This window comes from Malaclemys terrapin, chromosome 25 (assembly GCF_027887155.1).
Source record: "Malaclemys terrapin pileata isolate rMalTer1 chromosome 25, rMalTer1.hap1, whole genome shotgun sequence".
Taxonomy (NCBI): Eukaryota; Metazoa; Chordata; order Testudines; family Emydidae; genus Malaclemys; species Malaclemys terrapin.
The window spans coordinates 12,872,862-13,010,451 of NC_071529.1; the positions used below are offsets into that span (position 1 = coordinate 12,872,862).

General features: G+C 57.8%; 6 protein-coding genes and 2 non-coding genes across 14 annotated transcripts; 4 read left to right on the plus strand and 4 right to left on the minus strand.

Moving 5' to 3' along the window:
• Positions 1 to 3,884: 3,884 nt before the first annotated feature.
• TRNAC-GCA (transfer RNA cysteine (anticodon GCA)) lies at positions 3,885 to 3,956 on the minus strand. The gene has a single exon. It is a non-coding gene; the product is annotated as a tRNA-Cys (tRNA).
• Positions 3,957 to 11,481: 7,525 nt separating this feature from the next.
• LOC128829345 (dickkopf-related protein 3-like) lies at positions 11,482 to 15,265 on the plus strand. The gene is made up of 3 exons (XM_054014727.1): positions 11,482 to 11,556; positions 14,370 to 14,550; positions 15,066 to 15,265. The coding sequence occupies exons 1-3, from the start codon at positions 11,482 to 11,484 to the stop codon at positions 15,263 to 15,265; spliced, it is 456 nt and encodes a 151-aa protein (XP_053870702.1).
• Positions 12,252 to 12,345, plus strand: TRNAI-UAU (transfer RNA isoleucine (anticodon UAU)). The gene is made up of 2 exons: positions 12,252 to 12,289; positions 12,310 to 12,345. It is a non-coding gene; the product is annotated as a tRNA-Ile (tRNA).
• Positions 15,266 to 20,584: 5,319 nt separating the features above from the next.
• On the minus strand, positions 20,585 to 31,746 carry ARL5C (ADP ribosylation factor like GTPase 5C). Its single transcript, XM_054014685.1, has 6 exons — positions 31,641 to 31,746; positions 28,236 to 28,296; positions 27,445 to 27,592; positions 25,408 to 25,491; positions 24,548 to 24,699; positions 20,585 to 22,321 (listed from the first exon to the last, which is right to left on the minus strand). Exons 1-6 carry the CDS (start codon positions 31,684 to 31,686, stop codon positions 22,273 to 22,275), a joined length of 540 nt encoding a protein of 179 aa, XP_053870660.1. The 5' UTR covers positions 31,687 to 31,746; the 3' UTR covers positions 20,585 to 22,272.
• Positions 31,747 to 38,941: 7,195 nt separating this feature from the next.
• Positions 38,942 to 69,901, minus strand: CACNB1 (calcium voltage-gated channel auxiliary subunit beta 1). Of its 7 annotated transcripts, none has more exons than XM_054014661.1 (14): positions 69,780 to 69,901; positions 64,627 to 64,713; positions 55,347 to 55,466; positions 53,268 to 53,390; positions 52,901 to 53,037; positions 52,034 to 52,110; positions 49,387 to 49,406; positions 48,907 to 48,987; positions 48,334 to 48,392; positions 47,694 to 47,803; positions 45,553 to 45,704; positions 44,472 to 44,567; positions 43,888 to 44,073; positions 38,942 to 41,997 (listed from the first exon to the last, which is right to left on the minus strand). In XM_054014661.1, exons 1-14 carry the CDS (start codon positions 69,864 to 69,866, stop codon positions 41,527 to 41,529), a joined length of 1,806 nt encoding a protein of 601 aa, XP_053870636.1. In that variant the 5' UTR covers positions 69,867 to 69,901; the 3' UTR covers positions 38,942 to 41,526. The 7 variants fall into 7 exon arrangements, with proteins under 7 accessions (XP_053870636.1, XP_053870638.1, XP_053870634.1 ...); XM_054014663.1 differs by lacking the exon at positions 49,387 to 49,406 and adding an exon at positions 51,009 to 51,166 and having other exon boundaries at positions 38,942 to 41,853; XM_054014659.1 differs by lacking the exon at positions 49,387 to 49,406 and adding an exon at positions 51,009 to 51,166.
• A 7,598-nt stretch (positions 69,902 to 77,499) lies between these two features.
• On the plus strand, positions 77,500 to 82,520 carry RPL19 (ribosomal protein L19). The gene is made up of 6 exons (XM_054014290.1): positions 77,500 to 77,604; positions 78,968 to 79,074; positions 79,949 to 80,071; positions 80,304 to 80,424; positions 80,982 to 81,092; positions 82,324 to 82,520. Exons 1-6 carry the CDS (start codon positions 77,600 to 77,602, stop codon positions 82,445 to 82,447), a joined length of 591 nt encoding a protein of 196 aa, XP_053870265.1. The 5' UTR covers positions 77,500 to 77,599; the 3' UTR covers positions 82,448 to 82,520.
• Positions 82,521 to 93,208: 10,688 nt separating this feature from the next.
• LOC128829021 (P43 5S RNA-binding protein-like) lies at positions 93,209 to 99,451 on the plus strand. Its single transcript, XM_054014113.1, has 9 exons — positions 93,209 to 93,367; positions 93,853 to 93,953; positions 94,562 to 94,655; positions 95,770 to 95,858; positions 96,222 to 96,295; positions 96,680 to 96,760; positions 97,644 to 97,888; positions 98,641 to 98,694; positions 99,086 to 99,451. The coding sequence occupies exons 1-9, from the start codon at positions 93,209 to 93,211 to the stop codon at positions 99,386 to 99,388; spliced, it is 1,200 nt and encodes a 399-aa protein (XP_053870088.1). The 3' UTR covers positions 99,389 to 99,451.
• A 13,091-nt stretch (positions 99,452 to 112,542) lies between these two features.
• Positions 112,543 to 135,534, minus strand: STAC2 (SH3 and cysteine rich domain 2). The gene is made up of 11 exons (XM_054014392.1): positions 135,258 to 135,534; positions 123,238 to 123,544; positions 122,515 to 122,612; positions 121,968 to 122,052; positions 121,324 to 121,436; positions 120,903 to 120,966; positions 120,686 to 120,747; positions 119,629 to 119,726; positions 119,180 to 119,231; positions 116,273 to 116,410; positions 112,543 to 114,233 (listed from the first exon to the last, which is right to left on the minus strand). The coding sequence occupies exons 1-11, from the start codon at positions 135,345 to 135,347 to the stop codon at positions 114,129 to 114,131; spliced, it is 1,212 nt and encodes a 403-aa protein (XP_053870367.1). The 5' UTR covers positions 135,348 to 135,534; the 3' UTR covers positions 112,543 to 114,128.
• Between the last annotated feature and the right edge of the window lie 2,056 nt (positions 135,535 to 137,590).

The window sequence follows — 137,590 nt, forward strand, 5'->3', positions numbered from 1 at the left end:
GATGAGCAGCAACCAGAACCAGTGCAGCAATTGATGAGGATGATTAATAACCCGGCCCTGTCTCAGCTGGGTTGGGCCAAGCCCAGCGTCCCAGTGCCTTGATGAAACGAAATAATGATCCAGTCCGGCGGACACCTCCCACCCCCTCCAGCGCCTGCCCCCTTCCCCCATGAGAGGATTCAACCTCTGGAGGGAATTAACCCTCTTTCAGCCAAGCCAGCAGCAGGGTCGAAGCCCCTGGTTCAGCGGTGAGGTGCATTATCCTTGCTTGTGGAGCACCAAAGGCTAAGAGGGCTGGGTGGAGTTGGGCAAAGCGTGGCCAGAGGCCGGGCAAACTGCCCCCCTTCCCCCAGACAAACCTACTGCTTCAGCAGCACCACCTGCAGCTCCTCCCTATTCCAGCCCTGGGTATCCACAATTCTAATGCTCCCATCAGCCCATCCTCCTCCTCCCAGATGACTCCCTAGAGGGTCTGAGAGGCTCCCTACCCATCCCTGGTTGCTCATCCATGCATGGGGCTCTGATGACAGAACTGGATTACCTGGCACTTGGTCTGACCCAAGCAGGGATTCCCCCAGGATTTGAAATTAGAGGCAGTTAGAATTTACAGAGGGGTTGGAAAATGACTAAGGTAGCAACACTGCATAACTTATTGACCGCGGGGGGCAGGGGGGTTAGGCGGGAATCAGGAGGGGTGCAGGGAAATCCCTGGCTCAGCCAGCACATGCCTGCCATTAGCTTCCCCCGAACCCAGACACTTGTCTGGTCTGCAGACAGCAAGAGGGCACATGCAAGCCAATTGCACCATCAGACGCTCCCTTTTCATTAGCTTTGGCCATAAATCAATTCCTTATTTTAAAAGGCAGATAAAGAATACCTTCAATCCGGCAAAGGGGCTGAGAGGGAGGGCAGGCGGGGCTGGGCCTGAGCTCAGTTCAGGAGGTTGAGATCCAGATCCGACCCCTCTCTCCCTAGGCTTCAGGAGCGTTTGGAGCTGGAGTTCTGGTTCTTCTTGTTAGTTTCGGGGCCACAGCAGGGCCAGTCCACCCACCCAATGCTCCTAGAGGCTCTGGGGAAAACTTTTACCCCCTTGTTTCCCTCTCCCCATCCCCGCCATTATTTAATGTAGTTCTTAAGCAATTAAACTTGGGAGCCGAGGATTTAGCTCCCACCGCAATTGCGTGGTAGCACAGCATCCTCTCCCCCTCCTGCCCAGATCCTGCTTATGGACACCCCTGCTGCCTGCCTCACTGATTCTCCGAGCAGCGCTCTGGCACAGACAGGGAGATGCTCAGAGTCCACCAGCCCAGGACCACAGGCTGGGCTGCCCCAGGGCCTGAGCCAGCCCCGCTGCCCTGCTTGGTAATGTGAGGCCAAAGAGGCCATCGTCGCTGGGATATGTCCCACCCCCCAAGCCTGCCCACAGAGGTGGGGGTGCCAGTGCACCAGGGAAGGAAGAGGAAAGCCCTGCCCAGTCCCAGCCCCACATGAGGGACAGGAGGGACCCAGAGCTTGAAGGGTCACTGACTGTGACACCACCCCCAGGTCGTCAGCGACAGAGGGGGGAGAGAATCTGCACAGAATGACACCTGGCTCAGCCTGGGGGGGCAGCCTCCAATCAGTCATCCACCCTGCACAGGCCTGGGGCGGAGGAGCAGCAGCCAGGGCTCAGGGAAGAACTGAAGGAAGTGTTTGCTTTGCTCAGCCTGATCCCGTTTCTTGCAATCTCCCTTCTGCTCTTGGAAGCAGCGTGTCCTGGCCTCCTGCTTTACAATTCCCTTACACCCCTGGCAAGGCAGTCAGTGCTCTGAACCCAGCCTACATTGCTACTGGCCTCCCAGCATTCACATTGTCCTGCTGCCCCCTACTGGCATAAAGGGAAATAAAGCATCATTCTTCATTTATTTTGTTTCATGCAGTATATTCTACACCCCACTTCCCTATTCCCCCCTTCCCCTCTCCCAGTCCCATTCCCAGGAAATTGAAACCAGAACCTCCTGCCTTAGCACAGCCTTTTACTGTGAGCTCTTCAGGGCTGTCTCTTACTCCGGGAGCCCTGATTTCAGTTGGCCTCTAGGCGCTACTGTATATTAAACATGAGCAGCAATAATGCTGCTGTTCCCTTTTCCCAGCAAAAAGGTTACCCTGGGGCTGGAAAAGGAGATGGCAGAAGACAGCAGGAGAGCTAAGACCCAGATGCTCGTTTGAAAGCGAAGCACCTGAATCCAGATCGACCCGCCTGGCCCGATTCTCAGAGAATGCTGCTGTCAGGCGTTGTGGCTTGGCAGCATGGCTGAGAATCAGCCTGCTTGGCAAAGCCCCATAAGCCCTACCGAGGCACCCAGCAAATAAACAATCAGAGGAAGGGCAGGACTAGGAATAATAGGGTGGCATTTAGAAAGGGGGACAATTGAGAGTGAATATAAGGGAAAGCTTCTTGGCAGAGATGAATGGAGCTGGGGTCTTTGCTCTAAGGAAGGGTGGGAGCCGCATCCCATAGGGCACTTATGATCAGACTAAGCAAAATGCATCTCCTGTCTAGGGGTCTCTCCGGGTCTGACTTTGCTGCTCTGGAAGTCAGCGGCAAGACTCCCCTTGACTCCAATGGAGCAGGCCGAGGCCTGTAGACAGTAATGCTTCTTTGGGGGCACCATTCCTGGCACAGCATGGCTCTGCAGGAATCCCACCTAGCGCTCTCAATAACAGCCCAGAGTCCTTAGACTAAAGTCCCCCTTCCTGAGGCTCAATATACTAGTAACAGGCTTAATCTGCAGCAAGGGAGATTTAGGTGAGATATTAGGAAAAACTCCCTCACGCTAAGGTAGTTAAGCTCTGGAACAGGCTTCCCAGGGAGGCTCTGGAAGAACAGGTTGGACAAACGCCTGCCAGGGATGGTCTCTCGGTATATGTGGTCCTGCCTGAGCACAGGGGGCTGGGTTTGATGAGGTCTCAGAGACCCTTCCAGCCCTACAGTTCCATGATTAAGCCTTTGGGAATTAGTGTACACCAGCACTGTGAAAGCTAAGCCCTTTCCTTTTGGGGTTTCCAATTTCACACCCCATCCAGAAGTCCAGGCTCCCAGGTCTCCCTCCATTCACCTCCGAGCCAGGAAGCTGTCGGTCCCACTGCAGCCCCTGGTGCCCCCGGAAAGTCTTTTCTTCTCAAGTCTCATCCTGCCTAGTCTCTGGACTCAACTCCAGCTTCCCTCCAGTTCAGGCATTTCCTTGCCCACCAGTCATTCTCCCTTCAAACTACCTGCCCTGCCCTCCTCAGAGTCACCGGACAGTTGGGTTTTTATCCTGCTCAGGAGGTAGCCCCCTTTCCCCATCTTGTCTGCAGCACCCCTAAACATCTGCTCCATATAGGGGCCATGACATGGAACAGGCTGGGCTGGCTCCGTGTCCCCTTCCTCCCTGTTCCAGGCTGTCTTTCTCTCCCATGCCGGATACAGCGCCCAGTGCATTGGGAGCACTAAACAAAGAAGAAAAACTGAACTAATTCCTGAGAATCCATGTGGATCCCAGTGCTGGCAGCTGGCCCCTGGCTCTGCTTACAGCGAGAACTGCAGGTTCACATGAATCTAACTGAGACATATTCTCTGTAGCAACCCCTGCCTTTCTTGCCATTGGACTAGAACTGGAGAAAGACAGAAAATGAAACTGATTAAACATTTCCACAGATTCTCTCCCCCCACGCCCTCCTTTGGTTTTACAAAAATCTTTAGATGGGGTGGAAAGACTCCCTTAAATAAAACTGTTAAATGGAGATCGGATGGGTAATTTTAAGCCCAGCACTGATGCTGCAGGAGTTACAAAAATAATTGCCCATTAGAACATTTGCCAAGTGGGGAATCCTGTGTGAAAAAATGTAAAGTTTTTAAAATGAGGGGGCACCCGGATTTGAACCGGGGACCTCTTGATCTGCAGTCAAATGCTCTACCACTGAGCTATACCCCCTCTGCTGGAGGAAAGAAGAGGAAAGCATTCTCTTATAGAGTGGATTACACAAGCACAGCTGTTATTTAACTGGGCATTGGTAATATGTTACAGCCAGCGCCTAAAACAACCACCCACACAATGGGTGGAAGCTGAGCTGTGGGGAGTGTTTGCACAGGGAGTGACTCAGACCGCACAGCAAAGCTTGCAACAGCCTGGGGGGAGACTTAAACCTTTTATGAATGCTGGGTTGTTGGATGTTAGACATCACAAAGATTCTTGATGTGCAGCAAATTTATCCATTTTTGAAGGCCAGTTGGGGCTAATCTGATTTTAGTCTGACCTTCTGCATAGCACAGGCAGGAGGATTCCCCCCCCGAGATTCCTGCATTAAACCTAATCACCTCTGGGTGAAGTAGAGCGAATCCATCTATCTGTAGACAGCCGTCTACACTGCTCCACATCTGGGGTGCAGCTCCTGCAGGCTGTGAAACCTGTAGGGCCCGACAGACGTCAGTTAAATGGCAGCCACCAAAACATCTTGCTGAAATAGTCCAAGCCCAGACAACTGGGCCTGTCCGGTGGCGTTCTGAAAGGGGCGGGCAGTACCTGCTTGGTATGTGGTGTGCCCCCCTATAAGAGAGGCGGTGCAAGGCCCTAGCCAGAGGCTGGACTCAGGGGTGTAATAACCATTCTGTCATAAGCCAAAGGGAAGCAGGTCCTCTATTCAGAGAGGGAACAAAGTATTAATCAGATTCTTAGAGGCAGCGTGTCCTTGTGGACAGAGCACTGGGCTCCGGAGAAATGGGTTTTGGCCCCAGACAAGTCACTTTCCTTCTCTGTGCCTCAGTTTCTCCATCTGTAAAATGGGGATAATGCCACTGACCTACTTTGTAAAGCGCTTGGAGCTCTAGAGAGGCAAAGCACTAGATGACATGGCATTTACAAAGGGAGGAAAATAACCCAAGACCTTTAACTCTTTCCACCCCGGTATTTTCCTCACTGGCAGGTAAACGAACGTGTCAGAGAAATTATATAGACCGTGGAAGCTACACTAGTTGCATTTTGAATAGGTATCGCTCTGGCTTAAGCAACCTCTGAACTCTCCCCCCATTCTTCTAGTACTAGATTGGTTGATTTTGAATCTAGTTGTCCCAAGCAAGGCAGTTCTAATCCACCCCCTTTCCTAGGGAGACAATTCCACTGACTGATTCATCTGACTAAGGAAGTTTCCCTGAGGACTTCATTTTGTCCCTAGTTATTTGCAGCCAAAAAATTTCATTAGCTTAGAGGTAAGGGTCCCCAGGGCTGCCTCATTCCCCGAAGGTGGCCACAGGTAAACCTCGGAAAGCCAGGAAATAAAGACTTACAGTGGGACTCACAACCACACTGGAAAGCCAGGCCATGAAGAGTGGTGGCTTCTTGCCCCCACTCACTGCTTACATCCTTTAAATATATGTCATCACTCGCCCCACCTGTCCCCTTAGTGATTGCTTGGAAAAATCCAGATAATCACATTTTATAAAGACCTCACGCATGTAGAATGGTAGACAGGGCTGGCCCTAGACCAAATGACGCCCCAGGCGAGGAGTGTCTTCGGTGGCCCCCCATTTTATATTGTTGCATAGATAGAGGTTTGATAAATATCTCTGGCAACCCATTAAATATATCCTTTATTAGGCGCTACTTACACGCTTCTTCAAGTCTTAAAAACACAAGTACACTTTCACATTTACACACTAAAACAAGGTTCACAGTTTCGCAGCTGGGCACACACTTCACTTCACTTCTCTTTGTTCTTATACCTCACTGACTGAGTGGCAACGCCCTGCCCCTGATATACGCGAGGGCGTGGCTGACCACATTCTAGGACAGTGTTTCTCAAACTGGGGTCCATGGACCTGTACTCCAAGGGGCCCTGCAAATCAACTCCTCCCTCTCCCTCCCAGCGCTTCCTGCACACTGGGGAACAGCTGTTCAGTGGCGTGCCGGAGGCGCTGGGAGGGAGGGGGAGGAGCGGGGATGGGGCGCTTGGGGGACGGGGTGGAAAGAGGAGGGGCAGAGGTGGAGCGGGGGTGGGGCAGGGGTGGGACCTTGGGGGAAGGGGTGGAGTGGGAGTGGGGTCTGGGGCTGAGCGGGAGGGGTTGGGGGTCCACAAAAATGTTTAAATCAAAATAGGGGTCCTCGGGTTGCTAAAGTTTGAGAACCGCTGTTCTAGAAGGTTCGAGGAAAATGTCGTTCTCAGAGAGTCTGGAAGGTTCCACAAGGTTCTACAAAGGTCCAGAACATTCTAGGAGGTTAGTGACAAATGAATCCACCTGAAACATGTGACTTCAAACATTCTATTTTCCCTTTTGTCGCTAACCACAAACATAGAACCCCAAGCCTGGCTCCCCCCCCCCCGCAAGCGCTCGTCTGGGTGGCCTGCCCCTAAATCCGACCCTGATGGTAGACGTCGGGGACAGAGGAAAACCGGCCTTGAGCAGTCATAATGATAAAAGAACCCACAAGGGTTAGATTCAAATGTGCTCTCTGGAGCGGAGATTATTAACCCGTCTGGAGAGTGTACTGGCCCAGACCAGTACCTTCCTGGCTGTGCTGGTTCCATTGGGTGCCCTGGGAGCTAACAAAGAAATGGCTGGTTGTAGCTGATATGCGCAGGGACCAGGATTTCACAGAGACCTTGACCAAATGTGACAGGGACAAATGCCCAGCTGGAGACTGATAAAGGGAAACTGCCCTGATCAGTGATAATGCCCTAGGAAGCTAAATAAACATTTACTATTTAAGACTCTCTATAAACACACAGTAAATCAAGGGTAGAGCTGAGAGAACCCAGGAGTCCTGACTCCCAGCCCCTGCCTTAAGCACTAGCTACTCCGCTTCCTGGAGCCTAGAAAAGAACCCAGGTGTCCCGTTACCAGTGCCAGGAATCTGCTGCCAGAGCCTGTTTTCAAAAGACTTCTTAAAATAACCTGTCGGTAGCGAGCAGTCCCCTTAGTGGAAATTGCTCCAGCAACAGCTCCAGTACCGCTGGGGGGAGTCTGCAGGGGCCAGGGGAAGGGGGATATTTGCCAGCTCAAATCTAAAACTCGATCGGGATCCCATTTTATTTTCACCCACAAAATTGGGGAGGACCACTGACGCCAATAGAAGGAGGATTTGGTCCTCTGGAAAGTACATGTGGCCAGCTTGAATTGTATTTTGACAAACACAAAGCAGGAGGGGGATTCAAACCATCCATTACTTGATACCAAGTCAAACACACTAACTAGCCCCTCAGCTGCAGGGCTCTCTAGTAGCTGCTAGTGAGGATTATAACATGGCTAGCTAGCAATTGATTTCATGCTCAGCCTCCACTGTCCCAAACATGTGCAAGCGATAGTCCCTCAATCTATCGAGGACATCACATCGGAAAGCAAGGAAACAAAACACCTCTGTGCCTAGGAGAGTTGTCAGTTTTGGTTGGACGTATCCTGGGACTAGGTTTCGTCACATGACATAACCTTTAATTCAAGATTAACCTGTAATTCCTGGAGACTCCCGGACAATCCTGGATGACTGGCACCCCTAGTGCCTAGGAGAAAGGAGAGGGCTGGCAGAGCTGGCATCAAGCTCCAGAATAACTGGGCACCTGATCAGCCCATGACTAATGGACGGGGGAATCAGACCCCAAACAACGTGAAGCCCTCCCACGGGCAGATCTTACTAACTTCTGACAACACCTTTTTATACTTTGGAGACCCTGCTATTTGTGATCCCTGTAAGAGATCTATGTAAGAGCCATTCATCAGCAGATCTCAAAACACTTTAAATAGGAGGGCAGGAGCATCACCCGGTTTTACAAATGAGGAAACTGAGGCCAACCAGCTGACCTGTGATAGAGCAAGGAATACAGGGCAGCTTGCCTGACATCCTAGTACTATGCCACACCGGTAGCAGAGCATCTTGTTAAACTGGGTAACACGGGACTGAGCACAGACTTCTCTGGCCTCTTTTCTAGAGGAAAGGAGACGATCACACAAAGAATCTGATTCTGTCTCCTTTCCTTCGGTGCTTTTGTCTCCTGGTGCTCACCCTTGGCCTACCGCCCATCCCACCCGCACAGCTCCCCTCACAAAGCTCTGGAAAAAAGAGGCCCCAGTGATGTTACCCTCCCCCCGGCAGCTAGTTACCCTCCCCCCGGCAGCTAGTTAATAGAAAAATCAATTGTTTTCCTTAAGGGCCGAGCGCTAAGGGTTTTTTGGCTGTGGCCCTTTGGATCCAGCAGGCCCCAGAGCAGGAAGTCCCTCTGGCGAGGCACTAATTTCACTTCTCACAAGTGCAGGATCCAGTGATACTCCAGGAGAGGCTCTGTGACAGGCTCCCATTAAAATCGGGACAAGACCCAGCTTTTCGCAACCAAGTGACAGTAAGCATAACAGCAGCATTGTCCATTCCGAGCCCCTCAAAAATCACAAGTCAGGTGCTAAAATCACGAGATGAATTTACCAATCGCGAGATTTCAAACAGTAACATAGCTGGGGTTCTGTTTAGTGGACTGATGGTTTCTGAGCTGGCAGCGTGATGTTTCCCTCTTTCCTCCACCACCGTGAAGGCCAGAAACTTACTTTGAAAGCAGTGCTACCGTGGTCAACTTAACTATGTCATACAGGGTGTGAAATTTTTCACAGCCCTGAGCAAGGTAGCTAGGTTGATCTAAGTTTTAGGTATAGACCAGGCCTGAGAGTTTCACTTAATCACATGACTCCAGGAGCTGGGATTTTCAAACCAAACCTAATTAGCTGGCAACTCATAACAGAGTCCAAATCACCAAAGGGTGTAACTATTCTAGAGGATGGGGAATTGCCAAGTGGGAGAAAATATAAGCAGGAAAAAGGAGAGGAAATGAAGAAAGTCTGGACAGCATAATTTGAGTGAGGTCTATGCAGGGAAGCGACAGAAGCTTCAGCATTGCGGATATTAAACCTAGAGGGTAAGGAGACAACCCACCATAACCATGATCTTCCTGGTTAGCTAGCTGCTGTGGGTGAAATTCACCCCCTGTGCAGAGAGCTGGTACAAGGCCTAGCCATCCCTCATGTCCCCTAAGCAGGACATCAGTGGGGCTTAGGGGTATATTTTTACTTACTGTAAAATATATATTAAAGAGTCAGAAACCTGAGGAAGGGGTGTGGGGTGGGAAAATCAGCCACTGCTAAACCTTCTTGATTGAGGGAGGCAGAGGCAGCATTGTCTCCTGAGGAATCCTCTCAGAGGAGAGCATTTCCTTGTTTGCCCACAGCTGGTCATTCCACTCAGCCCCCCGGCTGGGCCAATTTGTCCAGAAGAGCAGAAGATAAGGCCCCCAGCGCCAGGCAAACACGTTCATTTGCAAACCCATTAGGGGAGGCGCTAAGCATGTCCCCCTGAGGGTTTCTCAGGAGGATGAGGTGACAGGTCGGGAGCACTTAGATAAACTATCCCAAGGGACAGTCTAGGGAGCTGGGGCTAATAACATGCTGCATGGACCAAGAGGATCGTCCCGTTACATCAGGATGGGGAAACTGAGGCATGGGGAGACGGAGTGACTCCTCCAAGGTCACACAGTGAATCAATGTAAATGGAACCCAGGAGTCCTAGCCCCCAAGTACCCTGGGCTGGAAAGCTGCTAGAAACAGCTTCTGACTGGAAATGAGCAGAAAACCAGGCCCAGCATCCAAGCATCCCCAAAGCCTAGATCCAGACTCTACAGCTACTCCCTGCTTGCTAGACCTCAAAAGATCTGCGTTCAATCCCTCTGTCTGCAACAGGCTGCCCTGTGTGACCTCAGGCAAGGCACTTGGGTGCCTTGCTCCCACTGAAGTCATTAGGAGCTAGGCACCTAAATAGCTTTGAGGATCTGTGCCTCAGTTCTTCTATCTGTGAAATGGGGGCAGTCTGTCTTGTCTATTTAGCCTGTAAGTTCTTTAGGGATGGAGCTGTCTTTACAAGGCCAGGATATACTCAGGCCTGGCAGAATTCCTTTTTTACTTTTTTATCATTTTGACAGATCATATCGCTGTTTAGTTTTAAACATCGTTTTAAGCATTGTTGTTATTCTTTTCTCCTGCTGATAATAGCTCATCTTAATGAATTAGCCTCTTAGAGTTGGTATGGCAACTTCCACCTTTTCATGTTCTCTGTATGTGTATACATATTTTCTTACTATATGTTCCATTTTATGCATCTGATGAAGTGGGCTGTAGCCCACGAAAGCTTATTCTCAAATAAATTTGTTAGTCTCTAAGGTGCCACAAGTTCTCCTGTTCTTTTTTCTATTTCAGTTTTCAGAGTTGCAGGAAATTTGGGGGGGGTGGAGGGAGAGACAAAAATTATTTAATGACAATAGACATTGAGATTCAAAAGCTTTCTAACCATTAAAGCACAAATTGTCAATATCACATGTCCAAATATACAAAGCAACTGTCCATAAGTTAACCTCTCCAGCAGCACTTTTCTTACTTGGCTTATCTGTCAATTATCACCAGTGGAAATATTTTCTTCCTTGGTTTGTGTGTGTTCCGTAAAATTGACATTTCCCAGTAAAAATCGAATCCTTCCAAGCCTAGAGATAAGGCAGCTAATAATAACAATGCTGTTGCTAGCATATTTCAGCTGTAATGCAGACGGGGACTTTCCTGGAATGGCCGCATCCAAATATATTTCTGGTCAGAGAAGTGAAACTGACTCTCTTGTTTTCTGTTTCACTTACTGACCCAAATTTACGTGTTTTCTTTGTGGCAGTGTCTGTGGCCCTTTTATGAGCTCACGTGATGGAATTCGGCCAGGAAACCAGGGTTCAACGCCCTGACTCTTATGCAAAGCACCATGGGATCGTTAATGACCATTATTACTTACTAGCTATATTAGGATAGCATCTAGCAGGCCCAACTGAGATCAGGGCCCCAAGGTGCTAGGTGCAGCACAGACACAGAGGGAGAGAATTCGATCAGAATACACCTGCCTGGCCCTACATTCAATGAGCCAATGTGTGTTAGGGCCTCAGACGCGTCCCCAGCATGGCCCCCATGAGCCATTAGCTCTGTGCAGTCCCAGCCCTTGAACACGGCACGCTGGATCTGCATTGAGACCTGCAACTCGCATCCCCCTCAGAAGGCATTAAGCGGCGGGACTCTGGCTAATTGGCGCAGTGCTGGAGCTGGCCGGATCCCGGGGCTGCCCCTCGTGTGCTCAGTGAGCCCAGAGCCAGACTGCCGGGGGCTCGTTTATTTTGGGGGCTGTTTTGGGAAGACCGGTGATTATGCTAATCCTTTAACCCCTGATTGCCTCCTCCTTCCCATTAGATGGTCAAACAGTTTTAGCAGCAGGGGCTGAGATAGGCCCTGGACTATATAAACCCCGGGGGCTGGCGCTGGGTTTCCTATCACTCCAAAGGGAAGATCCTCCCCCTACCATTTGCCAGATCTGCATCATGTGGGCATCTCCTGCCAGGCTCTGGCTTCTCTCCTTGCTCCTGTGGCCCCTGCCTGCCGCGTACGGCTACATCTGGGCGTGGTTGTATTCCATGCCCTACCACGCCCCAGATGAGGCCGCCCTCTCCCAAAGCTCCAGCCCCCTGGCCGACAGCAAGGAGATTGCGGTAAGCAAGGGATGGGTGGGCACTTGCCCCGCAGCCTTCAGCCTGCCTGGCTTGACGGTAGGGGACCAAGCATCAGAGTGGGGGAGGGGGTCTCTATTTCTCCTTGTGAATCCTGCATCTAGCAGGCCAGCCTTTGTGGTGTAATATGGGGTGCATACGGCCAGTGGTTTGAGCCGGGGATTTTTTTGGGGTGGAGGAAAGAGTCAGAACTCCTGGGTTCTGTTCTCTGCTCATGGGAAGGTGTGCGCTCTATTAACTAGAACGAGGCACCAGGACTCTTGGGTTCTATCCCTCACTGTTACGGCATGTCCTATGGCAAATCAGGGCCTCGTGAAATTAACAGGCATAAAACAGATGCATTTATGGTATAGAGGTTAGCGTTGCTGGCATCCAGGCAGCTGGTCCTAGGGCAATTCCTAGCCAATGTAGCAGTACATTTGGTGCCTTTTGATAGCCTACCGCAGTGGTTTCCAACCTGTCGTCCGTGGACGCCTGGGGGTCTGCAGACTATGTCTAAGATTTCCGAAGGGGTTCACACCCCCAATATAAATTTTTTTAGGGATCCGTAAATGAAAAAAAAAACTTGAAAACCCCCGGCCTACTGGGTAGAGGAAAGGACTGTTGGATGCTTTGGAAGAGCACCACCAGTTGTTGCACCAATCCTGATTCAGAGGCAGATAAAGCACTTTTCAGGTGCTCCAGTGGCGCAATTGGTTAGCGCACAGTACTTATAAGGCAGTACTTGACTGAGCAATGCTGAGGTTGTGAGTTCGAGCCTCACCTGGAGCAGGTGTTTTATGGGTATGGAATTCTCTGGCCCATTTTTAGGAGGTCCAATGAATCCAAACAGGCAATAGAGCAGGGGTTCTCAAAGTGGTGCTGGGGACACCTCAGGGGACAGAGAGGTTATTATATGGGGGCTTGCGAGCTGTCAGCCTCCACCCCAAACCCCGCTTTGCATCCAGCATTTATAAGGGTGTTAAATATAAAAAAAAGTGGTTTTAATTTATAAGAGGGGTCACACTCAGAGGCTTGTCATGTGAAAGGAGTCACCAGTACAAAAGTTTGAGAGCTACTGCAATAGAGGGTCCCTCTGGCCTCAAAAATCGATGGACACTCACAAGAGGTGTGTGAGGCTTAAGCAATTAATGACTGTAAAACGCTTCCCTACCTGGGTGTTTTAATCCTTAAGAGGAAACAGCCACATATATCTTAGATATCGCATAATCAGTTCTTGAGCGGTGTTATTAGAAGCCCCCCAGGTTACTAATCCAGGAGGAATGTTAAAAATAGAACGAAGTTGGGAGATGCTTCCCCCCCGCCCCTTGTAAAAATTCTTGCAAACTAATTTTTTGTCCATGCTCATTGAAATGTTTCTTCAAAAATGTTCAGGGTTTAATTGAAAAACCAAAAATATTAGTGGTGGGGAGGGGGGGGGGGATTGTTTTTTGGTTTTTTTTTTCCCCAAAGAAACCCTCCCATGCCAAATTTCATTGAAAACTTATTTTCTGTGGAAATTTTCATTTCATCAACAAAAACCTAAAACCCCAAACCCCCATTTTTTGTTTGAAAAATGTAGACGGAACATTTTCAGCCGATTACAGCTCAGATGTGGCTGGTCTGTTTCACTTTGTTTTCTGTTTAAGTTTCACTTCCTAGTTCTCATGCACTAGCTCAGCATCTCAACGTTTAAATCCAAACTGTACAAAACCTCACCCTGTTTTTACAGATTCTTTAGAAAAGAAAACCAAGAAAACATTGCTATTCATGTCAAACTGTTTTTTTTCTACTAAACCTACATCACCGTCTATAACTTCCTAACAGCGCCTTGGTTAGAAAGAGCCTCATACACAAAAGTGCTTAAAACAAACCATAAATTCTGGAGTGATTTATACAACGTCTCTGTCAGGAGTGCCCTGCTGGCTTTGAGCAGCTCTAACCATATGCTTAGTACAGAGGTTCTCAAGGACTTAATCATTATTTTGACTATGTAGTATTCTGATTGTGCTAAGAGCGCCAGTAACGGACCAGGTCCGTATGATGTGAAGTGTTTGGCAAACACAACAAAACATAGTCCCTCCCGCAAAGAACTCATGTGCTCAAAAAATTAATTAACCCTCACAAGCCCCTGAGAGGGAAGAATTATTAACCCCAATTTCGAGTTAGGGAAACTAAGGCCAAGTTCATGCAGCTAGTCTGGGAAGAGACCCCAGGAGTCCCATCCCAACCTCTCCTCTGCTGCTTTCCAGAGATGGGCCAAGGAGTGTGGCACCTGGATCTAGAAAATCCTCGTCAGCCAGACATCTCCGGCCAAGATTTCCAAAAGTGACTCAAGATTTTAGGTGCCCAGCGTCAAGGGACCCGGCCTGATTTGGAGGGGCTGAGCACTTATTGAATGAGACCCCTTTAAGGCATCTCCAGTGGGGAGAGAAACTGAATCCCCCTGCCCTCCACTCCCCTCCGACTCCTTCCCCAAAAACCATTGGTGGCTTTGGAAAATTGTGAGCTCTCCAGGCCTTTTCCCTTCACAGAAGGGATTGTAATTAGGATGTCCCAAAAGGTCAAAAATTGATCTGATTCTGGGTTGAAAGGTTGGGTGGGAACTCAGGGGCCTCGCCCCTGTTGCTATCACACCCTCCCCCCAGGTCTCAGCACCCCCCAGTGTTGGGACATTTGGAATCCAGGTTGGCTTTTCGATTGCTATGGAAAATGTGGGGATAGGAACTCAGCTGTGAGGGCTGCTTCCCCAGTCCAACCTCCCGCCCGCCAGGGACGTGCCTTTCCCATCTGACCTTGCATCATCTCTCCCCCAGGCGGCCACAACGTGTAGCCAGGACCGGCACTGCGCCCATGGGCTCTTCTGTGATAAGCACTTCCGGCTGTGCCTTCCCCTGCGCCAGGAGGGGCAGTACTGCCGCCGCGACACCCATTGCGCCAGGGGCCTGACCTGTATGTTTGGCAAGTGCCACAGGACCGTGCCGGACGGGCAGGAGGGTAAGGCATGGAGAGGAGCCGCTTTCCAGGCCTGAGTCGCCCTTCTCCCATCCCTGGGCTTCAGGCGTGGCCGGGGTGGAGGAGCTCCTACTGTTCTGAAGCTGAGCACCGGGCCTGCGTGGGCCCCGGCGTGAGGCAGAGCAGCCTCCCAGCTGCTGTAATTTACACCTGGCCACTGGGAGATAGAGACTAGCCATAGGGCAGGGTGCTCCAGCCACGCCCCCCCAGCCCCGTGCCTCCCCTAGGAGGCGGGGCAAGGCACAGCCGTGGGGGATCCGGCTCCTGCACCCAGAGGAGTGGGGTTTCTCTGGGCGGCTGGTCCAGGCCGCACAGACTGCAGAGGAGGAGGCCCTTGCACCATCAAGACGGGAGGGACTGGGTGCTATGCTGGGTGGGTTGGAAAGCAGCAAGAGAGGCAGGCTGTGGGGGGTCCCGGGCAGTGCGGGGAGGGAATGGATGAAGCCCCTCCCTGTCTGCCTATCCCTCACTCCTCCCCCCACTCTGTCTGCCCCCAGGTGCTCGCTGCCGGCAGGACAAGGACTGCGGCGTGGCCGCCTGCTGCGCCCGCCACCATGGCGAGCTTCTCTGCAAGAAGAGGTTGGCCTTGGATGAGAGCTGCTTTGTGCCCCAGGGAGGCCTGGCCTTCAGCATCAACCAGGTCTGCCCCTGCCAGGAGGGGCTGGTGTGCAGGACCGGGGCTGCTGGCCGAGAGTGAGTGTGGGGCACGCTCAGGGCCTGGAGGTACTGTGGAGACCCCCCTGAAAGGGGCTTTCATGCCATCAGACCTGCCGGGACAGAATACAGCAGGAGGTGCAGGGGCATTAGTGAATGCCTGGCAATTCTGGATGCATTGCCCCTGCTCTTTACTTGAAGGGGATAGTGGGTTATACTGATCAGAGCAGGGGCATGAGACCCAGGACTCCTAGGTCCAAACCCAGGCTCTGGGAGGAGAGCGTGGTCTAGTGGTTAGAGAAGGGGCTTGGGAGCCAGGACTCCATCCTGCTCGCTCTGAGGGTGTGAGGTCTGGTGGTTAGAGTAGGGGAATTTTGCAGGTATTCTGGGTGCTATTCCACTGACTTCTTGGGCGAGTCCCTTCCCTACTTTGTACCTCAGTTTCTCCATCTTTAAAATGGGGATAATACCCATCCACCCCCAATGCATGCTGTGCAATTCCAGGGTGGGGAGGAGAAGGGCAGAACAGAAATTCCTGTTCTGAGCCTATTCACCCTCTGACCCCGGATCGCTCCCTTCTTGTCCCCTCCAGGAAAGCATTCGAGTATTGGCAGGATAAAAGTGACTGGAGATGCATGAAGCCCTTGCTGTAGAGAGAAGGTGACTGTGCACCCTTCCCTGAGGACAAGAGCTCTGTATTTATTCCCTGTAAATAGCATGTACATAGACCTGCTCTCAAATAAACATGTGTGATCCTTCAGCACTCAGGGGCCTGGCTTTTAATCAGTGGCAGCTCTGAGTCACCAGGTTAAACCACTGAGTTATAACATGACCTGATGTTTGAAAGCACTGGCCGTTCCCTGCAATAATGCCCTGGATTTCTGCACATCGCTGTGTGTGTGTGATTGCTGTATTCTCCCATAGCGGTGCGTGCACGGGTATAGCTTTGCTGTACTGTGTCTGTATTATATATGGGGAGACCTCACACTGCTTCCTATATCGCCCATGGCAATCAGTGTAGTATTGGAAGCCTGATATTTGATTACCGTTATCGGAACCTGCAGAATTCAATTTCTCTTTGCGTGGAGAGCAACACAAAGGTACATTAGCTGCTCCCAGGAAAAGAGAGAAGGTAGCACCTGCAAGCGAACCAGAGATTTCTTGATCTGCAGTCAAATGCTCTACCACTGAGTTCCACATCTCCCCCGCTGCCGTACCGCTTACATTACCTGTTCATAAGGCCAGCTGGCAATAAGTCCTATCTCCTTGTTGCCTAGTGACTGTCTGGCGCAGTGTGAGCAGAGGAGATGCAGCGTGTTACAGGGCTGCGAACAAATAAGTTAGGCCTAGTAGTTCTGTTAATCAGGGAAGGCATTGCCGAAAAGCGGCTCAATGTTACAAAGATCCAGTAGCCCCGTGGCTAACACAGCTGTCCCCCTCGGCACGTGTAGGTAAATGCAGTTCAGAGCAATCCGCAGGCAGAGTTTGATTCCTAGAGAGCCTGCATTGAGAGGGGGCGCGGTTTGGAGCACGCCACCGCGTGGGTTTCCATGCCCTAGAGTGAAACCAAGGAATTTTGGTCTTTAGCCCTTCGTCACAGTTCCACTGGATACGCAATTCTGTAATTAAAACACAAGGGCCCAGAACATCAAAGGTATTTTGGTGAGGTAGATGCCGAAATACCTTTGAGGATCTGAGCCCAGGTGCCTCTTTCATATCCCAGACTCCTAGAGCTGCAGTGCAAAGGACGCATGCAGGTTTACCTACCTTTGGCAGGACACCACAGCAGCACCTGCGTACAAAGTGGGGCTAGCTCAGTAGAAGAACAGTTGACTACAGCTCAAGAGGTCCTGGGGTCAAATCCAAGTGCTCCTTGGATAGGACTTTTTTTTTTTTTTTTTTTTACACCTCTGGAAATCATGACATTAGTCTAGTGCAGTGGGGTGCGAGGCCCAGCACCCATGATGCTACCAAAATACAAGCAATAAGAAGCCATAGCACATCCCTTGAGGAGCTATTTCAGCAGTTCATCACCTATTGCCTTCACGGGGAGAGATGTGGCCTTCGGTCCCCTTTCAGTCTGATTTTTTCCCCCTAACTTCAGCTCCCAGCCCTCGGCTCTTTCTCTTTTTCTCCGCTAGATTAATAACGTTACCAGCCCCAGTGCTCACAATTCTGCAAAAATCAAGAGATTGTAGTTAAAAAAGAAAAACCACTCGTGATGGTTAAGTCATTGTGGGTTCTTTGGACTTGCCTTCTGGATTTGCTGCATCATATGTTCAAGCTTCTCTGAGGAGGTGGGTCAGCAGCAGCAGCAGCACGGGGCTCATGTGTTGTATCTGAAGCTTATTGACTAGAGCAGGTGGGAGCAAACACAGTACACACATGAGAACACTAGAAGGCGCTGAGGCAGAGGAAGGTTCAGTACAGCGATGAAGTTAAAATGGGAACTGTTGCATTTTTGAGAGTTCACATAAAGAATCTAATACAGCCCTTCTGCCCACTTGCTTATTGCAGGCACAAGAGAACATCTTAACTTCCTGCTCTGTGCTGCTGGATGTTTCTGCTAAAATGATGAGCAGTGGAACAGTTAATAGTGTTGAGATTTAAATGAATATCAGTAGGTTCCAGAGTTAACACACCATTGATATTAATGTGAGAGTTCACACCTCTCTAAGCTATTCTCACAGGCCACGTGCAGACTCAGGAAGAAAATGCCCCAGCAATTAAAATCAGGAAGCTTCTCTTCACAGTCAGGAACATGCTTTTTAAAAATATTAAAGTTGGGATTCTAGACCACAGATCTGTGGCAAGAGGCAGAGCCCAGGACAAGTTCAGTGGATCTAGCTATACAGAGCCCTGCGTATATGAGACAGCTGCTACCAGCCTCAGACACTGGGCTCTCTACCTCTCCCATGGCACCAGTGCTTGTTTATCTGTCCTCCCCTTATTAGTGGCTGAGTTGTGTTAATTAACTAATTGCTCATGTCAGAGTCATTTCCCCAGCATGTGGAGCACGGCATATTCCATGCCTTGGTGCACGAGTCCAGGTCACATAACATCCAGTACTTAAGTGTAGGGTGACTAGGAGTCAGGACGCCTGGGTTCCATTCCCAGGTCTCCCGGTGACTCTGTGCGACCTTGGTAAAGTCACTTAGCCCAGGCCCTACTCTGAGTCCAGCGCTCAGCCCTCTAGACAGCAATGCCGACGTCCCCCCCAAAGACAAGAATCCAACAGGGGTGGGGGAAGAGCCAGGCAATATTTTTTTTAAAGGAAGACCTGAAACTGTGTTGGCTCCTTTAGTCCACTCACCTCTGTGCGAGGTGGGAACAATCACCCCTCTCTAGTCCCCCGTGGGAGGCTTGGCCAGTCAATGTGCAAGTGCTTTGAGATCCACCAGAGGGAGAGGCAGTGGGTTGCCCGGCTGGAGGCGCTGCATCTGGTGCGGTGCCGGATCAACACCTGATTATGATCAGCTGCCGCTGCACAGAGCCCTGCCCTACAAAGCACCTCCCTGCGCTTCCTGTTTATGTCTCTCTCTGTAATGTCGTTAGGCCCAGCTGCCTCCCTGAGGTCTAGGTACAGCTGTGAGCTCATGGGGTTTCCATGCGGTCAGAGACAGCGACACACACGCACAGCTCCTCTCTCACATGGGAGGTAAAATTACCGCACAAGCAGGCTCCGCCCAAAGCCCTGCTGACTCAGCTCAGTTCCTAGGCCAGCAAGGATCAGCTCCGTGTCGCCTGCAGCCTTTAACACGGAGCCTGTGAGCCCAGCCCCTGGGAGAACACCCCCAGGAGCCCGGCTAGAGACCGGTCCTGCTGGCCACCTGACCGGCAATAGTGCAAAGTGCGCAAGAAGCACTCACCCACTCCCGTCACGCAAGGGGCTCTGCGTGCCCTGTCCCCCATATCTCCTGGCTCCTGTACAGAGGGACTGCCCTATGCACCACTCAACTGGCCACAACCAGCATGGGGCAGGCTACCATCCCACCGCAAGATACAAATCAGGTGACTGACCCGCGGAATCGCCCGACAGGAAGGGCCACAGGGCGAGTGACGACAAGTTATCCAGCATCCTCGACTTGAACCTCTTCCGATCTAAATAAAACGTTTTAAGGCGTCAGATTCTGCCCCTCCTGTTCGTTAACCCTTTCTGAGCTGGACAGTGGAAGACGATGGGACTGCAAGGAAGGGCGGGCTAGAAATGGCCGACAGAGGCCTGGAAGCTTGTCATTGAACTTTGCTGCTGCCAACCAGGGTCCCAAAGGGGGCAACACCCAGCAGGCCACGTGTGCAATGGGATGGGTTTCTGTGGTGCTGATCGAAGGCAATGGCGTGGGGGGGGCTGTATCTCAGGAACCCCTTGTTCCACTGACCCCAAATTTGGATCACTAATCCTCTCCTGCACCCCCATGAGGCATACCAAATTTTACGGCAATCCAAGCCAGCCTGTGGATTTTGGTGCCTTTCAAAGAAGAGTCCTTTAAACACGGCCTTCGCTACCTTAACTACATCAGAGTTGGTGCTCTGCTAGAATGCAGAATTTGGCATGCAAACGTCAGGGGTTTCCTGCCTTACCAATGAACGCTAGAACTAAACAGGAATATAATCCTCTTGGACTCATGCTCTGTGCTGGAACCAGGAACAGTGATGTGTGTGTTTCAATGGTGCTTACAGACCCCGCTTGAGATCGGAATGCCCCTGTGCTGAGCACAGCCCGTAAGTATAGTAAGACAGGCTCCCACCCTAGAGAGCTAAATGTCAATAAGGCAGGGGCCAGCTAGGGAGACTGAAATGAGCTCCCCCGTCAGGAAATTAACTCCCTCACCTTCCACTCGAAGTGCCAGGTGCATTTCTTTGACCTGCCCGTCTACAACATAAAAACTGAGCAACAGGCACAGATTTATTAATAAACATTTTCCAAAATAAAACACTCCATTGCACACACACACTTCTCCCCCCATGGGGAGCGGATGAAAGAACAAAACACGTGACAGACATTAGTCATGTTGCTTAATGCACTACTGGAAAGGGCTCCGATGTCATTGTGATGAGCACAATATATAAAGAAAACAAATAGACACACAGGGATCAAGTTGGAGGAAGGTTTTTTTATACCCATTTCACAGATGGAGGAACTGAGGTCCAGATCTTCAAAGATATTTAGGCACCTAACTCCAATTGAATCCAAGGAAGTTAGGGGCCTAAACTCCTTTTAGGATCTGGGCCTAATTGACTTGCCCAAGATCTCTCAGGCAGTCTGCGGCAGAGCTAGGAATTAAACCCAAATCTCCTGGATCGCAGCCCAGTGCCTTATCTACAAGGATGGAAAAGCTAATAAAAGACAAGACCCCGATCGTGCAAAAAATTAAATAGCGGAGCCTTTAATCAGGTATAAAATACAAGACACGAGTTTTATAAAAAATACAGAACTGGAGAGTCAAATGGATCATCCCAGAAATGGTAAAAACCCCATCGGAGCCCAAGGCAGGAAGCTGTGACGCGCTGTCCCGCTCCTCTGAGCCTGGCAGGGGGCCTGTGCAAATGCAAATTCATGGGACAAGTTTAATTCGTTAAAAGCACTTAACTGAAGATTCGTTAAGGGGCTGATCCAGAGCCCAATGGATTCAACGGGCACCTTTCCAGTGGGTTTTGGGGTCACACCAGTTTAGAGCATTGCACCGGAGAACAGTGGAACCCCTGACAGTGACCCCGCCCCCAAGTCCTTTGTGCTTATCCAGCATCCTTCACATCCAGGGATTCCAGGTCACTCTACAAAGGCAGGCACTTGCCAACAGGGTAAACTGAGGTACAGAAGAGCTAAGTCTTTCCCCGCAAGTCTGCAAGAGCAGAACCCAGGCGGGTCTCCCTGACCGTCAGCTCCTGCTGCCTCCGGAGTGAGACTCGATCTTCAGTAGAAATGGGACACGGGCTGGATAGGTCAGACCCAAACATCCCTGAGTCCGGATCCAGGGTTTGGATTTGGTCCTGATGCCAGGTCCCACACGGATCGAGCAGCATTGGATCTGGCCCTGCTGGGCCTGACCCGTTAGCGCCTCCTGGTGGAAGAGGTGGGAATGATCCGTCGTGAAGGGGGAAATTTGCTCCCCGGGGCAGCTCTTCCCACCCATGCGTATTTCCCCACCCTCACTGAATCCCTGCCCTCCAACGGTGTTGGAGGAGGGGCCTGAATCCAGATCTGTGTCCTTGCTCCGGGGCCGTGGCAGAAGAGAGAAATACTCAGGAACAGAGCCACGGAGCTGGCCCTTTCCTGCTTGTGTTAAAACATATAAAATACAAGATGGTCAAGGCCTCGATCGGACGGGCCAAGGGAAAGCACCAATGGTAGGAAACATCCAGTGCGCGCTGGTCGATGCGTCGCTGAGCGACCCAGGGATGATCGCAGAGCAAATCCTGGGAAATGTCAGTGTCCCGAAGGTTTCAGATCCTCACCCCGAACACCACCCGAGTTTGGAGAAGAGCATGGGCAGCGCAGAGGGGCACCGGGGTTTAAAGGTTATTACCCCCCTCCCCAGCCCTCTAGCAAAGTTTAACCCCAATCCCCATCTGAAGACCTAAGGCATTTCCTGTTAACCGGACTCCGGAGGGTGAGGTTCTTCTTTCATAGCTTATTGGTAAATCTGCTGGAAGTTGCACTGGGCCTGCGTGTGCGTAAAATTTCCATGCTCCAGGCTTCTTTGTTCCAGCTTTTACTTAAGTGCAGGCCTAGAGCAGAGATTTCTTCCTATTGGTTTCCCTCTCTGCAGATGTGATCCAGAAGAGAGATGACCCAGAACTGATTCCCCTCAGAGACACGATCCAGAACGGACCCACCACCCAGCAGATATGATCCAGATTTCTTCCGGACATGCAATCCAGGAGGGACCAGCTCCCACGCTGACCCGGGCTCGGAAATACACTGTCCGTACAAAATCCCAGCTTCAGCTGCTTAGGAAGGAAAGTCCAGGCTGAAACTCACATGTATAAAAAAATAAATAAGATGCTTGAGAGCTTTGCACTGTTCCGTCATATGTCTGGCCAGATGTGTCAGTTGGCTGCTACTCGAGACTTCATCCACTCCAAGCCAGCTGGCAGGCTGCACGAATGGGGAGAGAACACGCATTAATAACCACGCTCTGCACTGATACCACCTGCCAGAGCGTTACACAATGGGGAAACTGAGGCAAGGATGTGATTGGCCTGCGTTGCTCAGAGCTGGGAAGAGAACCCAGGAAACCTGGCTGCCAGCCCCCCTGCTCTAACCACTGGATCCCACTCCCCTCGCAAAGGCAGATGCAGAACCCCACTCCCAGCTCTGTTACATTGCACTGCCTCCCCCAAAGCTGAAAGCAGAACCCATAGATCCTAACTCAGCCCCCTCTTGCTCTAACCACTAGACGGCGCTGCCTGTTTCAATACAATGCAAGTAGCAGGGTGTCCTTATCATTGGCAAAGCTCTCGGCAAAGCAAACAGCAGCAGACTGTGCATACGAGCAGGCTCCTCTTTGGGGGAGACACCATTCCCAGAGGCTGAGAAGTCCCTGATTATCCCACAATCACAGCTGAGTCAGCCTCCCGCTATCAAAAGGCCTTGAGGAGAACAGAGAAAGGCAGGGCCCCTTTACAGGCTGGGAGATGAGACAAGGGGCTAGAGACAAGGTGGATGAAGTTTCATCTGGGCAGTGAGTCATTGGTTAACCCAGCCCCAGCTACTCAGCCTGACGCGACCCAGACAGGCGCACCTGCCCCCAGAGCGTGCGTCCGCAAACTGAGCAAACACCCGTCATGCCTCCTGGCATCTATTCCCAGGCTGCTCACATGAAGCCAGCGCAGCTGGTGCTGGAAGGATTCTGGCTGCGTGAGTCACGGCACTACCTGAGCGCCCTGGGGCAGAGACGAGGCTTTTGCCTTTTGTTTGAGGTGTTCAGAGAGTTTGGAAAAAATGAAGTGATGAACTCCTAGGAGCGGCTCCCACTTTACTGATGGAGAAACTGAGTCAGAGGTAAAGTGCCTTGCACACAGTCACACTAACTCAGGGACAGAGCTGAGGGAGCACCCAGTATGGAACTGGAACCCAGGAGTCCTGACTCCCAGTCCTCTACATTAACCACCAGACCCCACTCCCCTCACAACAGATGATCGCTGGAATCCCAGTTCAGTCCCCTGCTCTAACCACTACACCCAGCGCCTCACAGGTAAAGGGTGCCAGCTGCACACAACAGACACTTAGAGGTGGCTGGAACATTTAAACCTCAGTCAGGGCTGGGATGTGCATCTGCCCGGGCTGTATGTGTGAGAACCCTGCCTACCTCTGTGCTGCCAGAACCTCCCCTCCAACACCAGCTGTGCCGGGCCCTGGCAGGTCTAGTCAGTTACAGGAATCACCTGACCTTCTATTGGATTCTTTCCCAGACTCAGTGCTACTGATCTGCGGAGAGGACAGCGCGACCCCCAATAGAGCCAGCGTAGATCATTGCATGAGTATACACAAGCCAAGCACTTCCCCAGCTAAGGTGCCCCCAAACGCCCGTGCCAAGCAAGGGAAGAAGGGAGCCCACAGGAACTGCCATGCTGTCCGTCTAGCTCAGTCTCCCGTCTCGTAACAGTGGTCAGAACTGGAAGCTACAAGGAACCCCACAGCAAACAATTATGGAAGAAAGTGGCTCATGGCTTGGCACAGGAGGGTTCTAGCCCTTAGATAGTCCTACCCAGCCTAACAAGACAGCAGATGTGCTGATTATCTGTATGTCTCCACCTAGAGCTGGTTCTGGGGTTTCTCCCCACGACAAGTACATTTTCAGCAGCAATTCAAATAGCAAAATACTTCAATTTGGAAACGCCGCCCAGGTGCCTCATGGGAGTTGTAGTTCAGAAGCCTCATGCTCTCATTCACTTCTATCGACAAGGTTCCAGCTCAGACTACATTTCCCATGATGCACCACAGGCTCCCCTCTTGCATCATAAGATTCCGTGGCCATGGTGCATCATGGAAGATGTAGTCCGCCTGGGAACCTGACCCATAGAGGAGACTGGGGACAGGAAGCAACTGAATGACAGCATTTCCAACCGGGACAGCATTTCCAAGTTCAAGTATTTTGGCTTTCAGGCATAAAGCAAACACTTTTCACAACAAGTATCCTTTAAGCAAAAATCCAGTTCTCCACCAAAAAACAGTTTAGACAGAAAATTTTCAGCCAGCCGTACCCCTAAACTTTTGCTGAATGCCATTAAGCTCTGCCTCACTTCTGTCTTGTGGGAGAGAGTTCCACAGGACACTTAGGCACCAAAAGGGACCGCTTAGTTTACTCTGTGATGCACTCACCCCTCTCCCGTTAGGGCACAGCAGCCCTGGATGTGCCATGGATGGTCCTTGATGGAGCTGAGGGTTAGGAACTTGGAGATCTCAGAGGTAGTCATGGAGTTCTTTACATCCTGCTTGTTGGCAAATATCAAGACCGCCGCGTTCTGCAGGTCCTGGGGAGAGAGATCCCACCATTAACTTTCTCCCCGCTCCATTCAGCTCCCACCCCATGCGAACATCCCCCAGCCCGATGGTGCTGTTCCCGCCTCTGCCACTGAGCTGCTACGTGACACTGTGCAAGTCACTTCCTCGGTTTCCCCTTCCACCCTGTGGCTATTTAGATTGTGACCTCGTCAGCACAGGGGCTGTAAGCGCCTGGCACGATGGGGCCCTAATCTCAGCTGGGGCCTCCCGGTGCTACTGTAATAAGCCAAAACACTCCTTAAACCCCATTCTGAATGGGACACCAGTCAGAACTGGACTGAGACTCGATAAACTTGTTTCGCGTGACGCTCAGCAGCTGAAGGAAGGCGAGGAGCTGCTTTATGATCCATCAGCTGTTCCGTGGCGGCAAGCGCTGGGAGCCAGGGGGAAAAAGTGGGCACACGGCGTGCTTGGGGAGGAGGCGGAGCGCTGCTGGGGGGTGTTCCAGCCCCGGAGTACCCACGGAGTCGGCGCCTACGCTACAGATGGCTGGGGCCTTGTGCCTGAAACAGCTGGGTACCTTGCCGCTAATGCATCAGGCCCTCTTGAAGGGGATGGAGCGTCGTAAAGTTCCCAGCAACATCGCTCAGGGATCTGCCCCCAACTCACTAGACTGAAGCGGCTTTACTCTGGACATGAGGCCGTGGCCACGAAGGGCGACCCTGGTGCTAACATACCTCGTGGGCCAGCATCTTGTACAGCTCCTCTTTCGTCACCGTCAGCCGCTCGCGGTCGGTGCTGTCGATCACCAGGATGACAAACTGGGGGGGGGGGGGGGGGGATGGAAAGAGCAGATGTCGATCAAACACCCCGGTCCTGGGCTAACATCTGAGGCCTGGCTCAAGAGCTGCAGGTGGAGCAGGAGCCAGCTCGGGTGGATCCAGACCCTGCTGCGCTAGGTGCTGCACAAACACGGTCTCCTGCTGCTATCTGACATCTGAAATTCAGCTTGCGTCTAGCCTGGGAAGCTCTGCGGAGGACTGGAGAACTGGCACAACACCAGCGACCCCAAGGAAGGGAAACAATCATTTGACAGGAAGGGTGGCCTTGGGCTGGGACTCGGGAAACCTGGGGTCAATTCCTGCCTCTGCCGCAGATGCCCTGGGTGACCCTGGCCAAGTCGCAGCCATTCTGTGCCTCAGTTTCCCCATCTGTGGAGAATAATTCTTTCTCCCAAGATTGGCCTGTCTGTACATTACAGCTCATCGGGGCAAGGACTGTCCCACTATGTATATGTACAGCACCTAGCACAATGATGCCCCAATCTTAATTGGCCCCTCTAGCCCCTACTGGAATACAAATAATTAAGAGCTCCCCTCGGACTAACTTTCCATGGTAACCAGGAGAGACACTGACTCCCCCCTGGAGCTATTCATTAAAGGCCAAGCCAACATTTGTTCTATGGCTATACAGCGCCTAGCGCATGGGGTCCTAGGTGCTACCCCAGTACAAATAATTCATTGTAATGTCACAGCCAAACTCGACTGGCTCGGGGCTTTGGAGTGGGTGGAAAGTTAACAGGAATCTTGCGCTCTTGCTGCTCGGGCAAGACCTGTTCTGAATCGCGAAACAAAATACGGACGGCAGCGGGAGAGAAATTCCAGCTCGAGTTATGTCAGGAATGCTGGCCAGGCAGGAAGGACAAAGGACGTGTTTGAACTCGGATCCCTGCCTCTCTCTGCGCTGCCAAAACAGCTGGGGATCTTTGCCAGGGCGCTCTTCCCTCCGGGACAGTATTTTAATCCCATTCCAAACAAGCTGGGACAAAAGGGGAAAACCCCCACCCTGTTTAGAGAAGCGGCACCTCCTCTGGAGCCTTCCCCCCCAATTCCCACCTGCTTCCTGCCCTGCCCTAGTAAAAATCTGTTCACTCTCCGAAGCCACCCGCTCCATTCTCCTTAAAGGAGCGGCGCGATATTCAACGTCAAGTTACAAAGGAAGGGTCCGACCCTGCCACCTTTACTCCCAAGGAGCCCCATTATCGTCAATGGAAGTGATCGCTCGAGTAAGCATTGCTATGCAGGATCAAGCGCTAAACTGGGGTTGCCAGAGGAGCCGTGGGGAATTAGGAACTCAAACCCAAGGGGATTCGCAGGGGAATCCCGGACACTGGGCTGTGACATGGCAGGGAAAGCGAGGGAGGCTGTCAGCTAGCCTCTTGCTCTGAGGGTAGCACATGGAACCGCTTGGTTATGGCAGAGCGACACGGAGCCCAAGGGTTGGAATAACAGGAGAGGGGGCACTAGTACGCAGGTGCATCAGCAGAATCGTGTTTGGATCAAGGACTAGAGTCGCCGGGGGGCTGCCTGTCAGGACCGAGGCGCACTGGCAGGGCTGGGGGGTCCCCAAGAATACAACGGGAAGGGGTGAGGTGGGTTGGGATTGCTCTGCATTGGTTGAGGTGCGGGAGGCTATCCTAACACTGACATAGTAGGGAGCTGCGGGTCAGGATGAAGGGGCATCGGCAGAGCTGCATGCCGGGGTCCCAGCGCTGGAGTAGCAGGGCGGGCTGTGGGTCGGGCTGAGGAGCATCTGCGCACACAACTGGCAGCCATCGTGGCCAATCAGCTTCTCCCTTCCACTGTAACTACAAGAAAATCCGCCAGCTTCTCCAATCTGCCAAGCAAATCAAGCCCAGGCGAGCATCACAGGGCGAGCACAGCTAGCCCGGGAGGGGAGCGAGATGGTGCTGCTCCTCCCACCCGGCCCCTTACCTCCGTGTTGGAGTAGTAGGTGTTCCACGTGGACCGCAGCGTCTCCTGCCCCCCGATGTCCCACATCAGGAAGTGGGTCTTCCTCAAGATGATCTCCTCCACGTTGCTGCCGATGGTGGGTGACGTGTGCACCACCTCGTTCATGAGGCTGTGGGAGGCACAGGCCAGGCATCAGAGCCATCCCGGCATAACCCAGCACCAGACCCTCCCTTGCCCCCTAGAATGGAGCACGCCAGGTGCTTACCAAGAAGCAAATGAGCATGGAGCCAGGATGGCCTTGTGGTTAAGGCGCTGGATGGGGATCCTAGAGACCTGGGTTTAATTCCTTGCTCTGACACAGACTCTTGGGCAACTGACTTAGCATCTCTCTGACTCAGTTTCCCACCTGTAATATTCCCCCTCCTCCCACCCTTTGTCTTGTCTACAGTAGAACCTCCGAGGAAGTTCAGAATGCTGAACAAAACGTTCGGTTCTTTCAAAAGTTTATAACTGAACATTGACTGAATACAGCTTTGAAACTTCGCAATGCAGAAGAACAATGCTGCTTTTAGCCACCTTCGTTTAAATGAAACAGTGGAACCCTGCCCCCCCTTGCTGATTTCAGTCTAACCCCCGTTGCCTTCTGGAATGTGAAGATAGGATGCAGGCATCTTTGTTTGCTAGGACCATTTGCTGCCTGCTGGGGGAGGCTCTGCAGCAGGGGGTTTGGGCAGGGATACATCATCTCCCCCCTCAACCATCTGGCTGGCGGTTTGACTCTGAATGGGAGATGAAGGGATGGGAATACTCACAACTGGTAGAGGATGGTGGTCTTCCCTGCATTGTCCAGGCCAACAATGATCACCTTGTGTTCTGCAGAACCAAAGAGGCAGGGTCAGGAGGAAGCTAGCAGAGTCAGGCAGAGGCACCCATCAAATCCAGTCAACCCGGGGTGTAACCCAGCTTCCTGGCCCCCCCGTCCAACACTTGGAAAATCAGAGGGCTTTCAATGAGCAGGCTGGTTCTGATCGGGGACAAGCGGAGAGGGGGAGCTAAGCAGCATTTTAAACACGAGGGGCATAAAAATCCATGAGCCGAGTGATGCAAGATTCCAAGGCCCCCCCGTCTACGCTGGACTGGGATCACCCCAGGGAGCAGAGCTGGAATAGCATTGTGGCTAGAGAGAGATTGACAGTTTCCAAGGATCTAGTAGATAGTGGCAGTGCTGGTTCCCAGTCCAGTGCTCTGATCTGCTGCATAGCCTTGGGCCAGTCATGTCTCAGCTCCGTGCCTCAGTTTCCCTCCCCTGTTGTCTTGTCTATTTATACCGTAAGCTCTTTGGTGCAAGGACTCTCCCTTATGCTGTGTCTGTGCAGCACCTAGGACAGTGGGGCATCTAGATGCTATTGCAAGATAAATGTTAACTAGTAATTAGTTTAACGGGGCGGGATGGTGCGTCCCGTGGTTAGAGGCTAGACTAGGACTTGGAGATCTGGATTCAATTCCCTGCTCTGCCAACACACCCCTCCCCCCTGCAAAAAGCCATTTAGCTTCTATGCCCCGGTTCCCTGTTGAATGGGGACCACAGCGCTGCCTTCCCTCCAGGGGAGTTGGGGGATGAAGACATTAATGATTGCTACTGTGGTGATGGGGGCCGGAGAAGGATCATAGACTGCCACATCTGAGACAGACGGACATTTACAAATACACTAGGAATTTTGATCTTAAAAGTAGGCAGAAGGGAAACCCAACCAAGAGGCCCATAAGCCCGGCTCGATGGAAACAGAGGGGACCGTTTGCAACTCAGCGAAGGGAATTCTGCGCTTTGGTGCAAATGGAACATCTCCTCCAAACTCCCTCCATTCCAGAGTTCACTTTACCCACGGACCTTGGTGCTCTCAAGAGTCCGCCCCCAGCCAACGCAAACCCCCTTTGAAGCAGAGTTCCCCAATAAACTCCAGCGGAGGACCCGGCGAGCGTGTCACCAAGCCTGTGAATTGAGAGTGGCAGTTGTGGAGCTGGCGGTGGAGAGGGAGGGAGAGAGAAAGGCAGGACACCTCTCCTTGGACCCGAATTGCTGAGTGTGTGAAATGCGAGGGTCACCGTGCAAAGTCTGGGAACAGCTGTGATTTAAGGGGCACCCATCTGCTGCATGCAAGAGAGGGGAAGGATTTAGAGCAGGGGTTCTCAGCCTTTTTCTTTCCGAGCCCCCCGTCAAATCATGCTAGAAAAACTCCACGGCCCACCCGTGCCACAACTGTTTGTCTGCATATAAAAGTCAGCGTTAGGCGACTGCCTGGGCCCCAGGCCACAGCAGCCCATAAAGCTAAGTTGCTCAGGCTTCGGCTTCAGTCCCAGGTGGTGGGGCTTTGGCTTTCTGCCCTGGGCAGCCCCCCGAAACCTGCTCACGGCCCCTCCCGGGGGGGCCCAGGTTGAGAACCACTGATCTAGAGGAGCCACCGCTTCTGCAAAGATCAGTGGCTCTGAACTGAAACTGCTTCAGTCAGGAAAAATCCTGGCAAGCACATCAATGCCAGAGTAAAAATATTTCTGTGGGGGGAGGGCGTGCATGCAGCGCAGGACTCCAGGGGAAGGGAAGGAAACTGATGGAGCAGCCGTCTCCCCCTCTGGGCTCCGCTCAGAATCAAAAGAAGCTGTTTTCTCTGCAGACCAGACGCCCACACAATGGGCTGCACGGCGGCATTGTCTGGGAGCCCAGGCCAGAAGTATGGCTGGCCAGAGTTTGGAGCGCTCGGGGAAGGGAGGCTGTTCTCAGTCCCACCCTGGCTGCTGGACGGGGCAGCCCGAAGGGCAAGAAAGTGAGAGCAGCCGGAGCAACATAAAGCCAGGGTGGGGAAAGAGGGTCAAATGCCAGCTCCTCCAGCAGGGAGGGCAGTGGGGGGAGAGACCTTCACAGGTACTGTTCTGTTCCTGGCAAAGCCCCAAATCCACGGCCTGGGGCCCAGGCCCAGCCCTGCCCCCCAGAGAAGTGTTCTCCCCTGCAGATTTCAGGGGCTGGGGGGTGATTTCAGATACAACCCCCAGGGTGAAGGGACCCATGTCTAAAATCCCCTCAGGAGGCAGCTTTAGGCCCCAGCTCCTCCTTTCTGCCCCAGTGTCCAAATCAGGCCCCAGAGAGCCACGGGACACCCAGAGGGAGGGGAACCTTTCCCATGAAGACCAACTGCTGAGCCCCCCCTCCCGTAGACTGGCTTCCCCCTCCCCCCCAGCTCCTTTGTTTTCCCTGGTCTCCTTATTGCAAGAAACTTTCTTCTTCCATCTGTTGTTCAGCTCAGCCCCCTGCCTCACCCACAACCCCCCCTCCCAACCCTCTGCAGCTTCCTACCCCCGCGGCCCCTTCTCCCAGCAGCCCCCCAATCTACATCCCCCAACCACTCCAGCAGCCCCCCCCACCTTCCCCAGGCCACTTTCACGAGCAGCCCCCCACTATTCCCCCAACCCCCTTCCCCCCCACCTATGCCCCCTCCACAGCCCTCTGCCCTCCCCCAGCAATACCCATCTACACCCTCCAGCCACCCCAACCTCGGTCCCCCAGCAGCCCCCCACCTAACCCTCCCAGCCTCCGTCCCCCGGCAGCCCCCCACCAAACCCCCCAACCTCGGTCCCCCAGCAGCCCCCCACCTACTCCCCCAACCTCCGTCCCCCACCTACCCCCCCAACCTCGGTCCCCCAGCAGCCCCCCACCTAACCCTCCCAGCCTCCGTCCCCCGGCAGCCCCCCACCAAACCCCCCAACCTCGGTCCCCCAGCAGCCCCCCACCTACTCCCCCAACCTCCGTCCCCCAGCAACCCCCCACCTATCCCCCCAACCTCGGTCCCCCGGCAGCCCCCCACCTATCCCCCCAACCTCGGTCCCCCGGCAGCCCCCCACCTATCCCCCCAACCTCGGTCCCCCGGCAGCCCCCCACCTTCCCCCCCAACCTCGGTCCCCCGGCAGCCCCCCACCTTCCCCCCCAACCTCGGTCCCCCGGCAGCCCCCCACCTTCCCCCCCAACCTCCATCCCCCGGCAGCCCCCCACCTTCCCCCCCAACCTCGGTCCCCCGGCAGCCCCCCCCGCCTGCCCAGCCCCCCAGGTGCCCAGGGGGTGGAGGGTCCCAGGCAGGCTGCCTGCGCTCCCCCCTTTGCCGCGCGAGTCGGGACCGGGGGGGGGGGGGGGAAGAGAAGCGGGGGGGTCCCCCCGGGAGGCCCCCCCTTACCTTGGCTGCCGAAGATGCTCATCAGCTTAGCGAACAGCTGCCCCATGGCGGCGCCGCGCCGCGAACCCGCCGCCTGCAGCTACTGGCCGGGCCGCGCGCCCGCCCCCGCTTTATAGCCTCCGCCCGTGACGTCAGCGAGCGGGCCTGGCCCCGCCCCCTGGAGGGGTTTCCCACCGGGCCGCTGCGCACCGAGTCCCGGGGGGGGGCTGATTGATGTCGGTGGCAAAGAGGAAATTCCAGCTAGTCCCATTCCCCCCCAGCCGGGGGGTCCCTTCCCACCCCCAGCCCCACACCCTCCCTTCCCACCCCCAGCCCGGGGGTCCCAGGCCCACGCCAGCCCCACACCCTCCCTTCCCACCCCCAGCCCGGGGGTCCCAGGCCCACGCCAGCCCCACACCCTCCCTTACCATCCCCAGCCCGGGGATCCCAGGCCCACGCCTGCCCCACTCCGTCCCTTCTCACCCCCAGCCCGGGGGTCCCAGGCCCACGCCAGGCCCACACCCTCCCTTCCCACCCCCAGCCTGGGGGTCCCAGCCCCACGCCAGCCCCACGCCCTCCCTTCCCACCCCCAGCCCGGGGGTCCCATGCCCACGCCAGCCCCACTCTGTCCCCTGGGGTCCCAGGCCCCATGCTCGACCAGCCCCTGTGGCAAAGGGGAGACCTTTCGATTGGACCCATCCCCAAAATTCAAGATCCCACCCACGGATTTTGACTACCCCTGAGCCAGGAGGGGCGTCTTGCTCCAGTTGGAGTTTGCGGCCAATCTCTGGTTACACTGGAAAAGAGAGACTCCCAACTGACTCGCATTGTCCCCCTGTTGGTATCCGCCTCTTGTCGCTTGTCATACCTCGATCTTTGGAGTAGGGACAGGCTTTCTTTTGGTTCTGTGATTGATTGTACAGCGCCTAGCGCTGTGGGGCCCGGGTCGATGATGGGGGCTCATGGGCGCTGCCACAAAACAAATAATACTGCAAAAAAATACACCCAAACACAGCAGCCTAGTTCAAACCACAAGGGGAGGGGGGAGGCATCAAAGATTCTGCCCCAAGAAAGACCCCCTCCCCCTCCCATTTCTGATGCTCAGCCACATCCGATCCAGACTATCCAAACTTCTGATGTCCAGAGATCTGGGCTGCAGATCTCTCCGGATTAGCCTCTCCCTGGAGGATGCTGCTACATGCTGCTTCTGGGTGGGTTGGCAAAGTTTTGCTCACAGTGTTTCAGGATTTTCTCCCCTCGACCTGAAACTTCAGCAGCAGCATGGAAATAGAATGAAATCCCTTTCGGTGCCTGTCGGGAAGGAGGGATGTTTGATTTGGGGGTGAAGGTCCAGGCTGGTTCTTACTTTACTGCAACAGATACACTCAAACCAAGCTCCTGAAACAGAAACCTTGGCGGCAAACAAAGCTCGGAGGGGGATTTACCCAGAGCTGCTCCCTCTTGGCAAATATTTAACAGCAGTGAAAAGATCTGATAGCTGAGCCAAGCTTCCCTTAAATGCTCTTTCTCAGACTCCACCCAGTGTGCTGACAGACAGAACTGTAAAACTTTCATCCATCCCCTTTTCACACTGGCAGAGCAGTAGGCCTAGGTGAGTGGACTTTAAATGTACAGCATCTGGGCTAACAGGGAACTATGTCCTCCTTCTGAATGGGGAGAACTAACACCAGCCCAGCTTAGAATCATAGAATATCAGGGTTGGAAGGAACCTCAGGAGGTCATCTAGTTCAACCCCCTGCTCAAAGCAGGACTAATCCCCAGACAGATTTTTGCCCTAGATCCCTAAGTGGCTCCCTCAAGGATTGAACTCACAACCCTGGGTTTAGCAGGCCAATGCTCAAACCACTGAGCTATCGCTCCCCCCTTGCAAGAGGAGAACCTTGCATAGAGCTGGCACTTCGTCCATAGCCTTTTTCTTCTTCACCGCTCGTGGGCATAGGCCATGTGGTGATTAGACAAAGATGGGCTGTTTGTCACCTGTCCGAACTGAGATCAACACCCCATTGCGCAGGGCGCTGCACAGACAGAAGAGAGACAGTCCCTGCCCCAAACTGCTTCCAGACTAAGGAGGCAGAAACAAAGAATGATCATCAGCCCCATTTTACAAACCGGGATCTGAACCACAGAGAGATTAAGCATCTGGTGCAAGGTAGAGTGTTTCCTACTTATCTATGGATGGTGTTTTACCATCACCATCCTAAACGTAGGTTTAGGAAGAACAAGGTTTTAAAAAATCATTTCTTTGCTGAACAGAAATATTTCTATTATTGTTGTTAAACTCCAATGCAAACAGCTTTTGGTTTGGATTTAAATATTCCCCAGATGTTTTTATAACCCAAAGGCTACTGCAAAAGAATAGCCAACCTGAAAATGAATCTGACTACAACCGGAAGTAAAACTTACCATGAGTTAAGTACCATCAGCTTACGCACAACAAGCGGAAGAAGCAGTTTTAGGTATGGAAAGTAAATTAGATTTTAACCAGCTTTGTTTTTTAAGACCCCAGAGTGTTCATAATTACGCAGATAAGAATTTGTTTTACTAATATGATTAAATAGTACCCAGGACTCTATAATGCTTTTAATCTGTAGTGCTCAAAGCATTGTAAACTAGGTTTATAAATGGCATTATCTCCATTGTATGGATGGGGAAACGGAGACACGGAGTGGGGAGGTGACTTGTTTAAGGTCACACAGTGAGTCAGAAAAAGAGGGATAGCATTTAAATCTCCAAAATCATAATCTGGGCTCTTCTTCTCCAGACCAAATTATCACTCTCCGATTATTACTGTCTGTGTCCCTTTAACCAAATTTATTTATTACTCAGAAAAAGATTTGCTCCAGTTTGGGGAGAGAAGTTTAGCTGAAGAGCTGGGCGGAAATGTTTTCCCACAAAAAGTTCTTAATTGAAATAGGCCTTTAAAAAAGAAAAAAAGAAACCTTTTGCAAACAAAAAATTGGCCTTTATCCAAAGTTTCAATTTATCGTGGTATTTGAATTGACAGTTCTAGCAACACTATTGTCACAACAACTTTTGTGATCATTACTGACATTTCCTTGTTTAGCAAAAACAGTCTGTGGCAAACAAACAAACAAACAAAAAGTCAATATTGATTAAAATATTGCAACATAAATAACTTTGGCACTTTTTGTTATTCCATTTTCTGACCGGCCTTGTACAACAGAGGGAGGTGGAGATCAGGACTGTGATGCTAGTGGAACCAGGTCTCTCACTCCTAATGAAGAACTTCCTAAAGCTTCTTTAAAAAATTACTTTGAGGGCTGGGTTCCCATTGTCTCCCCCCTTTCCCTCCCCCATTTCAGAAATCCCACCAAAGACCCTTCATATCCCACAAAGAACATGCTGAATCAAAGCGTTGTGTGCTGTGAAAAATTAACACACCATCAAACTGCTCGTAGTCTGCTTGTATAAGGGTTTTGTATTTGCGTCCATTACTGCAGCATCAGGGTGCCTGATCGGATTGGCAACTCCAGTGACACAGTGCTGGGTTAGAGAGAAACAACTGACTAAAGATTAGTCAGTTTCCAATCGTCATCTTGTTCCCTACACACACACTCAGTTGCTTGAGAAAAATAAAGTGATGCAACATTTCTAATCAGTTTGTAAAAGGAAAATGATCAGTTTCTGCTTAGGTGTGGGAGACAGAGAGAGAGAGAGAGAGGGAGAAGCTGCCAATCCACTGTGGTTTTGGAATTGCAGGGAACTAATTACATTCTCCTCCCTGAAAATCCCTGTTTCACTTTATTTAAAATGTCATGAAAACACCTGTCTTTGTATTAAAAAAGAAAAAGTGAACACAGCAATGTAGCCCAGTCAACAGTGCCCTTGAAACCAGCCTTTCTTTTCTGTATTTCACTTTAACCTGACTGGGTGATGTCCTACCCACATGGAAGTCACTGGGAGTTTTGCCATTTACTATCATATAAACAGGGCCAGAATTTCACCCTCCATCTCTTTCCCTGCTGTGAAGGATAAACAATGAGGACCAAATTCTCCCAATCACTTTTTCTATGTCTGTTAGGCTGCTAGTGCGAATTCAGAACCTTTCTAGATTTTTGTCAATGAAATATGTTAAAAGTTCCTTATGGAAAAGTTCTGTCAAATGTACCAGTGAGGAACCCCTTAGGCTGCTACAGAAATGTAGTTAGGTTCTCAAGAAACTGCTCCCCAGACTTACAGAATTGAATAGAGAATGGTCTTTGGAACCATCTGATTGCATTTCACAGCAGGGAGAGAGTTATTCAATTCTCTAGGACAGTTTAAAAAAGATCTCTAGACAGGCCTTAGTATTCTATGACATTCTCTAGGCTTTTCCCTATCAGGATTCAAGCAGGGCACCTTAACTTGTAATCTAGGTATTTGTAACATTACAATCAGTGTATTTTATACGGGCCTGATCCACAAAGGTATTTAGGATCCTAACATCCATTGAGTTGGACCTGGGTTATTAAATATCTCTAATGTGCCATGCCCAGCTATGGTACTATATAACAAGCAAAGGAGCCCAATAAAACTACAGCTCCCATGATTCCCCTCACCTGTCCATCTTGTACTGAGAAAAATCCCTCCATGTGACAACTGAGAACAGGCTGATGACAGCGTAGAAAACGCTGGCTAGGCAGAAACATGATTTGCTCCACTCCCCGGGGAGGAAGGGGTTTGCGCGGTCGGAGCGGTGTTGCAATACAGGAACCTGGTGAATTGTTCATCTACTTGGTGTTGTAATGGCTGCGGATTTCCTCTGCGCCGTAATGGTCCGGAAACACCCCTCTGTGCACCAAGGGTAAAGGGACGAGATCCTCAGACCTATTTAGGTGCCCTGTTCCCAATGATTCCAAGGGGAGTTAGGTGCCTAAACACCTCTGAGGAGCTAGGGCAGGGTCACTTCTTAGCAAGATGAGGCTTTTGACATAAGTGGCTGCATTGGGGCCTGCTCTGTAATCTCTGCCTAATCATCTAACGGAGATTGCTTGGTCATGATCCGGAAGCACCTCCACAGGGAGAAGATTTCTTATGGTAGAGGCCCTTTAATCTAGCAGGCGAAGGTGTAAAATCCATTGGCTGGCTGCTGAAGGAAGGGACAATCATAAGACAAATTCAAGCTGGAAACGAGGTGGAAATGTTTAGCATTGAGGCGAACCGGCCATGGGGTCATGGTAGATGGTCCATAACACGGAATCTTTAAATCAAGAGTGGATGGCTCGCTCCAGCGGTACCATAAACTATTGGGCCGGATGTAGGAATCACAGGGTGAAATGCTCCGGCCTCTCATGCAGGAAGTCAGATTAGATTATTTCTTACGTCTCTTAATCTAATCTGTCTAAAGTACTTCCTCAACAGCCAGTATTGTGATATCCAGGAACTATCTACACTGGAAAGCTGGGCCTCTCCCATCTAGGAGACCCCATGGGTCGTCCCTCCCTCCCCCCCCCAATAAGCACCCAGAACTTTGGCTCCTTCTCCAACCCCTCTTGGCTCTTGCAAAAGTAACTTGGATGTCTTGAGAGAAAAATCTCTCGCTCGAGATTTCTGTGGAGGAATTACTAATCCACACGGGCTAGTTTAAAGGTGCCCATGCTGTCAGGGGATGCTGCAAGGGGTCCTCAGTAGCCAATCGGGGCTGGACAGGGAGATGGTATTTAGTCAGTAAGCTCTTTGGAGGCAGGACTCTTATAATAGTAAATCTGGGGCACGGGCAGTGGTGGTGAAATGAGGCTCCCTATCAATCGTTGCAGGACAACATGGCAATAGCACTTTTAGCAGTAGGTCTCCAACTGCTTTCCAACACTGGTCAGGATCATTAGGCCCACTTTACAGATGGGGAAACTGAGGCATGGAGCCATGAAGTGACTTGCCCAAGGTCACTCAGCAGGCCAATGGCAGAGCTGAGGATAGAACCCGGGTCTTCTGCGTCCAGTCCAGCGCGCTGTCCAATGTTCAAAGTGCAGCGAAGTTTAACGAATGCCTCAGGAGCCCAAGTAGGCTGAAAAACAGCCCTGACCATCTCTCTGAAGCACCGCGCCGCCTTTCAGATGAGACGTGTACCTGAGATTGTGATCGCGTGCAATGATTTAAAGATCCCCTGGCGTTCTTTCCAACGTCCTTGAGCACAGACAGCACAGCACGCCCCAGAGGCAGCTGCATTTCAGCAGCGAAGGACGTAGACACCATTTGCAACCAGAAGTGCCCAGGACCGCATAATCTGCAGGTAGCCTGGTTTGAAGTGTTGTGGCCCATGACAGCCGGCAGGTGGCAGTGACACACCGCTAACCTAAATTAATCCTCACCTCCCCAGAGAGAATACACATTGGCCAATGCTCCCAGGGTCTCAAACACGAACTTAACCATGCGCCCACACACACACGGTAGTGTTCTGGCTGGGCAATACCATTTCCTTAACAAAGGGATGACAGGGAAGGATGGTGTTTGCCATTAAATAGAGGAACAAAAAAGGGAAGGTAAAATTTTTCACCCGCTATGTCATGGTCCCTTAAGTTTCTCAACCTCGGGGCAATAGGTAGGCCAGAGCAGGTGCAGTATTGTTTCCATTTGTTGATTGGATAGAGGAAAGGGGCAAACGGATGTTTGAAAATTCACTGCCACTGCAGACAAGCGGCAGTGAAACACATCCACACACGGGCACTGGAAGTATCATCTCGTGCTTCCTGACATAGGTTGCAAAGGCCCAGCGCCTCAAAATCTTCACTTCATGGCTGTTTGAGAACCTTTGAGGCTCTGGTCCAAAGTCAAACGCAGAAGGGTTGGGTATAGAACCCAGGAGTCCTCAGTCCCACTCCCCTATGCGCATCATTAGCTCATAGGGCCCTCCCAGTGAGAGAAGTAGAACCCAGGAGTCCTGATTCCCTATGCCTGAACAATGACACCAGTGGGGCTCAAGAAAAGCTATTAAAACATTTGATCACTTATCCCCAAAAGCTCAGGACTGGCCAGATTTGCAGATTCCCAGTCACTTACCTGCAGAACCACCAAGGGCCAGTGTGAGCTCACGTAACAAGATTGCAAGCTGATTTTACAAGCTCTGTAATGGGGCTGGGGTTTTTGGAGCTTTCACAGCAGCAGTATCAAATTATACGACAGGGGATGGAGGAGACAGTCGGTGCGGGTCTGATCTGTCACTTTAAAAGAAAAAAACAATCTAAAATGGACTAAACTGCAGAGATAGCCAACTGATAAGGGTGGAAGGGGAATCATCTGGCGTTAAACTCATAAACACATGGCTCTAATGTTCTTCCCACACACCCCATCACAGCAGAGTCATGCGAGGTCTCAATTAAATATTTATTACAAAGAATCAAGCAAATGGGATAACGTTACCCCCTCCCCGAATGAACAATAATAAATAAATAAAATACGCTTTTAAAATAGTTTGTTAAATGACATAAATACAGGATGGTTCATTGCTTTCAAGTGGCTTTGCTCACATTCGGGCTGTGTGCATTTCATAGACACCTTCTCCCCGCCACCCTCTACTGGGTTCAATAGTGTATCATAGGCCCCATACTGCCAAAGGAGATTCTCCTGTAGTTCAAATGGTAGAGGCCTGTGTGCTGAGTCCTAGGTCTGCTACCACCATGAAGCTATGAGCAGTAGCACAGAGAGCCATGAAGTGCAGTATCTACAATACATAGATGTGGCTAGAGCTTGCAGATTTCATAGCGCTTAGTGGAGGTTCATTTGTTATCCCCCCATTTACAGAAAGGGGAAACTGAGGCACAGAAAAGGAGTGTAGCCTGACAAAATGGCAGAGCTAGGTGTGGACCTGAGGCACCCCAGGTCCCTGTTCTACCCACTAGACGGCACCGCGGGAATCACAGACAGCTGCCAATCAACCTCAAGAGGCCACCGAAACCCAGACAGTGCTGCACAATCAGGGTTTATAGTGAATGCCAGATGTGGGACTGGTCAGCCCATGGGTCTGGTCTAAGGCAGGGCTCCCCTGGTGAAGCTTCCAGTGATACCCTAATGGGGGGGGTTGCCCCCACCCCCTACGGACTCTAAGAGCAAAGCTTAACATTCCCTTCAGGCGGAGCAGGGGTGGGCTGGATCCATAGCCGCCGGGCAGGGCAGGGAGGCCGGCACAGGCCCCTCCAGGCGCACACGTGATGTGGGGGGTGTCCGATGGGCAGAGCGCCAGGGAACTCACATCCAAGAGGCGCTATGCAGAGCCAGGTCCTGCCCCTGTCCCAGCTGGTGCGTAGCAGTGGCCGGGGACAGACACGTACTTACATACACACACACGGACGCACCATGGCCGGACAAGACAGGACTGGACACACATCGGACAGCCACAGGGACGCAAGACACGGCACGGGACAGGGGAGGGGCGCTGGGCAGCCATGCCATTTCATGTCAGCCCAGGTTTTGGCACCAGGTGGGGAGGGGGCAGGGAAATCAGCGCTGCCCAGAAAGTCAGAGATCTGGGCTGGATCCATCCAGATCCCTTTCACCCCACCCTCCTCCCAGCTTCCACCATCCCAGGCAGCGTGTGGGGAACAGAGCCCCAGTGGGGAGGGCAGGGAAGGGCCTGGGCCTTTGGGGAGGAGCCTGCTGGGGAGCTGCAGACTCCATCCGGGATAAAAATACCCCAGAAGTGAAGGGTCCCAACAGGCAGGACCATGAGCCCTGGTTCCCACCCCAGAAGTGGGCGCAAGAGAACAGGGCAGGCCAGAGCGGAGCCTCAAGAAGCTGTTAACACCTCCCCTCTCAAGCTAGCTGGGAGATACCGCCCCCGTCAGCCCTTCCCCGCCTTGGGGAGTGGGGGGCATTACAGCCCAGGGGCGCTTTGCCCTCAGAAATCAGGGTGTCAACCCGCCCCTCCTGGCCGACTTCAGGCTTAGGGCGCCCCGCCCAGACTACCACACAGCACTCACATGCGGGGAAGGCCGCACGGCTCAGCAGGCAGGGTGGACGCGTTCAGCACAGCCACCCCACGTCGGGTCCCTTACGGGGCACACTCATGGCAGCCCCCAGTGCACACCCCACACGCATGCATCGCCCCCTCCGCTCTGTCTTGGCAGGCGAAATCGAGCTGGGGGAGCTGCCGGCTGGGCCTGGATGGGGCCGTGTGGTCAAGGGGCTGGGTTGTTGTAGGCACTGGACCGCAGAGGAGATTCCTTGGCGCTGGGCGGGGACCCCGGGAGCTGGGTTCTCTCCACCGATCGGAGGCGCCGGCCGTCCCACTCCCCTGGCGGCTGGGTCATTGAGAGCACCATGGAAATACAACGGGACGGGGGGCCGGGTGAGCGGGGATCAGAACAGGGCCGGGAGCGAGGAGGAGGTGGCTGCTTTGAGGCAGCCCCGGGACTGATCGGTTACATACCAGGGTTGAGCATGCTTTCCTCCCTGGGGCGGGGGGGGAAGGTGCCCTGCCTCAGGGCATGGTGCCCCATGCCACACATCTGCATGTGAGGGGGGCAGGCAGGGGGAAGCAAGCTGGGTCCCAGTTTGGTCAGCTTTGGGGGCGGGGAAAGCCCAAGAAACACTGGGCTGCCCCTCCCCCCGGTCCCCTGAGGGGTTTAAGGTGGGAGTGAATCTTCACTATCTTATGGGAGATGAGAAGGGCCCCTCTGGGGGCTGAGTGGGGAGCACCACTGGCAGAGGGGCCCCCCGGCACTGCTGGCAAGGGATCCCCATGGAGGGGGGGGGAGCATCATACAATCTCAGGCCAACCCTGCTAGGGGGCATGAAACAAACCAGCCTCACAGGGGGGTGCTATGCTCAGAGGAGAGCGATCCCCTATCAGATACACTGAACCCCCCCCCAGTAGCTAACGCCCCATCCCAGGGGCCCCTAGCTGACCGAAGCCCCACCCCCTGGGGCCCCTAGCAGCCAGGTGCCCCATCCCTTAGCGGATGTAAACGTCCCGCCCCCAGCCCTCCAGGTCATTCTTGTTCCGGCTCATGGCCTCCTCCTCATTGGGGCAGTAGCGGTCGCGCCCTTTGCTCCGGCCTCGCAGCTGCCGGTTGTGGTTCTGGTGGTCGGGCTCGGCCTCGTCCCAGGAGCCCTGGCGCTGGTGGAGGTGGTGGCGGCCCAGGCCCCGGGGGTAGGCGCCGGGGGTGCCGCCGCGGGGCTCGGGCTCCTCGTAGGGGTCCGTCTCCATGTCCATGCAGGAATCGCCCGGCTCGGTGTAGGCAGAGTCACGGCTGCCCTGGGTCTCCGAGTCGAAGGTGTCCTGGCGGGACAGGCCGCGGTTGGCCAGGCGAGCGTGCTGCTGGCCTGGCCGCCCCTGGCCGCGGTTGACCAGCTCCCCCGGGTAGTCGTGCAGGCTGGCGCGCTCCCCCTCACGCGTCTGCTCCCCATGCACTAGGTAGGGTCCCTGGTTAGGAGAAGCAGCGACAAACCATGCGAACGGGAGAAGACAAGGCAGAGTTAATCTGGCCGTCAGGGGGCGACAATGGCAGATCAGTACCGGTTAATACACACGTCTATCCTCAAGACAGCGAGAGCAGCCTCTGGCCTGCTGAGCCCAGGTCCCCAATCCCAGTCTGGGCCACAAGGAAGATGAAACTATGGGTCTCAGCCCAGCCCCTGGGGAGGTTATACCTGTAATGCTGAGTGTGTGGGATGGTTTGCAAAGGTGGGGTTCAGGGCTGGGATGCAAGGGCTGAGGGTCAGGACTGATAGGCAACTGCAGAGCTGTGGGTGAGGGAGGCCCTGGACTGGAATAGTGGGGGTGGGGGGTTGTGGGCGGGATTGAGGGGTGCTGGTGGGACAGGAATATGGGGCACTGGCAGGGTGGAGTGTGGGGAGCCCTGGACTGGCATAGCGGGGGGCTGTGGGATTGAGGGGCGCTGGTGGACAGGAATATGGGGCACTGGCAGGGTGGAGTGTGGGGAGCCCTGGACTGGCATAGCGGGGGGCTGTGGGATTGAGGGGCGCTGGTGGAGTGTGAATGAAAGAAGCACGCCCGGCTCCCGCCTGCCCGAATGAGGAGGAGGCCATGAGCCGCAGCTCTTCAGCTTTCCAACGAGCATTACAAACGACAGACACCACGACACAACCATGCCCTGACCTCCCCCCCCCCAACCAGGGCGGGGCACGACTGGGGGCAGTTCCCAGGCAGCTGGAGAATCTCCACTTGCACTTATGGGATGGTGCCCAGCCACTCACTAAGGCAGCAGGCGGGAGCAAACAGAGGAGCCAGACAGGCCGGATCCCGAGGGGCGGGCACAGACATGGTGTGTCGGGGTGCCCTTAGCAGAGGCCTGTGAGCTCAGTGCTCTCGGAGACCAGGGGCAGCAGCCTGCAGGCAGGAGTTGGGATGCCTTGGGGGTGGGGGACTTCAGGGGACAGCACGAGGGGAGGAGATGGGAGAAGGAGCCCAGCTTCCTAGCCAGGGTGAGGAAATTGTCAGACGCTTCCTCGCTAATGGCTCCCATCTACACTAGCGGGGAGGGCGTTGCAACAAGCCGTTGGCCGAGGGGACGCCTGGCACCGCACGACAGCCGTGCCGGGGTTTCTGGTTCAGCTCTGGCTGCGCTGGTGCTGCCCTCTGATGTGGACAGGGAATCACCCCCCTACCCCAGCACTCCCCCATCCTGCACTGCAGAGCCTCGTGTTCGGAAATCACCCAGCAGCCTTTGCTCCCACTCCGGGAACGGTGCTTTGGGAATCCCAGAATGCACTGCGCCGAGGGCAGAGCCCAGCAGGCCCATGGGTCCCACGTTAGAGGGGTGACTGGAAGGAGCCCCACGCAAACAGGATTCTGCGCTAGAGCCGGCTGACGGGGTCGATCTAGCTCTCCAGAGCAGGCAGCTTTTATGCAGAAGCCTTGGGGGGCAGATGGGGTGGGGGAGGCCGATGGCAGCATGGCACTTCCTGGGCAAAGCCCGGCTCCCCGTGATGCAGCTACAGTGCTAGGGCACTGCAGGGGGTGCAGATCCCTCCACGTTCCCCCCATGGACGTGATGCCCCCAGTTCCTGAGCCTTAGAACGACGCTGGGCAGGCAGAGGGAACCCCTCCACGTGCAGGGCACACGGGGCAGCGGGACGGGGGGGCAGCAGCAGAGGCGGGGGTTGGGGGGGATCAGCCGGGGTTTCCCATGAAGATTTCTTCCTCCATGTTCATTGAAGGCGCCACCTGCTCCTCCTCTTAAAACTACAGCACGTGCTCCTCCACCCTGGGCTGGGCGCTCAGCCCCTGCTCCAGGCTGCCCTTCCCGCCCCAGAAGCCCAGGTTGCGCTTGAGGGAGGTGAGCACCTGTACCTGGAGGTTGGAGACGGGGGCGGGGCTGGCGGCCAGGGCGGCGGTCGCCATGGTGCGGTTCAGGAGGGGATTGGGCGGGTTGCTGCTGGGCGGGTGCGTGGCCTTCCAATAGGCTTCCAGGTACTCAGCCAGGTGCTCGCAGGCGTCTTCCAGTTGGTTCTCGTCCAGGATGATGTCAAACATTTCCTGCAATGAGAGAGGGGTGTGAGGTGGCCCAGCTGGGGGTGTGGGGAGGGGCAGAGGGCGGGGCCTTGGCCAAGCTGGGAGAGTGGGGAGGGGCAGGGCAAAGAAGGGTACTTGATAAAGCTAGCAGTGAGAGGCAGAGGGGGCAGGTAGTGGGGGTATAAGCTGATCAGGGCAGGCTGTGGGACAGATATTCATTGGCAGGGACTTGGCCCAGGCTGCGAGTATGGGGCAAGTGGGGCGTGGCAGGTATTCTGCCGAGTTAGAGGTGTGGGGCAGCGGTGTGGCAAGCAGTGGATGTGGGGTGGGTACTCCCTGGCTGAGCTGGGGGCGTGGGGCAGTTGTGTGGCAGGGAGAACGGAGGGGTAGGGGGTGGGACAGGCTGTGGGACAGGTACTCACCGGAGGGCACTGTGCCAGCTTATCCGACGCCACCATCTGCACGTTCAGGTGCTTGGCCTGGGACTTCCCCCGGGACTTGACCAGCCTCTGGAGCACCTGCAGGGGGAAGAGGCAGGAGATGAGCGCAGGTGAAGGGATCAGGAGTTCCTGGGGCATCCCCCGCTCTCTGTTCCTCTCCAGTCCCGAAGGGAGGGGCTGGGCATGGGGGGGCTGACTCAGGGCGAATGAGGTATCATTGCTGCTCGGGCCAGGGTCTGAGCCCAGAGCTCAGACAGGAAAGCAACTCTGTCCCTTTAAGATGCTGGGTTCCCCAACCCCCAGCTCTGCTGATGCCCCTCAATCCCGACCCGCAGCCCGCTGCCAGCCCAGCCTTGGGCCTCTCTTAAGCAAACACTACTGTGTTGAACATGGAGAAATGTCCCTTAGAGGACAAGGCTGAGACCCTACAACTCATTGCACTTGTGATCTAACCCTCCCCCCGCCTTGCTCTCACCAGGGGACAAACCAAAACCCAGATCCCACGTGCCCGGACCCTGGGGACGTTTGAATCCGGGATGAGCGGCTTGAGCTTTTCTTCAATCCTGAGGTCTCGTATCAGGCCGGGTGTGGGATACCCCCGGGCGGCGGGAAAGCTCCCCACACATGGAGCAGGGTCCCCACACACATCGGCCCCACACACGGAGCAGTTGATTGTAGCACCAGCTGCTCTGAGCACGGAGGCATCGGTGGGGCAGCGATCTTGTTCTGCTCCCCCCAACCTATGGCGCCTGCTGGCGTGACCCCGCAGCCATGGGGCGGTAGAAAGGGATTACACGTCGGCCCCTGCCATGCCGCGGGGTCAGGCAGCGTGGCAGGGAGCTGTCTGGACTGGTCCCCAAGAGGTTTACGGTTACATACCCAGCCCACACCCCTGGCCTCTGCAGAGCGCATACCCCAACCCTGCGCTCCGGGGGAAAGGTCTGTGGGGCATCCCCTCTCTCTGATACCCACTGGGTTCCCAGCATGGGAGGATCTGGGCAGCGAGTCCCCAGGCTGCAACACAAGAGCTGGCCCACCCCCCTGCAGGGTCCAACGCACCCACCTTGGGGGAGGTGATCTTGATGTAGACGATGATGGGGGCCAGCGAGGTCTTGGCCAGCTGGGCCGGGTGGTTGATGGTGTCGGCGTCCAGGGCCACAAGCTGAAGTGTCCGGGCCAGCTCGAAAATCCGCTCGATCTCGCTCTGCACCTCAGCTGTCAGAGCAGAGAGACAGTGAGAGACTGTGAGGAGGGGATGGAGTGGGGGGGGGCAGGGGCAGAGAGACCGTGAGAGACGGTGGGGAGGGGATTGGGGAGGGGCAGAGAGACTGTGAGAGACTGTGAGGAGGGGATGGAGTGGGGGGGAGAGGGGCAGGGGCAGAGAGACCGTGAGAGACTGTGGGGAGGGGATGGAGTGGGGGGAGAGGGGCAGGGGCAGAGAGACCGTGAGAGACTGTGGGGAGGGGATGGAGTGGGGGGGCAGGGAGACCATGAGAGACTGTGGGGAGGAGATGGGGGGGGGCAGAGAGACCGTGAGAGATGTGGGACAAGGATCAGGTGGGGGGCCAGGAGTAGAGAGACCGGGGGGGCAGAGCCTGGGTAGGGGTTGGGGGGAAGGGGCCAGGTGGGGAGGATCCTGGCACAGAATGTTGTAGGGGGTGGGAGCTGTCAGAGGGGATAGCAACAGGGGAAGCGAGGTGAGAAAGGGGGAGATATGGAGGGTCTATGTGGGGGAACAGCATTGCGGAAAGCCACAGGGAGGGGCCATATACTGGGGTCTCTGCATCCCAAAGGCAGTGCCCTCCCACCCCCCAGACACACACGAGACACATGAGCGGGAGGGATGTGTCTCCTGGGTCCCCAACGCCGGGTACCTTCATGCCGTGCTGCACACTGGGCAGTGGGATCGCTCCGCAGAGCTCATGCCTGGCACGTGCCCAACGTGTAACGCTGCCCAAGCTGGGTGCACAGCCAGTATGGACTAGAGATCATCAAGCCACGAAGTGGGGCAGGGTCTGGAGCTGGGGGCACGGTAGGGTGGGGGAAGGGACACACACACACCCCTTTACGCCAAGCAGGGGACAAAGCAAAACCTAGATCCCCACGTGCCCGACTCTGGGGACCCTGGGATCTGGGATGAGCGTCCTGAGCTTGTCTTCAATCCCGAGGCCTCATTTCAGGCTGGGTGTGGGACAGACCCCTGAGGAGGGGACTCCTGCCCTGGCTGACTCCGGCCCCACACACAGACCAACCCATTGTAGCTCCGAGCCAGGGGGCATCGGCGGGGCAGCGATCTTGCTCTGCCGCCCCGCTCGTGTCCCCTGTTGGAGTGACCCTGCGTCCACATGGCGGTAGGAGCAGGGGGTTACACGTCGGCCCCCGGCACACCGAGGCCGGCAGTGGATCCCACAGGGTTAGGCAGCACGGTAGGGAGCAGTCTGGACAGGTCTCCGAGAGGTTAAAGGTTACATACCCAGGACATCTGTACCAGGAGCAGGGGAGGAAGGAAGCAGCGCGGAGGGAAGGGGGGTTGGGGAAGAAAAAAGGGGAGGGGAAAAAAGGAGTGAATTGAACTGATCATCCCAGGAGTCAATGCGTCAGGCCCCGCCCCAGCCCAGCCCAGCGGGGTCAGCAGCCGCAGCTCACGCAAGCCCTGTTAGTCACCCCGCTACGCGACAGCGCCAGTGCCCAGGAGACCCGAAACACGCCCCGGCCCTGCTGAATGGGAGTCATCGAGGCACGTCACAACCCAGCATGCACTGGGGGGGCCCTGCTTGGTGTGGCCAAGCATCCCAGCATGCCTCGGGGCATGAGCGGCACCACCGGGCCTCTCTTTCCATCTAGCACAAGCAGGCGAGAGCAAAGCCAATTGGCCTTGCCCAGGAGCAGGCGAGGCAGGGAGCATGGGCCAGGAGAGCCCTTCCGGACAGGGCGAGGGGAAGAGATGCCCTGGGGCATGGTGGGCATTCCAGGGCCACCCGGGGATGAGGGAGGGGAGGACGCAGGAAGCCGGGGCAGCTCCCAGTGGATACAGATCCAAGCCAGGCAGGCTTGAAAGGGTTCAACCTCCAAACCAGGCAGTCAGTCTAAGTGAGAGTCAGCCAAAAAACAAAACAGGCCTGGGGTAACCAAGCGGGGCTGGGGTGTAGGAAAGGGTTAAATCCACAGCTCCCCCCCCCCTTTTGCCCCCCACCATAGCCTCACCCAGGCTGGAGCGGGTGCTGGAGCGCTCGATGATGGTGTGCTTGCTGGGGTTGTTCAGCACGGAGCGCTTGGCCAGGGAGATATCGGCCGTCACCCGCGTGATGGAGATTCTGAGAGGGACAGAGCGAGGAAGAGAGCGTGAAGGGGGCCCTCTGGCATTCGCCGTGACCTCCAGCCAGGTGCCCGCCCCACCAGGGCCAGACAACAGGACCCCAAAGGAGCCCTGGGGGCAGAAGTCAGGCTGTGAACCCCAGCACCTTGGGGGCAGAATCCCCACAGGGGGAACAACGCCATCTGGGCTGCTCACTGCTGCCTGCCCGGCAAGGGGGCACAAGGCGAGAGGTCCGGACGCCTGGGTTCTCGTGCAGACAGAGTGCTTGGAGAGCCTCCGATGAAGAGGGCTGGGGATGGGATGGGGGATAGTCTAGCTCAGACAGAGTGTCCTGCGTGCAGCCGACACGCTGGGATCTCTCTCTGTCAGACCCTACGGAGCCTGTCGCCGTGGTGACCAGGCGCCTTGCATGGGGCGACGCCCAGAAACTGGGATTTTGAGTAAAACGCCATTTCCCTAGTGCCCAAAAAGGGCCGTGGCGGGGGGGGGGGGGAGAGTTGGCAGCATCTGTCCAAGAAGCCCCCGCACCTGCCGTCGAAACGATGCTTCAGGAAATCGAAGAGGGCTTTCTGCATCATGTCCGTCACCTGGGGAGAGAGGGGGACGATGGAGTCAGGCACCTGGGGGGCGGGAGGGAGGGGGAGTCGGGATTCACTGCATCGAGGTGTGTGCGCATGGGGGTGGAGGGGGGTTAGAAAAGGAGAGAGCAATGGACATTGGAGGGGTGGGCAGTGATTTCAGAGGTCAGATGCCACTGGCTCCCCCTGGCACAGACCCTCAAGCTTGGTCACTGTCACTGGAGAAAGCCCTCTCTGATACGATCAGTGTGGAGAGGGAGACAGAGCAGATGGGTCCCGGAGATGGAGAGAGGAGGACGTGGGCAGATGCAGAGGTGGAGTGGGGCAAGACAAGGGGGGGTGGGGGGGGATCGGTGAGACGGGAGGGGAGGGGGAAGAGGGAATGGCCGAGTGGATGGATGGACAGACAGATGGGGATGGGTGAAACAGGGTGAATGAGATCAAGGGTCACCTGCTCTCCAGGAAGCTGCTGAACATTCCACCTTCCCAGCCTGCCCCCCCCATGCACCCACCCCAGGCTCACCTCGTACCCCTTCAAGGACGGCCCCACAAGAATGATCGGCCGCATGGAGGGCACCACGTCGTACGGCGGCACATGCTCCGCCTGCCGGAGAGGGCAAAAGACAAGGTGTGACGTGTGCCCGGGGGGAGTCACCGGACCAGGGGACCCAACCCCCATGGGGGCACTACAAAACCCAAGTGCCCTGCAGGGTAGGGGGAAAGCTGGCATCTTCTTGCGCTCAGGCTACCCAGCTCATGCTGATGCCCCCTTGGCTTGGGGCCGGGTGGCCATGCTGGGAGGTTCTGCCTTTGTGCCATCATGGCCCAGCGCAGGTGGTGACATTGGGTGCCGGGAGAAGGGAGCTGATGGCATGGGAACACCCATGCTGTTGGCTCTGGTACACCGCTGGTGGAGGAGAAGCCAGGTGGGGAAGGATCATTATGGGGTCCCGGGCCCGCCCTCACCCTTTACAGGCAGGTCAAGTAAAGCCCTTTTACTCACCGATTTCTGCTTCTGCTTGGCTATGTCCAGTGATCACCATTAATGGGGCGGGGAGGGGGCAGGCGAGAGAAGATAAACAAGGCATGCGTGTTATTGACAGGTCACGCCAGCAGACACGCAGCGGCAGCAGGGAGGTTTCTGTAGCCGGCGGTGTGGGAAATGGGGACAGGCAGGGGAGGGGGCTCTGGAACCTGGCTCAGACTGCAAGAAGGAATGGGGAGGGGGGGAGGATCTAAGGGAGGGAGTGTGACCACATGTGGGGGGGGGGTGGCTTGGCTCCCACAGGTGTCCCCCAGGTGCTACGCAGCTCCCCCCTGCGCTGGCCCTGCTCTCCACTTCACACCCGCCCTCTTCAATCCACACACCCTGGCACTGCGAACACCCTCCCCCCTTGGCAGCAGCAATGCCCTCCTCCCCTGCCCCCGTGGCTCACAGGCCCTTGCCCCCAGGCTGCCCCCCTGGCCCTGAACTGAATCCCCCCCCCAAACTGCTCCCCAGCTCTGTGGATCACTGGGGACCCCTGGGTAAGGAATGTCCTGGAACACCCTGCTGCAGCCCCTGCCCGTGTACTCTAGTGCGCCCCCCGGGCTGCTCAACAAGCAGCATCCCAGCAACCTCCAGGCCACAGGGGCCCAATGGGAGCCCCCCCCCACATCTAATGGGGGCAGGATGGGATGGGACAGTCCATGCCACTCCCATGTTTCCTGGGGGGGGGGCAGGGAGGGGGAGTGTGCACTGGAACGTACCACTCCCATGCTTTACATGGGGGCGCAGCATTGGCACATTCCATTCCCATGCTTGGAGAACCGCTAGAACATTCCACTCCCAACTTTCGGGGGGGGGGCAGCAGTGGCACTGGAATATTCCATTCCCATGCTTGGAGAACCACTAGAACGTTCCACTCCAGAGTTTCATGGGAGGGGGGAGGGAAACACTGGAACATTCCATTCCATGCTTTACATGGGGGGGGGGCAGTGCTTCAGACTTCACATGGTGTGAGGAGCTGCCAGAATGTTCCACTCCATGTTTCATGGGGGAGGAGCAGTGCTGGAACATTCCACTCTCATGCTTTATGCTGGTAGCATCGGAACCACTGGAATGTTCCATTCCCGCGTTTCACAGGGGCAAGGCAGCGCTGGACTGCTCCGTTCCCATGCTTCATGTGGGGAGGGTGTCAACAGAATTGCTCTTAACTCATAGGCCATATGTGTGATCACTGGAACATACCATTCCCATGCCTCATGTGCACCCGTGTATGGGGGGGCCAGATGGGGGACACCCCCGATGGCTGCCTCCTTCCAGGCCATGCTGGAGACGGGGTTTCCTGGTCTGATGGGGAACACACCCAAAATAGCCTGCAAAGGGGACATCCAGCTCCGGCTATAGGTCCCCTGGTGCCTGTGAGATGCTGCTCTTACCCCGTAGTGTGCCCCACAGTAGCTGAACGACAATGGGACCACGTCCAAACCATGGCCCTTTCTGCCCCCCTCCCCTCCCCCGAAATCCAAAGTTCCCCAACCAGGTCAGCGAGCCCCACACACAGGGTGAATCACGGGTATTAGCAGCAGGCGTGAGCAACGGTGCGGCAGGCGGGTGCAGAGCCCCGCTCTGGGCTCCTTTACCTTCTTAAAGAAGGGGATGCGCTTGACGTTGGAGGGGGACGTGGTGACACTGCTGACGCTAGCCTTAGGGGATCGGGGGTTCTCCAGGCCCTCGGCCTCCTCCAGCTCTAAGTCAAGGGCGTCTAGGTCATAAGCTAAATTAGTCATGTCCAGAGTACCTGGGGGGCAGAATGGGGGAAGGGAGAAAACAAAAAGAAAGAAAGAAGGGAGGGAGGGAGGGAAGGAAGAAAAAGTAAAACAGAAAAAAAAAAAGAAACAGCTGAAAAGAACAAAAGAATGAAAAAATGTACTAAAGGAAGGAGGAAAAAATGATTCAGTGAACGAAAGAGAAAAATGAAAGGAGGGGGGAAACCTGACGCTTCCCTACAGACAACATAGAGAGGGGGTCAGTGTGGGGGCAGAACCATCAGGTACCCCACCTGTGAGGGCGACAGGGCGGCTGGTAGCAGGTTTCCTCTGCATGCCATGGAGGTGGGCATAAGTGGGCATGTCCAGGGGATGTCTGTGCCCCGGTGGGCAGACCTGGAGCCTTCCTGTATAAACGTCCTTCTGCCTGTGCCCAGTTGTTCATCCACACATGTGCATGACTCTCCATGTGCGTGCCAGCATGTATGGCGGGCCCCACACGCTCAGCCCAGTGCGAGAGCTCATCAACCCGGCTGCCCATGTGTGGGACCCCCTGGGCACAGCCATGTGCTCCCCGCCAGTCCTTGGGTGCTGTGTATGTGCCTGTGTCTCAGCCCTGGCCTGCGTTTGTAGGGGGCATGGAGATTCCAGGAGCTGCAGTAGGATTGCTGAGAAGAAAGCTGGGCACGTCCAGGCCGGCATCCTTGTCTCTCTGCCACTGGGGCACTAGCTGGTCTCAGGGGCTAAAGGGGGAAGAGACCTGGCATTTCAGCCCTTTGTTATCGCCAAGGCCACAGCCAGAATCAGCCCCTCTCCATCAGTCTCTCTTAGTGGTGCAGTGAACTTTGCCAGCTGGGGGCTGTCCGCTGTCAAACAGCAAAGGGAGGGGGTGGTCTTACCACTGGCAGGCGGGGTGGGTCTGCGGGTCCCCGTCACCACATCTCCCAGGCTGGAGCTGGAGTTGTCCCCCGATTTGCTGCGTGGGGCAGAAAGGCAAGGAGCAGTAAGGGCCTGGAGACAGGGAATTTCCTGCGGGGGGGAGAAGCTGTGTGTGTGTGGGGGGGGCAGTCTGGGAAGCAACAGAGGGCCCTACCACGGCAAATTCCATGCAAGGGGGAATTGCCCTCCATGCCCAGATTCTAAGAGAGACTTACATCTGGAACCGCAGCACCAGAACAATGCCATGTGCAATTCTAGCCTGATATCTCCTATTTCCCTCTCCCAGCTGGGATCAGACCACTGGGGCCAGAGTCCAGCACTCTCCCACTCACCCAGTGATGTACCAGATCAGATCAAGGGCCCCTCTAGACAGCTATTCTCCCTACTGTGCCAGTTCAGACCAATGAGTCCACCTATTCCTGCACGTTCCTCCTGACCCCTTCCCAGCCAGCACTCAGGTTCTGCCCTGAAGCATGGGGATGGAAGGCCCTTTGTATCCTCAGTTGTTGTCACTGCTGATCCTAGAGCTGGTTCTCCCCTGCCTGGCTCCTTGTGCAGGAGTTTACCACTGAGCAAAGGGAATGATGACCCAAGGTGCCCCATAATGAGCCCACTGGAAGGGCACATTGATCCTCCTCCCACTCCCAGTCTCTCACTGGAGTGGATTTGCTCAGATGGCTACAGTTGGGTCTGCCTCAGTTACCCATAACCCACTGCTCTCAATCCCCAGGGGGGCCTTCCCCTCTGGTGCCCAGGGCTCCAGGCTGCATGTGGATGTGACCAACAGTCGCAATTCCCCCTCTCTCCACTCCGCCCCGCTGCTCCACCTTGAGCTCAGGCGGTTTTGCCTCATCTTCTGCTCCTGCAGCATCCTCATGTTCTCCAGCTTGACGGGGCTGGGGATGAACCCCACCTCGCAGCCCTCCTTCACCAGGCGCCCGATCCACCAGTCGTTGTTGTATTTCTGCAGCACGGAGAGAAGAGGGGCCTGAGACACGGTGCCGAGTCCATCCTTCCCCCCGCCCCCCACGCTGAGCCCATCCCCCTCTGCACCGAGCCTGTCCCATCAATGCCATGCTGGGCCCGTGTCCTCTCCATGTCAAACCCACGCCCATCAACACAGTGCCGAGCCCGTTCCCCTGCCGCTGCGGTCCCCAGAGCCCCAGCCTGGCCTGGGCCCGCACCAACCCCTACCTCTTTGATATGCAGGAAGTCCTTGGGTTCGAAGGAGATGGCCATCCCCTGGACCGGCACGTCATCATTGGGGGAAGGGTTGTAGCCCACGTTTGTCCTCACGGCAAATGCCACCAGCTTGGTCTGTTCAGCAGACAGGTTAGCGGGGGGAGAGGAAAGGAGGAGAGAGACGCTGGAAGGGCCCGGATCCCCCAGACAGAAGGTTGCATTACTCTGGCATTTCAGAGAACGCCGTTACCTAGCAGCTGCAGAGACCAGCCAGGAAGGGAGTTAGCAATCCGGGGCCAAATTCTCACCCCTGATCCAGGAACAACTCTCTCTCCACCATAGGAACCAAGGAGAACGGGTCCCTCCCCAAAGGAACGGAGTGGACCCCCACCCCAAGAGCTGGGTGGTTCTTGGTCACAACGGCTGCCCCAAAAGAGGACCTGGGCGACCGAGCTGACCCACCTATAGAGGGGCCTGCCAGCGCCAGGGGAGATGGGGAAACCCTGCCTGGCTGGGCGATAAACAGAGGCCTTTGCTCTGCCGGCGATGCCGATCTGGTACCTAGAGCCTTACAGGGCCTTGGCCTTGTCCCCGGTCCCATGGTGCCCTGGTTCTGCTCCCGCACAGAGCTGCGCTAATGGACTGGCCCTGCCTGGGAGAGGGGCTGGCACGTCTCCTAATGGACATTACACCTCAGCTGCCAGCAGCAGAGCGAGGGGGTGCTGTGGCTGCATGGCGTGCAAACCCACTGCATCGGGGGGGGGCGGGAAGAGACGGGGCCTCATTAGCTAATGGCAGCAGGACTGTGCAGCCAGCGAGCGCTGCTTGGAGAGCAGGGGCTGGGGCAGGGCCGACAGCTCCCCTCTTCCCAGGGAGCCTGGCTGGGGGCAGGGGAGCGGTGTGCACTCAGGCCGGGGAAGAGCATGGGGGCAGAGGTGAGCACCAAGGGGCCGCCCAGGCTCAGCCTGGGATGGAGGGTCCCAGCAGGCCCCTGGGAAGCCTGATGTTCATTGTACAAAGGGGAAACTGAGGCACGGGGTGGTGAGACGTGCCCAAGGTCAGGCAGGGAATAGAACCCTGGAGTCCTGATGCCCAAACACCAGTTGCTGTAACCACTAATCCACACTCCCCTCCCAGAGCGGTCAACTTCACACCCTGATTGTGCCCAGCCCTGGGAAGGCCTCAGGAAGCGATTTTGATGCCTGGTGTCTTCCTGCTAGCTCAGACAGTGGGGTGACCCATGGGATAGCGGGGGCAGGCTGGGAAAGGGTCTGCCTCCCGCAGGGCCTCTGGCCAGAAGAGAGTGTACCCCGCCCCCCCGTGTGGATATGGCTACAGGGTGCGTCCCCCTGTCCCCAACCTGTAGCAGGACGGCAGCAGTCCCTGGATGAGGCGGGGGGGCCCTTCCCCCACTTGGCAGCCAGTGCTAGCTGGCAGGCAGCCCCGGGAGGAGGGGGGGTAATGGAAGGGCTGGGATACCGCCAGGAGGGGCAGCGCCAGCCCGCAGTCTCCTGGCACCAGCACTCTCCCGAGCCCAGCCCGGGTCAATGAGACGTTTCATCAAGATTAGCCAAATGAATTAGCCGATGGTGGTCCCTGGACGGCGGGATTTATGGCCCGCTGCAGCAAGAACAGCTAGTACACTGGGTGAGGGGAGGGAGGGAACAGCCAGGGATCCCTGGCACTCGGCTCCCCCTGCAGAGCGGGGCTTTCTGGAACTGGGTTGCGAGTCAGGGCGTCGGCACAGCAATGCAACCTGTTCCGTCGCAGACGGGAAAGGGGCCTGGCCAGAAAGCTGGGGGCTCATCTCCTAGCACCGGGCAGCTTGGCGATGGGGGCGGGGATGAGACGCAGCTGGGGAAGGAGGAGTTGAACCAACCCTGCCCCGCCCCGCCCCATGCTGGCTCAGCAGGTAGGAAGGCGAAGTGCCAGCCATAAGCTCCCGGACAGCCCGTGTTTCCCTGCGTGGGCCACCAGCCCGATCAGCTTCCACCCCTGGTCCCCGCAGCCTGCACAAGGCGATTCAGAGACAGAACCGGAGTGAAGGAACCTCCCCTCTCCCCGCCTCTGAGCACACGCCCCGGCACCTACTTTGGCCTTCTCCAGCTGCGCCAGGGCCTGGCGCTCGGCCTCCTTGCGCAGTGCCTCGCGATCCTCCTCCAGAGACACATCTGAGTCCGAGGGGCGGCTGGTGTAGGAATCCGCGGAGCCCTGGGGGAGCAAGCACCCGCATCAGAAGGGGGGGGCGCCATGGCCACACAGCCGAGTGAATCCATTTAGAGCGGCAGGGGATACCCAGGGGGATGCACTGATCACCCTGTGAAACTGCGGGGACGCGCTAGAGGCGGTTGGATTTCATTCATTATGCACCCATCACCGTGGCCTCTGGGCACGTTAGAAACAAACCATTGACCAGCACAGCCCATCCCGGGCTGTAGCAACCCCCACCGCCGGCACACGGGGTAAAACCTCCATGGTGTGAGCTAGACACAAGCCCTAAGGGACCTTACGCCCCTGCGGGGCAGGAGGGTTTATAGGACTCTGGGGCTCTGCCAGCTCCGGAAGGGGAGTGGGGTCCAACGTAGTGACTATGGTGCAGGAGTCAGGACTCCTGGGTTCCATTCCCAGTCCTGCCGCTGACTCTCTGTGCCTCAGTTGCCCCTAGCATGGCGAGGGTTAAGCGGAGTGGCAGGGAAGGAGGTGCAGCTGTTCTCACCGCTCTGGGATGGAACGTGATAGCGGGCATGGGACAGGGCAGCGCCAGGCTGGGGGGTGGCATCAGACCCCATGAAAGCACCAGCACTGGCAAGAGAAACAGGGCCACAGGCTGGGAGTCGGGGGGGGTGGGCGCCTAGAAACAGACAGTCTCCCTGGGGTAAGGGGCCTGGAAACCCACATCCTTAATGGAGCAGGGGCAGGAGAACCAACAAGGAGTGGGGTGGTGAGTGAGACCCAGGGGCCACCTCTGGGACCGTTCTCTTGTTCCTAGATCTAAAGGGCTGAGCTGGGCCCTCCACATGGGGCATGAGGGGAGGGGGCAAGGAATGAGGAGGGAGCTGGGCTGGGGCAAGGGATCCTAGCAAATCCCCTGCCACGTCCATGCTATTTCTGAGGCTCCCAGGAAGCCCTGATTGCAGCTTCCAAAGGGTTCATGCCCTGTGCTGGCCAGTGGGTGTCTGATCCAGTGGGGATAGGGTCCCTGGCCTGTCCCACATCCCCAGCACGAGCCCCCAACCCACAGGCTGAGGCCTGCTAATGAAGCTGTCAAAGTGCTCTGCTCCCACCCGGCGCCTCAGCTTTGGGGGTCCCGATGCTGGTGGGGAAACTGAGGCCCCGAGCTTGGCAGAGAACTCAGGGGAGGGAGGAGGCGAAGAGTCCACATGGGGATGGGAGGCATCTGTCCTTTGTGGGGGCAGACCCCTGCGTTCTGGTGGACCCTGACACACGTCCCCCTGGGGATCAGTGCAGGGGAAACAGGACTGTGCAAGCTCTCGGCCCTGACTGATGAATGGCGCTTCCTAGTTACCGGAGAGCCCTGGCAGGGCCGTGAACGCGGGAGCAGGCGCCCAAAGAGAAGGTATCCCAGCTGCTGACATGGGGCACTGGGTCTGGCACTGCTCCCAGCCTTGCCCAGTCATACCAATACAATGTGGGCACTGAGCTCAGGGGCCGGGTTTGTTCAGGAAATCGGGGCATCCAAGGAAGGGGGGTTAACCGTGAAGGGCAGTTTAGAGAGGCCCCCCCGCACTGTTCTCCTAACACTCCTCAATCCCGACCCTCAGCCGCCCCACTATGCCAATTCTTGCCCCCCAGCTCTGCCAAGGCCCTGAATCCCGACCCAGTGTTCTGCGGAGCAGAGGCTGCTAATGACCCTGCATCACCAAACGGGTGACCCTCGGGGAAGGGGAGGACTAGCAAACTCATTTCCCTGGGGACTCCTGTGTTCTCTTGGGGCACCTCCCATTTCAGTCCTGCTGCGGGGTTCCCAGACAGCTTCCAAGTCTCCGGGCCCCGGGGGCAGAGATGGCAGCCCTCAGCCATGCGGCTGCCTCCGCCGGAGCCCCCGAAACATCTGCGCTAATTAGTCAGCTCTCAACCCACCCAGCGAGGTCATCTACCTCCCCGGCTGTGTCAGGAATGGGGGGAGCAGCACCCCCGGCTGGCAGCTCAGTGGGGATCGAGGAACCGACGGGGCTCCCCTTTAATCACAGGCACTCAGTGCTCGGGATCTAAATTAAACTTGCTGCTTTCTCCGGAACCCCAATAACTGAACGACCCCAAGGGGCCAGGAGCTGAGGGCAGGGGGCTATTCTCAGGCCAACCAGAAGGGGCGCTGCAGAGCCCCACAGAGCATTCCCCCCTCCCCCCCCCAAACCGTGCCAGCCTCCTCTCAGGGCAGTTCCAGGTGCCCTTCGCTCCCAGCTGGGTTTAAACACACCAGCAGTTTTCACTCAATCAAACATAGATGCATCCTCTAAGGAGCCCCCCCCAGAGAGAGTCAATGGGGTGGGGGGACCTGCTGAGGGGGCCGGCCTGTGCTGCGCGAGGATGGATGGATCTTTGCAAGCCTGGGCTAACATCAGTCAGGAGTGGAGATGATTTACCTGGATCCGGCTGGAGGGGGACCACGTCCCCGCAGCGACATGCAAACCCTCCCCCCTCCGATTTCCCCTTTTTGGCCCCCTAACTCTGGCCAGGCAGCCCTGGAGTGGGGCTAACCCAGACAGACAGGGTTCGAAGCCAAGGTAGCAGTGTACTCACCTCCTCTGAGTCGTCCAGCCAATACAGATACATCCTGGCCGTGAGCGGGGGCACACAGAAGGGGGGGCAGCCCAGCTGGGAGGGGGGGCCCCAGTCAGAGGTGCGGAGGGTTTTGGGAGACGCGGCTAGCAGACAAGGAGGGGAAGCCACGACCCAGTTTTACTGAGTATCAAGGGCTTCGGGAGTGGGAATCGGCGCCCCGGGGTGGGGTGGGTGGGTGGCCCTGGGGCTTCTCTCTCAGAGGTACCATTTGCCCTGCCCCAGGGCTGGGGGAGGCGAGCTCATGAGGAAGTGCTGCCCGGCTTCCCTGCCTCCGACCGGACCGGAGACACAGGCAGGCAGGAGTTGGAAGGAGCCAGGAGCTGATGACGTGGGGCCGGGACGCGATTGGCTCAGCGACCGAGCGAGTGTCATAGATGAGTGGAGCCGGCATGTGGCCCAGCTGGGGACGTGTGCGGGGGATCACAGGCCCTTTAAGAACGAGCATGCTGTTCTGAAGCCCTGCAAAGTGAAACAGGAGGTGCTGGGGGGGAGCCCTGCCGTGGGGGAAGGGGAACAACCCGCCCAGCTGAGAGGGATTTCTGGGCACACGGGGGTTTAGCGAGCAGCTACCGTGCTGGGATGTGCCACGGAGCAAAGGCACTGGATCGGGGGCCAGGGATGGCACCTAGCCCTGCCCGTGCCAACGGGAGCTGTGCTTGGGGTTGCGCAGTCGTGGAGCACACGGAGCCAAGACGAATGGGAATAGGGGATGGGGGGCGAGAGTCTGGATCCAGACTTCCCCAGCAGCCCTTATTTGCTTCTCCAGCCCCTCAACCCAGAGTATTCGAGCCCCTGCCGCATGATAATGAACTCCAAGAGGTGGGTCAGGATCCAGTGGGGGAAACTGAGGCACAGAGTGGCACCACAGGGCCAGATTTCCAAGTGCGTAGCCCTATGGAAAATCCCACCCCATCGTGCGGGCTGCGCCCTGAAAAGTCAGGCCCAAGGTCCCACAGAGATTTAGCAGCGGAGCCGGAATTCGAACGCAGATCTCCTGAGGCCTAGACCACAACCCCGACCCATACCCTTCCTTTCCCGGCTCTCAGCCCTCCAAGAATTTTCCCCTCTCCCCACTAATTCCTTTGTAAACGTGTAGCCGGCAAACAGTCTGTTGCTGGTCTGCGACCAGAGGAACCTGCCCCCCCATGGCTGGGTACCTCAGAGATCACCAGAATTTCCTGGGGGCCGGGAAGGGTCATTGATACATTGACACAGCACAAGATTCTCAATGTGCTTCCCAAGCTCTCGGTAAGCCGTGCCATCCCCCGCCATGCAGCCACCTCGGAGTGGAACGCTCAGCAACCAACAGGCAACGGGGGAGTCTGAACCCCAGGCCATGGTCAGGACCTAGGTTTTACATCTCCAGACACAGTCCCTAGAACAGCAGAGCGCCTCCTAGTGCCAAGCTGGAATACTGGGGTCAGCACTGATTCCACGGGCAGGAGGGCCCGTACTGAGCACCCTCTCCTGGAGCATGGCGCCCCCCTAGTGCCATCCTGGAGCATTGGGGTCAGCACTGACCCAGAAGGGAGAGCGCCCCCTCGCCTCTCACTCCTTGATGCCCAAGTTAACTATTGCACAACCCATTGGGAGGAGGGACAATTCCAGCCTGCTCCCTACGACCAGGAATCCCCGCCAGCTCCTCCCCATGCCATGGCGCGTCCTGCTCCTCCCCCACCCGGAGCCTCAGCCCCCAACCTCCCAGAAGTATTGGGGGGTGGGGGACACACCCACCAGATCCTTGGCTCCCTGTACGGGAGGAAGGAGAGGTTCTCTGTACTGAGATCATGGATGGACAGGAATGTGGAAGGGAGAGCAAAGGGGCATCTGGGGGGAGAGTGGGGCAGAGGGGTTATGGGGAATTCTGGCTGGGAAAGAAGAGGGGCTCGGGGGGGCATGGGCTGCAGTAGAAGCGAGGTTCTTGGGGGGGCTGGGAATGGAGCGAGGAGGAAGCAGGAGGTGGAAGAAGGCTGGGGGGATGGCAGAAGCCGGAGGGTGTACGGGGTGCAGGGGGGGAGTGGTTGTGGGGGGTGCAGGGTCTGGCACAATGTTCCACCAGCTGGGGGAACCCCTGCCAGCCCAGCTGGTCTTGGAACCACTGTGGTTGGGGCTAGCTGGGTGTCACCATACACAGGGGATCCCAAGTATTTGGGTCGGGGCACAAGGGAAGGGATGAAGGGCAGCAAGCCTGCCAGAGAGTGTCAGGGTGGGGGAGCAGCCAGGGGGACCCCAGCCCCCCGGAGAGAGCTGCCAAGGGGTGGGGTGTGGGGACGCTCACCAAGACGGGCCGGTGCTCTTTGCTGGGCGTCTCCATGCTGGCTGGGCCTGGGCGCGAGTGGGCAGCGGGGGTGGCTCCGCTGGGCTGCCGTGGCTCAGGTTTCACCAACAGTGCAACATTCGCAACCTGCCAGGGTATATTTAGCCCAGTGCAAGGGGCGGGCGAGCGAGGGGGGCTGGCCTGAGCCAAGGGTCAGCCTCGGGGGTGGGCTTGGCGTGGGGTTTAGTCACCCTGAGCACACATTCTCTGCTCACGGGAGATCTCAGGGGATCAGGAGGGGACTGAAAACAGCCAGGCACCCCCACCTGTCTGCTGGTGCCCCTCAGCCCCCAGCTATTCCAGGCCCTCGCAGTTTTGCCAATGCCCCTCAATCCTGACCCACAGCCCTCCCCCTGCTACCCCAAAGCTAGCCTGCTGGAGGGTCAGGGGCCCGCTGCAAAGTCCCGCGGGCGCAGACGCTCACTGCAGGAGGGGCGGGAGTACACGCAGGGCACGTCTCTCGTGGGGGGAAGGGGAGGGCTGCCAAAGGGCCAAGGCCCCTCCCGATCCCTGCAGATCCCCATCTGAGGCCGAAGCACTGAGCAGGGCTCTGGGGCTGCTTTCTGACCCGGGCCAAATTCTGGGATGGGTTAAGGCTAAATGGGATCTGTAGTCCCCATATTTTGGGCCACCCTCCCCACCCCCAAAAAATTCAGCAGCCCCTTCCTCCCAGCTCAGCCCTTACCCCATCTCCCGCTCCCGGATCCTTGATCCCCTCAGCTGCGGGACCTGGGTGTCCTGGCTCCCCGACAATGGCCTGAACAGACCTCAGCCCCGAGGAAAAGCCGGGAGAGGGGAGAAGGGGGGTTTGCAGAGCACAGCTCTGTAACCCCTATTCACAGCCCATGCCAGCAGAGGGCAGCACAGCTCCAGGTGCGACTGCCCGGCAGACACACACACACACACACTTTGGGGGGGAGAAGGGCTGGGAACCCCCTGATTAACACTCCTGTGGGGAGATCAGATACAAATGTCCCAGCCACTAACACCCACATACCGCTAGACCCTGCAGTCCCTGCACCCAATTCCCAGCCTCCCCACGAAGTGCGAGCTTGCGGGGGACCCTGGTTCCACATTCTTTGGCGGCCCCATAAGGTACCATCCTCTCCTGCCCCCATCCAAACCTCAGCTGAGCCTTCCACCCCCTTGGAGCAAGGTGCTGACCCCATTCCAGCCTCCGACCCATCACCCCCCATGCTTACTAGCCTCCAGAAGCTACCCTTTTCCTCCCTGCCAGGTCCAAGTCCCACCCCGTGACCCCGCAGCCAGCAGGGGGTTCTCCCTCCTCATTGGGTTGGGCTCATTCCTAGATGCACATAAGGGTGCAGTGCTCCGTGGGACAGGCAGCTGAGAGCCCGCCCTACTACCATGAATGAGCCCACACTGCCCTCTGCTGGGCAAGGCTAGGAAGGCCTCTCCCAAGGGACCTGCACCCCCAGGACCCCAAGATGCAGGAATCAGGCTGAGATTCATCCAATCAGATATCCCTTAGGCATGCAGCCCCTGGATTCGCCCTCATGGCCTCGCTGGCTGGGGCTATAACGTACCACCGGAGGCTGTTTCTCTGAGCTGGAGATCCTCCCGCCCCTTCCCACCTCTCTTCCAGATCTGAGCCGCCCCATGCAGCCACTCACCCCACCCTCCACTAGCCAGGGGTGAAGCCCTCCCAGCCTCACTGCGTGGGCTCATGAGTGGTAGCACCACAGAGAACTGGCCCTCTCAGTCCTGGGGCGTTTGAGAAGCGCCTCCACTGGGTTTTGGCTGGTTCTGACCCGGGATCCATTTCAGCCCCTGAATTCAGGGGCGATGGGTACTGGGTCAGTGTCTTTGGGTGGAAGGTTCCACTTTCGGCCCATCTCCAGGCGGAGAGCCCTCCCTCGGGCGGATGGAGGGTTGAGGGCCTTTCGGAAGCCTGTGAATGAGCCCAGGGCAAAGGGAAAATCCTGCTAGCCCAGGTGCATGTCCCCCAGGCCTGTGACCCCAGCAGCCTCATCATCGCCCCAGGGGTCAGCAGGGAAAATGGCCAGGCCCGGAGCTTTCCCTAGGGCACCTCTCCAGCCTTCTCCCACTCGCTCTGGAGGGTGGCAATACAAGGCAAGCTGGCCCTTTAAATCCTCTCTCTACATGGGGACCCCACTCCAGGAACCTTCTCCACGGTAACTGCCACCTCCAGCATCTTCCCATGTCATCGCCATGGGAACCATTCACTCACCCTCCCCTCTACTGGGGGGGCAGGTCATAGGACCCCTCTCTCCAGCTGTTTATCCCCTTCACACGGGGGGGGGGGGGCGCTGGAGGGGATTAAGCCATACCCACCCCAGCTCAGACTTCTAGGCCCCCCACCTCCAGCGTAGGGCTCAGGCCAGGGCAAGATCTAACATCCCCAAGCACTGGGGCCTTGTCCCGTCCCCTGGGGGTAATGGCCTCGCCCCCACCTGAGAGCGAGCCACATCCCAGCCCAGCTAGTGTCTTATCTCAGAGTCTCCCCCACTGGCTGGCTCCCTACAGGGCAAAACCGGGGAAGGGGGGCTTCCCAGGCGATCACCCCATTAGCTCCAGGGACTGGAGCTTTGGATGCTGGGTCCTTGGGGACCTGCCCAGACGCAGCCGTTGGGTTCTAGACAGACAGGCGCCGGCTGGGCCAACCCACTCCACATGCCCCCCAGCTGCCTGGCCCCGGGATGCTGCCCCCCAAACCATCCATCTCGCAGGGACTCAGCTGTTTTATTATTTAATGTCTATTCCAGCCCCCCCCCCCCCCCCGCAGCCCCCACGGGGGGTTGCTATGGAGACCACATTGCTTCCAGCTCCAAGGAGATGTTTCTGGGCAGTTTGATGGGGGGGGGGGGGGGGAGAAGGAACACAGAGCGATGGTGGCTGGAATGAAGGGGGGGTGACAGGAAAGGGAGTGGGGGAGCCAACGCTGCAGGATCTACCCAGCCCCACCCACGTTGCTGGATCAATAACCAGCTCCCCTCCCTGCCCTGAAGGGGGAGAAGCGCTGGCTTTGTGCCTCTTGGGGATGGGGAGAAAACCAGAGCTGGTCCAGTCCCGGCCTCTGCCTGCGAGGGGTGCTGTGGGGAGCAGGGCCGGAGTGCTGGCTGTTGGGGGAAGCACCCGGCAACTCCAGCCCTGGTCTTCCCAACAGGGGGCACTGCAGGGATCAGGGCAGGAGCAGAAAGAACGGGATGGGAGAAGCATCAGAGGAACCATAGCAGAGCTGTGCTGTATAGGAGAAAGGGGGCGCATTAACCCCTCCTCCCACCCCCCACCCCCCGCCAAGCACGCCCTGCCACGATGCTTTAAAGGAACACCCGATGTGTGCGGGCAGCACCCCTGGAAGGGAAAGGGTTATGGCCATGGGCACAGATACAGTTCACATCAGCCCCAGGATGAAAAGAGACCCCAGGGCTCTGATCCGTGACCTTTCCCCTACTCCCGGGGGGGGGAAGTTTTGACCTGGGGCTCCCCCCAGATGCCCAGGCTCCTCTCTCCTACAGGCCTAGAGTCAGAGTACCAAAGGGGAAGGGAACCGTGCAATTCTTGTGTCCCCAGTGGCATCACCCTCCAACGCTCACCCCTACCACTAATCAGCCACTGATTTCCCCCAGGCAGTCACCTCCCCCTGCCATGGCCCAATCACAACTGGGAGCTCGCCCCACGCTGGGCCCCAGTCCTGAGCTCACCCCACCCCCTCTAGGGAGACTCAGTGCAAACCGGTCGTACCAAGATGCCATTTCTGCCCTTAAAGAGACGCAGCAGATTGAACCGAACTGTAGATTCGGGGGGAGGGTGGATTCTCTGCCAGCCTGCAGAGATAAGGGTGACGCATACACCTCGTTCTCTCCCATGGGCACTTGACGTTAGTTCTTTCTTGTTCCTTTCCTCTCTCCGCATCTGCTTTAGACTGAAAGGGGCTGGCCATGGCACTTGGCAGATGGAAACAGAACAGCACGAGAGCTGGGAACACGGTGCTGTGGCTCTGGGCAGGGATCGAACCCAGAACCCGCAAGAGCCCGCTGCTTAAGCTAAAGGAGTAACTGAGAGCAAGGAGGCGACTGTTACAGCAATTGGGGCTAGCCACTAGGGGGCGACGGGACCACCTGCCCTACGCTGCTGTATTACATCTAGTTCCAACACTCCCAGATCCCGAATCAACGGTGCAAAGCAAGTTAAAACCCACAACTCACGGCGAGGGAACCTTGGGGCTCCGCCCCCGCTCCTGAACATGGGATGCTGAGGCATCCTTACCTGTCTGACGAAGCTGTTGGAAGTCGTGTCCGAGGAGGTGCTGCCATCAGAGCGTTTAAACCTGCTCTTCCGCTTGCTGTATTTCCCCTGGGGGAGGGAGGGAGGGAGGGACAGCCTGGTTAATGAGCATGCAGGAGCTTACAGAGGGGCGGGAGCAGACAACTGCAGGGCGTCCCAGAAACCTGTGGAACTCCCTGCTGCAGGACGCTGCGAAAGCTAATGGAGGAGTTACCCTGACATTTGCTTTGCCACGCCTTCAATCGGAGGATCTCAAAGTACTTTACAAGCACAAATGAATTAAACTTCATTCCTCACCTGCCCCGGAGAAGCGAGCGAGTATCATTGCCCCATTGTACCGCTAGGGGGAAACCGAGGCACAAAAAGGGAAAATGCTTTACTCATGGCCATGCAGCAAGTCAATGGGAAAGCGGAGAGCAGAACCCAGGAGCCCCAGTCTTATTGAGCCTATAAATGGTTCTATGACCACACTAGACATCCGTATGGCTGAGAATAGCACGAGCCGCGAGAATACAGATGACAAGCCTAATGCTTCAGGGCGTTGGATCATCAGCTCCTGAGGCCAGGAAGGAACCTCTCCCCTCACGGCAGCATATCACACCATAAGGAGGCTGCCTTCCCCTGTGGCCGACGACTGGGGACAGTGGGAACAGATGGATCCCAGGCTAAACATCCCGTTGGTCTGAGATGGTCTATTCCACAGTGAAAATCCCCTGGATTGCAGACGCTTAGGACATGTCCCCCTCTACACACCCACCTGGGCCTGGCTTGGCTGTGGGATCCCCTTCCCTATGGGGCTGCTGAGGCCCCCCCAACAGAGCCAGTGACACCCACAGATGTCCCTGGCACTCACACGGAGCACTGGGAGTGCAGGAGGCAGGGCCGGAGGGAGGGAGAAGCAGCACGGTCATCTGATGCGGGTGCCAATCAATAGACAGCGCCGGGGCTTTAATAGCCTCGCTGAGTTCCCAACCAATCTGGCTCCGCACAGCGTCACAGCCAGGCTCTAATCACCGGGGGGGGGAGCTAATTGCAACGCCGGCCACGTCAGCTCACCCCGATGGAAACAGGGAGGCGCATGCCAGTCGAGGGCAAACGGCACTGGATCGGGGTGGGCCTTTATTCCAGCCGCTGCCAGGGCCGCCCATATTGCTCTGGGGAGGAATCAAGAGTTGCGAGGGGACCCCAGCCCCACAGACAGCAGCATGTTTATAGGGTAACCATAGATCACATGGCATATTCTAGGGGAGGAGTCGACAGCTAAATCCTCAGCTAGCAGAAGGGGAAATCAAGGTACAGAAGAGGGAAGTGGCTTGTCCGTCAGAGGCCCCTGTGGGGAGGACACCCTGGGAGCAGCTTTACTGACCCCGTGAGGCATCTGCCCACCTGTCCCCATGGGCGCTGCAGGGCTGGGGCCGAGCTCCGGACAGATGTACAGGGGATAGGGGGCTGAGTTGTGTTCTTCAGTGAGATCCAGAGAGCTGCCCCCCGTCCCAATCTACCCCTCCTGTGCCCAGGTAATGGCGGGGCTCAGTCTGTGTGCGGAAGGGGGGTGTTTCACCCATCGCCCCCACTGGGCCTAGCAAAGGTGACGGATTCAGCGTGGAGCAGCTCTTGGGCCATCCTCAGGGGCCTGGGATTGAATTAGCCCGGTTGGTCGTCATGGAGAGGGAGAGAGAGGATGTGGGGCTGATTGGATTTGCAGCCAGTCTGTGCCCCCTCAACTCCCTCCCGGCCCCACAACCAGGGAGGGGGCAGTGTGGGCTCCAGAGATCACCCTGCTGCTCCCCAGAGCCAGCCCATCTGTGCCGGGACGGGGTGGGATCCACGGGGCAGAGGCTGAGCCCAGGGAAGGGGTTCCAGTCCCAGGCTCATGGACCCTCCAGGGGAGGCCCCCAGCTGCCAAAGAGATGAAGGGGGTGGGGCTGTGATCCACACACACACCCCTACCCCGTTCAATGAGCTGTGTACACCCACCCTCCACACACACACCCCTCCCTCCATGCAACAAGCTGTACACACACACACACCACCTCTGTGCAATGAGAGCGGAGTATACCCCCCCCACGCACACCCCTCCCTCCATGCAACAAGCTGTACACACACACACACCACCTCTGTGCAATGAGAGTGGAGTATACCCCCCCACACACACCCCTCCCTCCATGCAACAAGCTGTACACACACACACACCACCTCTGTGCAATGAGAGCGGAGTATACCCCCCCACGCACACCCCTCCCTCCATGCAACAAGCTGCACACACACACACACCCCACCTCTGTGCAATGAGAGCGGAGTATACCCCCCCACGCACACCCCTCCCTCCATGCAACAAGCTGCACACACACACACACCACCTCTGTGCAATGAGAGTGGAGTATACCCCCCCCACGCACACCCCTCCCTCCATGCAACAAGCTGTACACACACACACCACCTCTGTGCAATGAGAGCGGAGTATACCCCCCCCACGCACACCCCTCCCTCCATGCAACAAGCTGTACACACACACACCCCACCTCTGTGCAATGAGAGTGGAGTATACCCCCCCCACACGCACACCCCTACCTCTGTGCAGCAAGAGCTGTGAACATATACACCCCTACCTCCATATGAGAGCTGTGTGTATACACACATACACCCCTACCTCTGTGCAACAGCTGTGTGTACACACACACACACACACCACCTCTGTGCAACAGCTGTGTGTATACACACATACACCCCTACCTCTGTGCAACAGCTGTGTATATACACACACACACCCCTACCTCTGTGCAACAGCTGTGTGTATACACACATACACCCCTACCTCTGTGCAACAGCTGTGTGTACACACACACACACCCCCCACCTCTGTGCAATGAGAGTTGTGTACACCCCACACACACATACACCCCTACTTCCGTGCAACGAGCTGTGTACACACACACACACACAGATGTACACACACAACCTACTACTACACACACTCTCTAGTGGCACATGCACTCACCTCCACTCCTCCCCCTAGTGCACAGGCTCCGATGCTCTCCGTCTTCACGCCCACGCAGGCCCCAGCAGCCATGCAAACGCACACGCGCACCGAGCAAGCGAACACACCTGCTGCTACTGAGTCATCCCATGACCTAGCGGCTCCTCTTCCAACAGAGCCTGGCAAATGCTCCAAATACCCGGCTGGTGGCAAAGACTTAGACAGAAGGTGCTAGCAGCTGGGAGCTCCCCCACTGCCAGCACTCCTGCACCATCCTCTACAGCACCTCCTGCTGGCAGAGGCTGGGATTGGAGTAGCTAAGATTTCCACTCCACCCGCAGCCAGCGCTCCCTACAGAAGGTCAATTGCTGCTGGACCCCTCTGCTGCTGTCCTTGAGGGCCCAGGCCTGCTCCCCTCCACCCCGATGGAGGCAGGGTCATCACAGCCCTGGGGCATCAGTCCTTTTCCAGCTGGTTCCTCCCAAAGCTCCCAGGGAGCGCAAGGCCTTTCTGCCCAGGGCGAGCGGTCGGGACATGTTGGGGCAGGTCTCGGAATGAGCCAGGCGCATCTCAGAGGGACAGCTGGGCCCAGTTGCTGCCCAGCCCACAGACACGTGGTCTCTGAGCAGGGCAGGAGTTGGTATTTTTAGGATTCTTCCCCACCCCCATCTTTCCAATCAGGGCCCATCCCTCCGTCACATTCACTGCACCCTCCGTGGGTGGCTGGGATCCCCCATCCAGGGGGCTGGCGCAGGGCTTCATTTGTAATGACAGCGGTGCCGGGGTGCAAGCAATGTTGTTACATTCATTTACTGGCGCTGCAAGCCCAGAGGGGCCGGGGCTACAAACGGCCAAGCACTGGGTTGGTGGCTCTCCAGGTGGGGAAGGGTTAATCATGGCCATTTACAGAGCCAGATCCTAAGCTGGTGGAGGCTGGTTCGGTGTTTCCCAGCCCTGTGTTGAGGGCCTGGCACTGCCAGGGTGTCTGGGTGCAACCAGGCGCCCCTCCCCACTTGCCGCTCCAAATCGCCTGGTGCCGGGGGGACAGGCTGCAACAGCCAAGGGGCTGTGTGTGGATGACACCCAGCAAAGCGAATGGGAGGATGCGCTGAGCTGGGTCGGACCCGTGGGTCCATCCTGCCACTGCTATCCTTCCCTCCTCCCCGCCCCGCCCTGCTCACTAGCCCTGGCCAACAGGTCCAACCTGCCACTGGGATCCCCACCTGAGTACATCAGAGCAATGGCCCATCTGTGCTGGCATCCCTGCCTCCTCCTGGCTCACGGCCTGTTTCCTGCAGAGGCAAAGTCCCCTGGTACCAACTGGCAAGAGGATGGGGAGGTAAAGGGGTGTGGTGACTCCCGAGAGGGTTTCCCAAATTATCCCGTATGTTCCAAAGTTTCCCGGAGTGACACCTGCCCCTCGCTAGCTACCGTTCATGGCGGCAGCCCTCGGCACCCTACGCAGCGGGACCAACCCAGCCCCACAAACCCCTCAGGATGATTCCCCACATTTTCCAGATGGGGAGACTAAGGTGACACAGCAAGCGAGCGGCAGAGCGGGGACTAGAACCCAGGTGCCTTATGCCCCGTCCCCTGCCTGCGCTAACTAGGAGACCGCACTCTGCCAGCTCCGGGGGAGGCACCCCTAAACCCCCCCACCCTGCTCTCTTCTCGGCTGGCTTCGGCACCCGTTACAAAGTTTGGGGTTCGCCTCCCTTGTGACCTCTGAGCCCCCATCCCCAGTCCTGCAGGATGTAGGGGGGACCCCGCTTTGCCGGGCTGGGGGAGGACCAGCCCGGTGGGTGCCAATAGGGCTTTTGTGCGAAGGCTGAAACCCGAGGACAGCCGGGAAGGGCTGATCCCAAGGGAGGGCTGGGCTGGGCAGAAAGCAGCAACCAGGCTGAGATTCCTCCCCCCGGGGGCGAACCTTCCTCCAATCCCCCCCCAGCAACACTCAACCCTGGGGGGGCCCTGGGAAAAGCAGAGGCCAGTGAGTCATTAGCCGGCTCCACCCGTGCGCCGGTTCCGATCGGATCCATTCCCACCCACCCCCGCTATTTCTGGCTACAAAGCCCCCCCACCCCGCTGCGGGAGACGCCCCCCCGGCGGCGGGGAGCAGATCCCGGGGGGGGGGGGGGGAGAGGGGGTGTTATCCCACCTGGAGGCCGGGGTTGTCGAACACGTCCATCTGGATCTCCTGGGTCGAGCTGCGGGGTGTCCGGGCCATGCCGCCCTCCCGAACCATCGAGCTCCCGGCGTCTCGGCCTGGCTCGCACCGGACTCGTGTCCCAAGCCAGCCCCGGCGGAGGAGGAGCCCGGGGCGGGGGCGCGTGTGGGGGCGGCAGCCGGCCGGCCCCTCCCGGCGGCCACACAATGCGCAGGCGGGGCGGGCGGAGAAGCGGGGGGGCGGCGAGGTGCGGGGGCTCGCCGGCCCCGGGGGGGGGGGGGGTCCGAGCGCCCCCCACCCCCGCAGAGGGGCTGAGCGATGGCGGGGGGGTGGGCTGCAGAAAGGAGGCGGCGGCGCCCTCCGCGGGTGTCCAGGCGTCTGGAAGGAGAGACACCCCCCACCCCATCCAACCAGTCCCTATACAGCCAGAAGTCCCGCCCTTCCCATCTGCCCCCCCCATCTGAGGGGCCTGTCTGCCCAGCAGTGCCGGGGGGAGGGGCAGATCCAGGGGAGGTTGCCCCTGGAGTGGGGTCTGCCAGGGGGTGAAGCACTGGATGGGGGTGGCCTCATGCCTCCCTGCCCCACACAGAGCCCCCCGAGTCCACGGCGATGACTGGGCGGGGGGCTCCAGCGATCAGTCCCCTCCCCACCGCCCAGGGGGCTCTAGCGTGCTCTGGGGGTGGAGGACACCGCTGCCCTGCGCTCCCCCAGGCCCTGCACAGAGATGGCCATGGGTATTTCACTGCCGCTGGGCGGCTGTTCCAGACCTACGAAGGGCTGGGATTCCTCATCCCTGGCAGGCCGTGTGCCTGGGGGGGCCTCTCGGATACTCAGCCCCCAGACCTGTTTTATTTGTGGCGTTCCCGATTTGGGAGGAATGGCTCTGGGTTGGCTCCACTACCATGGGCTGGGCCCTCCAAGGGCTAGGGCCACTGCCTCGCAGCCCTAACCTGCTACACCCTGGCTAATGTGAGCATCGCACACAGCTCCACCCTCACACACACCCCGCAGCACACCTCCTGTCCCAGCCTGGGTCTCCAGTGCTCTTCTCCTGGCCTGTTCCTCAGTACAAGATTCCCAATGGCTCTTAACCCTCTCACCTTGCTCCCTCTTCACTCTGCAGCCTCCTTTCACCCCATCCCCTCTCCCCCACCAGATCCTTCCTGAGAACCCACCTGCCCCAGGGCTCATTGGGGGCTCCCAACAGGCCCTGATGATCCTCAGAGCCCCCCACATGCCCCCCACATGCAGTACGCTCTCTACGTCCCAGCACAGAGGCACTATGGCAAGTGCAAAGCAGCAAATGGGGCTGCATCCATGTCCCTGTGACGACAGGGGAGAAAATCCACATGGCTGGTGGGAATGAAGCATGGGGACCTGGGTCTGTGCTTCCCCACCTCCTCCCTTGTCTCACCCCTAATTGGGCAGCTGCTTGGCTTTGGCAGGTGTCCTGAGCATTGCCATGTGCCAGCACCAGATTGGAGAGCGACAGCAGCCTCAGGACCCCCAAGGGACGTAGGTCTGGGGTGGGCTGGCTGCCCAGATAACACGCACAGCCATGCGCTCTGGAGACCAAAGTGCAGCAAATAAACCCTTGTGTTCAGCTGAATGAAAGGTGCCCACTGGGCAGCCCCAGAGCCCGAACCTTCCCCTTGGCCACATGGTCCGCCTGTGGCTCTCAACCCTCCCTAGAAGGTGTGGTGGTGGCTGTGTGGTGAGCGAGTCTCCCTTGATCTCACACTGAAAAGCTGCCTCCAGTTCACCTAGCTTCAAAACAGGTACCTGAGCCATCAAGTCAGGGCCGGCAAAGGCGGTGAGATGGGCCGTTCCCTTGGGTACCGTTGGCGGTGACACGGACGTGGCTTAGTCACATCAGCTCAGTGAGCTACTCGCTCCGGGGAACTCTGACTTGACTCCGTATGAAGGACCTACTCAGAGCCTGTCTTCTCTGCTGAGCTCGCCAGCGCCGAGACTGACCGGTGCCCATGTGTCCAATGAGAATTGAGCTGAGACCCATGGCCCTCATCTCACCTCAGCAATTAGACAGTAATCGGCTTCAACCACAACTGCCCCAGACTGGATTTGAGCAGACTGCTGAGGGTCCCTGTGTCCCGTCTCATTCAGCTTCCTTTTGACTGGAGGCGGCTATGGATTGGGTTAGCTTCTGGTCTCCTTGGTTTTGGAGAGTGAGGGGGTGGCTCTGAAGGGTCAGCTCACCCCACATCCCCTCTGCCAGGGCGGAGGTTGGGGTCCAGTCCCAAGCCGTGGGGAGGTCCTAGAAGGTTACAAATTAACCTCTCTAGTGCTGCAGGGAGCTGTGGATTCACTCCAGGGAGCTGGCGCCTTCTGGCCTCCAGACCCAGACTGTGCAGCTGGGAGACCACGGGACATCCGATGCAAGAGAGATTTTCCATGATTAGAACCTATCTGTCACTGACGGGCTGAGGTATGACTGCGGTGCCCAAGCACCGAATCATATTTAATTTCCACTTTGCAGGCTGGAGAAATGAGGCAGCGAGAGAAATGACTTGCCCAAGGTCACACAGCTAATGGGTGGCAGAACCAGGAATAGAACCCAGCCGTCCTGTCAGGCTCTAGCTGCAGTAGACCACGCTGCCTTCCCCCAGTTTTGGAGGGTGGGGATCCAGCTTGGATGACTGTGACAATCTGGGTCCAGACACCCCAAGGGGCAAAAAGGGGGGTCTGAACCCCAAAGAATGCGCAATTGAATCAGCTGGTTATATACAATGTGATTGTGGATGAATACGTCAAGGAAGGTCTTTCATGAAAGCTTGTGATGTTCTGAACTTGCTGGGCATTAGGAGAGCTGCATGTAGGGTAGGTACGCATCAGCGCATGTGAATATGGGTAGAACGTTGTAACCATGGTGCAACTACGGCATCACCTTGCAACAGGTGGTGAAGGGATCAGGCAGAGAGGGGCACCAAGCCAGTTGTTTACAGGAAACCAACTTCAAGTACCCATCCATTGTCCAACCAGGAAAAGACAATGGTGGACCATTAGAGTTAATGGAAAGACATGGAGACCACTGGGAATTCCCCCCACTCTCAATACCCATGCCAGGAAAGAAAAGAAAAAAAAAAGCCTTTTAAAACCAAGCTTGTGTCTGAGGTTTTTTTCCAGAAATTGAGGGGAAGCCTTTTAAGTGCAAAGCTGTCCCTGAACTGCTGGGTCCTTCTATGATGGCCAGGGTATGCTAGGAAACCATTCTGAGGCAACAGGTACCTTATATTAGAAAAGGGGATTTGTCTAATATAGGCGTGTAAAGCCTGAGGTTGCATCTTTTTGTTCATTTCTGTGTGACTAGTCTGCGTTTGCTTTTCCTTTCTGTTTCACCTTTGAAGCTGTGATTTTTTCTCTTCTATTAAATAAACTTTTTGGTTATTTTTGCCCCCAGCAGGTCTCTGCTGCACGAACTGCGTGGAGTGTGTCCACCAAAGTGAACTGATACCTGGGGGCTCTTTGCACACCTTCAGGGGTGACAAACTAGAGGGGAAAAGTCCGAGTGCCTGGTAGATAGGAACTCGGGTAGATGGAATGGGGAAGACTTGGGACTGGAAGGGCCCTGCAAGGAGTTGCTGGAAGCCAGGGTGACATCTTTTGCCTGTGGTTTGGCTAATGGTGTCAGGGCTCTGAGACACAGCAGTATAGCATTAAGGCAGGCAGTGACAGAACCCCTCACTGGGCCCAGAACGTCCCAGTGACATCAGAACTGCCCCTGCCTCTTCATCCCAAACTCAAACCAAGCCCTGAATCGATACAAGGTTGGTTGGTTTGTTTTCTCCCCACCCATCACACCGCATGTCCCGTTCCTGCTTCCAGGTGGCAGCAAAGCATCCAGGCCACGAGGTGGGAGGCTGCTCTCCTGAGATTTTTGTCCCAGCTGGAAGCAGAAAATCCTAGAGTCCCCAGGGGGTGTTACTTCTCCCAAGGTTTTCCATCTGCAGAAGGATCCCAATGTTCCAGCATTTCCCTAACGTTCATGATGTCCTGAGACACCAGTGGGTGGATCCCAAGTTAGGGACAGATGGGAGGCTGGAGATCATGGGCATGCATAGTCCCACCACCATTCAGCATCTCCCCCGGACATGACCCTCCCAGTGCATGGAGCAGGCTGTGTTCTCATCTCTCCCCTCTCTGCCAGACTAGACCCCAGAGATGGGCTTGGACCTAAACCCCATATCTAAGCAGTTCCACACTGGGACAGCAGAGCCCCTCATCCAGATGTGACTCCCACCCATCCCCCTCTCCTGACATGGGGATGCCAGGCCAGATTTGAAATGACCAGAAACTTCTCGTACATCCTGCTTCCAGCTAGGACAAGGGAGATGGTCTTATCTGAGGCTTCAGGGCCGCAGCCTCTCCAGGAGGGTTAGCCTGGAGGCTCCCCTCTCCCATGTCGGCCTATTTGTGCAGCGACCATCCAGCTAACCGTCCTGAGAGGAGCAATTCACTGAGCATCTTGGACAGCTGCAGCTGTTTCCTGGATATTGTTTTTCCAGCTCCTCTCCTTTTCCCTCCCCCCACAACCCACCAGCAACCGTAATCCCCCTCAGGGACCCTGGCAGTAAACAGAAGCTGGGCAGGAAGAGTGGGAGGGAGAGGAGAGCGGAGGGGTGGGGGTGGGAGAAAGATGATGGGTGAGCAGAGGGAGACGGGGCGGGGGCAGAAGGGAGAGAGCTGGGGGAGGGAAGGTGAACACACAGACAGGAGGCAGCTGCATGGGAGTATAATGCAATTACAGATCTCCCTTTACACGGCCAGAGCCTCTCCACCCGCCAGGCACGCTCAATCACCACCTCCACATTTTCTGTGAGCAGACTGTGGAATGCCAGTGGTGCCCCTCCGTGGATTGCTGACGTGGGGCAGCAGGGGATGGCCTCAGGCCCATCCTAAACGCCAGCAATATAAAGTGTTACGTCAACATGATGTCCTCCCCACCATAGCGCTCTTTACAAATAGATGCAGTCACCTCTGGGGCAGAGCAGAGTCCCTTTTGTGAGCAATGATCCACTGGTAAACAAAACCCAGTGCAAGATGCTAAGGAAGACATTTGAAAACACATAGACAGGACCCTCTGGCAGATTTCATTGTTTCCTAGGAGAGATAAGGGCATAAACGATATCACACCACCCCCGCAGCATTCTGTAAATGCTGCAACCCCATTTCTAGGCTTCATTCTGGTGCTTTTGCACCATGGGAGAAAACAGCCAGATCTCCCAACCTGGGAATTCCTCCAGTTTAGGGGAATTCCCCTGGAGAGAATAGGGCATAACATGATTCTTCCACAGGAGCTGGGAAGCAACTATCTCCCCTCCCCTGTACAGACCCAGGGGTCTGACCAAATGTGTTATGGGGATGTATTTTTATTTGCCTTTCTCTTTGACATCAGGCTGTGTGGCAAATGCTAGAGGCAGGATCCTGGAACTGGTGAACCAGTGGGTCTGAGCCAAGTTTCCAACACACGTTCCTGTAGCAGGTATTTCCAGGTTTGGAGTTTGTTTTATGAAAACAACAACTCGGTTTTTAAACAGCCTAAATCTGTGTTTATCTGTGTTTTTCTCGCTTAATGAACCAAGAATCTGTTCCTGTCAGGTCTCCTTCTCCTACCATATGTTGATCATTTTACACCAGCCAGATTCCAAATGAACCATGAGATGGAATCTAGTCTGAGTATTTAACAAGCAGCCTTGGTTTTTGGTCTGATTTTCTAGCCAATTGCAATTTTCAGACATGACTTTCAAAGGAGGAAATAAGCCTTAACGCTGCAAAAAGTGTGGTTTTGGGTGCTTTTTAACATCACATTTATAAAAAAAAAAGTGTCATTTTTGCTTGAGTGGAGTTTGTATCACTTTCAAAGTGGAGCGTCAGTTATATTTTAAAGAAACAGGACCATTTATACATTTATATTTTTGCTAGTCTCTCCTCTTGTTCGAAGATCCTGGAGTTCTGAACAGCCCAAATTCACACAGATTTCAGCCCCTTTCTGGATCAGACTTTCTTGGACATGGGGTAAATCAGTGATGCTCTCTGGGCCTGAATCTGACCTCACTGACTCTGGTTTTACATTACCCCTTTTTTTCATGGAGATGCTCCTGATCGACATGGCATGAAAGGGGAGTTAGGCCCCTTTGTGCCTCAGTTTCCCTAGCTGATCAACGGTGACACTGATACTTACCAGCCTCACATTGGGCCTGTGAGGATTAATTCATGTTTGCAAAGTGCCAGGAGGCAGGGATAAGAAGCGATTGGGAGTCAGGACTCCTGGGGGCCATTCCTAGGTCTCACATTGATTCACTGTATGAGTTTGGGTTAGTGGTGACCATCTACAGTTCAAGGACAAGCACATAGAGGCCCCATGGCTACCTGCAAAACTGTGATCATGGCCTGCCTCATAGCTTTGGTTCCTGTTTCATGGCTGGCCTTTAACCTGGCATAGCCTATCCCATAGCTACCCCCACACCTGACCTGGCCCAGGCCCCCAGCATAACACACCTTATCCCATAACTTCTCTACTGTCCCCCATTAACCTACCTCCTACCCCCTGGCTAACTTCCAGTCTGACACAGCTAGCCTCCAGCCTCGCATAGAATCAGAAATGTAGGACTGGAAGGGACCACAAGAGGTGATCAAATCGAAACTCCTGCACTAAGGCAGGACAAAGTGAACCTACAGTATCCTTTACACTTATAGGTGTTTGTCCAACCTGTTCTTAAAAACCTCCAACGATGGGGATTTCACAAGGTCCCTTAGAAGCTATTCCAGAGCTTAAGCACCCTTACGGTTAGAAAGTTTTTCCTAACGTCTAACCTAAATCTCCCTTGCTGCAGCTTAACCCCCTTACTTATTGTCCTACCTTCAGTGGCTATGGAGCACAATTGATCAGCAGCCTCATTGGCCTATCTGCAGACCCGTATCAGTCTTCTTTTCCCAAGACTAATAGACCCCATTTTTTTAACCTTCCTCCATAGGTCAGTGTTTCTAAACCTTTTAACATTTTTGTTGCTCTTCTTGGGACTCAGTCCAATTTGCCCTCATCTCTCCTAAAGCGTGGTGCCCAGAATGGGACACAGTACTGTACTCCAGCTGAGGCCTCCCCAGTGCCGAGCAGAGTGGGACAATGACTGCCCAGGACTTACACAGGACATTCGTGTTAATACACCCCAGAAGGATACTGGCCTTATCCCCAGCGCGTCGGGTTGTTGACTCATATTCAATTTGTGATCCACTGTAACCCCCAAGCCTGCCCCAGGACTCCCACACTGATCCCATGAACTCGGCTCTTACCCCATGACTGCCCCCCAGCCCTGATCTGCCCCAAGGCCCCTAGCTTACTTACCCCCTACGGACCCCATTAAGCCAGCACCTACTACCCCACGCCTGCCCTTACCCTCCTCCATGCGTTCAGCCCTCCCCTTTCCACGTGGTACACTGAACAGCTCCCCTCCATTGCGCAGGCGCAGCCTCTGCCGGGCTAGTCCGGGCAACGCTCCCACGTGATCATTGCGCAGGCGCCGCTGTACCCCGGACCGTACCATTCCCAGACGCGGGGGGTGGAGAGATATGTCTCAGACTCCCGGTTCCGTCCGCACTTTCTCCCTCGGAACCGGGGTCTGTCCCCTTCTTCCGCGCTTCCCCGCTCCGGAGTGGAGCGAGCCGGGATCGGGGGGAGGGGAGGTGCTGTGAGCGGAGGGGGTGGAATGGTACGTCCCACCCACCCCCCGCGCCGATAGTGGGAGCGGCCGGCACTGCGGGCCTCCTTTCCTTTCAGCGCTGGGGCCGCCGCCGCCATGAGGTGAGCGGGGCGCGGGCCCAGCCAGGGGCCGGGCTCTGCCCGGAGGGGCCGCCCGGGCTCCTGAAGGGACACGGGAGCGGAGGGGGGTGGGCGCTGGGGACGTTGGGCCTCCCCCCGGGAGAGCGGCCGGCGCCGGGCCCGCGGGTGGGCCTCGGCCTGGGGCCGGGCCTGGCGGAGAGGAGCCGCTGCCCCCATCCGGGAGCGTCTCTTGCCCCCTCAGCCCGGACCCGGCCTATTGGGGCGGGGGGGGCTCGGAATGGAGCGCGGGGGGGGGCGCGCGCGCGCTGGGGGCGGGGGAGCTTGGAATGGAGCGGGGGGGGCGCGCGCGCGCTGGGGGCCGGGGAAGCTTGGAATGGAGCGGGGGGGCGGGGGGCTTGGAATGGAGCGGGGGGGCGCGCACTGGGGGCGGGGGAGCTTGGAATAGAGCGGGGGGGCGCGCGCTGGGGGCGGGGGAGTTTGGAATGGAGCGGGGGGGCGCGCGCGCGCTGGGGGGCGGGGGGCTTGGAATGGAGCGGGGGGCGCGCACTGGGGGCGGGGGGCTTGGAATAGAGCGGGGGGGCGCGCGCTGGGGGCGGGGGAGCTTGGAATGGAGCGGGGGGGGCGGGGGAGCTTGGAATGGGGGGGGCGCGCGCGCTGGGGGGCGGGGGAGCTTGGAATGGAGCGGGGGGCGTGCGCGCTGGGGGTGAAGGGGGCTGGAATTGGGGAGGCGCGCGCTGGGGGTGGGGGGGTGCGCTGGGCACAGGTGGGGGGCGGGGCTGATCTATATGGCGTCTCAGTAAAGTCCCCGTTCTGCTGGATCTCCCCGATGTTCCCACCCCACGGGGATCCCGCTGTCTGGAAACCAGCCGCGCCTGGCGTAGGTGCAAAGGGAGCCCACGTCTGCTGGGCCTCACTTCCACAGTGGCCGGTGATTTTTTTGGGTGGCCAGCGTGAGGCACCGCAAGTGGTGGGCGCTCAGCTCAAGTGAGGCCCCCAGAATCACTGAAACTTCATCCCATCTTCTGTTTAATGTGTCACCCACCACCTTCGGCGCCGAGCTTTTGCCACAAATGAAAACCCCCTTAATAAGAGTTTAATCTGGTCAACGTCACAGGCCACAATTTCTCCACTCACACTGTTTTGCCACATGCCAGATTTCCATGTGATTGCTGCCTTTCACTCCAGAGGTGATGATATTTCGGCAGTGCCCTATGTAATTAACTTGCATTAGGCTTTGTAATCTCTGCGATGAAAGGCCCTTTATACATTTAAATAAAGCTAGATTGCATTTTGAGCCTTCCAGGAGCAGTGAAAAATGTGGTGATTTGCCATTGCGCTAAACGGGGGGCTGCCTGTTCTAAGCCGTGTGTGTTGGTTTGTTCAGTATGCTCAGGCTCCAGAAGAGGCTGGCCTCCAGCGTCTTGCGCTGTGGCAAGAAGAAAGTTTGGTTGGATCCTAACGAGACCAATGAGATTGCCAATGCTAATTCTCGTAAGTAACCATTTCTCTGCCACATGGGCACTGGGCAGTTCAGTGCTAGTGCTATCTTCTGGTATGATTTGAGGGCCTAGCTAATTATTGACTATTGCAGAAGATGCAGTGATCTCCATTTGTCTTTGTTACAGGCTTGGTAGTAGAAAGGTTAATTTAATAGTAGCTAAACTGAATTGCCTTCTCCACAGGCTTTTTTATATTCAAGTTTATTTAAAGGTTTGGCTGATTTACAAGCATATAGCAATTGCCTTCCCTTGATAACTGGAAGCAGTAAATGACCAAATTCTAGAATTCTGCTAAATCCACACTGAAAGAATTCACACAAGAATGTGATGACTAGTGTGGATGTTCTTTGGGGGGACAGGAGTTACAACTTTCTCGTCAAACACCAACCACAGGGATATCTAAGGGTGGACAGAGGAGATGCATGACTGAAAAATGAGAAGAGCAGAAAAACATGAGTTCATTACAAGTACTGAAAAATAGACAGTTTGTCCCTTTTCACGGACTAGGCTTCCTTTTGTGTTAACTGAGCTAGCAGATCCAGCAGGCAGAAGCCGGACCCAAGGGACATCTTTATAAAGTTTGCAGTGTGGATCTGAATGGAATAAACTGATTGGGAGAATGTTTCCCATGTAGGCCTGTGGTGGACTGCAACAGGACTGCTTGAGGAAAACCAACTTAATTAAGGGGCCTCTGTAAAGAAGGTCAAAATCTTCTTAAATTTCTTTAGGCTTAGACTTTGTAATCCATCCTGAAAACTCCTTTTGAAAAGGAAAATTTATTGGTGTTGGACTCTCGCCTTGCTCATACTGTCCATTTTCTGTTCCATTTGATGTCTTCAACATGGAACATCTCTTCTGATTTCCAGGTCAGCAGATCAGGAAACTGATCAAAGATGGTTTGATAATCCGCAAGCCTGTGACTGTTCACTCCCGTGCCCGATGCAGGAAAAACACCTTGGCCCGCCGAAAGGGCAGGCATATGGGCATCGGTAAGTGATGGCTGGCTTCACTCTAGATAACTGGGGTTAAACATCTGTCAGCTTCTAGAGACCTTTGCTGAGGGTGGATTTATAGACAGTCCTATGTACCAAGGAGCGGCCTTGTAATGCAGCTGGGTTGTTAATCATACTCCTTGGATTTTGAGGTATTAAGCACTGGCATAGATGCTTACTGGTAACTAGCTGTGTCCTAGCTCTGTAACACCTTTCTCTTTGCCTGCAGGTAAGAGGAAGGGTACAGCCAATGCTCGTATGCCCGAGAAAGTGACCTGGATGAGGAGAATGAGAATTCTGAGACGTCTGCTTCGCAGATACAGGGAGTCCAAGAAGATCGACCGCCATATGTAAGTCTGAGAGCCAAATGAATCCTGCCCTGCTTCTCCTTTGGTGGTGGGTGTCTGGGTGGGGAACAGGGTCCCCATCTGCCTGGATAAACCAGCCTCTGCTGCGCAAGGCTGTTGCAGCCGGCTCTATAAACTTGGCCCTGAACCCACAGATGCCAAAGTGGAAAGCCAAGAGAGATTAAACACATCTTTTATGGAAATGATAAATCCCTTGCAGTGGATAAGGGCACGGGAAAGCTGCTACAAAATGATCTTGGTGTTGGTTAGTGCTTCTCAGCACTAGCTCCTCTGCTGACATTGGAGGGCAGGACAAGGGAGTCGTGTGTGGTGGTAGATTAAGCTGCTGCACAATGGTTAAATTCATTTTAAAACTCTGGGACACAGGTCACTATGTGGTCCACTGCAGAGAAGGCATAACTGCTGTTTATCTAGAGTCACTCAAGGTGTCTTGGAAGCCGCACAGTTCGTATTTCCTCTTTTGTGCCATCAAACAAATGAGCTTTGCGTCCTGCACCACAGGGAGCTCTCACCTCACCCTGTCCCTTCCCTTTCGTTAGGTATCACAGTCTGTATCTGAAGGTCAAGGGTAACGTGTTCAAGAACAAGCGGATTCTGATGGAGCACATTCACAAACTCAAGGCAGACAAGGCTCGCAAGAAGCTCCTGGCGTAAGTGTTTGATTATTAAAGCGATTCTGAGAGCTTAGTAAAGGCCCAAGGCTTAAGTTCTGCACACGTGAGCTTCTGATAGTGCTCAGTATCCGTTCAAGTGACTCCGTGAGCTCTCAGCACTCGGGTTACAAAGACATTGGTTCTCTTATTGTGGCAGCCTGTCAAGTGAAACTGACTAGACACAAATGAAGTTCGCTAGCATCTCTTCACTATCCAAGCCTGGTCATAGTTACGCTGCTATAGCTTGGTCAATTAGGGCTGTGATTATTTACTGATATACTGGTTTAAGGTTTGGTATGGGTGCAGACTGTCAAACTAGAACAGTATAAGCTCTCGTAGATCGGTATATGTGCATTCACATTAGGTGGGTTCTACTATACCAGTATAGTTAGAGCAGCAAAACTTTCTAGTGTAGACGAGGCCTAAGGCTGAGTGGAGTACAAGATAATACGTCATAAATGTTGACAAATGATCTGGATATTAATGGCTTGGTTTTAATGGTGTAAATAAATCCAAGGATGACTTGAATGCCCCCTTTAAACAAGCTTTGCCCTTCTGCGTGACGTAAACACCCAGGAAATAACACCCATCTTCAGGGGATGGGCAAGTTCCCCTGCTGAATGTTGTCCAAAGACCTTGCCATTGAAGGATCCGTTCTCAAGAAGGGGCAAAGTTAAGACAATTGAAGGACAAATGGGTTCTGGCAGATCATGCATTATTTTCCCTTTCTAACTTCAGTCACTGGACTGATCAGTTTTGTCAAGATCTCAAGGGCACTCTCTAACAAAAAGTTTGCTGTGTGGTGTCCTTGGAGATGGAGTAAAGACAGCAGCATGCTCTTTGTGCTGTCGTTTAGGCCAAGGACCTGTTTAGTCCCAATCCTGGCCAAGGGTAGATCCCATTGATGCCTGCCTATATTACTCAGTAGGTCAGTGGGGTGTCACTGAACAAGATATTGAATTGCACTTAAGACTGTTGCATTGAAAAGCGCTAGTGGGGAGATGTGCGGGCGTCGTAACCTGGTAAACAGCAGCTATAAAGCAGTAGATGGCGCATGAGGCATTTGTGAAATGCGTGTTCACACCTCATCTCTCTACAATGGCTTCCTAAGGCTGGAGAAAAATAGTCAGAGGTGGGGGATGATGTCCAGGTAAAAGCTGGTGTGAGTTTATCTGGGCTGCTGGAGGCTGACTCCCTGTGTGTTCATGAAACCTATTTTCATCTTCAGTGACCAGGCCGAAGCTCGCAGGTCCAAGACCAAGGAAGCCCGCAAGCGCCGTGAAGAACGTCTGCAAGCCAAGAAGGAAGAGATCATCAAGACTCTCTCCAAGGAGGAGGAAACCAAGAAGTAAACTTCTGTGGCTGGTCTGTGTACATAGTGCTCTCCATCAAAGGGTATTAATAAATGCTCCACATCCAAACCTAGTCTTTGGCCTATGTCTAACTTCCTTTCCTAGTTGAGGGTTCCTGGGTGCTGAGTTGTTTTTGCCATCTGGATGTAAGTGCCTCTTGCAATACAGTAAAACTTCTAATGCAAACTTTCTATCATACAGGTCTAGAGACGGGTTGCTCAGAATTTGCACTGAAAGTGTTGGGAGGCAGCATGCTTAACTTTTCAAGGCTATGCGGTGCATCTAGTCAGTACAGCAACTCCTTCCTGGGTTAGGAACAGGACAAAGGGACTCTCAGCCAGAGGAAGATCATTGAGCTGGGCGTGAATGGGCTTACAAGGAGATGACCCTGGGGGCAAGATGCAGTAGAAACAACCAGTGTGAGCAGTCCCTCCATGGACCTGTTGCATCCCCGCAGTGCAGTTAGTATCTCAGACCAGGTAGAAAAGATAGAGCCAAGTGGCACCTTCATAAGCAAAGGTCAGTCTGGGATTTTGTGTGTGGAAATCCTGCTGGGGGGGCGGGGGGAGCAGTTATTCATTACCCATGACATGATCCAAGGGAGGAAACATTTCATTGAACATCTGCAGCTTGCCCAAAGCCTGGGAATGGGTACCTGTAACAGCCTCAAAGTTTGGTAAAGGACACACAGAAAAGGAGTGTTAAGAATCTGTACTCAGTGTTACAGACCTGATTGTCGAGGAACAGGGGGAAATGGGCTTGCTTCAGACGTGCGCTTGGCCTGTGAACATTTGATGTTCAGTAAGCAGCAGGACACATCTAGGTAAAACCACCCCGCTCAGTCTTGACCACACATACAGAGATGCCTTCCCTACATTTTCAGTAATCCTCCTGCTTGTTTACATGTCATTCCAAAATTACTAATTCAGGCTTAAAGCAAAGCTAATTTTGCGTGTGTGTGTATATGTATACCCACAAAATAAGTGTCACGACGGCTTGGATCTGATGAACACCCTGTATAGCGCTGTGGCCATGGGGGGCCTGTTCTTTTCCACCACCCCCATGGCCTGCTCAGACTGCGTAGTGAGGGTCTGATAGGAGGCAAGCTGCAGCAATCGCCTGTAGGGGTTGGGGTGCTGCGGAATTCCCTGCCCAAGTTTCAGTTCCGTGTAGACCCTGCTGGGCCATGTTAACATGCTCTGGGTACCTAGAGTGCACCAGCACGGTCTGCGCAGGGCAGCTAGTGCACAACATGCAGCCTGAGGCTTGGGCAGGGAATCCAGTGCCCCACTAACTTGCTGCAGCTTGCCTTCTGTCGGACCCTCGTGCTGCAGGGGAGGAGGAAAGACCTCATCCTGGGAAGGAGGTCCAGGCCCACAACAAACCATGGTAATTAAGGGCCCTATGTGGCATAGGAGAGCAGCTCTCCTAGGTTGAGCCTTCCCTTCTCCCTGTTTGGGGATGGGTGTTATAGGTGCAAGGGGGGGCAGTTGCCCCCTTGGCCATATATAGGGAGGAAATGGGGGAGAGCAGGTTTTGGGGGGCAGGGGGGAAGAGAAAGGTCCAAGCAACTACCCTAATGTTTTTCATAAACCTTCCTAAAAGTTTGAGCAAGATCAGCATGTACCTCCCCATCTCCTGGGTGAGGGATCCGTCTGAAATCAGGTCTTGATCTATGGAGAAGTGTCCGTGTCATAAATTGCCCCAATTGACAATCTCATTAGAGGCCAAAGACAATCTCCTCTCCTGTTTTCTAGGTCCTCACTAGCAGGGCAGCATGTGGAAGCTTGTTCTATGCCTAAATGGAGCATGTCAGTTGGCAGGGCTGTCTGGGCAGCCCATCTAGTGAGCACTAGAGTAATACAGCTTTAGAAATCCCAGCCTGCCGTGGTGAGAACTTTAGGATCAAAGCGCGATGCAAAGGATGTAACATCTTGCTCTCTGGACCCTAACCTGACCGTGGAAGCATGGCAGTGTGTGGGAGACAGCAATCCGAGGTATAGTTTGAGTAAGGGGCATTCTTGGCACATTTAAAGCTCATTCTAGCAGGGTCTGAGCTCAGCCCAGCTCTCTAGGCAGATGACGCTGTTGTCAGATGCTACCGATGTGGTGCTCTGCTTTCTCCTATGTTGATATCACTCGGCTGCGTACGTGTGTTCCCTCTGTGTGCTGTCCCAGCTCCACAGATAGCTGACACAGCAAACCCGACGAGAAAGCCCAATAGCCACAGACTCTAGTAAGGTACGAAGGCACCTCGGCCAGGTTTATTGCGACCCTGACACAACTGCAGTTCCCTGCAGATTACTTAGTCTATGGGGCATACTACGAGAAAGTGCCGCTTGGCAATGGACCCGGCTCAGTCAGTGGCGGGACTTTCCACTGCCCCCTCGGCTGGACAAAGACACCACCCCAGGGATACATTCTTATACACAGGTACAAACAAGTTACACATCACTCCTGACGTATTGAGGTGCAACCCCTCTACGCAGCAAGGTACAACCCCTCTACGTACGCAGTAAGGTGCCGCCTCTCACCTTGTACATGTTGGTTCGATCAAAACAACTCTGTCCATCATTTTACCCTTTTGCCCCTGTCACTGGGATGGGTCGGCCTGTTCCATGTTATCTGTGGAATGTTCCCGTAGGGTATGTCTTGGTACCATGTTTATACTTTAACTTTGCTAGGTGAATATATATTTATGCAATATCAGCCCTTTCCTTGCCAGCTTCTGTGAGCAGGGCCTGTCTCTGGCTCACAGCTTAGCTTTGCTTTATATTAGCTAAGTCTTGACCATTACTCTAGTTTGGTTCAGGCCTCATACTGGGCCTTTATCAGGGCCTTCACTTTCACAGGCATCTGGAAAGTCTCATGTTCCACCCTGTAGAATCCCAAGCGTCTCAGAAAAGGGAGCAGTGGCTACCTGGCACAGAGTGGTGTTTCCCGTGTCTCGCTGTGGGGGAGGGAATGCTGGGAAAAGGTACTAGGGCAAAGTCCTAAGTAACACATCATGAGATCACTGCTATCTGTGCAGAGCAGATGGGACATGCCAGCCAAGCTCCTCCTTGCAATGACTGCACGGTTGGTTCGCCTCTACCCTGTGAAGGAAGTGAGAGGGCGTAGGAATTTCGTGGGGAAGGCAGTGGAAGCACTTCCCAGTGCACCGGCCTTGATTTCCATATTATGCATCCCAAATACTAGCCTTCAAAACCACAACTGTTCAGCTTCAACTTCAGCTCCTCTGCAGCAGGCCAGAGATTTCCCTGAGGCTCCAAAGGAGCAAGACTGAGCAGGCGCGTGGTGAAATCAAATATTATTAACCATCTTTGCCTCTTTCTGCAATGCAGTCCAGCAAGACAACATGCATCAGGGTTTCTTTAAATAAAGTAGCTGTAGTTTTGGAGCAATAGCACTTCCTAGGAGCAGCCGTGCGCTGTGGCTGGATCCATTTTGTAAGTGCTTGATGGCCTAGATTTAAGGGTAACTAGAACTGCCATAATTGTGTGAACAGTAGAAACATAGGCCCTGTTCCTGCAAACTCATGGGAGTTTCAGGGTCGGAGACCTTCGTTATAGAGAGCAAGCCGCTGTGGCAAAGATCAGGGTGTTGCTCTGGACTTGCTAGAGATGGCCCCTGGGGGTGACCAGCTAAGGGAAAGAAAGGTGTTTAAAATGTACCTGTTTTCCTGCCACTAAATATTCAGGTCACATGTCTGCTGTTCTTTTTGGAAGACTATGGAGGATTATTGCATTAGTGAAACATGACTGGGGGAGGAAATGATACTTTTTTCCAGCCCTGTTTTCCAGAGGAGGTTCAGTTCCTATAGCACCTACAACTCCTAAGCTGCGGGAATTCGGCACCCCAGCATTAGATTTTTAAACATTCAACTCTAAACACACACAACTTTCTTCCCGTGCTTCAAAGATTTTTCCCCTTGCTGAATGCTTATGGGAGCTCCTCCTCCACCCCTCTGCATCCTGCACAGGAGATTCCCACTGACCAGGACAGGTTAATTTCTAAAAAATAACATTTCAGGTTGCCTACATGGAAGCAGCAAAGCCACTTTTCTTCAGCTCCTTTAGGTGCTCTGTGCACCCTGAAGCACCACGCGTAGGGTGGGTCATACTGATTTCCCCACACACACCCCCGTGGCCCAGAGGCAAAAAGCCAATGAGAACATTTCATCTGGTGTCGCAGCTGCTGTGATCAGTGCAGCTAAGACTTCAAAGCCCGGTGCTACAGGAGATCATTCACTTTAATAGAGGTGTGGGAGGAGAGTCTCAGCTAGGAGTGGGGGGCTGTCTTTTTAACCAACATCTTCAGCTTCCGGAGAGCCCGTTGGAGGAACAATGGAGAGAAATCCCCAGGCTTGAGCTGAGAGGTCATAGCCCGGAGGGTGGGTGCGCATCTCCGGTGGGCTGAGGGCATAGTGCCGACCAGCGACTTCTTTTGAAGGGCAGCCACTGCGATCTCCTGGAGAACAGCCTAGAAGTCCCAGAGGAAAGACAGTTACAGCTCGGAAGGCTGAAGGAGATCAGACTATTTAGTTTGTCCCAGAGAAGGCTCAAGCACCTACATGGGGAGAAGATGTCAAATAGGCTCTTTAGCAGAAGAGGCATAACCGGTTCTGGGAGCTGATACATTTGGGCTAAAAATAAGACATTTTTCACAATGAGGGGGATTAACCATTGGACCAATTTACCTAGAGAGGTGGTGGATTCCCCGTCACTTGGCGCCTTCATGCCAAGACCGGATGCCTTTTTAATCATTATGCAGTAGCTCAACCACAAGATCTGGGCTTGATGCATTGAGGGAGGTGCCTGCTGCTAGGCCGGAGGTCGGGCTAGATGAGCCAAATGGTCCCTCCTGGCCTTAAAGTCTGGGACTCTATGAAAGTCAGACTCCTTAGGACTTGTCTACATGAGGAAATTGACCAGCATAGCTATTCCAGAATAACTATTCCGCAATAGCTCCCCATGTGGGACACCTATTCTGGAGTAAAAATGCCTTTTCCTGATTTAGCTTAATTCACTTTGGAAGCGGCAGGATAGAGCGGGGACTTCTAGATTGTATTTTTGGTCCCATCACTGACTTTCTATGTGAGGCACTCGATTTCCCCCGGGTACAATGGGGGTGATCTCTGAACCCCAACCCAGTGGGTGAAATCCATTAGTGTTTGCAAACGGCTCACAGACTGTTAGATGGGCGGTGCTATGAAAGCACTAAATGTTATTCTTAGTCCAGCCTCTTCAGCCTGCTGGGGGAATTTTTATTGTTTATATACAGCAGCAGCAGGAGGACTGGGGCCCTGACTCAATCTCTGCCCTGAAGAGCTCACAACCTAAATAGACAAGACAGACAAAGGAGTTGTTATCCCAATTTTACAGATAGGGAAACTGAGGCACACAAACTGGGGATCCTTTTGTGCTGGGCGCAGTACGTAAATAGAGTAAGAGGAAATGCCTGACCTGATGAGTTCACATGCTAAATAGACAAGACATGTGGATGAAAGGAAGGATTATTAGCCCCATTTTACAAGTGGAGAAACTGAGGCACAGAATGAACTTGAGCAACTTGGCCAAGCTCACACAGGGAATCTGGGCCAGAGCCAAGAACTGAACCCAGATCCCCTGCCTAAACCACAAGGCCATCCTTCCTGTCTAATCCAGCCTTTCCCCTAGCAGGGGATAGATTTGCCTCTTCTTACTGGTCAGGGATGAGAGCTGCCAACAGCCAAGGCCTGACATAGCTGGAGGGAGGGGAGTTCTTTGTAGAGAGAGAATGAGGTCCCTCTACATACAGGGTGCCCAGACTCTATGGTGATGGCCGTATTTGAAATGCAGATGCCGAAAAGCATTCAGTTTCCCAGTGGCTTTCTTACCTTTCTCTCTAAGGCCTGTGCCCTGGAGTCCCCAGAAGGGCGGAGGCAATAGTCAGAAAACAGCCTCTTTGCCTTGGAGAAGAAGGTCCCATGTGCGTCTGCTCCCCATTTGGGACAGCTGTTGAGCTTCTGCCTTAGCTCCTCCTCCAGCTCCTTCAAGTCAGGGGGTCCGAAGCCCCTGAAGCGCCCCAGAGGATGAATTGTGTTGTCATTGCAGAGCTGACAGGCAGGGTTGGGCCGAAGCCACCTGCTGGGCCCAGGCTCTGTCCTTGTCTCGTGAGAGGTTTCAGATGAGGGATTGAACTGCAGTGCTCCAGGGAAATCCAAGCTGGGAAAGCCAGTCAGCCAGGAGATGGTGATGCCTCCTGGAGGGAAGGACCAGGAAGCCCTGCTTGACGAGGATGTCACTTCCTTGTCTCTAACCCACGGGCTTCCCCATCCCTCCTGCAGCAGAAGGTCCTCGTCCTCTCTCAGCTGATTGTAATCGTTCTCAGGCAAAATCTTCTTATCCGCACCGGGTAATGCTGTCGCCCCCTGCTGGTCCCATTCATACCCACCCTCTGTGTCATGTTCACCTCTGGAATGGGTCTTTCCCCCTGTCAGGCAACTGATGACGTTGTAGCCCCGGCAGCTGGCGGGTGAGTTGGAGCCGGCGTTCTGCTCGTCGGCCACGATTCTGATCTGCTCCCCCGAAGTCTGCACCGCGTCCACCGGGGCAACCTTCAAGAGGTCGCACATCAGCTTCACGAGGCGCTCCAGACTGTCGTCATTCTGGACCCAGGGCAGATGTTCCCCTGGAGTCTTTGGGACCATGGATACGCCCCTGGGCTGGCCTGCTCCGGGCAAGGGCTCCTCCTCCTCTCCGCTGAGGTTTAGTACCCCAATGCTGTCGTCATGGCTGTCAGTTGACGTCATCTCCATGCATTTGTCCTTTTCTATATCCAACTCTTCGATATCTTCTAGGACCTGAGGGAGAGGAACAAACCAGAGCAGAGCTCCAAATCAGGAGACACGGGGCTTGGAGAAGCGGGGGGTCGAGTGTGTAGGACAGGTCAGGGGACGGGGATGTCTGGGCTACAGGCTGGGGACATCCCAGTCACAAGTGAATCTAACGTTCCAAAGACAAAGGACTTTATCACTGTTAACGGAGATAGCATTAGGGCTTCCAACCTCTCTAGGCCAGTGAGGGGGTGGAGGGGGGACTCCAGGACCCAGCCAAGCTACACAAATAGGTAGCGTTATGGCCAATGAAATGCAAGGAAAAGGCCTCCCCTGGAGAACACCAAGGAAAATAAACTCAACTAAAGGCCCAATTGTGTCAGAAGGGTGTGTGTGTGTGTGTGCAATGTGTTAAATGGCTGCTTTCCCCAGTGACTGATCACAAGGGTGTGTGTGTGTGTGTGTGTGTGTGTGAGAGTGAGTGAGTGAGTTAAATGGCTGTTTTCCCCAGTGAGGCCTCATCTGGAGTACTGTGTCCAGTTTTGGGCCCCACACTACAAGAAGGATGTAGAAAAATTGGAAAGAGTCCAGCGGAGGGCAACAAAAATTATCAGGGGGCTGGAGCATATAATTTATGAGGAGAGGATGAGAGAACTGGGTTATTTAGTCTGCAGAAGAGAAGAATGAGGGGGGATTTGATAGCTACCAACTACCTGAAAGGAAGTTCCAAAGAGGATGGATCTAGACTGTTCTCAGTGGTAGCAGCTGACAGAACAAGGAGCAATGGTCTCAAGTTGCAGTGGGGGAGGTCTAGGTTGGATATTAGGAAAAACTTTCACTAGGAGGGTGGTGAAGCACTGGAATGGGTTCCCTAGGGAGGTGGTGGAATCTCCTTCCTTGGAGGTTTTTAAGATCAGGCTTGACAAAGCCCTGGCTGGGATGATTTAGTTGGGGATTGGTCCTGCTTTGAGCAGGGGGTTGGACTAGATGACCTCCTGAGGTCCCTTCCAACCCTGAGATTCTATGACTGATCACAAGGGGTGTGTGTGTGTGCATGTTAAATGGCTGCTTTCCCCAGTGACTGATCACAAGGTATGTGTGTGCACGCACGCACATCTTCCGCTGGAGCTCAGGGGATTTGAGACCCAGTGCAAGAGCAATTCCCAGCTGCCTGGGTGACCTTCAGCGTTGGAAGGACCAGTCTGAGCCATTCATACCCATTGCTGGGCCGTGACCTGGACATCTCTCAATGGAAACACAGCAGCAGCTGGGAATGCAAACAGGATGTGAAGGGCATGAGGAACAGGCTAGGAAATAGCTCGGAGAATATCCTAAAGCCAAGATGGGGATCAATGGGGTGGCCTAACCTGGAGCCGTCTGGTTAGTCCTGGTCACTCCACCTCAGCTGGGGCAAAGCCGATGGAGAAGGGGGTTCAGACCCAGGCGCTCTAGAGAGACAGCTGGGAACTTCGCTCTGCTACGTGGGCTGCCACGCTTCGGAACCGAGGCCCACCGCATCACGACCTTTGCCCTCTGACATCAGAGATGTGAGGGGCGAGGTCAGAAGCAGGAGCTGTGACAAGGGTTCTGTCCCCACCTCCAGCGCTGACTCAGCCTGGGCGGGTCTTTTCCTCAGTTTCCCCATCTGTAGGACGAGGGCGATCCCCAGCTCCTCCTCCCTGCCCCCTGCCCCTGGCCTTATTGGAGATCCCGGGAGGTGGGCGCATGGAGCTGGCACCAGGAAAGGAGCCAGCCTAGTGCCTGACAGGACTTTGGAGGAGTCTGGCCCCAAACCCTGCAGCACAGTGGGGCCAACAAAAGGAGCCCCACGACCCATGGCTGAGTCTCAGGCTTCGGCCTAGTCAATAAACGAGACCCCCGCTTCCCTCCATCCCTCCCAGGATCCTCTGTGGCTCCACGTCCACTGCACAGTTTAGCCCAAGCAGCTCCTCACCAGGTCCCCTTCCATGGTGGTTGTATCACTGCGCCGGGCTCCAGCCACGACGAGGCCCAGCGCGGCGTGCTCGGGATTCCCAGCTCCACTCTAGGAGCACGAAGACATCCTCGCCCTGCCGAAGGGACTGGGCATCAGTGAAAGGGGCCGGGGCACCATCCCCTGAGCCGTGGGGGCAGCATGCCCCAGCCCCCAAGGCTCATTCCATTTTGGGGCTCCCCGCGGAGGGTCCTGAAGTGGTGGCCAGTTAGCGGCAATTCTGATGGCAGCTTTGGAGGTGGGGCTGCTGGCCCACTGGGCCAACCCACACCCAACTCACTGATGGCCAAGCACAGCAGGATCCCTGGGAACGTCATGCCGTGATTAGGGCTCTGTGTGGGTGCGGGAATCCACCCACGGGGGGCGGCTTGCAGGATCTGGGCCTGGTTCCAAGCTGGTGACCCAGCGACAAATCATCTCCTGCGCCCATTAGGGCCTGAGCCATCTCCTCCCACTAATAACGGGCATGTTTTCAATGCAGCAAGGAGCCTTGTGCTGCCATTTGCCTCTGTAAACCTCTGTCCGTTAATGAACGAATTAATGCCCACAGCAGGTCAGCATGACTAGCCCTGTGGGGAAACTGAGGCACGGCGTTACTCGCCCCCAAGTCGCTCAGCGCATCAATGTCAGAGGCAGGAATGGAACCCAGGAGTTCCTGGCTCCCAGGCCTGTGCTCAGATCACTAGGGCGGGACGAACGCCGAGCACTGCAATCCAGTCCCTTTAACCCCCGGGCTCCTGCAGACCAGAATCCCTGTCCCCCTCCCACTCTCACTGCCGAGCACCTGCTTCCCAGCTCCTTCCTTCAGCCTCGGCCAGCAGAGCCGGAGATAACCTCCCTCCCTCCCCCCCCCAGCCTGACATCACAAAGGGGCAGGCAAGCCTGCCCATAGGGCGCTGACTCCATAGCAAAGCCAGGCCTGGCAGGTTTACCAGGCTTGCTCTCTATGATGTGTATTACATTAGCACCTTGAGCTGACACCGGGGGAGCACTGTGGAGCTGGGTGATGCAGGGAGAGGCAGGGCTCTACCCCCAAGAGCTCAAGCAGAGATCCTCAAAGGTATTTAGGGGCCTAACTCCCATTGGAATCCATAGGAGTTAGGCCCCTAAATACCTTTCAGGATCAGGGCCTTACAATCCAGCTGGATAATGGATAGGAAGGGAAACAGCAGGAGAGGAATTTACCTGACACCTGCAGAGTTTGTCATGCCACAGCTGGGAGCCCTTGACAAAGGAAATCAGTATCAGCTTATGGGGAGAGAAACTGAGGCACAGAGCGGGGCAGGAACCTGCCCACGGTCACCCAGCAGGCCAGTGGCAAAGCTAGGGACAGAACCCAGCTGTCCTGAGTCACCTTAACCAGGGAGCCAGGCTGCCTTATCACGACAGACGGGCTCAAGATGAGAATTTCTGACTCACAATCCAACCCCCGGCCCGAGAACAGGGAGATGCTTGGGGTCGGTTTGGTCCATTTAGATCCCCGGCTGAGTTTGGATTACGTGCACCTGCAGCAGCGGGGCTGCTCAGAGCCAACTTGCAGGGGGCCTTGGGGGGGCTGCTTCCCGCCCGACAGGAGCTTGGGGCTAGGGCTTCTATAGGTGCAGAGTGGTCCCTAGTGGAGTTTTCAAAAGCAGGCAAAGCACCTAACTCCCCTTGATGCTAATGGGAACAAGCCCCCTGAACACCTGCTCCCCCAGGCCCTCTGCTTTCAAGCCTGCTGCAGGGGATGCTGAGTCCAGCTCCACCCCCGTTGGCTTTCCACTAACGATGCAAATATATTAACCCTGCTCCCCCCCCCCCAGCCCCTGATTGATGGGATGGGAGTCAGCTGCAGCTCCCGTGGGAGGCTGAGTATAAAGATGGGAGCTCAGCAGCAAACTGAGGGGCTATATGGTATTCCAGGCAAAGAGAGAGGGGGTGTGTGTGTGGGTACTGTAAAACACCAACCCCCATGGCTGAGGCAAGGCTGCAGGAGGAGGCTGGGGGAAGCAGCACCTCCCTTGGGGGTGTTTCAGCCTCTGACCTCTTTGCCTGCCCCCACAAGGAGTGCGGTGCTGTGTTCGGCAAGGAGAGGAGGTTACAGAAGCATCTTGCTGTGCATGTGGGGGAGGTAAGAGGGGGACCTGCTCCCCTTTAGGAAGGTGGGGAGAGACCTGCCCTGCTCAGTGGCTCCGAAGAGTCTCTTACCTGCTCTCCTTGTGGCAAGGAGCACTGGAGTTGCCTGAGTCAGCCCATGGCTGGCCTGTCTGAGCAGGGGTCTGAAGCAGGTGGGTTGGCTGCTTCTCTTCATCCTAGAAGTAACAGATCTAGTAGGGTGGAGCTGCTTCAGAATGGGATATGCTGATTAACCCTTTCTAAGCCTGGGCTGTGGCACTCCTGGGTAGCAAAGCCATGGCTGGATTGCACCCCAGTGCCTGGCTACCAGCCCTCCTGCATTGGGTGTCTTGTCTAAGCCCCATGTTTGTCTGGACACCTTTTATCCTTCCCTTTCCACCCCCGCCTCCTTGATTATTGTAATGCTGTATGTGGCCTGTCCCTGAGTGTGAAGGGGCCTGGGAGGGTGGTGCAGTCCCTCACCAAGGCATGTCTCTGCAGACGGCTCCGCTGAGTGACCAGGCTGGCCGTGGCAAGAGATTCCGCCACAGAAGCTCTCGGCAGATGCCCAAGCAGCAGCAGGGTGATGCCAGGCTGAACAGGTAGGGCTGGGGGGAGGGGGGCTTGTCCTTTCTCTCTCCTCCCTCCTACTGATCAGCTTCCCCCCCCCCCCAGGGGGTCTAATGGGCCTTGATGATGCCTAGTGGGGCTCTCAGAGTGAGCCCTCTGGGGAGGGAAACAGGAGGTAGGATTGCCCTGGTGCCAAGTGAGATCTGGGCCCCATTTATGCCAGGTGCTGCCCTAACACCTAGCGGGAGAATCCCTGCCCTGGAGGCGATAAGTGTAAATGACAAGACTGACCAAGGGGAAAGGGAAACTGAGGCACACAGAGGGGAAGGGAGTTGCCTGTGGTCACACAGCAGCTCAGTGGCAGAGCTGGGAGTAGAACATGGTCTCCTGACTCCCAGTCCAGTGCCAGACCCACTCGGCTGTGCTGCCTGTCACTGACCTGGCCAGGCTGTGGGCTGATCTAGTATCCAGAACCTTCTCCTCTTCTCTCTCTCTCTCCCCCCGGGCACCTATCCCTGCCTTATGTTAACTACACACCCCTTTCCTTTGGCTAACTGGCCTGGGCTGTGCTGAGCCGGGCTCATGCCAGCTGGCTTGGAGCAAACACCTGTCTATCAGCCGTGTCTCCACATTTCTCCAGCCGCTTGGATGTGGACTGCAAATCTGCCTTTGTGCCCAAGAACCACTTGCCAAAGCACTGCAGGGCCCAGCATGGTGCGGCGAAGTCCTTCCAGGTAGTGCATGCTGGTGGCAAGATGTTAACGAGGTGGGGTGTTGGGTCAGGGAGAACAGCGAGTGAGGTGGGAGTGGGGGAGGGGGGGTCTGGTCACAGGTGGCTCCAATGGGCTCTTGAACCGACTCCTGTTGGGTCTGAGGTCAGCCGTGCTGATGCCTGGGCCATCCCTTTCACTCGGGGGGGCCTGGAGGGCCATCGCTCTGGTAGCCCAGATAACCCCCTAGGCACAGGATGTGATGCCAACCAAGTCCCTTCTCTGGGCTGACTCCCCTTCTCCTAACTGTGACTTGGAGCAGCACCTGTGTGGGGCAGGTCTTCATCTGTTGGGTGACCCTGATTGGGCATGAGCCTTGGCAGAGGGGGTGGGGATCATCCCAGTGCCCCTCTCCTGGTGTATGGATCTCGGTGGGGGGACGTCAGCATTAGCCAAGCTGTGAACAGTGGGACTCGGGGGCAGGACTGGATTCTGGGTCTCCTGAAGCTGGTGGAGTCTCTTCCTTCTGTGAACACACGAGGGCGCCAGAGGTCACGGCTCTGGCTGCCCTGTAAGATGGCAAGGGAAGGCCTAGCCCAAGGGGGCTAGCAAGGGGCCCCTGCACCAGGTGCCTGGGTTAGGCACAGCCCCGCTGGCACGAGTGTGACATGATCCTCCCCAGAGAAGCGATTCCCCTCTGCCCTTACAGTGCCAGCGAGCCTGGTTTGTTCCCCCTGCCTAGCCCAGCGTGGGCTGGAGCTGCAGGTCTGTTCTCAGACCCTGCCTGGCCTTGCAGCCCTGGAGCCTGTAGCATTTGCAGGGTCGCTGGTCGGCTCAAACTGCCTGAAAATCTCTAACAGAGAGAGGAGAAAGTCTCCCTTCTGTGCTGGAGGCTCTAAATGTCACCGGCAGATGTTTGATTCCCTGTCCCAGGTGTCGACTGCCTGGAGCTCCCTGATCAACCTCTGGGGCCTCCATGCTGCTAACACCCTTCCAGAGCCCCCCAGACCTGCATGGTCCCATACATGAGGGGCCCTGGGAGGCTGGAGGGGAGGGGGATCGAAGTGCATGGGGAGGGGGGGAGAGAATTGGGTCTTGACTTGTGGGGGGGGTTGACTTGTCTCTCCTGCCCCTCCAGTGCACCTACCAAGGCTGTGAGAGCACCTTCAGGAAAAAGAAGGCCCTCCGGGCCCATTTGACTGAGCATACCACGGTGCTGCCGTTTGTGTGAGTGTCTCCTGTGCCCCTTGGGTTGGGGGTGGCCGATGCCATGAGACAGGAGACCCCCTGGTGTGGCGTCAAGCAACACCTCCCAATGCGAGAGGGCTTGCTGAGCTGGCCCGTGCCAAGGGCTGCTGAGGGCAGAGGATTTGCCATATCTGGTATTGGGCGCTGTCCCAGGCCAGATACTGAAGCTGGCCAGGCCAGTGGCCTTCTCCAGCTTGGCGTAGCCGATATGCTGGCCTTTCCCCTTCTCAATTCACTGCCACCCATTGGCTGGGTCTCTCTGGATTAGCCTGGGACATCTCCTTTCAGACATGGGGAGAGCCATGGCCCCCTCCCCTCACGAGTGGGGTGTGCTTCGTTCAGGTGCCAGGAGCCCGGCTGCACCATGAAGTTTGCCAGCGCTGCCAAGAGGAAAGCTCACCAGAGGAAACATGCCGGTGAGTGGCTTTGTCTGGGGTGGGTGGGGGAGTGTTGGGGACCTGCTGAATGGGAGGCTGTGGTTGCTGGCTTCACAGTCTGTGGCTCCCCGTCCACTGTGGACCTTTGCACCCCCCTCCCCAGGCTGGGATGGGGACATCCCTGACAGCTCCTGCTTCTCACTGGCACAGCCGCTCCCTAGACGCAGCGTGGCAGTGCCTGGAGGAGAACTAGCACTGGGCTGAACTCCATGGTGGGAGGTGCCCTCCTGGTGTGTGGCTCGGAGCACATGGCATCCGGGCTCAGCAGCCACTTGGAAACGCCTGTGGTCCTGGGGTGGCTCCTTCCAGCCCAGTTCAGCATCTCTCTCCACCTGCTGATCCTCCTCCATGTCCCTCGTCCAGGATACCTGTGCCCCAAGCTGGACTGCGGGACTGTCTTGTCCACCTGGACAGCACATCAGGAACACCTGAAGCAGCATCCTGGTAAGGCAGGTGTGTAGGGGAGCCCCTTGCCCCCATGCAATCTGGGTACCGGATACCAGTCTGCCTGTATTTCCCTGGGCACGCACTGAATGGGTGGCATCCCAAACCAAACATCGCTAGCTCGTAATATCAGCAGGCTGGGAGGTCACCTTATCAGCCCCAGCAGGTGGTGGGGAGGTCTCCCTTCTCCATGCAGTGGCTAGGGAGGAGGTGTGACTTGAGAAGCCCAGGGCTTCGTTTCTCTCCTAATCAAGGTCTCCCTTTCTCTGGGCATCACCAGTGGGGGGCGGTCATAGTGGAGGCAAATGATGGGGGACCTGGCAGTAGGCCAAACCCCAGTGTCCTGCTGACCTTCAGTCCTGGCTGGTCTGGCCACACCTGGCATCCTTGCCCCATGTTCTCCTGGTGGGGCTTCCACCTCACTTTGGAGGCTGGTGCTAAGAGTGGGATCGGCTGCCTCGCCCAGGCGAGCAGACAATTGAGTCCTAAGGCTGCCCTGCTGTAGAGTACAACAGTAGCTGGATGGGCTATTCAATAACTTGCCCATCCTTCTCAGACCTGTGGCCCTCCTGGGGTAGGTGAGGGCTTTCAGGTGCTGCCTCTGCCCTTCCTTGGGGCTCTGGATTCCGTGGGGGCCATTGGATACTGATTCCGCTGGCTGGGGGCAGTCCTGTGTCACTCTAGCCAGTAGAACTTGTCCCATCAGATGGGCTCCAACCACCCCTCAACTCCCAAGTAACTTCTGCTGAGTAAGCTGGAAGTGGCCACCCTCTACCACCCCATCCTCTGGGGAGGGGGTATGAATCCCCGAACTCCTGGGAAGCACCAGGGCGATTGGGGTGTTGGTTCTGTCTGGGAGTGCAGCCTGTGCTCTCCTGCCCAGTGGAGTACAAGTGCCAGCTGTGCCCAAAGATCTTCAAGAAGCCGGGCGGCCTGCGGCGGCACAAGTCCTTCCACAGCCGGCAGAAGCGGGCGCTGCCGAAGCCGACGTGGGCGTGCCCCAAAGCTGACTGCCAGGTCTCTTTCACCACCATCTTCAACTTGGAGAGTCACATCCGGAAGGTGCATCTGCAGCTGCTGAAGTATCGTTGCTACTTCGCTGGCTGTGAGAAGGCCTTTGCCATGCGGGTAGGGAAGCAGCAGGGTCTCTAGGCTTTGGGGATGGGGGGGGGGGGGAGCTGTGGGGCATAGAGCTGGTTGGTGGGAGCTGTGGGGCATAGAGCTGGTTGGTGGGAGCTGTGGGGCATAGAGCTGGCTCTAGGCATCTCTACTAGCAGCAGCCAAAGGGTTTGTGGGGAGCTGGCTGAAAATAGGGGTTTTTTTCCTATGGGGAAAGTTCTAGGAAGAGGGTTTTTAATTTGATCAAATTTTTTTTTGGCTTGGCAAAAAATCAACCCCCCCAAATATTTAACTTGGGAAATGCTGTCATAGTGCCTCATGGGAATTGTAGTTCCATTTCCTCATGCTCCTATTGGCCTTTCTAGGCAGGGCTCCCTGGGTGGACTACATTTCCCATGATGCACCAATCTTCCCCTAATGATTAGGGGAGCAGTTGCATCATGGGAGATGTAGTTCAGCAGGTGACCCTGGCCCATAGTGGAGACAGGGATCAGGAGGAAATGGAACTAAACTCCCATAGATTCATAGATTCTAGGACTGGAAGGGACCTCGAGAGGTCATAGAGTCCAGTCCCCTGCCCGCATGGCAGGACCAAATACTGTCTAGACCATCCCTGATAGATGAGGCACTGCACTGGAATACCCAGTCAACCCTAAAATATTTGAATAAGAGGGTGGTTTTTTTTTTTGGGGGGGGGGGGGGTCTTTAATCAGGGTGAGCAGGGGTCTGTGCTGGGTGACTTACTCCTCTCTCCTTGGCAGGAGAGTCTAATCCGGCACCTGACGGTCCATGACCCTACAAAGAAAAAACTGAAGGTAATTGGCTCATGCCAGAGTGGGTCCATCACAGGCCCTTCCTGAAGTAGCAAAATCTCACTTAAGCTGGGGGCTGATTCCAAATGGGGAGGGAGGGGGGGGCTCCACCCTTCTACCCCAGTGGGAAGTGGGGCATGACCCCCCCCATTGCTCAAACATGGTTAGCTGGGAAAGACCCTCGAGCATCAAACCACCATAGGAGCTGCCGGGGGGAACATCTCCCCTGAGCACTCTGGGGTGTGGCTCCACTGGCACTGGTTACAAAAGAAGCTTGTCGAGGAGGGGCAGGGGTTGCTGGGGGGTGGGGGGTGCCTTATGGGGTGCTGGAGCCCCTGGGGCGCTGGAGGCCCGAGGGGGAACAACGCCCTGAGCTCCACTCCTCTCTCTGCAGCCGCAGCGCTGCCGGCCCAGCAGGAAGAGCCGGCGGCGGGTGCTGGTGGAGGAGAACCTGCACCAGCTCTTCAGCCAGAAGCTCTATGTGCGACTCAAGCGCAGCCGCTCGGGCTTCCCGGCGGGGGAGGACAGCCCCGGGCGCCTGGGCCACACGCTCCTCCTGCGGGTCAAGGCCAAGCTGGAGAGCGACCTGTCGGGGCTCTTCAACGAGCGCCCCGGCCGCCATGCTGTGGAGCCCGAGGTGAACCTCAGTGCCCTCTTCCGGCTGCCCCCGACCACCAGGCCGCAGGAGGTGGCCTAGAGCCAACGTCCCGCCCAGGGAGTTGCTGCCCGGCACTGAGCGGGGGGGGCCTGGAGCTCAAAGGCCAGGCAAGACACGACTTTTGGCTGGTATTTGCTTTAACTCTTAATTTCCACCTGGAATGGGTGGAGGGCGGGGAAGCTCCATGGGCAGGAAGAGACTGGCCCAGCCAGCCGGGCAAATGAACCTCCCTTTTATGTGTGGGGTTTTTTTTTTTTTTTTTTTTTTTTCCCTGGTAGAGGGTGTCTCTTGAGTTTAAGCACAGGTCAGGGCTGTCCCTGGTGAGGGTGTGGGGTTCTTGCTGCAAGGACAGGGGCTGGGTTTGGGGGGTGCCTGGCCTGTGACCACCTGCAGGTGTGACAGGTGGGCCAAGCGCTCCCAGCTGGGGCTGCTGTGAGCAATAAACACTTGCTGGAAAGCTGAGCTCTCATCTCCTCTGGTCTTTCCTCCTCTGCCCCGTCCGGTCTCTTAGCTCAGGGCCTGGTGGGGGACACGAGGTGCTAACCACACACCCCAGCTGTGTTCCTAGGGCTGGGGGGTTGCCTTAGGCTCTTTCTGGGCACTGTTACCAGAAGCTGCTGTGGCCAGAGCTAGCCCCAAGCTCTGGGGAGGGTGGTGGTCACAGAGCAGAGCTAGAATCCGCAGCTATTCCTGTTCCAATGGTACAGAGACTGACATCTCCTGCCACTCCCCTGCCCCCTTCCCGCCAGCCTCTGGGGGTCTCCAGCTCAACCCTCTGAGGAGGTAGGGGCCATGCTGCACAGGGAAAGCCCCCCTAGGTCACTCAGGGGAAGTCGGACCCTGTGCTCCCCATGGCAGGGGGTCTGGGGGTAGGGAGTGGCTGGCAGCCTGGTGCCCTGCTGCTGTATCTGCCATGTTCATAGTGGAGTAGCAGTGAGGGTGTGGATGGTGGCTGAGCCAGCTGTGACACTCCATGAAGCAAGACCTCTCCTGGCTGTCCAGCCCCAGGTGTGGGTCCTGGGGGGGGTGGGACTCTGCAGTCAGGGTGGGGAAGGGCCCCAGCTGCAGCCTGGGTGAGCCATCTCATGCCCCCTCCTGTGCCCTTTCTGGGCTGGTGCATGGAGCCAGGCACAGATGCAGGCTGGCTCAGGCCCTGGGTGGGGTAGGGGGAGCTGAAGTGGGTAGTCCCTGGAGCAAACAGCTCTGCCCTAAATGCTCATTGGCTCAGCGGAGTGTGTGGGGGAGGAGTGAGATGCCCAGCATCACTCCCCAGCTGGGGAGGGCCGAGTGCATTGTAGGAGCCTGATGCCCCCATGCTCGGGCTTGGACAGAGCCTTCCCTGGGAGCCCCTTCAAGCTCTCCCCTCCCTGGCCTGCTCCCCCAAGGGGCTGGGCATAGCCCAGGACTCCCCCCTCCTCCCTGGGCAATGCGAGGGGGTGGGCAAGGCTGGCATCCTTGATGCAAACCTGGAGCCCTGTTAAGCTGGGGCTTAGCCCCCAAGGGCAGCCAAGTTGAGGGGGCTGTGGAAGGACTGGGAGCTGCCTTGAAGGGGTGCCTGTGGGGCTGGCATGGGCATTGTTGCTCCCCATGTGGTAGGGGTCTGCGATCTGGCTCGTGCTGTCCTGGCTGGAGGGCAGCTGGCTCCAGCACAGAGGGGTCTGGCTCCAGGGGGGCAGGGGGTGTAGACTGAGTTCTGTTCTTCTCCCCCCCCCCCCCTGCTTGAGCAGGAGGCAGTGGGGGCATCCCCCTGCCTGCCCCCTCCAGAGTTCCCCAGGCGGGTGACTCAGTGCAGTGGGGGTGGCTGCCTCTGACTCAGCTCTTGCAGGGAGGGGACCTGACCTTGATCTGGGCCTTTTGCTGCACCAGCCTCCTGGCCCCAGCTGCTCTGATGTATCTGGGCACTGCTCTTCTCTCCTTTTCCCCCCTGCCCCCCACTTCCCTGAGCCAGGGCTTGCCCTCTTCTCTCCCTCCCCCCCCTTGGCAGGGGATGAAGTGCTACCCCTAGGGTGTGAATTCTCCACCAGGGGGCCAGCAGAGGGTGAGCAGACAGCAAGTGTGGAAAATCAGGACACTTTTGGGCGGGGGGTGTAGAGGGGCCTCTCTAAGACACAACCTCTAATAGGCCGTCTGGTCACCCTAGGAGGTCGTCTCTCTCCTCCCCCCACCCCATCTCCTGGTACTGATCCCAGATGCAGGAGTGCAGAGCTGATGCTCCTCCAGCCTCACCCCCAGCTGTGCCCTCTATTATCCCAGCTGGGGCTGTCCCCTAACTCCCCCCCCCCCCCGCTCTCCGCAAGTGCATGCTGGGAGCTGGGGCCCTATGGCTTTGGACAGATGTGAATTTGCACATGGGCTGGTGGCAGGGAAGTCTTCTCCACGGCATTGCCCAGCCCAAGGGGGCAGTATCTGGGAGGGCGTTGCATGCTCCTAGAGGCACCGATCCAACCTCACAACACTCCCTATGGGGCTGGATACACAGGAATCGCTTCCCCTCAGTGCTGAAACGCAGCCCCCTCGGGGGCGGAACAGGGCAGCTTGCAAACAGCATGCAGCAATGGTGCCTGGCTCTTTGGGACAGGAAGTGAAGAATGCCCATATTTGGTGGTTTGGGGGCAGGGCAGGACTTGTGGTGGAATGGGGCTGGGATGTGGGGCAACACAGGGTGGAAGGGGCTTTGAGATGAATGAGCCTGGATTGGGATAGGGGTAAGCGTTAATGTTAATGGATGCCTTGCTGGCCGCTTCCCCCCCATCCCCAAAACTGGTAGTGTCAGTGCAGGGAAAGGGTTAATGCCAAGCAACTGCTCTCCTTAAAGCCTGGACACACATGAGCAGAAAGAGTGGGTGATGGGAGTGGGGGGGGGGAGGGGACAGGGGAGGGGGATAAGAGTCTGGGGACTTGGGGGGGGGGTTATGGGGGCAAGGATACTGGGGGATGGGGAGGGAGCTAGGGTGGGGACCGTGGAGGCTGTGCGTGTGAGAGACGAGCACTTGTCTGTCAGTGGGTTGGTATGCGGGTGTGTGGGAGGCTGGGGGGTGTGCATAGGGGGCTGGGGGAGTGAGAGGTGTGGGGCTGGGGTGTGCATGGGAGATGGGGGTGCATAGGGCTGGCTGGGGGTGCAAGGGGATCCGGGGGCTGCAGTGTGCATGGAGGGGTGCATGAGGAGCTGGGGTGTGCATGGGAGATGGGGGTGCAAGGGGATCCGGGGGCTGCAGGGTGCATGGAGGGGCGCATGCTATGTAGCAACACCTCTCCTCTGTTCATGGCTTTCGGCGGATCCCCCAGGCAATGGCGCGTGGGGATGGGCGAGCGCTGGAGATGGTTTCTGGGCACATCCACACACATCCCCCACCTCCCCCCATGTGTCAGGGAAGTGCTGAACTCGCCTGTGATGGGCAGCACTTGGCAGGAGCTGGGGGAGCTCCGAGCGGGGGGCCGCACTTTGCAGCTAATGCAAATGGGCCTGGCATTTGCCTAGTGGTTTGGAAACGGTCCCGTCCTCCCTCGCTCTGTCTTTAGGGGCTGCGGGGGCCGGCTTGCCCGTTTAACCCTTCACTGGCGCCATGCTCCCGCCTGGCGAGGATCGAGGTGCGTCGGCTGAGCGGGGCCGGGCACAGCGCTGGCACGCAGCAGGGTGTCTCGCCCTAGCCCGTCGCCCCGAGGGACGGCTGCACGGCTGAAGCCCCTGGATTCGCTTCACTTGTGCCTCTAAGGGCACGTCTACACGGCAGCTGGGAGCGTGCGCCCCAGCTGGACTAGCCAGATGCACTTGAGAACAAACCTCCCCAGCCCCCTGTGTACAGGTGCAGGCAGGTACCTGACTTGCTGCCCGTGGTTCTGCTGTCATTTTTCGCATGCCAGCGCGTCTGCCCAGTGTGGATGGCTCCTAAGAGCAAGCACCAAACCTGTAGGGCAAGCGCATAACTCCAAACAACCCTCATGCCCTTTCTGGGGCCATGTACCCTGCCTAGCGCACAGGGGTCCTGTGGGCCCTACAATAACAGAGAGTCACAACACTCACTGAGGGGGGAACCCCCCCCCATGCTATCTCCCTTCTCAGAAGCCCCTGCCCTCGGTGAGCAAACGGAGTGGCTCTGAGCAGAAGAGAATTCGCTCCCAAACCCCATTCTGCAAATGCAGGTGGTCCGGGAAGGCCCCTGTGCGCCGTATGGAGCAGAACACGCTGCAGTGATTCCAGCCTTTGTTTGCTTTCACGGTCCGATTCTTTTTCCTTTTAAAGGCGGCTCACGCTGGGCATTGAACGCTTTCAGGTGGTGGTGGTGGTTTTTTAAGGTGGTTTTGCCCAGCTCCGGGCATTTGCTGCTGCGGGCTGGGATCAGGGCTGAACTCGCGAGCGGGACGGGCCACGGCGAGCCCTTGGGTGGGGAGAGCACCAAGGAAAACCTCTCCCTGCAGTCAGTGCTGGCCCCGGGGTGGGGCAGGGGGCTCACTAGGGGACGCTCTCCCCTGGTGGTCAGTGCTGTGCTGAGGGAAAGGGGGGTCAGCACTTGCCCCAGTGGGGTGCTAGGGGGCGCTGTGCTGCAGGGAGTAGGTTAGGGGCCTGCCCCCGCCCCAGTCAGTGCTGGCTTGTGGTGCCGAAGTGCATGGGGGGCTGTCTCTCCATCCGGGGCATGTTCCAGGCTGGCGCTGGGAGGAGGGGGTACAGCCCTGCCCTGTGAATAAGCCCCCCCCATGAGGGCAGGGGCTCCCCCCACCCCCAGGGCTCCCCCCTCAGAGCCCAGCACAAGACTGAGGTCTCTGTTCCCAAGCCCTGGCTGGAGCCCAGCTGAGATGTGCTTGTCCCTGCCTGGCCGGAGCCCTGAGTGTGATGCATCCTGACAGGTCGGGAAGCTTCCCAGCTGCCCCCAGGTGAGAGCCGGGCCTCAGCGCAGCCCAGAGCCCTGGCCAGGGGCCAGCTCCATCCACAGCTGCTCCCAATCTGTCAGCCAGGGAGGCCGGTGAGGAGAGGGGCCCAAACCACAGGGGGGTGGTGGGCTGGGCTGGTGCCGGTGAGGGAGGTGGGCGTCAGGTATGTGCTCGGTGCTGCAATGAAGTACTCACTATGCTGCCTCCTAGCGCTGCCCTTGCAAGATTCAAAGTGCACGTGCCCCTGCTGCCCCAGAGCCAACCAACGGGCCCATCTACCCCGGTATCCCACCCCTGCTGCCCCAGGGCCAACCAACGGGCCCATCCACCCCGGTATCCCCCCCCTGCTGCCCCAGAACCAACCAACGGGCCCATCTACCCCGGTATCCCCCCCCTGCTGCCCCAGAGCCAACCAACGGGCCCATCTACCCCGGTATCCCCCCCCCTGCTGCCCCAGGGCCAACCAACGGGCCCATCTACCCCGGTATCCCCCCCCTGCTGCCCCAGGGCCAACCAACGGGCCCATCTACCCTGGTATCCCCCCCCTGCTGCCCCAGAACCAACCAACGGGCCCATCTACCCCGGTATCCCCCCCCTGCTGCCCCAGAGCCAACCAACGGGCCCATCTACCCTGGTATCCCACCCCTGCTGCCCCAGAGCCAACCAACGGGCCCATCTACCCCGGTATCCCCCCCCTGCTGCCCCAGAACCAACCAACGGGCCCATCCACCCCGGTATCCCCCATCCCTGCTGCTCTGGATCAGACCAATGGACCCATCTTCTGCTTCCCCCAGACTCCAGCAGTAGGCGATTGCTGCTGCTGTGGAAGGCAGCCCTTCTCTCTGCCACAACAACCCACAATGCACCTGGCCACAGGCACAGCGGGGCACATGGCTGAGCATCAGTTCCTTCCTGACCCCTTGTGCCCTGATGCCTGAGAGCTGCGCTGGCCCTGCCTTGCATAGCGACAGATGTTATTAATAGCCGGAGAGCCAGCCTGCCAGGATCTGGGTCAGTGACCTCTCCCTGCAGCGGAGTGCACAGAACAGAGCTGGGATCTCTTTTGTTGGTGCTCAACGTACTGGCCTGGAATCCCAGCCCCCCGCTCTTTGAGGTGTGGCTGGAAACCTAGAACCCTAGATGATCCCTCGTGATCTGCACTGTTAATCGGGGGGATCTCTCCCTTAAACTTCTCAGTGGGGTACCCTGGGCAGAGGGCACTGGTGGGGTACCCTGGGCAGAGGGCACTGGGCCTCTGGCCTCAGTCTGGGATGTGCATTGGAGAGACACTGGCAGGGGGTGGGTCTAGGGTGACCAGACAGCAAGTGTGAAAAATTGGGATAGCTCCCAGCGCGGTGCGTGCGGCGCCCCGTGTCTCTGGGGGGCACTGAGGGCTCCCAGCGCGGTGCGTGCGGCGCCCCGTGTCTCTGGGGGGCACTGAGGGCTCCCAGCGCGGTGCGTGAGGCGCCCCGTGTCTCTGGGGGGCACTGAGGGCTCCCAGCGCGGTGCGTGCGGCGCCCCGTGTCTCTGGGGGGCACTGAGGGCTCCCAGCGCGGTGCGTGCGGCGCCCCGTGTCTCTGGGGGGCACTGAGGGCTCCCAGCGCGGTGCGTGAGGCGCCCCGTGTCTCTGGGGGGCACTGAGGGCTCCCAGCGCGGTGCGTGAGGCGCCCCGTGTCTCTGGGGATCACTGAGGGCTCCCAGCGCGGTGCGTGCGGCGCCCCGTGTCTCTGGGGGGCACTGAGGGCTCCCAGCGCGGTGCGTGCGGCGCCCCGTGTCTCTGGGGGGCACTGAGGGCTCCCAGCGCGGTGCGTGAGGCGCCCCGTGTCTCTGGGGGGCACTGAGGGCTCCCAGCGCCGTGCGTGCGGCGCCCCGTGTCTCTGGGGGGCACTGAGGGCTCCCAGCGCGGTGCGTATCATGCCCAGTGACTCTGACCCAGCCTCCCCCCTCCCCCACAGTTACCAAGATCACCTGGCTCCATCAGGCCGCTGGCTGACCAGGGGATGCCCCAGCCCGGTGCTGAGTGGCTTCTGAGCTCCAGCCCAGCTCCAGAGCCCGGTCACCACCTTAGCACCGGGGCGTGCGGCGCACAGACCTGCTGCCCCTGTGACACCAGCCCCTCCGGGAGCCGCTCTCCGAGCTGCTGCTGAGACAGCCGGAGCCTCCCTGCGGCTTTGCTCCCCCAGCCTACGAGTGGAAGTAAATATCAATGCGACGTGACACATGAGACGATGGAAAATTCCTAGCCCAGGCCGGAGATGCTAACGCAGCCTGATGGGCCCTCGCTGGCTCCTGGTACTTTTCCATAACCCAGCCCTGACTCAGCTCTGCCCATGGGAACGCGCCTGCCCCAGCAGAAACACGAGTCACCCCCGGCTCTGAGGGGCCACCCAGGCACTGCCAGACCCGCTCTTGGCCTCTCGTTACTGGTTACCCACCTCAGCTCCTCCGCCTGGCCTGGCACCCGTGAGCACGTTCTCCATGTAGCGTGGGACGGCTCGTGCCAACCCAACAGGCCCTGCGTTCCCGGGAATGGTGCCCATGTGCCAGCCGCTTGGGGAGAGGGGCCACCTGGCTTCTGGGAGCCAAAATGGAGACGTGGCCGGCCGCCAGGTCAGGGACCGAGCCAGCCCCAGAGCCACAAGAAAGCAGGAGCAGGCGAGAAACCCGCTGTGTGGCCAAAGAGAGCAGGGCGTGTGTGCCGCCTCCTGGGGAAACTGAGGCACTGTGGAGGGCAATGAGGCATTGTGGCCTCTGTGCTGGGGGCTCTTGGTTTAGCCAAAGCACAGGGCTTGGGTGCTGCCCCAGAGCCGAGCCTCCCCAGGAGTTTGGGCTGGGCGAGCCCGTGGGAACGGCCACAAGTCCCCTGCCCCAGGCTCAGCCGCAGCCCCTGGTGGAGACAAGCCAGCAGGAGGGCTCAGAGGCGAGGCGTGGGGTGTAATGGGGCCAGGGCAGGTCGTGGCCGGCTGCAGCCGGGGGCTGGGAACGCTGTCCTCCGAGCAGCCCACGGGGCTGGGAAAGCAGCTGCTGGAGGAAGGTCGTCCCCTAGCCTGGGGACTGGAGGGCAGGATGCCGAGGGTCCCCAGAGGCCTGACTTGGGCTGGCTCTCCAGACAGCACGATGCAGTTCCACGCAGGCAGTTCTAGTCTCTGCCCCCCACTCTGCTCAGCATGGCGGGGTGGTGAAAGGGGCCCCGTGCCACTCAGCAGCGCCCCCCTCCTAGCAGCCAAACAGTGCCCTTGCTTCACCACCTCAGGGGGAAGAGGGGCACCATGACACCAGCACGGGGAGATGGCCTGCTCTGACACGAGGCTCGGCCAGTCGCCACGTGCCTGCACTGTGTCTCCATCCATCTGCACCAGTGTCCGCAGAGCCGGTGAATCTCTGGGATCGACCGACCGGGCGGTGCCTGGGATTGGCTCGCCCTAGCACTGGTCAGCACCAGCGGACTGCGTGTGGACTGGGAGCCAAGACTCCCTGATTTCTCGTCCTGCCACCCTAGGTGTCTGTGGGCACTTTTGTGCCTCAGTTTCCCCATCTGGGGATGTTGATGCCGACTTGCATCCTAGGGTGAGCCAACGGTTAGTTGGTGCTTTGTTGCAGTAAGATGCCTGTCACTCGGTTATATGGGGGGGCTGTCTCCTCTATCGGGGTTTCTCCGTCCTTGCAGGAACGTGCCTGTTCTCAGGGCAGTCAGCGTCTCAGAGGTTTACCCAGCGCCTGTCAGCCTCGTTAGCGGGAAAGACGTGGCGTGTAATTGCCAAGCGGCTGCCTGGGCTCTGAGCTGGCTTCCATCTCATTGACTCCGGGGGGAAGGATCGGGCAGGACAATCACAGCACGTCTGCTCCAACAGCCTCCAGCGGGTAGAGGAAAAGGGGCTGTGGGGGCAGGTCACGCTCCAGCCGCATCTATCCCAAGCAGCCCTGTGCTCGCTGCCCAGGGGAAGGCCAGGAGGCTGCAAACAGACGTGGTGTCTGAACTCCCCGGAGATGGATTTCATGCGATGTCCGTTCCTCCGAGCGCATTTCCCTGCTGCGAGTCACAGCACTGTTGGCTTTGCTGGCTGGGAAATGGAGCTGCTGTCCCTGGGTTCGAGAGACAGGTTCGGAACAATCCCAGTAAGCACGGACATGGGCCCCAGTCCAAGGCCCAGATCCGAACCCCACGGGGAGGCTGGAATCTGAACCCAGATCTGAATTTGGGGCTCGGGCCTGTGGCGCCATAACAGACAAAGGGAAGGGAATGGTGAATTGTTAACCCTGGAATGCAGTGTGGGGCGTATCGCCCCGGCTTCCCGAAACAGGGACAAGAACGCGGGGACCTCGCCACAGACAGGCTGAGTCCGAACAAATTGCATGTGTGGGTGTGTTTGTGGGGGGGGTCTCTCTGCTTCCGGGGGGTGTCTGAGCGTGTGGAGGGGTGTATTTCTCTGTGTGTGTGGGTCGTGGGCATGTCTGTATATGTACATTTGCACACGTGTGTGCGTTAGTCTTACCCCAAAGGACGTGCTGAGCCGGGGTGTTCCTCACAGCAGGTCAGAGCCCGACACAAGCAGGAGTGGGCGGTGAGAGAGCCAGAAGCCCCAGGAGTATAATACAGGCCCAGCTGGGCTCCGGCACACAGGCCACCTACACATGTGGGATCCAGACTTCTCGACGCCGGGCTGGAGGCCAGACGCTCCATGTGTGCGTCACACACCCAGCTGGACATCTGGAACCCCAGGATTGCCATACACACAGCGCTCGAACGCCCAGGTTTACCACACACATACACACACACACACACACAGCTGGAACCCCCAGGAGTACCATGCACTCACATCTGGAACCCCAGGATTGCCATACACACAGCGCTTGAACGCCCAGGTTTACCACACACATACACACACACACACACAGCTGGAACCCCCAGGAGTACCATGCACTCACATCTGGAACCCCAGGATTGCCATACACACAGCGCTTGAACGCCCAGGTTTACCACACACATACACACACACACACACAGCTGGAACCCCCAGGAGTACCATGCACTCACATCTGGAACCCCAGGATTGCCATACACACAGCGCTTGAACGCCCAGGTTTACCCCACACACACACATCTGGAACCCCCAGGATTGCCATACACACAGCGCTTGAATGCCCAGGTTTATCACACACACACACAGCTGGACTGCCCAGGACTAGCAGACATGCACAGCTGGAACGCCCAGGTATACCAGCTGTGCACAACTGGAACACCCAGGAGTACCATGCACACACAGCTGGCACACCCAGGATTACCAGATATGCACAGCTGGAATGCCCAGGATTACCAGACATGCACAGCTGGCCTCCAGGCTGGGACGCCTGCATGACCCGATCAGGAAAACACACAGACACTCAGTGGGCAGAGAACGCCAGCCCGTGCCACTCAGCACACGCCTGGTGCCACCCATCGCAGGCACCTGCCTCATCCAGCTACCCCCCTCTTTATCTTGCGGCCCAGAGGAACTGCCCGTGCCCGGTCCTGTGCTGCTCTCCGCTGCTCACGTCACAGCGCAGAGAGACGGGTGCTCTGCCATCAGGGAGCCAGCCAGGGCCCCTCAGAGCCGGCAGCGAGGGAGCCAGGATGCCTTTTGCTCAGGGCGGGGCGGGGCTATGAACTATTCGGGGAGCTTTGTATGGCTGCAGCCCTCACTCAGGCAATCTCGCCAAGGGCTTCTCTTCGCCATAGGGCAGGGCAGTGCCCCACACCGGCCTCTGGGACTGGGAGGTGCTCCAGGCACAACGACCCATTCACACTGTGGCCTTTCCACCCAGCTGTGGCAGTGGGTTTCCTGGGGGGGGCGCGAGAAGGGCAACGCAGGGAAGAGCGTGCTGGTCCCAAATGCTAATCAGCCTCCCCACCCCCAGTCCCCATCCCTTGGCTCAGCGGTTGGCCGGTTTCAGTGGGGTGCAGGGCATTTAGGGGAGAGGTACCCACTGCTACAGGGCGAAGGCCCCAGTCTGGCTCCAATGGCCTTCCTGTGCGCGCAAAGCCACCTGGCAGCTTGGGCGCATCATCACGCATCACTGGGACACGTCTTGTGGGGGCTGATGCCCATGCCCTGGCCCTGAGGTCACAGGGGCTCTGTCCCTCATGCTGCCTCAGTTTCCCCATCTGGAAAATTCAAACAGTACATGTCAAAGGTGGGTTTTAACCATCCCAGTTCAGGGGGGGGGGGTCTGGGCGGGCAGGGGCGAGCTGGGCCATTACAAAGGGCGAGGTCACTGGAACCCCCAGGATTGCTGAAGTGTGGGGTGGGCGCTAGGGCTCACTTGCCAACACCTGGATGGATGGAGGGTGGGGGGGGCTGGCTGGCCAGAGGTCTGTGTGTGGGGTGATGGATGGATGGATGATGTGCGTGGGGTGTGTGTGGATGGATGGGGGGGGGCTGGCTGGCCAGAGGTATGGTGGGGCGATGGATGGATGGATGATGTGGATGGATCGATGGCCAGAGGAGAGTGTGTGGGGCTGGCTGGCCAGAGGAGTGTGTGTGGGGCGATGGATGGATGAAGTGGATGGATCGATGGCCAGAGGAGAGTGTGTGGGGCTGGCTGGCCAGAGGAGTGTGGGGGGGGGCTGGCTGGCCAGAGGAGTGTGTGGGGGGCGATGGATGGATGGATGGGTGGGGGGGGCTGGCTGGCCAGAGGAGTGTGTGTGGGGCGATGGATGGATGAATGAAGCGGATGGATGGCTGGCCAGAGGAGTGTGTGTGGGGCGACGGATGGATGGATGAAGCGGATGGATCGATGGCCAGAGGAGAGTGTGTGGGGCTGGCTGGCCAGAGGAGTGTGTGGGGCTGGCTGGCTAGGTTAGATTAGCTCGAGGGGTAGCTGTAGCGCTGGCTAGAGTGACCGGTGTGGCCGGGCTGGGGCACTGGATCGCAGGGTGACGGAGGGCCGGTAACAAAGCGCTGTGAACTGCAAAGTGCCAGAGCCAGGAAAGTGCGTCTCCCCCAGCCTAGGGACGTGCTGCTGAGTGTGAGCCAAGCGTCCCCGCGGACAGGGCTCAGACCACGGAGGAGACGGGTCCTGCTCGCCCACGCCCGTACCCTAACCCTGCCCCCACCTCCCCATCCGGGGACTGGAAAAGAACCCAGGCGTCCTGCAGGAGCAGGGCCGTGACGCTGCAGCCAGGAGCGTGCCGGCCCAGCAGCCTCCCCGGGGCCAGCCTGTCTGCATTGCCCGGGACACTCAATGGATGCTGGGGTGACACGCCCCCCCCCCATAAATTACCTTGGAAGAAGCCCCGGTTCTGCTGCGTGCCAGACTCCGCGGCGTGGCCAGGAGCCAGGCTGCCAACCGAGGCGGGGCCGCGTGAAATACAGCGCCCGGGTGGGTCCTCGCAGGCTCTTAGCACCCGGCTGTCAGGCCTGGCTGCGCCCCCGGACTCCCGCCCAGGCTCCTGGGGTTGTTTGCTGTTAGCTCAGCGCTGCGAGGCTAGGATGGTGCAGGAAAGTGCTTGGCTAATTCCCCCCACGTACTGATTGACACCCCTCTGCCTGCCCCCCCCCTCCATCCCAGACCCGCCACACGAGCCCGTCCCCTCCTGGGTGCCATGCACTCCGGGCAATGCCCCTCACTCCCACCCTGGCGTCCCCTGCTCTTCCAGCCCCGGGCACCTCACCCTCCCCCCCCCGCAGCTCTGCTGCTGCCCCTCCAGTCCCACCCCCCACTGGGCCAGTCCTGCACTGGGGTCCCTGCCCCTCCATCCTGGTTTGAAGCACCCACTGCTCCCCCCACCTATAAAACAGCTGTGCAGGAAATTGTTCCCAGGGCCAGGCAGCCCCAGGTGCTTGTCGCATCCGACCTGGGCAGCAGTATAGCCTAGCGGTTAGAACAGGAGCATGGGACGCTCTGAGGGACATGTGAGCTAGTGGATCTAGCAAGGAGCCAGGACTCCTGGGTTCTAGGCCCAGCTCCAGGAAAAAGCATGGTCCAATGATTAAAGCAGGAAAAAATCCATCTTTTCCCAGGGCTAGGAAGGCGCATTGCTCTGGGTTAGACTAGGGGACTATACACCAGGACTCCTGGGTTCTATTCCTAAGGCTGACACTCCAAGCCAGCCCCAGTGACCGTTCCCAGCTCTAACAGCCACCCAAGTCTGTCTCGCTGCTCCATGCCTCAGCTTCCCCACCCAGAAGGGTGCTGGAAGAGCCTGTGTGCCCTGGTGAGGGGAGGGTGTCTGAGGGGCGGGCAAAGGGCACGTCCCAAGCTCATGGGCTAATGACAGGGCACAGGGGGGGGTCCCTTTGCAGCAAGCCATCCCCACTGGCACAGAGACAAACCACCCAACGCAGCTGTGAATGCGACACAGTAACATTTAATGTGGAACTGGGTGGGCCAGGCCACTGGCCGAGCTCTCATGCATTCTCTCTGTACAGGTGCTGCGCCGCGCCCCTGGGGCCAGACCGGCGCCGAACATTATTGCTTAGGTGAGTTGATCTAGGAGTGGGGCAGATTCCCCCCATCAGGCTGCAGTGATTGTGTGTGCACATTGGAGGGAGGGGGTCGTGGCTGGTGCCAGGGGGACTTTGCCGAGGAGGTGGCTCTGCAGGGCACCAGGATGGAGGGAATCCCAGGGATCTGCCCAGAGTCGGGACCTGGGAACCCTTCCCCAGCAATCTAGCACTGAATGGCCCTGAGTTGGGGAAGGAGTCACCCCGCCCAGGAGACAAGCTCTGCCCCATGTCCATGCTCTGTAACGCCCCCAGTGCTCCAGTGACAACCAGACAGAGCTGGGGGCGGGGGAGGCTGGGGTGTCGACGCACCTGAACCACAGCCATGGGGAGGGGCTGCAGAGATGAGCTGGGGGTGGGGGGCTGCACTAAAGGGGGGAGTGCAGAGCAGAGACGGGGGCTGGCCTCAGGCCAGGGAAATGGCTGACGGTGTTCACGGCCTGCCAAGGGGAAGGGATGGCAAAGCCCATGGGGGAGGGAGGAGGGGCTGGCAGTGACCCTGGATAGGCAGGGAACGCCCTGGAGAGAGGGATGGGTCCCTCGTGCTTTGAGTCTCCCGTGGATCTGGCCGAAGATTCCTGAGGTCGGGTAAATGAGTCCATGGAGGAGCCACCAGTGCCGAAGAAACCTCCAGGGAGGCAGAGCCAAGTCATGAGAAAGCCCCCCCCTCGGTCCCACAGAAGACGCAGGCCTGCCCCTTTGCTTTGACATGGACGATTCCGGCCCTGAGTGGTTAAAGGACAAACTCACGTGGTTTCCGAGAGGTCCCATGCTTTAACTAACACACGGAGACACGCACAGACAGACAGACGCTACACACAGTCCACATGCCCCTCCGAGCCACGAGGCCGGCCAGGAGCTGTTGCATTTCCACACGTTCTACGCATGCGGGACGGCGTGGGCAGCAGTGTCCTCCTACCGGGAGCCGGGGGGCACTATGAGCGATGGAGGCCCCCTCCCTGTGGCATCCCGGCCGGCTGGATCTGGAGTCGTCCTCCTCAGTCCGGGGAGTGCTGCCCGCCAGGGAAAAGACAGAGACAGGGATGGGGCGAAGGGTTAGATGGAGCTGGGAGAATCTCCTGCCACTTGCTGCGCTGTGGGGCTATTGACATACATGCTGCTGGGGAATCCGTTGCCCCTGCTACAAAAACAAAGCCGGAGGGGGTAGGATCAGGCAGGCTCAGCCTAGACAGGAGAGTGGGAATTAATCCACCACCTGCTTCTGCCCTCTGCTGGCCACCGAGATGGCAGAGAGTAGTCACCCTCAGAAGAAACCCCTCCAAGTCCAGTGTGGAAACTATATTAGCCGATGTGCTCCTAGCACAGGGAAGCGGTGAGGGGCAGGCTAGTGAGTGCTGGGCTGGGGCGGGCTACAGAGGCCCCATCCCCGTTGCCGGGAGAAAGAGGGTCAGACGACTCAATTGCTCCCTTCAGATCTCCGTCAGGGCGTCGGCGGGCACCAGGCCTCGTTTCTTGCCGCTGGTCACCTTGAGGAAGCCTTCATTCTCCTTGCTTTTCCCCACGCCAACGCAGATCTGAGGGACAGAGAGAGAGAGAGAGAGTAGGGCATGATGCCAGCAGGACCCAGGCATCCGGCACAAGCCAGCTGAGAACGGGACACACTCGACACATGCCAGAGCCAGTAGCATGCAGCCTCCCCCCCACACGCCCATCTGTGCCTGAGCCAGAGATCAGGAGTCCGCGGAAGGGCTGGTCCTTTGATCAAGCTGTAAAGGCTAATTGCTGTTCTGAGCTCCGCAGGGCGGGAGTTCAGGTCCCGGGGCGGGTGTTACAGTCAGATGCCAGGGGGAGGAATGGAGTAACCGGGGCCTAGACAGAGAACGAGGGGCCCAGTTCTGCTCTCGCGCTCAGCGGTGTAAACGGAGGAAGGCACCACAAGAAAGCAAATCTGCTAGAAGAAATGCTTTGAACTCTGAGCTGTCTTTTGAACACCCCCTACACACACACACACACACACACACACACACACTCTCTCTCTGTCCCTCGCCCACCCCGGCCTGGCAAGATTGAGTCATTCACTGCAGCAACGGAGCGAGCAGGTGGCTGACGCCAGCGAAGCGCTGAGCGCGGGCGAGTTTGTGCCATCAAAGCCCAGGTCCCCGCTGCCAAGTAACAGCTTCAGACATGAAACCAGCAGGGTCCAGGCTGCTGCTCCCAGTACCTGGCCTAGGTCTGGCTCGCTCTCAAAGCCCAGCAAACACCCTGCTTTGGGCTATCCCCTGTCCCCTGGACTGCGGGCGCTGGGCAGAGACAGAAACGTCCCCCCAGCAAACGTCCCTCCACTCGGACCCAACAGCGAAACGAGATGTGGTAGCGTTGCTTTCTGGGCCCGGATCCCCAGCTGGGGCAAATCGGCTTCGCTCCATTGAACTCAACGGGCCGGATCCCTGGCTGCGGTGAATCCGCACGGGTGCATCAGAGTCAACAGACCTCGGGGGATCGACCCACCTAAAGATCTGGCCCAAGGTTCCTGCTCTACGAGGCTCTGGTGTTCCAGTTCCGGACCCCAGGAGACCCTCAGCTGCTCAGTTTAACAGCAGGAGCAGCGAGCCCAGCTGAGCGGAGCGGAGGGAGGGGGCAGCCCCTTTCCAGACAGGGGAAGGGGTCAGGAGCCTTCCTAGGGGCCTGGAAGAACCCTGGGCCCCCCCACAGCAGATCAGCTGGGAAACTGCCACAGAGCTGGACTGCAGCCCAGGGCTTGGTCCGAAGGGTCTGTCCCCCCCCCGGCAGCTCTCGGCGAAGTCTCCAGCCCAAACACTCGGGCCCCCGCATGCATCTGACAGGCGCCTCGGCCCGAGACGGGCTGAGCCAGCTGTTGGCTCTGGGCGGCAGGAGGTGGAACATGGGGACAGGCGACACCTTCCTTTGGGGAGGCTCAGGGATCTGCCGCAGCCTGGGCTCGGCTCCAACATCCCCCGGAGAAGAGGCAGGGTGACCGCCTGTGGCCCCGGGAGCTGGAGGGGCCGGAGCACATGGAGAGTCCCGGTCCCGGATCCACGGCAGCCTCCTTCGAGCGCCAGCATCTCGGGGGGGTGGGAGGCGAGACTAGACCCACTGGCCTTGGGGACATCTAAGCACGTCGCTGACCTCCCCACTGGGGTCACCTGCATCCCCGCAGCACAGGTCCTACACCCCCCACCGCACAGATCCCCACCACTCTGCCCCCCAGCACGGACCCCTCAGCCCCCCCAGCCCAGACCCCCCTGTCCTGCTCTGTCTCCCAGTATAGACCCCCCAATGCCCCCAGCATAGACTGCCCAGCACAGACCCCCCATCCTGCTCTGTCCCCCAATACAGCCCCCCCAATGCCCCCAGCATAGACCCCCACCAGCAGACACCCCGTCCCACTCAGTCCCTCATCACAGACTCCCCCCACCTCCTTCCCCCCCCAGCCCAGCCCCCCCTTATTCTGCAGCCCAGCCCAGCCCCCCTCTGCCAGCACAGACTGCCCCGCCGAGACCTCCCCTGCTCTGCCCCCCAGCACTGCCCTCCCCAGCCAGGCCAGACCTCCCTCCCCCTCACCAGCACAGCCCCCCGCCCCCCCCCCGCATACTTGGCTCTCCTTGAGGCTCATCTGTCCCTGCTCCTTGTTGCCGTAGAAGGGCCGGCAGCACTTCCAGACGCTCTCGCCCGGGCGCACTCGCTGCACGAAGTTGGCCGGGAAGAAGCCCACCCGGTCGCCGATCTTGCCCTGCAATGGCAAGTTGGGGGCGTGAGGTCGACGGCCCCCCGGACCCCGCCTGCCAACAGTCCCCCCGCTGCCCCGCCACATGGAGACCCCTGGGCTGGGCACAGGGCCGACACCAGCAGAGCCCCAAGACGCCCGTAGCTTCTGGCTGGGCTGGGCTCGGAGCAGGGAGCTGGCGGCTCTGGGCTCCAGGACCAGGGGGGCGGATGGGTCAGTGCCTCTACGGGGCAGCCTGGCGCCCCCAGCTGGCATTGCCTTGAGCTCCAATTCCCAGCCAGGCCGGGAGCCCAGCCCTCACGGTCAGCGACTCCATGGCCCATTCTCCCCCCCCCATCGCCTGGTTGCGCTGGAGGGTCCCTCTTGGCATCACCCGCCAAAGGGGGACATGGCCAGTTTAACCAGGGGAGGAGGACCTGGGGGGGGGGGTGCGAGGACATGGGGGGGTGCGGAGGGCAGGCCCCAGAGAAGGAGCTTGCCAGGCAGGGGGGGGATGAGAGATGGGGGGTTGTTAGACCGCAGCTCCATCGCCTGGGAGAGTTCAGCTGCGTCTCACACACACAGCGCAACACTAGTGCCGCCCAACACACACACACACACACACACACACACACAGCGCTGCCCAACACACACTGCACCGCCCAACACACACACACACACACACACACACAGCGCTGCCCAACACACACACACCACACACACACAGCACCGCCCAGCACACACACACACTGCACCGCCCAACACAGACACACACACACACACACACACAGCACCACCCAACACACACACACACACACTGCACCGCCCAACACAGACACACACACACACACAGCGCTGCCCAACACACACACACACCACACACACACACACAGCACCACCCAACACACACACACTGCACCGCCCAACACAGACACACACACACACACACACACACACACACAGAGCACTGCCCAGCACACACACACACCACACACACACAGCACCACCCAACACACACACACACACACACACTGCACTGCCCAACACAGACACACACACACACAGCGCTGCCCAACACACACAGCGATGCCCAACACACACACACCACACACACACAGCACCACCCAACACACACACACACACTGCACCGCCCAACACAGACACACACACAGAGCACTGCCCAGCACACACACACACACCACACACACACAGCACCACCCAACACACACACACACTGCACCGCCCAACACAGACACACACACACACAGACACACACACACAGCGCTGCTAACACACACACACACAGCACCACCCAACACACACACACACAGCGCTGCCCAACACACACACCACACACACACACACACAGCGCTGCCCAACACACACACACAGCACTGCCCAGCACACACACAGCACACACACAGAGCCCAACACACACACACACACACACACACACACACACACACACACACACACACGGCGCTGCCTGACACCTGCCGCCCCCCGTAACACGTTAACACGGGGCGGCCGTGCCAGGTGAGGAAGGGCAGGAAAGCAGCGCACCCGGCTGAGGCCTGTGGGGTTTGCCCCCGACCCCACCCTGCTGGCAGGGGCCAGGCCCAGCCACGCGTCTCGCACCCACGCTCAGAGCCGCCACGTCAGCTGGGGGGGTCCGTCCCCATGGCAACCGGGAGAGGCAGCCCAATGTGCGTGTGCCGGTGCGTGGAGCCGGGCGCCTGCCCACCTGCTCTGGGGACGGGGCACAGCAGGGTGGACTTGGCCTGCCAGGGCGATGGGGGGGGATCTCACCCAGGACGGGGGGGCGCCAGTGAAGCCCAGGGGGGCAGGGACCCCCGCTGAGTGCAGGAGGCGACACCAGGGTGAAGGGGGTGTCGACCCCGGTTCCCAGTCACCATGTCCCGAGTTAACCCTTCCTCCCGCCCCAGCCCGGCTCGATCTGCTCCTGCACCCCCCCACCATGCCCCCCCACCCTCCCCACCACTCCCGGCCCCCCCCGCTCGATCTGCCCCTCCACCCCCCACCCCACCCCACTCGATCTGCCCCTGCACCCCCCCACTATGCCCCCTGCTCGATCTGCCCCTCCATCCACCCACCCCCCCATTCAATCTGCCCCTCCCCCCGCTTGATCTGCCCCTCCACCCCCCACCCCACCCCACTCGATCTGCCCCTGCACCCCCCCACTATGCCCCCCTGCTCGATCTGCCCCTCCATCCACCCACCCCCCCATTCAATCTGCCCCTCCCCCCGCTCGATCTGCCCCTCCACCCCCCCCCGATAATGCCTACACCCCCCCCTCGATCTGCCCCTCCACCCTCCCCACCCCCCACGCTGGATCTGCCTCTCCACCCCCCCAATCTGCCCCTCCCCCGCAGTCAGTCTGCCCCTCCAACCTCTGCCCTGTGCCAGGGGGGCTACATGTGAGGATGCTGCAGCATCTCGCTGGCTGGCTTCCGAGAGGTTTATGGCCCCATTTATTTCCTTCCCAGCCGCTCCTCACTGCTGCAGAAATGCGGGAGCCCTGCCCCCAGCCAGGCCAGCCAGGGAGAGCGGAGCAGGGCAGGAGGTTGCTTTGGGGGACTGATGTGGCCTTGGGGGGCCCCTCTTTGAAATCTCTGCCCTTTTTCCCCAAGACCCCAGAAACCCCTGAGACCTCCCTGCCCGGCCCCCTGCTGTCCCTCAGCCTCTGCACCCTCCCCGACCCCCCACCCCAGCCCCTCCCGACCCCCCAACCCAACCCCCACCCCCTCCCCACAGCCCCCAGGCGCGCTCACTGACCTTCCACCAGTCTTCATTGGAGTCATCGACCAGCATGATCCTGTCTCCGGGTCTGGGGGGACAGAGATACGGGGACAAGGGGATGTTAATTGGGGGGGGGGAAGATATGCCAGCCCCATACAGCCTCCCGTCCCCCGCATCACTGCCCACCACAGGGCAGCTGGCAAGGAGACAGCTGCCCCCCATTCTCCGCCCTGTGGCCAGGGGGTCCTACCAGCACCACCCCCAAGGCAGCCAGGGTGGGTTTCGCTGTGCTGAGCCTGGAGCCGAGACCCTGGCGCATCGGCCTGGCCCAACCCTCCCCCCCGCCAGCCCATTCAGAGTCAGTGAGGGGCCAACACCAGCCCCCACGGGGACTCAGGGCAGCCCCCCTTCCCCCTGGCTTCAACACGCCTGGCTCGCAAGACCCTCTGCCAGCACGCTCTGCCCCCATGGGGACGGGCACTTACTGCAAGGGCAGGTCGTTGTGCTCCTGGGGCAGGAACTTGTAGAGAGCCACGTAGGAGTACATGGGGGAGACGTCCTTCCGCGAGGAGCCCCCGGCAGCCTGCAGCGACGGAGAGCGAGGGCCCCGAGCCCAGAGTCACAGCCGGCCAGGGACGGGCCCGAGCTGGACTCATGTTCCCCACGGCCTGCGCCCATCGCCCACGGCCACTCACCGCATCGCCCACGGGCCGTGCCCCATCGCCCATGGTCCACACCTCAGCCCCATGCTCCAGTCCTATGGCCTGCACCCCATCGCCCGCGGCCAGTGCCCTCCTGTGCCCCAGCCCCATCGCCTACACCTGTGCACTCCAGCCCCATTGCCATGGGCCCGCGCCCCATCCCCACCCACACGCCCTGGGGCAGGGAGCTGGTCGGGCCGTCCTTTGGGGTCCCAGGGCACCTCAGGGAAGCAGGGGATCCCCAACCCAGGGGCAAGTGGAAGGAGTCAGGGCTGCAAGGAACAGGAGCGGAGCCGACTCAGAGTCAGTTGAAGGAGCCAGTCGTGGCCCTGGGGGTGGGGGTGTCTGGGGGCAGCTCAATGCATCTGGTGGGCTTTAAGGGGGGTCTCAGGTGACACTGGAGCCAGCTCGGGGCAGCGGGAGGACGTGGGAAGGGGTGGCGGGGACACAGGAGCCAGCTCGGGGCAGTTTCAGGACGTGGGATGGGGCGGCGGGGACACGGGAGCCGGCTTGGGGCAGCAGGACGACATGGGATGGGGCGGCGGAAACACGGGAGCCAGCTCGGCGCAGCAGGAGGACGTGGCAGCGGGAACACGGGAGCCGGCTCGGGGCAGTGGGAGGACGTGGGAAGGGGCGGCGGGGACACGGGAGCCGGCTCGGGGCAGCGGGAGGACATGGGACGGGGCAGCGGGGACACGGGAGCCGGCTCAGGGCAGTGGGAGGACATGGGACGGGGCGGCGGAGACACGGGAGCCGGCTCTGGGCAGCGGAGGCGCCTGGGGAGCGACTGTGGGGGAAGGAGGCCGGGGTTAGCTATGGGGGAACCTGGCGGGCAGCTCACCTGCTGCTCAGGGCTCTTCTCCTCTGAGCCAGGACTTTCGCCCTCGGGGGGGGCCGTGAATGCTGAGAGAGATGGAGACAATCAATCAGCCGGGCTGGCTCCCCCGACAGCCCGACGTCCCCGCCCCACGGCCAAGGCCCTGGAGGGGGGGAGCCGGGTGTGGGCTCTATTAAAGGGACAGCAGCCCCCCCCATCCCATACCCCTCCCCACGCTTACCGCTGTCACTGTGGCTCTCCTCCGCGCTGCCATCTGCGTCCTCCCCGGCCTCGTCCTTCTCATTCTAGGGAAGACGGAGACACCAGAGGTTGGCCGGAGACTGGATGGGCTGTTCCACTACCGCCCCCGCTCCTCCCCAGTGCCAGCTGCACCCCTCTCCCCCAGGAATCTCCCATCCCCGAGTGCCATCCCCGCCCTCCTCTAGAGGGTCCAGCCGAATGCATGTCACCCTCGCCCACCCCAGAGTCAGGATGGGCGGTAACGAGGGCCGAGGCGGATTCTCTCTGGAGGTTGCTGGGCGCAGACAGACCCTGCGTGTCTCTCTGGCCCCCAGCCTGTGCTGCCCAGTGGCGCCGCATGGTGGGGGCTCCGTGACATGCCCAGGCTCGGCTCAGTGCCCCCGTCCTGCCCTGGTACATACCAGGCTCCTGGTGGGCGACTCGGAGGTGCTGCTGAAGCTGGAGCGGTTCAGGTGAGCCAGCGAGGTGCCGTAGCGCAGTGTCTCGTAGATGGGATCCACCCTCCCGCTGGGGCCTGTGGAGACGGGGTGGGGTCAGGGATGCCAAGCCAGCCTGTAACCCAACCATGTGCTGGGAGACCCTGCACCAGGGGGAGGAGCTTACTACATAAGAGGGAGGAGCTTGTGACATAAGGGGTGCGGCTTAACACTGGTGGTCCTAGGATCCCCTTAACCCTTTCTCCTTGCAAGGGCTGTAATTAGGGTGACCAGATGTTCCAATTTTATAGGGGCAAGTCCAAGATTTGGGACTTTGTCTTATATAGGTGCCTATTACCCTTCCACCCCCATCCCGATTTTTTACCCTTGCTATCTGGTCACCCTCGCTGTAATCCCTTCCCCCCCGAAGGGATCAGTAGCCCAAGAACATCCCTGGGGTCCCCCCTACTGCTCCAGCACCACCCACAGAGACCCCTCCCCAGAGCCAGTCACGCCCCCTGCTGCAGCTGGCATTTGGTAGATCCCGATAAAGGGAACCTGAGGATTCGTATGGCTCAAGACCTCCCCACCCCGCAACTACTCCAGTGGGACGGGGAGGGGGGTCTCACCTGCAGGGGGTGACTCCTTGGAGCTGTTCTGCTGATGTTCCTGCACCAGGAGGGGCGAGCTGAAGTTGCGCCGGAAGGAGGTGGCCTGGCAGGAAAGGAAGGAAAGAGGGAGAGAAATGTAACCTGGACTGGGGATGGCGGACAAGCCCCTCGGTCTGCCTGTGGCCCCCTTGCCAGCGGGGCACCCACCCACCCCACTGCTGTGGTAGCCCAGACTCAGGCACCTCCAGACCAGCCTCACTTCCCCCCGCCCCCCGAGGGGCCAGAAAGATACAACCAGGCACACGGGGGTGGCAGTTTGACTAGGAGTCAGGACTTGAGCTCCCAGAGCAAAACTTCTGGCCCAGCTGAGCCACTGTAGCGCCCCGCGCTTGGCAAGCCGCGGTGCCAGCAGGGGGCGGTAGCGTTCCGGGTCTGCAGACGTGCACGTGTGTGTGCTGTTCCGGCCAGCAGAGGGCAGTGGCGTGCACCCAGCTATTCTCCCGCCAGGGACAGAGGAGGGTGATGTTGCCCCCCCACCCCTGGGACCAGCTTGGCGGGCGCTTACCGTCTTGCCGGGACACTGCTGGTGCGAGACCTCCTCCGAGCACCACAGGTGCACGCTAACCTTGCACGTTTTACACCGCAGGCCTTGCTTCGAATTGCCTGCAACACACCAAGCACGCACAGGGGGTGGGTGAGAGAGACCCCAGCCCCGGGGGTGGGGATGGGGCAGGGGAAGGATGTAGAAAATCCCCCATGGGGGTCTCACTGTGGGAGAGGCACGAAAGCAACCAGGATTCAGAGCAGAGCCAGACCTTGGGGTGAGACCCGGGAAGGAAAGGGCAGGATTGGAGTCCTGTGTACATTGCGGGGCAGGTGGGGGGGCGGTGTCAGAAAGAGCCCCACCCAGAGGGGAACCTCTCTGCACGCTCAAGGAGGGTGAGGAATGAAGCCCAGAGCTGGAATAGCAGGGGGGCTTCAGGGCAGGATTGAGGGGCATCAGCAGATCTGGATGGGGATGGGGGAGCCCAGGCTGGGAAAGCAGGGCGGGTACGGGCTGTGATCGAGAGGCGGAGGTGGAGCTGGGTGGGGATGGGGGAACCCAGGCTGGGAAAACAGGGGGCTGTGGGCTGGGATCGAGAGGCGGAGCTGGGTCGGGATGCGGGTGCCCAGGCTGGGAAAGCAGGGGGCTGTGGGCTGGGATCGGGGGCATCGGCCGAGGCCGGAGTAGCAGCGCGTCCCTTGGTTAGTTCGCCTGCCCTGGGAACGGGGTCCCCGCGGCACCCACCTACGATGAGCTGGTGGCACATCTCACATGGGCTGTGCTTCTTGAAGATGTGCTCCTGGAAGCTGTGCGTTCTCATGGGCTTGAGGGGCGCCAGGGCCCGGTGGCAGGCGATGGGCGAGTGCTCGGCCCGGGGCAGGACGGCCTCGGTGGGCATCGGCGGGGGGGACGGGGGCGGCAAGGGCGTCGGGGGGCTCAGAAACACCTCGCAGGGGAGTTTGAGCTCGCTGTTGGATCGCAGGAAGAAGTTCTCCATGCTCTTGCTACGCAGGATGGTCTTGAGGGACAGCGAGCGTTTGAGCCTCTGCATCTGGGGGGAAGCAGAGCAGAGACCCAAGGAGTGTCATGAGGCGGGGGCAGCACCGTGCACGGGGGCTCTGACTGCTGCCCCCTACCCCACCTCCACCCTGAGCCCAGCCTCTCAGCCCAACGCCCTCTCTCTGCGACCCCCCCTCCCGGGGCTGCGTCCTGCCAGGGTCCCAGGGGCGTCGCTGCCCAGCTGGTTAAACACTCAAGAGGGGGTGTGAATGGCCTGGAGCAGTTGGGGGGTGCTGGAAATGGGTCATGGAGCCTCCTCCCATGCCGCCCCAGCCCATCTGACAGAAGGGGGGAACCGCAGGGTCAGGGGGTGTCTCTGTCCCATCCCAGGCACCCCCAGCACCACAGCGGGGCCAGTCGCCCCTCTTGTTGGCTGGGGAGTAAATGGGCCATGGAGGTCAAGCTCGCCTCTCATGCTGGGGGGGGGGGTCCTTGTGCTGAGGCACATAGGCGGGGGGGGGGGAGAGATTGGCACCGGGCCATGGAGCCCACCAGGGCTGCGCAGAGTCGTCGTCCCCCAGCTTTGAGCTACTGATCCAGTAACCCCGGAGGGAGCGGGGGGGGGGGGCACCGACCTCCAGCCATGGGTCTGAATCCTGCTCTCCGGCCCAGAATCCCCCCCACCAGCCTCCGGTGGCAAAAGCCATGATGTGGGTTTGAAGATGTTTTTGTTGAATCTGTTAATCCCCCTCCCCCACAGAGCCAGCCCGAGGGCAGGGGGAGGAGGGCTGGGGGGCAAAAGAAACCCCACGTGGTGATGTTGGGGAGGCGCCAGCCCTCCCTCCGCTGCAAAGGCCTCTCCCTTCCCCCCTCCACAGAGGAATGGGTTAGCAGATCCTGCCTCCCCGGCTTGCACCCCTCAGTTCCCATCCCCTACCCCACCCCGTCCCCCTCAGCCCCCTGCTCGCGAGGTACAGCTGATCTACGTAGGGCTGCAGGGACCCCCCGCCCCAGCATCTGCCCACGGGCCAGCCGGGATCTCAGCGCTTCCTGCACCCCAGAGCAGGCCAGGGACTCAGCCCCACACATTTCCCACCCCGGCTGGGGCTCTCGCCTCCCTGGGAGCCAAGGCAGGTGCAGAGCCAGGATCCAGCTCTGAACCTTTAGGAGACCGGCTGTACCTGCCAGGGATAAGGCAATCCCACCGACAGCCCCACCCCCACCCATAGCTCCACCCCCACATCCCATAGCCACACCCCCATAGCTTCCACTGGCTCCTCCCTTTTTCATCTCAACCAAGGGTTAAAACCCTTTGGGGCACTGGGGCACTAATATTATCACTCATAGCTCCATCTCCTCCCCTTAGCCACACCCACTTCCCATGGCCACACCTCCTCCCCCTTAGCCACACCCACTTCCCATGGCCACACCTCCACCCTTTAGCCACACCCATATTCATGGCTCCCTCCTTTCCCATATGCCTTTTCCCAACCCCACTATGACAGCCTCAGTCCTCCCCCCACACACATCCCTTGGGGTGCAGGATCTCCCCAGCCCAGTGACTGCTCTTCCCACAGCGACACAGGCCCCGAGTCTCCTGTCTCTCCCCAGCACGTCTGCCCCGGAGGCCGCTCCGGGCTGCACGTGGGTCCCCAACCCACGGGATAATAAACCAGGAGAGACACCAAGCACAAGGCGATTAGCCCCAGACAGGACCTGACACACACACAGAGCCCGGGGCTGCCGGCAGCCGGCCGAGGCCTCAGCTCTGGAGCTAATCGCCTGGAAGCCTGGTGGAAATCCAGCTGTTCCGATTCTGGCTGAGCCCTCGCTCCCCGGGGCCCTGTCTGAATGGGGATCGAGGGACCCGGTGTGGAGATCACCCGCTCACCCGCAGCATCACGGGATCTGGGGTGCAAGCAGCCAGCGAGGGGGGAGGCGCAGGACTGGGAGTCAGGACTCCCGCCCAAGGAACAGCCAGCGTGAAGAGCACACGCTCTAGCCCTGCGGGACTGTCCCCCCCATCTGTGTGACAGCACAGACTTCGCAGGCTAACCTCACCTGTGTCTGGTAAGTGCTTTGAACCCCCGGCCACACCCCAAGGCAGGCGCCACATGGGGCATCACGTCACTGTCGGCACAGATCTGGGTCATGCTGTTGCCTTGCTGCGTGCTGTGTCGGGGGAGACCCCTCCATGAGCCGAGCCCTGCGCCATTTGAGCTCAGGGGGAATCCCCATGAGCTGCTGCCAGTACAGGGCTCGTGACACACAGTTGAGCAGTGCTGATCCTGTCGGGTGGGGGTTACTGGGGGCTCAGACACAACTGCCAGCTCAATACAATAGACAGGCCCTTTCCTAGCCTGCTGCCACAGGATAACAAGCCAGACACAGCCCCAGCGGCTGAAGCAAGGGTGACATGAAATAATCCCTCGCTGGGGCTGAGGTTTCAGACTGGCTTCCAATGAGCCTGGCACCCAGATCCATCCCGCCACTGACTCGGTCTCTTGTCCTTCATTTATTCAAGGTCTGGCACAGTCCCTGGCATGGGCTTGGCAGCGCTGCTGTGATGGCTCCCGGGGACGCCAGAGCCCACGTCTGCCTTGGCCACGCCCGCTCACACCCAGGGACCCTGGGGCTCTGCAGAGGAGGTGCTGGAGCTCCAAGGCTGGGTGCGTGGGTGCTGCGACAGGGATCTTCGGGGCACGGGGTCCCAGCACCCGTCACCCCCCAGAGGCAGGCCCAGGCTGTTCTCTGCCCGCCCTGGCCAGCGTGGGGCTGCAGGGCAGGGCGCTCGGCTCGGTGCAGGAATCGCGCTGGGAACAAGGGAGAGGCTGGTGACCACCACTGCAAAGGAGCTGCGGGGCCAGGCTTTGGGACAGGAAGGCGCGAGGATCACAGGATGCCCAGGGGGACGGGGAGCCGCCAGACCAACCTGGCACAGCCACGATTTCTGGGCTATTCCAGAGTCCCCCGCCCGGCTCACCGAATCTCAGCTGTGCCAGGGAGCCTCCGAGGGAGGGTCCCCTCTCACCTCCCATGATCACCAGAGCCACATAAGGGGCTGCGTCACCTGGTCAAAGCAAGGCAAAGGGCAGCAGGACTCCTGGGTTCACGTCCCAGCTCCGTGGCTGTTTTGCTGGGGATCTGGAGCAAGTCCCTTCCCCCACTCAGTGCCTCAGTTTCCCCATCCATAAGACGAGTGAGGAGCTTTGCAAAGCACCCTTGAGAACGGACCAGAGTTACAGCCGACATGCCCCGGACCTCATCCTGGCACAGCTCCCGGGAGGGCCATGGGGGGAGGCACAGAACCCAGCACGCAGATGGGAACAACTGGCCGAGTTTGCAGGCCATGCACTCAACTTGATGGCATTTCTCCGTCTGCCACACACTAGTTCTTGACCGCTGCATCTGGTCAATTCCAAAATCGCAGGCAATGTTCCAGGCATCTGTGCCCAGACCCCTGTTGATTTTGGGGGGACAGAAGAAAACCGAAAGGGAGACCGTGGGGGACACATGGAGCTCCTGCCGCCTGACGAGCACAGACACAAGCACCTCAGCTCGGCTCATCCTCCCAAGAGTCTAGCAAGAGCTGACACCCTGAATGATTTACCCCTCCCCAAATCATAATGGGGCACATGGGGGGAGGGACTGGGGGCAAGCACAAAGGGCCCCTGCCAGGGGAGGGGAGAAGATTGGGAGAGGGGGGCAAACAGAGCCCCTGGCATGGGTGGGAAGGGGGAAATGGAAGGCGTGGGGGGAACATACAGAGCCCCCCTGTCCCCGGTCACCCAGCACTCCCAGCCCCCCTCCCAGCTCCCTCAGCCCTGGGGTACATCCTGGCGGAGCTCACACACAGAGAGATTTCAGGATGGGGGGGGGCAGGGGCACCCCTCCCCCCAGGGCAATATGCTTTGGGGACAGACCAGGAGCTCCCCAAGGGCACAAGACAGGGGGCAGCTCTTGGCTGAAATGGGGGGGTCTCTCTTTCCCGTGCAGTGACCCCCCCCAGTCTCCCCCTCTCTGCTAGCTGGAGCTCTGTGCTCCCTCCCCGGGGGGCAAAGCAGCTGTGGGGTGGGCAGGTGGCCCGTGTGCCAGCTGAGTCAGAGGGCACTGCCAGCCCACGGGAGGTGGGTGGGCAGGCCCGGGGGTCTGCTCCGTCACCGTCTCCAGACGGCTCCGGTCCCAACTCGGGGCGGGGGGGCGTTGGCAGCAGCGGGCAGGGTGCCCGGGAGAATGCTCTCAGGCAGGATAATGGCATGACGCTTGGCTGGCATCCCGGTCCCTCCTCGGGGAACAAAAGGTGTTTAACCACGAGCACGGGGACTCGTCAAGAGATCTTAATTAGACTGGAGCGGGGGGAGATGCCAGCCTGGGAAAGGGAGGGGTGAATGCCTCCTGCCCCCCCTCCCAGCCCCAGGCTCTGCTGATGCCCCCCCCATCCGGACTCTTGTGCACCCCCCCTTCCTGCTCCCCTTTGGGGCCATGGACTGGATCCCCAGCTGGTGTGAACAGACCCCACTGGAGTCGGGCTCAGCCGGTCACGGGCACCCACGCAGGATTCTGCCCCCTGCCCATGGCACCTACTCCCCCCCCCCAGCCTCCATCAGAGAGCATCTCTCCCAGCCTGGATCCTAGATCCCCCCCCATCCCGCCACCCCGTGCCCCCTCTTCGAGCAGCCCCACAAGCTCCAGGGCTGCATCTCCAAAGAGCCGGCGCTGACGAAAGGACAATTTCCACCCAGATGGAAGGGGAACAGCAGCTCACCAGTCAGGGTCTGCCCCCGCCTTTCCAAAGCCCCCCCCTTTCCCTGCAGGTCGGGATTGAGGGGCATCAGCAGAGCTGCAGGGGGACAGGGTTGAGAGAGGAGGTGTGTATGTGTGTGTGTGTGTGTGGGGGGGGGGTTAGCCAATCACTCCCCTACATGATGCTCAGGTGACGGGCCCATTTCACTCTTTCAGAGGCACTAAACTGATCCTCCGTCCCTCCTCCCCCCCAGTTAAAACCCTAATCCCCAGAGTCTTCCTTTAATCACCTAACATCTGCGTGGCCATGTGGGCCTCTACAGCTGGCTGGTTGTGAGGCTTGGACTGTCTGCGAGTCCCCCCATCTTCTCCCCCTCTGCCCGGTGAAATCTCCCTGCGTCCATTCCAATCCCAGCTCCCCCACCCTCAGCGCTGGGGGGTCAGCGCCGGGTCGCCCCCACAACTGGGCTGTGCTTTGGGGGTTGGGGTTAAGTCTCCGGCGAGCCCGAGGGCTGCTGGCGCTGGTTTGCTATTGCGGGGGGGGGCACACTGTGGCAGGGTCGCAGGGTGGGTTGTTATTGTTGGGTTGCTGTCGAGGGCTGGGCGCAATTCCCTGCTTTGTTTATGGTAGGGTTGCTCCTGAGTGCTGGGCTGCTCTCATGGGTGCCAGGCTGGGAAGGTGGGCGTCTCGGGGAGGACAGTAAGTGACAGTGAGGACGCAGACCCCCCCCTAAAGATGATCCCTCCCTCGCCCCTCTAATTGGATGCTTAGAAAAAGAGCTGGCAAAGCCAGATTCAAAGCCGCCATCTGAGGATGCGAGAGACATTCACGAGGCCGTGGCAGGGAGGGAAGGGCTGGGAGCCATCCACAGCTCTCGCTTTTATCCCTCCGCCGCTCCCCTGAGCTAGAAAGCCCGATATTCTCTGACACCCGGCCCTACCCCGAGCTCTATTTTTAACCTGCCCTAGATGCCGCTGCACAAAGCGGCTGAAAAGGCAGCAGGTGCCGCAGTTCAGAGACGGGATGAGCCCAGAGCGCTGCCCCCTCAACTGCCTTCCCAAAACCTTCCCCCCCCCCCCCCGGAAACGTAACTGCCCCCCCCAAACCTGCCACTAGAGGGGGCCAATGAGCCCGGACGCATCAGTACACCGGTGTGAGGGGAACGCCCCTCCTCCGAGAGACCTGGCGTCACCCAGCCCACCCCACGGTTCTTCAGACAGCCGGGCGCCAGCGGGACTCGAACCAGCGGCCCCTTGAGCTGAAAGAGGAACCCATTGGGCTGGGAGGAAGTAGCAGTTGGCTGTAGTTGCTGGGGCAGCCAGCAGAAGGGGAGAGGGAGCTGCCCCAAGCCAGCCAGTGCTGCATGATGTCGAGATATTAACCGGATTCGTGGCTAGCCAGGGGGGTGGGGGGAGGCAGGGGAATAGCTGTTAACCCTGAAAATCCTTAATGGCAGATCTCTGGGGCCGACTGTCTCCAGGCGGCTCGGCTCATTTCCGGGGCATTGGATGCACGGTGGGGAGCAAGACCCGGCCCCAGCCAGCCCCCCACCCTGGCCCAGACGAGGCCGGGATCAGATCCCCTGCCCTGGATCCAAACTTTGGGACGCTCTAGATCCAAACTCTACGGCCAGGCGCCCAACCCCAGAATGGACTAAACACCCCAGAGCCAAACGTCGGGAGATGTTCAAAACCCAGCTCCTGCTCCCGGCTTTGCGGATTGGCTCCCTTCTTGGTCACGGAGACTGATGTGACTTGCTGCACCACGTCATTCCCCCCTGCAAGTTCCTCCAGAGAAGCGTGAACCAGGGCACCCTCCTTGCATGCTACTTCAGCTCAGGGGAGGGGGTGGATGCCCCTCCGTGCCTCACCCTGTGCCAGCTCTCAGAACCAGGGCACCGGATTTTGCATCGTGACATTTACCGCCCGGATCAGAGAGAGTTAATCAGTCCATCCTGGGGCAGATTCACCCACTGCAGGGCAGGGGCAGCTGGCAGCAGTGGGGAAGGGAGAGGGGAAGGATCAGGCCCCTGAATTTTAATGCGGGAGAAAGAGGGAGTGTAGAGTCTCCACTCGCTGAGGTTTGCTGCCAGGTTTGATCTGGGTCAGAACCAGCACCAGAGAAAGCCCCCGGGGATCCTAAGGCCGAAACACCAGGGGGCCCCCGAGAAGCCGATCCTGGCCCTGCCCCTCCCTAGCGTCAGTCGCCGCCTCTTCCCCCCCCAGCCCCCATCCTGCCAGGATCCCAATACCACTGCACTGCCCCCTCCCCTGGCAGGGCTCTGGCAATATTGCCTTCCCTCTATCCCCCCCATTAGGCGCTCGCTCCCTCTCCCATTTCCCCGCTCCCCCCTGGGGCACAGAGCCTGCCCCCCACCCCGCAGAGAACTGCTCTGTGGGCTGCTGGGGGAATTTGCAGGCGTCACCCTCCAGGGATCCTGGAACGCGCTGCAGCCGGGCACCATACCCACGCGGGGGGACTGGTCACAGGAGCCTCAGACCACAGACCCACCACGCCAAGAAGGCCGTACCTACGAGGGGAGACGGTCACATGCATCGAGCTGCAGACCCCGCTCCCAGGAGGGGGGGACATGGGCAGGGATTTCGCCAAGGGGTGCCCGTCATTCTGCAGAGCACGGGGCACAGGCAGAGGGCACCAGCTAAACACTGCTGAATCCGCAGTGCACAGCTGGGGGTTCTGATTTAAATCCCCCCTCGTCACCGGCCTTCCTGATTTCAGGGCCCAATTCCCACTGCCCTGAGCCTGACTCCCCACCATGACCTGGGGGCCCCGCTGCCCCACGTCCTCACATGGCCTCACGCTCCCCGCACCAGCACCGAGCGAGCGGCAAAATGTCCTGCCAACTCAGCCTGGTAGCCTTTGGGTCTGCGCTGTGCTCTGGCCGCAGGCGGTGCAGGGGGGCAGGAGATCGGGCCCGTGGATTCCCCAAACACGCTGCCAGGCTGCTCCGAGGCGCCGGAAGGCCGCCCGAGATGCCTACGTGCAGAGCCGTGTCTGGTCCGAAGTGGGTCAGGGAAAGGAGCGGGGGACCCTGCCTGGCAGTTGGTCTGATCTTTATAAGCCAACAGACAGGTTTTTAAATGGAGAATGAATTCGAGTGGCAGGAAAGTTTATTTGGCAGATCCAGCCCCCTTTCGCTGCAGTGGGATAAGCTACAGAAATCTCCCCCGCCCGCCCCGCAGGGGTCAGCAGGCCCAAGGCCAGGGCAGGCTGGTTATTCCGGCTTCTTGCCACACCCTGCTTTCATCTGCCCCCTCTGCAGCAGCTGCAGAAGCCCCCCCCCCCCCCCCCCCCAGCTGGGATCTCCACCTCCCTGGGGAGATCAAGATCTTAAAAGGGAAAGACAATCAGGGCAGAGATCCCAGGACGGATGGATCAGCTATTGTTTGAGCTAATTGGCAGCCTGGAGGAGTCGGGGGCTCCTGGCCTGGCGGAGGGGGCGGTCGGGCCCTAGGGCTGCAGCAGACCTGCAGAGGGTGCCCGGGGACGGATGCCCAGCTGGCGAGATCCCAGGGAGAAGGGGCGGGAATTTCAAGGCCCATTGAGCCCAGTTCGTCAGACTCCCATGGAGGGAGGGGAAGCCCAGCAGCCCCCAAAGCAAAGTGCCAGGGGTCTCTGCTGGGACCAGCTGCCGAGATGGGTTCCCACTAATTCGGGATCTCTAACCGCCCCCCTCAGGCCCCTGCCCACAGACCCATCCCCTGACTGGCCTCCAGATTCCTGGATCCTCTTCCCAGTCGCCCTCCTTTGGCAAAACTCTGCTCCCAGTTACATCAGGGGCCCACTTCCTGCCAGCCCCCCATCCCAATGGATCCCTTGGCCCTCCTCCCCTCCCCCATCTCCTTGGGGGAAAGGCCGGGGCAGAGTCAATGGGACTGTGGGGTCAGCTTCCTGGGGTTCCCACCACTGCACTGAGCCAGGGTCCCCCAGATCCGGCCCTAGCATTGTGTCTCCCCCACCATTCCCTGCCCTATGCACAATGTAGCATGGGGCATCGGCGCTGCAGCCCCTCACCCAGCAGGCCACCCCAAAACCACTCCCCCAGGGCAGCTCCCCCACACTGTTCACCATTCGATGCCAGGCTGAAGGTGTGGGGGGCGGGAATTTATTCAGCACTGATCCAGCCTTTCTTTGGGGGTCCCCTGCTGGGCAGTGGGGCGACCTCACCCCCATCCCACGGAGCATTGCTGCAATAACTAGATCTGCTGGGACTCTGCACCCCTTCCCGCCCCCCGCCCCCATGGTGCTGGGGAGTCCAGCCCAGATGCAGCCGGGCTCTGTGGGGCTCTGGGCCCCACGCACCCTGTCCCCAGGAGGGAGTTGGAAAGGCTTTAGCTGGGGAATTAGCGCTGACTGGAGGTGCGAGGGGGCTGAGACGGATCCCAGCCCCCTCCAGCACAATGCCAGCCCCCCGGGCACAGACACCGAGGGGGCAGAGGATGGGGTCTGCTGCCCAACTGGTGGGATGGCAAGGAGGGGATAATAACGGGGGCGGGGGGTGAACCTGCTGATGGGCAGGTGGGGGAGGCAGAGCTGGGCACTCAGGACAGAGGCACCAGGTGCCTGGAGAGAGTAGCTCATTTCATCCTCCCACAGCTTGTGCCCCACGGCGCGGGAATGGTCAGCCCTCAGGCGTCTGTCCCTGCCCTGGGCCAGGAGAAATCCCCCCACCTGCCCTCCGAGGCCTAGGGCTAGGGATGGTGAGTGTCATGGCCTCCAGTCAGATACCACGGTGACGGACGTGGTATAAATGCTTAGGCCAGTGGGTTCTCAGCCTCGGCCCTTCCCAGGTATCTATGGGGTTGTCCCTGGCTCCAGGATGCGGGGGGCAGGCGGAGCAGATGGAAGCACGGGCCAAGGCAGGGAGAGCAGAGACAGCGCCCTGGTGTGGGAATCACCCCTCCAGAGCCCTCTGCGGATGCCAGCAGGTGGGTTCACAGAAAGCCCCCGAGAGCCCCCTTCTCCCTCTGCTCATTACCCTCTGCTCATCAACCAGCCCCCAGACGCCCCAGTTCACAGACGCTGGGATGAGGAACATGCCCAGAGCCTGCTGCAGCCCCCAGACAGGAGCATGTGTCGCACGGGGAACACTCCTGCTGCCAGGACCCCCCCAGCCCCAGAGTGGAGAGACAGTCCCTGCCCCAAAGAGCTCCCAAATACGCTTGCCAGGAGACGGGTCATTCAGTCAAGTCTGGCTTCCGAACACGGTTCCTCTCGGGAGTTTTAACACTCTGCTAGGGAGTCCCCCAGGTTAGTGCTCCAGAATCCACCTGCCCCATGCAAACAATGCGCCCATCTCTGTGGCATCTGATCTCGTCACAACCCTTATTTTGCTGTGTTGAGAGATGAAAATTATGCTCTAGAGTCTGTCTCCCCCCCCGCCACAAAATCCCCTGCCTCTGGATGGCACGTCCAGCCCCCCTCCCAAATCCACTGCCTCTAGAGTGTGTGCCCAGCCTCCCTTACGAGTCACAAACACACGCGATCCATTTTACTCCGACGTGATTCCAGAGCCCAGCGTAACCTGCAGCGTGGAGCAGCTCCATGCTCCACGGATCGCGTGACACGCCAAAGCTGCTGACAGCACCCTTTGCAAAAGGGAAACGAGGCCTGATTCTGTTTGCATTTACACTGGTGTAAAACCAGCGTCACTCCACTGGTATCAACGAAGCTACTCCTGATTTATACCAGTGCGAGAGCAAAATAAACTGATCACACCCTAAACTTTTCCCCATTACAATCCTCTGCTCGTGCCAGGGTGGCACTGGGGCTCCCTAGCCAAGGGCCATTGTAAAATCTGCACCCCCCTTTTCCCCTGCAGCTCAGATGTAAACCCTAGGGGTCAGCTCACCATTACGCTACTCCAGAATTACGCCCGGGGAACTCCACTGAACTCCCAGGAGTTATGTCCAGGAAAACAGGGGTAGTACAAAGAGGATCAGATTGGGAATCCGGAGGCCCGGTTTGTGCTCCGGGTCTCGCCCTGCTGCTGTATTTGCTTGAATTGATTTGATTTGAAGCGGTGTGAACCCCAACCCCCCACATTTAAATCTCCCACTGAATTCATCCTCATCTTTCCCCCCAAACCGCTTCTGATCCCAAGTGAAGGACGGGGCTCCCGCCTCTCTGCTCGGGCCGCTCAGCGTGCAAAGATGATGCCAACAAAGCCTGCAATTAAGCTGGTGGGAGAACAAGTGACATTGCTGCAGATACACACAGAGTTACATGGCCTCTTCCCAAACATCCATCCCCACGCTACACCGCAGCAACCCCTTGGCCCCCTCGCCTCACCTCCCCCAGCCCCAAATGTGTGGCACCTCCCTCGCCACGAGAGACACCCCCTCTCCCATGCACCCACCCGCCCACGTATGATCCAGGGGGGGGCGGAGGGGGGAGCAGAGAACCACAAACATCAGAGCAATCCCAGCTGTTTTCTTTTTAAATCCCATTTGCCTTTTAAATCGCTGAGGTCAGGAGAGAATCCAGGCTCCAGCCTGGACACCCGGGCAGTTTTTACAACCCAGTTGTATTTCAGGCAAAACAATCTTCCCCCAATGAAGAGTTTAAGCCAAATTATGCAGCAAGAGCATGGGGAGGGGGGGGGGGGAAATCAGCCAGCCCTCCTCGGCTTTTATCTGATTTTCTTGGACCTTGGGTTGCACAACAGGGGGGTTTTCAGCCCAATTCCAAGGCTGTGCTCACATCTGGCCAGGGAAAGACCCATCCCCACAGCCGGCTGGTGGCAGCTGACCCCAGCAAGCCAAACAACCCAAACCGGGGAGTCAGCGATTTAACTGGGGCAGGGTGACACTGGGCATCCATCATTTGGAAATCGAGCTGGGGGGCGGGGGAGCGCATTGACACCCCCCTCCCCCCAAGACGCGTCTAGCGAGGACACGTTGCGGGGGGGGGGGGGGGGGGGGGCTGGGACTTTAAGTGAATGTTTGAAAAGGAGGGTGGGGGATATACGTGCCCCCGGGTCTATGGGTCGGAGAGTTACCTTCGTTTCATGGAGGCTGGAGATGGTGCCCGGGGACCGCTGGGCATCTGGGTTTTGGGGGTCATTCTCCTTTTCGGTTAGCTCCGTCATGATGCTGGTGCAAATAGGTCAAGATGGGGAGGGGGGAGAAAATCCCCCCCGACCTCTCTGGTTTTCAAGAAAAGAATAAAAGCCCGACTGGGTGCTCCGGGGAGGGGGGGTCAGCCCCGGCTCCCCCTGTCCACACTTGGAAATCAAACTTCTTGATCGCCCCTTATATTAACTCGATTACAATAAATTCCCCCCCAGACGCGTAGCAAACCCCGGCCCCTGGCTTGTCCCGGACCCCCGCAAGCCCGTCCCCCTGTAACTAAAGCCCCCGGGCTGTGCCCCGCGCTGCGATCCGGCCGGGCTGCTCGGCGCTGGCTGCAGAGTGCCCGGCGCTGAGCGGGGGACACACGTTTGATTTAGGAGGCTGCCTGGCTCCGCCCCCTTCGCTTCACGAGAAGTTCATTAACCTCGCTCGTTCTTTGGCTATGCTAATGAGGGGGCCGATTGCCGCCTGCCCATTGGCTGCCCGGCAGGGGGCGGAGCGGCCGCTCCGCTCCCAGGCCCCAGCCCGGCTCAGAAGTTCCTGGGGCACCGTGGGAGCGGGCGGCCGCTGGCCAGTTTTAGAGCAGCCCTGGGGGCGGAGGCGCTGCCGCACCCCCGGGCTTGAAGTTACAGTTTGGGCTTCAGTGGCTCTCAGTCCCCCGCCCCCCATATAAATTGTTCCAGTGCCCCTGCCCCGGGGGGTGCCAGTATCTTCTGTGGGATCAGGGTTTTTTTCGGGGGTATCCCCAATTCTATCCTGACCCCGCCCCACCATCTCCCCTCAGCCACGATGCTCTTGGGTCCTCCTGCAGCCCCACACGGTTGGACTCTCCCGGCCTTGCACGGCGGAATAGTGCAAAGGCTGCAAAGCGGGATCCCTCATGTAGGGTGGATTGGGGGCGGGGGTTGTTATGTGGAAGCATTTTCCCTTTTTTAAGGTGGAATTTTCCTCGCTGCCTGTTGTCAGCGAGAGCTAAAATCCCCCTGCGGGTGGGTGGTTTTCCTTCAGCCCCCCCTGGGAATAAGACCCATTCCTCGCTGCGCCCCACTCGCCGGTCCTCTCTGGCATGCTGCCACGCGTCAGCCCGCCCCCCCAGCCTGCTGCCTGCTAGGCCCAGCTCCCAGACATCTGCTCACACATGCAAACAATGAGCTCACGGTCAGGTTCCCAGCCGCCGCGTGGGCCTGCAGCCGCTGGATTGAGGGGGGGACCGGCGGGGAGCAGGGCCCCGTGCGGTACCGAGCACAAGGCTGCGGGGCCCGAGCCGCTTTTCCTGTCTCCTTCCCATTGTTCGCTCTCCACCCGCCCCCACTCTCCCTGGTCACAGGCTTCTCTCGCTCAAGCCGGTGGCATCAGGCTGCTGATGATTTCACCGCAGGTATTCTTGGGCCTACTCGGCTACCCCCCGTCTTTACTCATGCGTGAGCCACTGAGCATGCCTCAGCATATCAACCTAGCCAGATGCCGGCTGGAGCCATCCCTGCTTGGCTTTTGCTGCTTTGCCTTTCAGGCCAGCATCCCAGAGAGCGTCCTTCCCTGATCCTGGCGCTCGCCTCCCTCGGCATCGCCCGGCCCCACATTACCAACAGGGTCAGCTGAGGGGCAAAGGGGGTGGAAGGGAGCTGCTCAAAGGACAGAGGCAATAGCCGCCCCTCCTCCCCCAGCAATTTGTGACTCAGTGATAGAGCCAGGACGAGAAGCCCCCCCGGCTCCTAGCGCCCAGCCCGAGTTGCCATCCAAGTGGGCAGAATTCACGAGGCCCCAGGCTGAAATGTTGTAGCTGGGTTTTGAAGACAAGAGGGAGGTCCGGGTCATTTTGTGATTAGCTGATCAGCACTGAGGCGGGGGGTGGGGGGGAAGGAGGGGATTTCCCCCAACCACTGCTTCACAGCACAGTACAATGGGCCGGGGGGAGGGGTCACCTTCTCCTGCCGCATCGGTTATGGGCGGGGGCACTTGGGGCACAAACTGGGTCTGAGTTGTTCTTCACACGAATGCAAGGAAGCCATGTGTTAAACCAATGAGCTCTTTTCTCCTTCGCTTACCGTTCCCCGCCGCAGAACACAAGCCCTGGCCTGCCTCTAGCTGCTCGCTGCTAGGCCCGTCCCTGCACGGCTGGGCACCCTGCGCAGGAGGTAGGAGTGTGGGGCAGCAGGCCCAGCTCCCAAGGGTGTGTCGGCACCTAACTCTCATTGACTTTCCTGGGGAGGGACATGAGCTGGTGCAGAATTTACCTCTGCTCCTCCTCCCAGCCCTGCGG

Bases quoted from the DNA above. Each gene is read 5' to 3' on its own strand.
- LOC128829021 (XM_054014113.1), top strand. From the start codon at position 93,209: ATGGCTGAGGCAAGGCTGCAGGAGGAGGCTGGGGGAAGCAGCACCTCC. The intron at 97,889-98,640 runs GTAGGGAAGCAG...TCTCCTTGGCAG, and splicing joins AGAAGGCCTTTGCCATGCGG to GAGAGTCTAATCCGGCACCT. The intron at 98,695-99,085 runs GTAATTGGCTCA...CTCTCTCTGCAG, and splicing joins CTACAAAGAAAAAACTGAAG to CCGCAGCGCTGCCGGCCCAG.
- LOC128829345 (XM_054014727.1), top strand. From the start codon at position 11,482: ATGCCCTACCACGCCCCAGATGAGGCCGCCCTCTCCCAAAGCTCCAGC. The intron at 11,557-14,369 runs GTAAGCAAGGGA...TCTCTCCCCCAG, and splicing joins CCGACAGCAAGGAGATTGCG to GCGGCCACAACGTGTAGCCA. The intron at 14,551-15,065 runs GTAAGGCATGGA...GTCTGCCCCCAG, and splicing joins CGTGCCGGACGGGCAGGAGG to GTGCTCGCTGCCGGCAGGAC.
- RPL19 (XM_054014290.1), top strand. The intron at 79,075-79,948 runs GTAAGTAACCAT...TCTGATTTCCAG, and splicing joins GATTGCCAATGCTAATTCTC to GTCAGCAGATCAGGAAACTG. The intron at 81,093-82,323 runs GTAAGTGTTTGA...TTTCATCTTCAG, and splicing joins GCTCGCAAGAAGCTCCTGGC to TGACCAGGCCGAAGCTCGCA.
- CACNB1 (XM_054014659.1), bottom strand. From the start codon at position 69,866: ATGGTTCGGGAGGGCGGCATGGCCCGGACACCCCGCAGCTCGACCCAG. The intron at 53,391-55,346 runs GTAGGTGCCGGG...TCTGCTGAACAG, and splicing joins CGCAGCTGGAGAAGGCCAAA to ACCAAGCTGGTGGCATTTGC. The intron at 48,988-51,008 runs GTAAAGGAGCCC...CCTCTCCGGCAG, and splicing joins GCATCCCCTTCTTTAAGAAG to GCGGAGCATGTGCCGCCGTA.
- STAC2 (XM_054014392.1), bottom strand. From the start codon at position 135,347: ATGACGGAGCTAACCGAAAAGGAGAATGACCCCCAAAACCCAGATGCC. The intron at 122,053-122,514 runs GTAAGCGCCCGC...CTTTCCTGCCAG, and splicing joins AGCAGTGTCCCGGCAAGACG to GCCACCTCCTTCCGGCGCAA. The intron at 120,748-120,902 runs GTAAGCGTGGGG...CATCTCTCTCAG, and splicing joins GGAGAGCCACAGTGACAGCG to CATTCACGGCCCCCCCCGAG.
- ARL5C (XM_054014685.1), bottom strand. From the start codon at position 31,686: ATGGGGCAGCTGTTCGCTAAGCTGATGAGCATCTTCGGCAGCCAAG. The intron at 24,700-25,407 runs GTATGTTAGCAC...CTCTCTCCCCAG, and splicing joins ACAAGATGCTGGCCCACGAG to GACCTGCAGAACGCGGCGGT. The intron at 22,322-24,547 runs GTGAGTGCATCA...CCATTCGTGCAG, and splicing joins TGTGCCCTAACGGGAGAGGG to CCTGCCAGCTGGCTTGGAGT.